At 42.4% G+C, this 144,179-nt stretch overlaps 1 protein-coding gene across 2 annotated transcripts; it reads right to left on the reverse strand.

Annotated features, from left to right (window-relative positions):
- Positions 1–745: 745 nt before the first annotated feature.
- Positions 746–106,994, reverse strand: SRPX (sushi repeat containing protein X-linked). Of its 2 annotated transcripts, XM_036879488.2 has the most exons (10): positions 106,805–106,994; positions 38,034–38,093; positions 32,755–32,946; positions 31,143–31,319; positions 22,260–22,386; positions 17,911–18,032; positions 17,072–17,251; positions 15,467–15,600; positions 4,960–5,081; positions 746–1,204 (listed from the first exon to the last, which is right to left on the reverse strand). In XM_036879488.2, exons 1-10 carry the CDS (start codon positions 106,887–106,889, stop codon positions 1,021–1,023), a joined length of 1,383 nt encoding a protein of 460 aa, XP_036735383.2. In that variant the 5' UTR covers positions 106,890–106,994; the 3' UTR covers positions 746–1,020. The 2 variants fall into 2 exon arrangements, with proteins under 2 accessions (XP_036735383.2, XP_036735384.2); XM_036879489.2 differs by lacking the exon at positions 38,034–38,093.
- Positions 106,995–144,179: the final 37,185 nt, after the last annotated feature.

Genomic DNA, 144,179 nt, shown 5'->3' on the forward strand with positions numbered 1-144,179 from the left:
CTGATATTCCAAAACAAGGGAAAATTTCAAGGTTTGTCTGGGAGGGTTGAGGAGTCTGACTCCTGGTTATCCAATGATGTGTGATCTCTGTAGTCCCGGCCTTAGGCCAGCACAAAGGCTTTCCCTGGAAGGTCTCACTGGAGAAGGCTGCTCTCTGCGCAGGGACTTGGTGAACAGCGGGTGCAGCGCAGTCTCTGGAGAGCCCTGCGGCCAAGGATGTGGCATCCCCCTTCCAACTCTGTGTGCTCGTCGTCTTTCACATCTTTGCATTCCTAGGTCTCTTTATCTGAGGACATGGGCAGACGTCGGCTTCATGCCCCTCTGAACCTCCTAGAGGAGGAAAGAAGGGGCAACCTTGACGGCACTTTTCCGCATGCTGACTCAGCATCCAGTACTTGTCCATTCCCAGCCCTTTCCATAAACTGCCAGTCTGGTGCTCCCTCAACAGTGTAATGCCCCCACCCCCAATGTCTGTGCTTATCCACCCGATCTCCAACTGGTGCCCTGGCCCACTGGGGAGAATAGAAAAAGGAGACTTGGCATATCCTCAGCTTTTAGCCTCTCACCTTGCCATCACAGTGACTGAAGGCTTACCTCTTTCATTTTTGGCTTGTTGCTTTGATCAGCTGCTCCAACACCTGACAGCTCAGGTGACCCCCTCCTGACAGACAAGACTGGCTCTTCCATCTCTACAACCATTGACCACACCAACCAAGTATGGCTGGTGCATGAAAAACAAAACAAATTTTAGTAATTTTGCTCCAAACATTTTATTAATAAAGTTTTATATAAAAAAAAGTTATGTGGCACATGGAATAGCACAAATTTCTCTGACATCAACCAGCCATGTTGGGGTAAAGAGAAAGAGTAACTGTCAGAGGTACAAAAAGCAGTGTGCTAGTTTTGAAGTGCAAAGAAAGCTCATAATAAAATAGACTTTAAAAAATTACAAATAAAAATCTGTACATCAAGGATATTTTTAAGGCACCATGTAGAAAGAGAAGAGGACTTGCTGAGACCTCAGGTGCTACAGGTCTGGCCCATTTCAGCTTGCAGGACCATCTCTTCTTTCCTCAGGGGGAAAGTGTCAATCAGATTGAACAGGGCCACGGGCATCACCAGGGAGACATAGCGCTCCTTGTCCATGCCATGCTTGTCCACCAGCACCATACTGAAGGAGTAGAGCGGGATGCGCAGCAGCAACCTAGGGCAGGCAGAGAGAAGACTGTCAAACCGGACTTCCGAGGGGGCTAGTGGACCAACCAGCATCACGGTGACACTGTGCAGGGGAAGGCTTAATACCATAAAGGACCGAATCATCCTTTAGACCCTTGCTACTCAAAGTGTGGTCCTTGGATCAGTAGCTCTTCATGGGAACTTGTTAGAAGTGGAAAAGCCCATGCTCTGCCCCAAACCACTTGGATTTGAATCTGCATGATTAGCAAGAGCCCCGGATGACTGCCGCATCTGGAAAAGGTAGAGTAGCACAGCTCTCAATGATAAAGACCTGTGTCTCCCTCCATCTCTGCCCCTCGCCCGCACCCTTCTTCCCTTGTGTGTGTCTGTCCTCTGTCTCACTCTCATGTGAGTCTCTGTCCTTCATTCCATCCCTGTGCTTTCTTCTATCATTCTGTCCCACTGTGCCTCTCCCTTGCTGTGTGATTCTCTGTCCCAGTATCTTTCTGCCCCTCTTATATCTCTCGCCCCTCTCTCTCCCACTGCCCATCTGCCTCCCCTCTCCAGGAAACAATGGAAAAAATGGCAGTAAGTCCATACCTGTCAATAATTAAGACAGGGTAGCCAAAAGGATTTACAAAAGCCAGATCCCCTGTATGTGGTGTCTATAAGAGACTCACTTCAGATGTGAGGATACACACAGACAGAAAGTGAAGGGATGGAAGAAGATATTCCATGAAAATGAAATCCAAAAGAAAGCTAGGGTAGATATGCTGATAACAGACAAAATAATAGATTAAGAGGTCAGTCCAATAACAGGATATAGCATTTGTAAATATGTACCCAGCAAAGGAGCACTTAAATATATAAAGGAAATATTATAGACCTACAGGGAGAAACAGCAATGATAACAGGGGACTTTAATACCCACTTACATCAACAGATAGATCATGTGGAAAGAAAATAAGGACTCATCAGCCTTGAACACATTAGACCAGATAGACTTAACAAGTACACATGGAACATTATCCACCAAGGAACTAGAAAAAGAACAAAGCCCCCAAATTACTAGAAGGGAGAAATCAATGAAATGGAGACTGAAGAGACAATAGAAAAAATATCAATGAAACCAAGAGCTAGTTCTTTGAAAGGAGAACCGTTTAGCTAACTCAGCACCAAAAAAAGGGAAAAAGAATCCAAAATAGGAGACATTATAACTGATACTACAGAATATACAGAGGATCGCAGACTATACACTAACAAATATACTGCATTATGTTGTACACCTAAAACTGTTATATATCAATTATGCCTCAAAAATATAGTTGTAAAAATTATGGCATTCTCAGTCCCTATCATCCTTGTGATTGCTGGAAATTAGAGAGCATGAATTAGCCCATACATCCAGAGTGTAAAGAAATGAGATCAAGAAAGCAGGGTGGCCTTAAAACATCAGACCCCCAGCCTATTTTGTGCTGCTGTCCTCGCAATTGCTTTATCATAGCTTCAGTGCCGTTTGAAACTAGTATTCTAACCAGACAAGAGAATTTTCATATTCCCCAAGCACTCTGCTTCTCCTTTTCTTTCATGTTTCCCCTTTTGGCTCTTTCTACTCTGTGTTAGACTCAATCCAAAGGCAAAAAATAAAAATAAAGTATCCATCTGACAAGTCCCTTATTGCTCACTGACAGGTCTGCTACAGGGCCATGCAGCCTGACACAGCCACTAGGTAATGCGTGGGAGCTATCATCTCTGCATGTCATATGTTTGGACTATTTTCTGGCTACACAATGTCTGACCTTTTTATAGGCTGCTTTTTAATCTGTCTACTTCAAAACTGAAGCCTTCTATAAAAACCCTCGGCCAGTGGTTCTCACAGTGCGATCCCCAGACCACCAGCAACACTGGGAATGTGCTAGAAATGCAAATTCTTGGGCCCCATGCTAGACCTACCAGAACTTCTGGGGGTGGAACCCAGAAATCTGCTTTAACAGAGGACTCGGTGCAGGCTCTCAAAATTTGCACAACTTATTTGTTGCTTATTGAATCATTTTCAGCCTGAAGAAATCTCTGATTGTCCCAACATATTCAACCTGAATGATAGAATTTCTTTGATTTTTAGAACAGAAAAATAGTTTATAAAATCTTGACATGGTGTCATCTTAGAGATTCCCTATCTGCAATCCAAATAAAATAATTTAGCAAATTCTGCAACAGGTTTTTAAAAATATTGCCAAAGGGCATGAACGTGTAGTTCTAAAGAAGCAACAGTGCTATGAAATCTACTTTGAGGATTTTCATTATAAATTTTCAGATGTCAACATGTAATCCTCTCGAGTCTTACAGTCTATAAGTGGAGGAGTTAGTAATTGGAAATACACTCGTAAAGGCTACTGTCACCCCTGGGAATAGTAAATCTGTTTCAACTTAGAGTCATTGACTCCACAGATACTTAGCACCAACATGGTGCCAGGTACTGTGCTAGGTACTGGATGTTGATGAATGTTGAGAAGATCTGGTACTGACCTCAGAAATGTTATTACTCCAGAGAGGTGCTAGATGTAAATGCAGCAGGACAAAAAATACGTATATACAGAAAAGCTTTTGAGTGGACCCAGCCTTCTCCCTCCTTCAGTCAACTAAGAGCAACTCCAGCATCCTCTATTTCTCTTCCCAATCCCTGGCCCTCTGCATTTTTGACCTTGGTGTGGATTGGGTGGACTCTTTTAGGGTGGAGAGAGGCTTAAATCATACATGAGGTGGATCAGAAGACAGATGCAACAACATAGGAAAATTAGAGAAAGAAGCTCTTGTGTCCATCTAGACACTTACTAAGGACATAGTTCTATCATACAACCTCTCAAGGAATGTCTGTGAACCTCTTTGAACATGTGTGATGGATGACCAAGCCCTATTTCATTCTCTTCTTCATAGGAATGCAGAACAACTGCATTTGCCAGCCTCCCTCGGAGTTCAGTTGCAATGATGTGACAAGTTCTGGCCAATGGACTAGGGAGAGAACAATTTTATGCCCCCAACATGAAGCATTAAGAGTTTGTTTTCTCTCTCTCTTCCTCTTTTGCAGAAACCTGGAAGTCCTGTGTTCTGGATGTTCATGCTTCAAGATGGCAGAGCCACCATCAGCCTGGGACCCTGAAAGAGTATGTACAGTAGAGATCTACACCCTCCCTGGTAGTGGCTGAGAGAAAAAGATGGATGTGAAAGCAAGATTTTCAGGAGTTTTGCTTTAGCTGCATTATCCTTTTCAAATGGTCAGTAAATGCAAGTGAAAATTTAGGTTCTGAAATTTCCTCTTGGCTATTGAATTCTGCATCTTTAATGCACAATTACTCAGAGTCTGAATGCCCTGGTTTTAGCTTTACAGGTGTCACCAAAATATAGTTGTTAAACTGGGGTCCCTGGAAGCATGGAGGAAAGAGGCCCAGCCTGGTGATGCTAATTGGTTGCCTGGCCTCCTAGTAAGACAGGATCCCATAGGTTCTTTTTCTCCCCTACCCTCCCACCCCCACCAAGCAAAACCAAACCAAGACAAAGCAAAAACACTTGATTGGAGAAGAAAAGAACACTGGTAATTACCACTGCATGATATATCTGGACAAGCAGCAACCTGCCAGGTGGCATGATTATAATACTCTCAGAATAAAAGCAATTAAATGTTTAAAGTTACATAAAATCAATTCTGAAGAGCAAGAAATCAGGAAACCTAACCAGACAGAGTGCATTTATAGGGGATACACTTCAAGAGCAGGACTTCCCTCCTACCTGAGCTGCAGAGCTAAGGCTGGAGGCATGATCTTCGCTCCTATCCTGCCGATGAGAGTCGGGAACACGCCCACCAGCTCCACCACAGTGATATGCCGGAGATCCAGGCCACACAGCGCTTGCTGGAGAAACCAACAGGAGAGGGGTGAGCACAGCTCAAAAGGAGACTTCCATGTCGAGCTACAGAGTGACGGAAGCAGCACTGTTTTGTTTGGGGAAACCTATTTGCCCACTGCAAACTCTCCTAAACACAGTTAAGAAATTGGGGTTAAACTTGTGGCTGTAAAACCTAAATACCTTCCTAGAGGAATCATTCATAAATGGCTTGGCAAAGCGATTGGGCAGCAAAATGGTAGTTCTGTGTGTTTCCAGACGGGGTGAAACTTTGCATGAATCAAATATCTTAAGTGTCCACGACCACACCCCCAGGGATTCTAGTTTGTCTTTACAAGGAGAGTATGTCCAGAACCCCGCTTATCAGCCCTTGCTTCCACCCCCGACGTCCCCACCACACACCCTGATGTGGCGAGGAAACAAGGAGAAAACTCCCCAGCCCTCATCTGGTGCCCGGTTGTTACATTTGGTGACCTGGTTTTTGTAGCTGCCTCCCCAGGGGACACCCACTCATCACCGACTGGAAGCATGCCTGAATCCCATGGGACTATAACCATGGAGAGACAGTTACTGGTAGATTCCCACCCCATGGCACAGCACAGACTGCACACTGAACACATGTCCAGTCCTGAGAAAGGGACTGATTTGCTTGTCCAGGAGCTTTGGCCTGAGGGGCAGACTTGCAGTTTGGCACACTTCTAGGGGCCCACAGAAGGACTCTCAGGCAGTGAAGGTCAGTGGATGCAGTCTTTGTGTTCTCCCTCTGCCTCATTCCAGTTCACAGGTATCTTCCAGAAAGGCACTTATTCCCTTGTCTGGCACCCTGACTTTTACAGCTGCTGCCAGGGGACACCTCTACATCACCTGGCTCTGCTGCCCAGTGGGGCTTCCGTTCACAGCTCCCACAGACCTGTAACCAACAGCTAAAGAAGTCTTAAACAGCTACTACTCTATGGGCACAGCAAGAAGTAACAGACACAGCTCTGTTTTCCTGTGAAAGAGGCCTATTTATTAGCTTATCATCATAGCTGCAGCCTAAGGGACAGTCTTCTAATTGAACACATCTAAAGGCTGACTGTAAACCTTTCAGAGACCTCAGAGGGTGGGTGCTATCTTCATGCGCGCCCTCTCCCATGCCCCACAGCACCATCTCTTGAAGGGGAGCTCTTATAAGTGTTTGGTGCCCCAGAATTTACATCTGGTGCCCTGGTTCTTTGCGGCAGCCACCCACTGGATGCCCCTTGATGACCTGGCTCTGGTTCCCAGGGGGACTTGCATTCCTGGGTCCCATTAACAATCAGAGTTCTTGGCAGGCTACCACCCCAGGGCACTGCAGACGCACACGACTGAAACACACCACCAGTCTTTTGGTGAAAGAAGCCTATTTATTTGTCCTGGATCTTTGGTCCTAGGGGCAGGCTTCATGTCTGGCATACACCTAGAGGCTTCCAGAGGTGCTCTTAGGGAACATAGGCCAGGGGACACCATCATTGCACTCTCAATGGAGGGTTCCCTGCTACACCAAGGAGTGGAAGTTAATTCATAGCAGCACCTATGATGCATCTAGGTTCCTGGCCCCTCTCAACCAAAAAGCCTGTTTGGGAATATAGGAGTTGCTGAAAGTAGGCCTCCCCATCCCACCAAGGTACGAGCCTGGGTCATAGATCCATCTGACAGGGAAGGCTGGTGCAAACACCTAGAAACTGCATAATCAACAGCTCCTGAGCTGGGAGGTAGGTAGGCAGAGCTGATCACCACTTCAGCAAAGCTACTGGCCTTGTTTAGCCAGGGAACTTGGAACATGGGGCAGTTTCAGTCAAGACCATAAACAAAGAGTATTAGTGGCCTTGGAGCTACTTTTCCTGCTGCACCCAGGCAGAGAAACCAATTCCTAGCCCCACTAATTCAAAACCCCACTTATTGCTGAATACAGCCTTCAGATGGCTCAACCAGGGAACTTTGCCAAGACACACAGGATGCTACATAGCCCAACCAACAGCCCTGCTTACAGTGACACTTGAACAGAGAGCACAGCCTGTGTTTCCCTGTGTGCAGAGCGAAACTGGTGGCCTCCCCTAACGAGGATATTCAGTGCACACAGTTGCCTGATTCAGGTCCCCAGACAATAAGCATGAAAGCCCTGGGTTCCATCCTGCTGCTTGCCAGGGCAGGGTAGCTAATACACAGCCCTACCTACTGCTAAGTGCAGTACCCAGTTCCAATTGTCTATTTAACATGACCAGAGAGAATCCAGGCAACTACAAAACCCTTCCTATGGCCTCACTTGTACAGTGAACCAAGCCAGCAGTCCTATCCAGCTGTTCTAAGTGGCACACAACACCCCACCCCCACCCCAACCTCAGAGCTTGAACAGTTGCCTTAGTCAAAAACAGACCCTAATAGCAGGCCCCACCTACCCAAGGAAGTTACCAGCACACACATCCAGAAACCCAGACTGAGCTGAAAGGTGAAGAACTCTCTCAGCCAAATCAAACCCACAAAGTCTGGAAATGGAGACCACTTACTCAAATGTACTGATACCAATGTAAGGAATCCAGGACCACAAGGAAACAGGTAAATAATACCTGATGCTAACAACCTGGAGATCTATGAACAGTCAACAAATTCAGAATAATCATCTTGAAGTTTTGTGAACTATAAAAATACATAGACAAGACAAAATCAGGCAAACACTACATGAAAAAAGATGAGAAGTTTGACAAAGAAATAGGAAAAAAAGCAAATTCGGAGTTAAAGAAAATACAGTAACTGAACTGAAACATTCAACCGAAAGCTTTAAAAGCAGACTTGGCCATGCAGAAGAAACAATCAGTGACCTGGAACACAGGACATTTGAAATTATCCAGGTAGAGGAGCAAAAAGAAAAAGAACAAAACAGAGTGAAGAAAATCCACAGGACTTATGGGACAAATGAAAAGAAACAATATTCACAGGATGGGAATTCCAGAAGAAGAAAAAGAATGGGACAGACAGACAGTATATTTAAAACAATGTGGCTAAGAACTTCCCAAACCTGGGAAGAGAAAGAGACATCCAGATCCAAGAGGCCCAAAAGTTCCCAAATAGGTTGAACCTGAATAGGGCTAGAATGAGATACATGACAATTAAGTTGTCAGAAGTCAAAGACAAAGAATTTTTAAAGCAGCACAAGAAAAGAGAGAAGTTATACACAAGGGACCCCCCATAAGGCTATCAATAAAATTCTCAACAGAAACTTTTCAGGCCAAAAAAGAATGGAATGACACATTCAAAATATTGAAAGAAAGAAAAAACCTGTCAAAGAAATTACCTGGTGAAGCTGTCCTTCAGAAATGGAGGGCAAAGGACCTTCCGAAACAAACAAAAGTCATCACCACTAGACCTGCCTTAAAAGAAATGCGGAAGGGAATTCTTTGAGTAGAAATAAAAGGATGCTAATTAATCATGAAAACAGGAAGTCAGCGTAAAATTCACTGCTAATGGTAAATAAGTCAGTGGTGGATTCTGTAATATGGTAACAGTGGTGCATAATTCACTTACAACTCTAGTTTAAAAGTTAAAAACAAATGTAAAAAGAACCAAAACTATAACAATGTTTTTAGTGGCACAACATAAAAAATATGTAAAATGTAACATCAATAATCTAATGTGTAAGAAGGAGGAGAAGTAAAGCATAAAAGCTTAGGAATTTTACTGAAGTTGATACTGGTTTATATCAACTTGATTATTAAGTGATGTTGATAATTAAGATATTTTATGTGTCATGGTAACCACAAGGGAAAAAACCATGTAGGAATTACACAAAAGAACATGATTAAGAAGTCAAAGTATACTGACACCATTAAGACATCAAAACACACAAAAAACCAGCATGGTAAAAAACAAAGGAACAGTGAATTTATGAAACAACCAGAAAAAAATTAACAAAATGGCAGTAGTCTTTACTTATCAATAATTACTTCAAATGTAAATGGGTTAAATTCTTCACTCAAGACATAGAATGGCCGATTCAGGTTAAAAAATAATAGGATTCAACAATATGCTGCCCATAAGAGACTCTTTTAGCCTTAAAGACACACATACAGAGAATGAAGGGATGGGGAAAAGATATTTCAAGTAAATGATAAACCAAAAAATAAAAATAAAAAAGCAGGGGTAGTTGTATCAGACAAAATAGACTTTAATCTAAAAATGGTAGGAGACAAAAAAGGGTCAATATATCAAAAAGAAAAAGCAATTATAATTATTTATGTGCCCAACATTAGATCACCTAAATATATAAAGCAAAACTAACATAGCTAAAAGGACTAATAAACAGCAATATAGTAATTGTTGAGGATTTTAATGCCCCACTCTCAGTAATGGAGAGATTATACAGACAGAATCAATAAGAAAACAGATTTGAACATTATGGACCAAATGGACCTAGCAGACATCCACAGAACATTCTGACAACAGAATGTACATTCTTAAGTGCTCACAGAACATTTCTCTAGGATAGACCATATATTTAGCCACAAAACAAGTATTAGCAAATTCAGAAAGACTGCAATTATACCAGTATCTTCTCTGACTGCAATAATATGAAACTAGAAATCAATAGCAAGAGGAAATTTGAAATTCACAAATAGATGGAAATTAAGCAACACTCTCCTGAATAACTAATGGATTAAAGCAATTAAAGGGATAATAAAAAGGAATCTTGAGACAAATGAAAATGTAAATACAACATGCCAAAAGTTATGAAATGCAACAAAAGTAGCTCTAAGAGGCAAGTTCATAGCAATAAACATCTACATTAAGAAAAGAGAAATTTCCCAAACTCAACTCTACATCTTAGGGAACTAGAAAAAGAAAAAACTGAGCACAAAGCTAGCAGAAGGAAAGAAATAATAAATATTAGGGCAGAAATAAATGAAATAGAGACCATAAAAGCAACAGAAAAGATTAAACTAATAGTTGGTTCTTTCAAAAGATAAAATTGACAAACCTTTAGCTAGACTAACCAAGGAAGAGAGCCCCATTTATCAAAATGATAAATAACAAAGAGACTTTACACCTGATCCCACAGAAATAAGAGGCTACCTTGAACATGTGGCCCCCAAAATTCAGACAACCTAGAAGAAATGGAAAAATTCTTAGAAGCATAAAAACTACCAAAACTGAACCATGAAGAAATAGGAAATAAGAATAGATCAATTACTAGTAAGGAGACTGAATCAGTAATAAAAATGCCTCACAATGAACAAGAAGCCCAGAATTGGTAAATTTTACCATTTAAAGAATAACACCAGTCCTTCATCAACTCTTCCAAAAAACTGAAAAGGATGGAATACTTCCAAATTCACTTAATAAAGCCAACATTACCCCAATATGAAAGCCAGATAAGGACACTACCAGAATAGAAAACTACAGACCAATATCCCTGATTAATATGGATGCAAAAGTTAATACAATGCTAGCAAACTGAATTCAGCAGCACATTAAAAGGATCATTCACCATGATCAAGTGGGATTTATTCTTGGGATGCAAGCATGGTCAACATATACAAATTCATGTGATATATAAGAATAGTATAAAGGATGAAGTCACATGGTCATCCCAATAAAGACAGGAAAAAGCACTTGATAAAATTCAGTATCTATTCATGATAAAAACTTAACAAATTAGGTATAGAAGGAAAGTACCTCAACCTAATAAAGACCACATATGATAAGCCTACAGCTAGTTTCATACTCAGTGGTAGAAGATGTTCCCTCTGAGATCAGGAACAAGACAAGAATGCCCAGTCTCACAATTTCCACCCAGCATAGTACTGGAAGACCTTGCCAGAGCAATCAGGCAAGAAAAGGAAATAAAACATAACAGAATTGGAAAGAAGTAAAATTGTCTCTATCTGCAGATGCCATGATTTTATATAGAGAAAAACCCTAAAGACTCCACCAAAAAACTGTTAGATCTAATTAATGAATTCAGTAAAGATGCAGGATATGAAATTGACACATAAAAATTACTAGGGTTTCTATAACCTAAAAACATTATCAGAAAAAGAAAATAATCCCACTTACAATAGCATCGAAACAGTAAAATACATAGGAATAACCAAGGCAGTAAAAGATCCCTAATCTGAAAACTACAAGACATTGATAAAAAAATCAAAGAAGGCATAATTAAATACAAAGGTATCCTTTTCATGGATTGGAAGAATATTGTTAAAATGTGCATACTACCAAAAGCCATTTATAGATTCATGCAATCCCTATCAAGATTCCAATAGCATTTTTTACAGAAGTAGAAAAACCAATCCTACAATTTACATGGAAACACAAGAGACCCCAAAGAGCTAAAGTAGAAGAACAAAGTGGGAGGCATCTTACCTCCTGATTTCAAGCTACAGTATAGTAGCTATATATTAAAAATAGTATGGTACTGGCATAAAAGGAGACACATAGATCAATGGAACAAAACTGAAAGCCCAGAAATAAACCCAAGCATATACAGACAACTAATATTTGACAAAGAAGCCGAGAATACTCAAGAGAAAAAAGACAGTCTTATCAATAAATGCTGGAAAAACTGGATATTAATGAAATTAACTCAAAATGGATTAAAAGATTTAAACATAAGAACTGAAACCATGAAGCTCCTAAAAGAAAACATTAAAAAAAAAGTCCTTGATGTAGTTGATGTAGGTCTTGGTAATGATTTTTTGGATATGACACCTAAAGTACAAGCAACAAAATAAAAAATAAACCAATGGGACTATATCAAACTAAAAAGCTTCTGCATAGCAAAAGAAATAATCAACGAAGTGAATCAACCTTCAAGAATGGGAAAATATTTTAAACCATGTTATCTGATAAGGGGTTAATATCCAAAATATATAAAGAACTCACACAACTCAATAGCAAAAAAAAACACAAAACCCTCAAATAATCCAATTAATGGTAAAAGAAAAGAATAGACAGTTTTCCAAAGAAGATACGTGAAACAGGTACATTAAAAGATGCTCAACAGCAGTAGTTACTAGGAAATACAAATCAAATCACAATGAGATATCCTCATGCTTGTTAGGCCATCATCAAAAGAGACAAGAGAGCAAATATTGATCACGATGTGGAGAAAAGGCAATTCTTGTGCACTGTTGGTGGGAATGTAAATTGGTACAGCTACTATAGAAAACAGTATGGAGGCTCTTTGAAAAATTAAAAATAGAACTACCATATGGTCCAGCAATTCTACTTTGGGTATTTATCAGAAAAAAAATGAAAATATTAACTTGAAAAGATATAGGCAAATCCCGTGTTCACTGCAGCATTATTTTCAATAGCTAAGATATGGAAACATTAGGGTCCATTGATGGATAAATAAAGAGAAAATACATATGTACACATACACACAATGAAATAGTTCAGCCATGAAAAAGGATAAAATCTTGCCATTTGCCACATGAATGGACCCTGAGGGCACTATGCTAAGTGAAATAAGATAAAGACAAATACTGAGTGATCTCACTTACCTGCGGCATCTGAAAACAGAACAAACTCATAGAAAACTATCAGATTTGGGGTTACCAAAGGCAGGGTTTGGGGGGTTTGGAGAAAGGTGTTCAAAAGGTACAGAGTTCCAGTTACAAGATAAATATTTGCTAGGGATGTAATAGGCAGCATGGTGAGTATAGTTAACAGTGCCATGTGATCTATATGAAAGTTAAGAGTCAAACCTGTTCAATATCTTGATCTGGGTGATGGTTATATGAGTTTATACACATGGCAAAATTCATCAAGCTGTATACCAAGATTTGTGCTTTTATTGTACATACCTCAAAATATTTTGAAAAGATGAATTTTTAAAAATAAAATTAAAAAATGTTAAACCTAAGAGTTCACATCACAAGAAAAATTTTTTTTGCTTTCTCTTTTTATTGTATCTGTATGAGATGGTGGATGCTGACTAAATTTATTGTGGTAATCATTTCACAGTATATGTAAATCAAACCATTGTGTTGTACACCTTAATTTATACAGTGGTGTATGTCAATTACATCTAAATAAAACTGGGGGAAAATGATCTATGCAGAGAAAAGATAATGTCACAATGGCACACAGGATGTTTTCAATAACCTAAATGCCCACCAATGGATGAATGGATAAATGTGGTACATATACACAAGGGAATGTTACTCAGCATTAAAAAAGAATGAAATCTTGACATTTCCGACGACATGGATGGACCTAGTGGGTATTATGCTAAGTGAAATAAGTCAGACTGAGAAAGACGAATACTGTGTGATCTCACCTATATGTGGAATCTAAAACAAAAAACCAAACCAAAGCTCCGACACAGAGAAGAGACCGGTGTTTTCCTGAGGTTAGGGTTTGGGGCAGGGGGTGAGCAAAATGGGTAAAGGGACTAAAGGACACAAACTTCCAGTTATAAAATAAGTACATCCTGGGGATGGAATGTACAGCATGGGTGACCACAGTTAATAGTACTGTTTTTGCATATCTGAAAGGTAAGAGAGTAGATCTTAAAAGTCCTCATAAGAACAAAAAATTCTACAACCATGTATGGTAAGGGCTATTAGCTGGACTGTTGTGAGCATTTTGCAATATAGATAATACATATAAAATCATTGTATCATACAACTGAAACTGGTAAGAGTCTTACATGACAATTATACCTCAGTTTTAAAAAAAGAGGAAAAAACGTTCTAGCTCTCTGAGCTGGCCCTTGGCAAGAGCCCCGTGAATGTGGCCAGCTTAACCCTGTGCCTGGAGGTCTCATCAGGAGCAGCAATGGCAATAAGGGAACATAAAAGTAACATAAGATGAATCTGTCTAAATGGAAAAAGAAAATTTAATCTCCTGAATTATTGGAAAATCAATTTTTTTACTACAGTTCCACTGCAACATTCCTATATGGGGTGACAGAATCACTAGAAAAGGTAGAAATGTGTGTTTTTGTTATTCTAACTGAGCCATCTAAGTCAAATGATTCCTTGAAGGCTCTGGTTAAAATCCCAATGCAAATATGTTGCGGGGGGGCAGGTCACATATAAACAGCTTGACACCAAATATCTTATCCAACTATTTGATTAGTAATTTAGCAAGTACCTGATGGAATGGGATAGATCAGGACAGGGGTCAGCAAACATTTTCTGTGGAGAGCCAGACAGTAGATATTTGAGGCTTTATGGGGCTGCATGGTCTGTGCCCTAACTGTACTACATGCCATTGCAGTGCTAAAGCAGCCTAGATAAATGCACAAATGCATGAGTGTATCTGTGTCCACCTAAAATTTCACTTACAGCAAAGGAAGAGCAAGTTGTTTGGGCTTATTTTTTCTATGGAATCAAGAAGAGATCAGGACATGTATGATCATGGCAGATAACCAGCAGGGTGCATTTCCCACACAGCAGGGTGCTGTGGGCTTGTGGTGCCACGAAGAGCAAGTCCCCAGCTGAGACTGAGGGACACAAGGATGGAGGTAGAGTGGCAGGGACTGGGGGTAAAGACACAGTGAACTAGGTTCTTATCAAAGGAGCCTAAAAATTTTTGCATGGCTCTTCAGAGGTCATGAGAAGGCTTTCAATTATATGGGGGGATGAAATAAGACTTATCATTCATTATTGACTGTTTATGCTGAAATGAGAAATAAAATTATAGCATTTGGTTAAACCAAAATTGTTCTTAACACTTAGTTCTATTCACTGTAATAAGTGAAATATTCCTTTAAAAAATGTGCAGCACCAAGTCCATGACCCAGCGTTAACACCTTGCCTCTTTAACATTTAGTCTCATTGCAAACCAGCTTCAGGACAAACTCAAGCAAGTTCTAGTTCAAGCCTTTCAGTTTATATAGGGTTTTTTTTCCTCCAAGAGACACTGGTTGCTTCATTTTATTGCTCCAAAGCTTACACAGCTGAGATGGGCACACTTACTAGAAAAGTTCTCAAACTTTAAAGTGCTTAGGAACCACCCAGAGGTCTTGATACCATGGGGGCAGGGTCTGGGGCCCGAGGGCTGCGGGACTCCCCTCATCCCTTCAGCCAGCCTTTTGGGCAAACAAGTGATTGAGCCCAGGGATATCCTGGACAGGTTCAGCAAAGGCAATGAATTGTTCTTTGGCTGGGCCTGGACAGAATGTCATTAGACTGATAAGTGAAGACAGACAAACCTTGTTAGCTGGAAACGATTGGGTTAGCTCTGGGGAGTCAATGTTAATCAAGTTATACCCCAGAACCAGATTTGAACAGTGATAGCTCTCAAGTGCCCGTTCCTGCAGCTTGCAGCAAATGGATGAGGCTCAGAATCTGGCCTTCGCTTTAAGGAAATGGCTGGGCCCTTCCCAGCGGAGGTCCCCTCCCACCGAGGCCCTGCCCCGTCTCACCTGCAGCACGCCCAGCTGCAGCCGGTACAGGAGGTTCCGGGCTGTGGGTGTGGACACGATGAGGAGTCGCCTTTTCTCATAGAACTGATCCAGAAGTGCAGCTGCTGTTCTGACGCCCACATTGACATTCATGGCTGGAATTAGAAATGGCCACATGGCTCAGAAACTCTACTTGTTCTGGTGCAACATAGCCCATAATCACACACAGAACCCTACGTGTAAGAAGTAAACCCTGAGATACAGAGTTAGTTCATTCGGGATGAGGTCCCTGAAGCACCAGGTGAGGCATGGGGAGGTATATTAGTTTCCTCCTGCTGCTGTCACAGATCACCACAAACTAGTGGCTTAACACACACAAATTCTCTTACAGCCCTGGCAGGCAGAAGTTTGAAATGGTTTTCACCAGGCTAACGTCAAGGTGTTGGCAAGGCTGTGTTCCCCCCAGAAGCTCTAGCAGAGAATCTGTTTCCTCACCTGTGCCAGCAGCATCTAGAGGCCACCTGCATTCCTGGGCTCATGGCCCTTCCTCCATCTTCGAGGCCAGCAGGACAGCATCTCTAAACCTCTCTTCTCTCTGACTTCACTTCCACCATCTTTTTCTCAGCCTGACAGAAGTTCTGCCCCCACCCCCTTATAAGGACCCTTGTGATTACATCAGGCCCACCTGGATAAACCAGGCTCCTCCCCACAGCTCAAAATCCTGAACTTAATCACACCTGCAAAGTCCCTTTTGCCAGGTGAGGTGAATATTTCTGGGTTTTAGGGCATACAGTGTGACCATCTTTGGGGTGTGGTCATTACTCTCCCTCAGAAAGTGTGACAGGGGAGGAAAGAGTGTTTTTTCTACTTTAATGTACAAAACTGAAGAACCTCAGGCATTTAGCTGATGATGTACATGTCTCCTGCTCACTCTCACCTAATTCTGAATAGCTGGGATCAAAGGGAAAGCATAAAGATGAGAAAGTACCAGGAGATGAGAAAAAAAAGTGAACGGTATAAATAAGATAGATCCAGGATTTTTTGGCTCATCCAAACTTCACACAGTTATCACTACGCAGCCCAATTTTTGTTCCTCAGGAATAAGAGCCAACCAGACTTGAGACCTTATCCCATGCCGGGCACTGCCGTATTCCACTGTTCGATGGATGACCTCATCTAATCCCTGAGTAGTAGGGTAGGTATTATCTTTCTCATACGAACTTAGCAGGAAAGATTCTGAATGGCCAAGGTCTGTGTGACGTTCAAGCCAATGCAAGGTAGGCACTATATCGTCTGCACACAGTTGTGTACTGGCTTCCTAGGAAAGATCCTTACATTTGTAGATGGGAGGAACAGGGTAACTAGGGCCGACTTGGCTGATTCATAATGTCGCTAATGGTTGGCCCCGGGCTTCCACCTCCAGCTTCTTCCTTAGAGGACATGAAAGAGAAATGAGAAGCCAGGCAGAAGCAAAGCAGGAAGGGTGGGTGAGATGAGCTGCAGCAGGGAGCCACCCATCAGAAGAGGGGTGGCACTGAACCTTTTACAGAGTATAGAATGAAGCCCCCTCCCTGCACTGGACTCTAGAAGCAAAGGGTTCTGCTGCAGAGAGGGCCAAACACATACCTGCACAGGTGGGCTCTGCGCCGGACCAAGCCAAGTTGGACTGACACACTCGGGCAGGGCTACCTTGTAGCTCGTAGCCACCGATGCAGGAGAACTCGCAGGTGGCTCCGTAATTATCGCCGTCACTGGAGCACTTCATGTAACCATTTTCCGGGGCATTGAGTTTGCCACAGCGTCTGACTGTACGGACACAAGCCCAAAGGGGACTCAGTGCTGAGCTCCCCTCCACAGAGTAACCAAGGAAGATGAGGATTTCAGAGGCACCAGTTTTGCAAGCAGGCTTCCACACTGGCCTGTGAATTGAGCAAGGGTGAGGACAGCTATCTGGCCAGTGGGTGGGCCTTGGAATGGTCACTGTTTGTATTGGCAAGACCACTGAGCTCAATGACCTTAGCACCCAGAAGAGAAAAAATGATCAGTACTTAGCTGCCCAAACCATGAGGCATAAAACAAACCTTAGAAACCTGGATTTTTTCCAGGTAGACTAAAGGCTTCTACCTGCCTTTACAGGAAGACTTGCAGGCGTTAGGGGGCTACCCAAGCCCAGGGATGGGAAAGTGACCCACTGATGTTCTGGGAGAGCCAGCTGTCGGCTCTTGGGAGACTACTCACTGCTCTCTTGAACTACTTAAATAATCTGCCAGCACTGAACCTCAACCAGATTTGGGTTGTGAAATCCAGGCATCCAGATGGCCCACCTCCCCTAGCCTCATCATCAGAGGCTAGTCCAAAGCTGCCAAGCATCGTTAGGGCAGTGGGCACCCAGAGGGTTCTCACTGGAGGACCTGCTTCCTTTTGCTCTTGTCAACAGGGGAAAAACCAATAAGCAGTATTCTTACCTCTTACTTTAACTCGAAATTTGCAAATGCCCTTGTTCTCGGCTCTGTCAAAGACTGTGTATTGGATCTTGTGGTCTCCTTCTGGAAAATTCGAGCCTGGGGGGAGGCCTTGTAGAATAACACTTTAAGGGGGAAAGAATACCAAAGATGATCATGTGGGCCCAACAACAAAGGCCACTGTGGGCCTAAGGATCAAAGATGCTCATTATAGCCATAGCGGTCCAGCATCCACTCTTGCACCAGATGTGGAGATACTGAGGGCAGCCACTAGCCCAGTTGACTAAAACAAAGGTTACTGGAAGAGTAGAATTCCTCAACTTTACTCTATTTTGGAAGAGCACTTTGACACCAGAAAATGGGAGCTCCCGATTCCCGGGGAGATTAGATCATTTTTCTTGCAGGAAGGGTGGGAGAGGCTAAGAGCCCAGGGCCCCAGGCTTCCTCCAGTCCCTCCTTTGTTCCAGTGGGGACATGAATTGCCTCATTTTGTGGGGGATGAAAAAATTTTCTGTGAGGAAAATCATTTGAGAATATAGTCCAAGCAGTCACCGATAATTTGGGCCTGCAAAGGGTGCTAGAACTTTGTTTTTTCTCTGTGGGCCAGTAGAGATCTTCCCTGAGAAAAGGGTAAGTTCAGTGTAATTCCTTGGCTGTCCCAATGTAGTAATAGTAATAATAAATTATAATTGTTTTTTTGTAGTTAAATAAACCTTACATCTATTAGGAACAATTCTAGGCATTTTATGTATATTAGTTTATTTAATCCTCCCAACAGTACCTACTTCAGTCCTCCCCCATGAAGTGGGTATTAATATCTCCATTTCACAGATGAGGAAAGTGAGGCACCAAGAGGTTAAGGACCTCATCCAAGACCACATGGCTAGGTTGACTTCAGTATTTTTCTTCTTGGCTGTCTGATAAGAACACTAATAGGTGTAGCATTATCAAATGCTAGGTTTCATTTGTTTTTTAACAGAGAGTTTCCCTTCTCTCTACAGTTCTTTGGAATGATGAGTGTATTTGCTAATAATGGACATAGGAAATTATGACGGTCACCACCGAGGAGCGCCTTACCCATAAGGTAGACAAAGTAGTTGTTTACAAAGTATGAAGTGGTCTTAGAAAAGTGCCAGAAACCCCACCATTAGAGATGTGTTGCTTTGGGCCTGCTTTGGGCCTTCAATGCTTTAAGGTCATCAGGAAGCACAGTTTAAATGCAGATAAACCTGGGAGGAATCATGCTTCAGATATGAGTGGCTGTTAACCTCTTGGAGATCACTTCATCTGTGACATGGAACAACAGTGATGAGTCAGTAAGAGAACCAACAGGAAGCACTTGTCTCAGAGCTTGACACTAGAACCTTCCCTCTTAGAAGGCGACTAGTAAGAGTAGCTTGCATGGGGAAAGGGGTCCCAAGAGCAATGCTGCAGAGGCAAGGAGCCCACGTGAGAGCTGAAAAGAGGACAAGAAAGCCTTCTCTGAGCTCCTTGCTCAGCCACAGTGCACTCCCCACAGCACCCTGCTCCAGGCCTCTGCCGGCTCTGGGCTGTGCAACTCTGGAAGCAGACAGCTGCTCTGAACCAAGAGATATGAGCTACAAATAGGCTCTTTAAAAATGTCATGTTTCTAACCATGACATACAGGTTACCCATAAAATGCCAAGGTGAATATCCTCACTAGACAAATAGAGTCATCTGGTGACCTGATATTTTGTGTTTATTATATAGGATCTCAATAGCAATCACAGATGTAAAAATCTAAGACCCTTTTATATGCTAGGGGATGGGCCCAAATATTCAAAGATAGATAAAAAACCCAATCCCATCAAAGATCTAAATGTCATGAAACTAAAACTCAGAAGAAAACATAGGCAAAAATCTCTTGAACATAAGCATGAGCAATTTTTCCTGGACACATCTCCTCAGGCAAGGGAAACAAAAAATGAACAAGTGAGACTACATCAAACTAAAAAGCTTTTGTATAGCAAAGGACACCATCAGAACAAAAAGGCAACCTACTGTACGGGAGAATACATTTGTAAATGATTTATCCACTAAGGAGTTAACATCCAAAATATATAAAGAACTCATACACCTCAACACCAAAAAAACAAATAGCCTGATTAAAAAATGGGCAGAGGACCTGAACTTTTTTTCAAAGAAGAAATACAGATGGCCAACAGGCACATGAAAATATGTTCCACATTGCTAATCATGAGGGAAATGCAAATCAACTGCAGTGAGATATAACCTTACACCAGTTAGAACGGCCACTATCCAAAAGACAAGAAATAACAAGTGTTGGCCAGGATGTAGAGAAAAGGGAACTCTCCTACACTGTTGGTGGGAAGGTAAATTGGTGCAGCCACTGTGGAAAGCAGTATGGAGGTTCCTCAAAAAACTAAAAGTAGAAATACCATTTGACCCAGTAATTCCACTCTAGGAATTTATCCAGAGAAAACAAAATCCCTGATTTGAAAAGATATATGCACCCCTATGTTTGTTGCTGCACTATTTGCAATAGCCAAGAAGATATGGAAGCAACCTTAGTGTCCATCAATAGATGAATGGATAAAGAAGATGTACATATACACAACGGAATATTATTCAGTCATAAAAAAGAAACCCCACCATTTGCAACAACATGGATGGACCTATAGGCTATTATGCTCAGTGAAATAAGGCAGGCAGAGAAAGACAAATACTATATGATTTTGCTTATTTGTGGAATCTAAAAACAAAACAAAATGAACAAAATAGCAGTATACTCATAGACACTGAGAAGTGACTGCTTGTTACCATGGGGGACGGAATGGGGTGGATGGTGGGAAGGGTGAGGGGGAAAAAGGGGCACAAAAATTCTCTATCATAATATAAGTTGGTCACAGGAATAGTAATACAGCATGAAGAATATAGCCAATGATTGTGTAACATCTTCCTATGTTGACAGACACTGTACTAGTGGGGGTAAGGACTTAATAATATGGGTAATTGTGGAACTACTTCTATACTTGAAACCAATATAAGATTGTATATCAATAATAACTCAATAAAAAAATAAAACCCAATCACTAATTATTCCAACCATGACTTTTTTTTAATCCTAATTGCCTAAAGTTTCTCCTTAGGGGTTTGTGACATGTGTATATGACAGCAAAAATTAATTTCCTTAATACTACACTTAAACTTTATCTTTGAAGAATTGCAAGAGGAGAACACAAGTAGTAATCTTATCTAAACTAGATGATGCACTGGGAGAAAATTATCAGGATGTAGGAACAAAATGTCCTGCTAGGGGTGAGAGAGTCAACCTCTTCCTATTAGAAATGTTCTGTTATTGGTAGTAATTGCTTAAAGATGCTTTTTCTTGCCAGCCTGTGTTGATAAGATTCTAGTTAAGTCTTTCTCTCCAGTGTATGGGTTACCAGGGGCTAAGTCAGAAGTACCCTTTGTCCACAGAGGGAAACTCAGTGGGGAGGTCTAACAGGGCCGTGAACTTGAAGGCACAGATGTAAATGTGCTGACATGAAATAGTGGCCTCCAGGGAACATGGAGACCAACCAGATAGCTGCAGGGGTACAGGCCCAGATGTTAGATTAGAACAACATGTAGCTGAACTTCACCGAAGGGAACCATCTGTTTTTGAAAGCATTTTGGATCTCTGTCAGACTATTAATGCAGCTAATTCTGGAGAATAGGGCTGAGGAGGGGAAGAAAGCAGGAGATACCCTCTCTGTTTTACCTTTTGTGTTTGATGTGGTCACGAGTTCTCAAAAAAATTAAAAAGCAAAATTTTGAAAGAAGGAGGTGCTAGAAAAGGGGTGGAAAGTTCTGCATTAAATTACTCCCAGAGCACAAGGCGAGCAGCACAGGGGCTTCCCACGGAGGTAAGTAAGGGCTGAGTAAGGCCTGCAGCATGACTAGGGCCCCCCTGGGCAGGCAATGGGGGTGATTCTATCTCTGAATTAACCAGTTGGCTTCCTCTTCCTCCTCCTGTCCCTCCTCTTCCCTTCTGCCCTCCACCCGATCTTAATTCCCTTGTTTCACTCAACAAATATTTACTGAGCACCAGCTATGTGCTAGGCACAGTTCTGGGCATCAGGGAGGTGGCAGTAAATAAAATGTAGTAGAGAAAGGCAATAAAGATGTGTGTGTGTGTGAAATAAATATGTAGAATGTCAGATGGTGAAGACGACCATGGAGCAAAATTAAGCATAAATGAGGAAGCGCTAAAAGAGTGCTGTGCCAACAGCAAAAACAGACCAACATAGATAGACTTTCCCCACTCTGGGTAATAAATGTCTCACAGAAGAGAGGCAGCATCACCCTAGGTGCCACATTGCACTTACTCAGTCAGAATGCCGTCTGCTGTGTCTCTTCCCTCTGGGGTCTCCCAGGACACCCGAACCGTCAGCTTATTGGGTTCAGCAATGCGTTCCTTCACACTCGGGCACTTGATTCGAGGAGGTTCCATATCTGAAAATATAACCGGGATATTCTCACCATCAAGAAATCTCTCTCCTGCCGAGTTTGAAGACTGAGCACTCAACGGGCACATGGCTAACCGTGCCATCAGCCAGCCTTGCTAGGCATCTGAGTGGGACAATTCACTAGGTACAGCAACTCCTCCTCCTGCTTCCCACCTCCACCTACTGTTGGCAAGACAGCAGCAACCCAACAGGAAGGTATTCAGCCATAGTGAGTCCCTGCTGCTTTCAAGGCAACAAATCTTTACAGAGCGCCTGCCCTACCCAGGCATCATTCCAACCAGTGGGCTTGGGGCTGCGCAAACGCAAGAGAATCAGGTGTTTCTCAGCGTTAGTAGTCCACTAGGGGGATGATGTCACTACACATGAACTATGACCCAAGGGAGAAAATGGCACTGCCCCGTCAGGCAAAATCAAGTTCTGTGGAGTCTGAAAGGAGCCACCCAATGCTCTCATCTGACAGATATGGAGACTGAGGTGCAGAGAGCTCACGGGATTCATTTAAGGCCTGGCAGTAGGGGGTGATAGTGTGAATTATAACCCAAGTCGGAGCACTCACTCCTGGGACAAGCTTGCTCTCCCCATGCTAGGTCTGTTCCTAGCAAACTCAATATCTCACAAGGAACAATAGTCAGTCTGGGTCCACTCTCCCCTCTAGAAGCCACTGGACCCCATCTGTGGTTTTGGTTTGGGGACAGCCGTTTCCCCTTGGCTCTGGCCTTCTAAAGGCATCCCAAATTTCCCTGAGTAGCTAGCTTCTCTGCCTGGTAATAGAATTTCTGCCGCCTCATGCTCACAGATGGGTTGATAATGAGTGCCAGAAATAAATAAGATGTCCATTCCTCACTGGGTTGGATTGCATTTTATTACAGCTAAAGTCAAGTCACAAGAAGGGGGAGTTCAGACTTCTGAAAATTCCACTTGATGGTTTTCAGCAGGTAGAGAATGGATTTAAAGAGGGCCCAACAAATTAACAACATTTAGAGGCACATTGCTTTATGTTCAACGGATAATCATGAAAGTGCTACTGTACCCGAATGAAAATTAAATGTCATCTGACTTGGAATCATAAGCATCTTACAGACTAAGTGCACCAAGGAAAGTCTTCATATACTTTCTCTTGTGTCTTGTCTAGCAAATTCTCATTTACTTAGGGTAATAAATTATGAATACTTTGTTAAACAATTTTGCCTTCAGCTATCCAAATTCATTTTCATTCTATGTCATGCTTCAATGGAGTGTGAATTTGCAGCTTTAATACACTAATCCTAAATTGAATAACTACCATATTTTATTGAATCTAAGTCCCTATCAATCATGAGATGCATTCCAATTTCAGGGATATTAAAATGTGAAAAAATAGGCTTCTTAAAACCGATAAAGTATATAAAGGTTATGATAATATGGAAGTGGCTTTAAATGCATTTGAGGTATCTATTTTCAGTTGCCAAGCTTTTAAAAAATAATCCTTTTTTTCCCACTATGATAGGTGATGGAAGACAGACTTTTCTAATTTGGATGAACATTTCACAGCTTTGGGTGACTCAGAAAGACAAGTACACAACACCTGACCCCTGCTGGTCAAATATAGCCAGCAAACTCATCACAGAAAGCATATTTATTTTTAAAAAATCTAAAGCAAAAGGGTGGGGGACCAAGGAGAGGAGATAGAGTTCAACGTAAAATTACAGCGTGTCACCATATTTTCTGGCAGCAACACTATCAGAGTGAAGAGATGCTCTTAGTCTCTGTGTCATAGAAACTAAACATCTGCATGAAATGGGTTGTTTTCTGCATCAACCAGACATGCTGACATGGTAAGCAAACAACCCCCAACTTAGGTTATCTGGGTGAAGAAGCTCAGCGCTTCCCTAAACCTGCTTATGTCCGGCTAACAATGATCAGTCGAACCTTACCTTGATTTTCAGAAGCAGTGCTCTACCAAACCAGAAACAAAGAAAAATCAACCATGAAAAATAAAAGCTAACATGTACTGAACCCTCCTACATGCCCACCCCGTGCTAAGTACTATCCCTGAATTCTCTCATTGTGTTCTTACAACCACCCACTAGACTAAATACTGTTACCATCACCCCATTTATAGATTGGGATGCATTTCCTTGCTTTTGAAATTTCTTTGTGGCCTGGGATTTGAAAACATGATCACATTCTTCCGAATTATTTTAGTAAGCCAAACACATCTGTGTGTCTGCCTGCTGCTGACCTAGTGTTCAGCACCAACCTCTGCACACACATTCTTTTGTGGTTGCCTGCTCGGGCTTCCCCATAAATCCCTGGAGAGCAGCAGGCCTCAATTCTCTTGCATCCTCAAGCACCATGGCCCCTCCTTCAGCCAATGAGACCAGCTGACTGGCCCTTCAGCAGATGCTCCAGGAACCTAAGCCTATTATTACACAGCCAAGGTCATTGTTCCTTTTTAGAAGTCATCATAAATTTCCATGAATGAACTGAACAGAGTTGCTATAGAAACAAAATTATGATTCCCTGTTGAGTCAGGATGCCCACAGAGCCAGTTATTGTGTGGAAATTCTGAAAGTCTGGTGGAAATCCTGGCCTCTGCCCCATTCATTGGAAACATCTGACAAACTGTCTTCCTTCTCTGAACTCTGGTTTTTTCTCTGCATAGAAAATACCAGAAACAAATATACTGCACTGTATCAACTACTATTTATCTGAGAAATAGGATTGAGAATCCTTAACATGTCCAGCCAGGTAGGTAGTGGAGATGAGGAGGTTCAAAAGGTCAATGTCCTGGCCAACAAGTAACAAGGGAAAAAAACCTTTTAAACTAACATTATAAATTAATGGCATCCTAAAACATTTGCTTTAATAGATTTCCAGTGGGGACGTGCATGTGAAGATGACTGCCAGAGATATGGTTAATAGGTGCTTCAGAACATGACAATAACTTGTGTTTGAGACTGCCTGGCCTGGTGTGGGGTTGCTTCTCTCCACCTCATTCTAAGTCAAGATGATATTCTTATCCCAGCTTATCTTTCACACCAACTTCCTCTCAATCTGTACAGTCCACATGGCAGAAACTGGTGGCTCTATTACCTCCTTCTTATCTGATCCCCCTTCTTTTATAGCAGAAGTTTGCCTAGGCCTTTGGCCTTCCAGAATCAAGACTACCTTTCCCAGCCTTCCTTAAAGGTAGGTGTGGCCATGTGATGGGTTCCACTAATGGGCTGTGAGAAAAAGTGGCATGTACAATTTCTGGGTTATGCTTTTAAAAGGGGTTGGGAGAGTGTACCCTTCTCTCTTTTCCCTTCCTCCTCCACCCTGGTTTTTTATGTGGATGTGCTAGGTTGTTGGGGCAGCCACCTTAGACTGAGGGATGAAAGCTGCAAGTTGAGGATGGAATTACAAGTGAGGAGTTTGGGCCCAGGACACTGCCCTGGACCCCGTAAGCCTAAACATTTATATGAGAATCAAACTTCTATCTCATTTAAGCATTATGATTTTGACCTTGTTAACAGTACCTGAACTGTTTTATAAGCAATGACACCTATTTTTTTTCAAATTACTCCTATAGAGCATCTTGCATGGTATCTTCCAAGAAGTATTTCACTAATGATTTCCAAGCACTGATTTCTAACAAAGAATATTGTGGCAAATTTCCTGTAAAGATGGCTACCCATCATCCCCTTATGTACATGCAGTTCCTCCTACCAAGAGGTGGGGGGCTTTTCCCCCTGTCTTTGAATCTATGCCAGCCTGTGGCTTGCTTTGACTACAAGAATGAAATGGAAGTGACACTCTGCAAGGCCAAGGACCTTAAAGAATCTGGTACCTTCTATTTTTATTATCTTGGAAGCCAGCTGCCATCCAAAGAAGTCCAATTATCTGACGGGAGAAGCCATGTGGAGAAGAAGAGACATTATGAAAAGGGAGAGTGAGAAAGACAAACTGCAGCTAATACAGCCACCTCCAGCTGAGATGCCAGACATGTGAGTGAGGCCATCTTGAATCCTCCAACCCAATCAGTCAGCTCAGCCATTATTATGTGGAACAGAGATGAGCTGTCTCCACTGAGTTCTGCCCAAACTCCCGATCCAAACAACCAGGAGGAATAAGATGGTTGTTGGAAGCCACTAAGTTTTGGGTGGTCTCTTGTGTAGCAGTGAATTACTGATGCAATTATAAAATAGTTGAGGTTGGTGATGGAGGAAGGAAGCGATCCCTTCATGGGGCATGGGAAGGGAGTGATTGCCAAAGCAGATCCAACCTGGACACTGAAAACTTGCCCAACTGTTCACTTCCCCCAGCTAGTATGTAATCATTATGGCTGTCTCTAGGAAATGGTTCCATTTCTTTGGCACCATATAGGAGACTTAAAAACTTTCCCAAATGGAGAAAAGAGTCAAGAAAGGAAGCAATGAATTCCACAAATAAAAGTCAGCATCTTCACCAGAACTACAATTTCACTGGTGATATGTGGATATTAGAGATGGTTCCTTACTCTAAGTCTACCTGCTCTGTTTGCACTAACCAATCATGCCAGGTAAAAAGCAGATTGGTATCTCAGTCAATTGAGTTGTTTTAAGTTGAAACTAGCTTATTGAGAGTTTGCAAAAAATATATGTATTTGTCAACCCAGGAAAAATTTAGCATAATTTAAGACCATGTGCCATAAAACACTGATACATTTATTCTGAGCCCCATGCATGATGTTTGTGTCTTCAACTGAATATCTGGAAATAATACAGTGTGGCTCAGCAAAGTTCCCTATGGGTCACTGGATAAAACCAGCTCTCAGATAGTTGGGAAGCCAGAAAAGTATTCCATCAATTTTCTTATCTTATATCTCACACATTATTTTAGTCCTGAATTTCATTTTGTTAATTCTCCATCTGTTCTATTCCATAGGAAATACAAAACAAGCAGAGAGCAATTCCAGAATACAAATTGGTTTGTACAGTGTCCTTTGTTAAAATAACTACATGAGGCTATTTGCATATCAAAGACATTTGCTTGGTTCTCATTGTCCATGGTTTTTAAACTTTGATTTTTTTCTCCTCTTTTGGCCTAGGAAAAAGTGTTGGTCTGAAGGAGAGGTCATGTGTCTACTAATCTGGTCTCTTCGGGAGGGTTGGTAATTCTAACCATCCATTGTTCTAGCTAAATGCCAGTGTAACCAAAAGTGACTAAAAATGGGAAGTAAGAAAAAATATTCCCCCCTCACCCCCAGAACAATAGTCGTTATATTCTTAGGGTTTTTTTTTATATCTATGCAAGCTGTGGCTTTTTAAATACTTTACTCTCCTGCAATTTGCAGTATGCTTTTTGTACTACATTGACTTATTTCTATCTATATCTGTTTCTGAAATAACCATGGATTTGAGTCCACTGCCAGAGTGTGGTCTGCATAAGAAAATCAATTTTAACTCGTGGTCCTTTCAAATTAGCCAGACCACAGAACTGACCAGCTCGGAGTCAAAAGTAAACTGAGTGTTCTCTCTTCTCTCTGGGTCTAGAGGGTTTAGTGGAGAACTGGGATGATATTCTCAGTACTCAGCACAGCTCTGGCCAAGAAGCACTCTTCAAGGGTGTGTGGAAATCTGGGAACTACTCAGCCACCATGTGTCAGCTCCTAAAACAGGCTGGAGTTCTGGGTTATGCTTAAGGATCCCATAGCCCTGCCAACCCACAAACAAAACTATTGAACTAATTTAATACATGTAAAGCCAAAAGACTCAACGACATCTCTGGCATAAAATTCACTGGGGACAAACTAGAGCTTCTCTAGCATCAAAATCAAAAAGAATTGCCCACTTGTTTTGTCCATCTCTCTTTTTCCTGGGAGCTCTGTGGTCTCTGTGGCTCACTAGTCCCCTTTTTGCCACTCCTACCGAACTGCATGTACAATTGCCCTTCCCCCAAATATGCCTGCACCTTGCCCTGGCAAACTCTAAGATAAACCCCCTGAAATTGGTATTCATAGCTTAGCTCTTTGTCTCTCCCTCTGGGAAGGTTCCAGGCCCATCTGGTCTGGCTTAAGACATGCTTGTTGCTTTTTAAGAACCATCAGCATTTCTTTTCATTGTTGCACACAATCTGGACACTTGAACGGTGGGATCCCTAGAGAACTCTCTGCCAGTGCTTGCTTAGCAGAAAGATTTTCCAGCCTCTCCTCTTCTTCCCTCACCTCTGCCCCTTCCAGTGTGAGGGAGGAGAGATTCAGAACCTGTGGGAGTTCGTTTGAAGAGCTAGCTTGCATGTGCCAAGTCACAGAGGAGACACTGAAAGCAACAACTAAGAGGGGCCCTTCTGACCTGAACATCTGGCCTTAGGTCATGTCCTTCAAGAGGAGTATAGCCCGGGTCACAGCCTTGGTGCCATTCTACCCACATGCATTGATTAGGACCCTCTTTGGTCTTTCCACTGAGAACTACAGTGATTCAGGGGGAGACCTCTAAAACCTCAGAGAAAAAAGTTTGCTGTGCCAAATATTCTGTTGGTGCTCAGTTCTCCTATAATCTTCCCTTTACTGCCTGTTCTGAAAGTCTCAAAAATTTTTCTCACACCCCTTTTGCCAGCTGGGTGCCAGACAGGTTTGCCAACAGGAGGCACTCTCATGAGAATAAAAGGCAGAAAGAAGGTAGAAACCATTATGTTTCAATGTTTTGTATGAGCTGCAATGCAGGTTTCCTGGGTTCCTTATCCATGATGGTTACAGAAATGTCAGCATCAAGGATGGGTTTACGGACTTTGGGTAACCCTACCATCCCACTTTTGCTCCTCTAGCCCTTGGTTGGTATGGTTTTCTGCTGTAATTAATCTCTGGTAACAGTGTTTGTGCTCCTCCAGCTGTTCCTATATTTTTGTAATCAATTCCCTGTATGAAATTCTCCTTTGTCCGAAATACCTAGAGTGGTTTGGTTTCCCAATTACTGACCAATACAAACTCCTACCTAAATCCTAGAAAAAGAGAAGCCCAGATTATCTGAATCAGTTATCTGAGTAATTATTGGGACTTGTTGCTCTTGTCAAATGGATACAAGGTATGTTCCAGGCTGTGACTCTGATATAGAAGGGTTTTGATTACATCTTTTGCCAGGTCCCTTGGCTATAACCCATTAAGCACATAACTGCAGAGTGAGAATGGCTGATGCTGCCAGGAAAGACAGTGGACAGTGGTGCCATTGTGAAGACACCCATCAGACAGGCCAAAGGAGCTGTTGCGCATTTTCCCCCAGAAGGCAGCATCAATTTCAGTCCTATTCCTGAAATATCTGCCCCATCTACTGAGGAGTCAGAAAGGAGTCCTTGGGATGAAGTACATTAGCAGACTGAGCTGAACAGTTCTCTGGAAGATGGACAGATCCCAGCAAGAAAGGACTCAGGCTCCTATGACCAGCTGCCTCAGCACCTCAGAGCCAGAGCCGCCCCTGATTCAGGGATGTTGGGCCTGGGAGCTTGGAGAAACAGGCTTGGCTCTATGCAACCTTAAGCAAGAGAGGTGACCTCCTAGGCCTCATCTGTAGAATGAGGGATTAGACTAGAATGTTCTTTAAGGGAAGGTCCTGGCAGCTCTAACAGTTTATGAGTAAATGATCCTCTGGACAAGTGGTTCTCAACCACTTGAGGGAGCTTCAGAAAAATACTAGGACCCCAGATATTCAGATTTAAATGGCAGCCAGAGTTGAAAACCACTGTCCCACAGCAGTCTGCCTTAACCATTTAAAGGGCATTGGAATATCCTGTGGATTTTGATCTGCCAGGTTTGGGATGGGTCCCAAGATTCTGCATTTTGAATAAGCTTCCTGCTGGTGCTGATGCTGCTGATCTGAGGACATCCTTTTGAGTATAAAGGTACTAATGTTCTTCCCAAACTTAATCTGCTAGGGCAAGTTCTTAAACTTTAGAGCATCAGAATCCCCTGGAGGGCCTGTGAAAATGCAGACTGCTCAGCCCCACCCCAGAGTTTTCTAATCCTGCGGGTCTGGAGCGGGGCGGGGAATTGGCATTGCTAACCAGTTCTCGGGTGGTGCTGACACTTTCTGACCAAGGAGCCATGGCTTGAGATCCACTGCTCTCAGACACTGGTCCTGGATCCTGGCTGCCCACAAAAACTCCCTGGAAGCTTTTCTGCCGACACCTGCTTCCTCCAGCTGTCCCACATCAGGCTAGTTGAATCAGAATCTCTAGCGAAGGACCAAGGCATGGCTATGTTTGGACAGATACTCCGGTGACTCTGGGAAGTGGCCAGGGTGGTGATTCACTGCCCTTAGACCAGTGATGCCCAGTAGGGGAGTGATTCTTCTCCTTCCTCTCCTCCCCACTCCAGGGGGACACTGTCAAACTACCAAAATCAACAACAAAGGAACTACATCTGTTGGCTTAAAGACACATAGATGCTCTCTGCAGGAATATTCTGCAAATGTCACTAACTGCTCACTGCTACAGGGCAGATCCCGGAACTACAATAAAGCAGAGGGCATGCACCACACCGGTGCCAGCCTGCAGCTCCCTCGATAGCAAGCCAAAACAGACACAAAAATCTGATGAAAGTCATCAGCTGTGAAGTCAGCTCTAGAATCAAGACTGAGGTTAGGTCTAGGCTGAGCCAGAGAGCTAGGGATGAAGAGAGTTACTGAAAGCAAAACTGGGTGCTTATGCTTTCTACATGGGATACTGGTCCTTCCTTTAAAATCCATTGTACGAACACCACCCAACTCCTCCCAAAGTCTGTGCCTCCTGAGGGCTGTGATATTTTCTTACCAATACAGGAGGCTGGTCGGCCACTCCAGGCCTTGTTGTCCATACATGTGACTGTCCGCTCCCCTTTCAGTGTGTATCCCAGCGAGCAATAGTACTCACACCGGGAGTTAAAGTAGGCACCGTCTACGCACTTGAACCCTCCATTTGCTGGCATGGCAAGGGTAGGACATCGCTTTTCTGAAAAAGAGAAAACAGGATATTCAGTATTTCCTAGTTTTTTTGCCCCTAGAGTTTCAGAGGCCAGAAACTCTGAACGCATGACAGAAAAGTTAACTTAATTATAATGCATAGAATTAGAGAAACAATGGATGGTGGCATGTCGTTCTGAAGGGACACCAACTTTCCTATTGGAGTGGCTGGGGCTGGCATCCCAGCTAAGCCACTGTCTTAGGTTGGGTTACTCAGAAGCAGACCTGAGACAAGGGTTTGTGTGCAAGTGATTTGGTAATAAAGTCCAGGGGAGACCAGTGAGGGGTGGGAGAGGTGGGCGTGCGGGAGGGAGGAAAGGAGCTGGGCAAGGGAGATGTCGGGCAGTCAGCCTCAGCCTGCTCCCACATGGGGGCTCTGAACCCCAGTGACATCTGAGTTTGCCCTGCCTCCAGGCAAGGAAGCTAGGCTTTCATAGTCCTGCCCCAGTCACTATGGGGCAGCTACAGGCTGCCCATGGGGATGCTCGCCTGGTGGGACAAAGAGAGCAGCCCTCTGAAGGAGCAGAACCTTTTCTGCCTCTGAAGAAGACAGAAGTGCAAATCGTTATGGGCAGAACCCCCAGAAGCCGAGGTTCTGGACACACAGAACTGGTAAAAGGGCATCCAGGGAGATCTGAGAGAAGCACTGAAAGTGTCCATTGTCATGACCTGCATGGGCTGGGTCACACGGCTGCAGCTCCGAGCCTCAGTTTCCCCAACAGTAAAGCTAAAGTAATGGCACCCATATCAACAGGGTTGTTGCAAAAACTGAATGTGAAATGGCTGGCACACAAGTGGTGCTCAATCAGAGGTGGCTGTTTTGACTAACAATGGCATCTAAAATGTGCTGCAATAATGCTGTACCTCTTTCCGTTTCCCAAATGAGATACGACTTTTCATGAAGCTGAAAGTCAGTCCCTGAAATGCTCTTCCAGTCTTTCCTCTGGAGGCACATTGTCTTTCATGAAATAAGCATCATTCTTCAGTAACTCTTTCCCTGCCTCCCTGAGCTCTGCCCTTTGGCAGAACACTAGACCCCACTGGTAAGAATCCATGGCTCAGCACCATTCTTGTATTTCTGTCTCAGTTTACACCTCGGCTGTGCTGTCTGATGTAATTCTGTGAGCTCACTGATGGCAGAGCCTGCGTCTTTGTTCCTAACCCACAACATGTTTTCAGGTCCAGCACTTACTAACTACACACAACCTGTTTGCTGAACATTCATCTGTTCTCTTCCCATTTCCCAAATGTGTCTGAAAGGTGTCATGTCACTTCCACCCTATCTTGGAAACCCACTGCTTTCTGCTCACAAGGGGCGTTTTCCTCACCAAAGACCACAGAACATCAGCAAAAAGCTCTGATCTCAGAGAAAAAACACTTTGGCCCTGATTGGTCCTGAGGACCCACCAAGGGGCACTACTCACGCTTGCAGATGACCTTGTCGGACCAGCGCTTGTTTGACTGGCAGACCAGCTGGGAAGAGCCGTGCAGCTCATAGCCTTTCCGGCAGCGAATATCACACCTGGTTCCCAGGGCTGTTTTGTAGTATCCTCCTTGAGGGGCCCTGCAGTACACATCTCCGTACTTCACCTTGATGGGGGAACACCATGGGGTGTCTACAGGTAGCAGAAACAAAGGGGGAAAGAAACAGGAAGTGACATCTTCAGAAAACGTGTCTCCTCACTCTTGAAGTCCCTGGCTGGCTGCATTCCAGATCCGGGACCTCCACATAGTGCCCCATGTCTTTCTGGTGTCTCTGGGTGGGGTGGGGGGTTATGACCATGGGACTAGGTGTGGGCATATCTGACTATGGATTCAGGTTCCTCCATCACTAGCTGTGTGATCTTGGGCAAGTTCCTTAACCTGAGTCCATACCTATACCTCTGTCACGGGGCTCTTATGAGAACTAAAAATATAATGCATACAAGTACCTAGCACAGGGCCCAGTACATAGTAACAATGCAATAAACATTTGTTCTTTACAGCAGTTCCCTTAACTGGGTACATCATTCTCTTGAGGGTCATGATACCATTGTGAACCCTAACTCCAACCACCCGTACAGGGTGGCAAGGGAAGTTAATAATTGCTTAGATTTTTTTCCAAGCTTATATGTATACTCTCTGTAAAAACTTGTACTACTATTTTAATTAATAGGAATGAAGCTACATTGTCCAGGGTATTTTTTTGCCACAGGCTATATAACTTTGGCTTAAAGTTGCAGAACAATTGCTCCCCATAGGAAAGCAACCCCCCTGTTCAGATGTGTCCAGTTATGCCCCATTTAGGTAAGAGGGGAACACTCCTCCCAAATGGCAAGGTTCCAGGGCGTTTTGATTTTGGTCTCATAGTTACCCAGAGCACAGCCAGGATGACACTAAGAAATCGGAACCTCTCCTGTGAGCCTTTTGGAAGGTGCCGGCTGAGAGCCATAACATTCTCAGAGCTCCTCAGTGGGGAAGTTCCCACAGTGGCCAACGCACAGTCGACTGGGACCAGTAATGAGCTCCCTCAAGACTGCGGGCTCTAAATGTCAAGAACAGGAGCCCTCCATCCACGGCTGCCTGGCTCCTCCCTGCACCCCAGCACCTGAGCTGTCAGCAAGCGGAGCTTGTGCGCCATCATGTGGCCACAGAGGGGGATAGATGCTGTTGGACTTCCCAGGAATTCGCCTCGGAGATGTGTTTCTGACTCATCTCAGCCATGAAAACCAATGGTCACGTCCAGGTCTGCTGCATACACTGCTTTTTCACTTTTGTGCTTCCACGTCTCCTTCGGCTAATACTTTCACCATATAATATTCTGCAGACATCTCCAAGTGGGTCCCAAAGTTAGGGCTCAAGCAATATTCCCTGAACTTTCTGGGTAAAAATGATATCCTGAAGGCTTAGCCTAGAGCTGATTAAACTGAGTCCTGTGGATACTTGCAGGAGCTTATACCAGGCCTGCAGGCCCTCCCTGAACAAAGTGGCCTTCCTCTGGGGTTTATACACATACTCTGTATGTGCTAATAATATCTTTAAATGGAAAAATCTGGACCTGAAGTACAAAACAGCATACATGTTTCCATTATTTTCTTCTGGTATAAAAGAATTCTCCAGCCAATTTTAAATGCTTTAGTTTTCTTTGGTGGATGGCTCCAGGTAAGCCATGAAACTAGGAGATTTCAAGATCACAGGTAAATGAGAAGCCCTTGGGGTATGTTTGCTGAGCACTGCCAAGGTGTGGATATTTCTTCTATAATCAAGTCCTTAAGAGAAATTCTGGAAAAATCCCTGGACGCCTACTACTCAAATAAAACCAAGATTTGGAATGTACTGGCTTCTGTGGCTATAAGAAGTGAAGTGTATTTCTCTCTCCCTGCCTCTTTTTGCCTTTCTTTTCCAACTGTAATAGGAAAGATTGCCTGTAGGGAAACTCCAAAGTGCACTTGGCATTTTTAACCACCAAGAAGCACTTTTTGTGGCCCTCAGAGGACTTGTATGGTGTTAAATCTTAAAAGCCATCTGTTGCTTTACCTCTTTATCTTTATGATCATCTTGCCCTGCTCCTCCCTAACTTCCCACTGCCTCATTTCCTCACAGTCCCCCCTGCCTGCTCTGTTCCCCTTTGAGACTGCATTGCTGTTGTGCTTTCCCATCTGTAGCCTTCTTCTTCTCTTGCCAGTTGGGGGCCCTTTGCTGACTCCTTCCCCATCATATCACAGGCCAAATTTTGGAACTCTTGACTGAGAATTGGGCTCCAGAGAGAGACGATGCAATTCCCGGGGGAAGCTGGGGAAGAGTGATGAGATGGGAGAGAGTATGGTGGCCCCTGAAGGAGATGATGAGAATGTAGTGAGCTGGTGGGGTATGGGGGATACAACAGTCAGCAAGGAGTCAAGAGGCCTGGGCGCACTTTCTAACTTTATCGATAATCTTCTTATAACCCTGGGCAAGTCACTAAAATTTTCAGGCAATCTTATTCTTCATCTATAAGAGACAAGAATGGATTAAATTATTTTTAATGTCCTATCTAGCTTTAAATTATACGATTCAAACTCTGTCTCATTCCTCTCCGATCCCCTGCCCATCTCACACCCATGCCTACCTCCTTTCTCCTTCTTCTGACTGCTAACTTTGGTAGTATCTTGTAACCCTTCCAGCTGAAGGCAAATTCTTCCCGCATTTTGGGTCCCGATCACAATTCTACTGATGGACGGACTGGAAGAGTATCCAGTTCTCCACTTGTTTTTCACTCAACTGTTGAAAACACATCCTTCAGCTTCTGGACTTTGATGTGAGTTTAGGGAGGGATGCAACATTAAACTAAAACGAGGCAGCACACATGCAGTTCTTAGCACATGTGCTGCGTTTGTCTCGCCCACAAATGTACCCAGGACAAACATATAAGGCTGGCAGGTATGTTAGAGAATGACCTGTGTATATGTGTATCACAAATTCACATCTTTCCATAAGATATGCAATTAGAGTCTCACCCATATCCTGAGTCTTTAAATCCCCTAACGTTCATGGCTGCAGATCTGAATGCTGTGCTATTGTCAACATGTGCAAAAAAAAAAAATCTTGTTTTCATTTATTCACAAAAGTAATTTCTTTTGGATTACTTCCCAAGACAAATCTTTGGAAGACACTTTGACAGTTTAACAGCCCTGCAGTGACAGTAATGAAAATGTCAGTGAGTGACTTGAATTTGAAGTGCATGCAAGCACCCTGAATTAAAGTGAATGGGCAAAACGTGTAACACAGAGGCTTAGAGAAAGGAAGCTCTTTTACTGCTTCAAGAAAGGCAGGTTTATTTAGGGAGAACACTACATCGATTATTCACGAAAGCTTTTTTATCCCCTGGGCCAATGTGGCAAGCATTCCAGTTAACTGGAGTTCCTGGGGTAGCAGTGCCACATAGGAAACTAATGAGGAGCCACTAGCAAACTAGACATTGAGTTCAAACAGCTGGATTTCAGACCCAAACGTAATGTTTGCTAGCTGCATGACCCTGGGCAAGTCACCTACCCTCTCTAATCTGTGGTCCCTTCCTCTTTAAATAAGGACTAACAACCTGTCTCTACATGCCTTCCCCTTGTCTCAGTTAGTGTGATTATGACAGCAATCCAAGTAAAAGAATCAAAAGCAATGCTTGCTATATTCTGGGAACACAATAAGTGTTGGCTAAATTACACTTTCTTCTTCCTTTTAATTCAATGCAAAAACACTGAGTATATACTCTGTACCAGATACTGTGCAGGTGCCTGAGGAGCTAGTGCTAACCTCCCAGTTAACAATGGTTTGCCTCCAAGTTTTAAAACTAAAAAAACTGACACTGAAAACAATTTCCTAAGAAGTATCACTTTTTAAACATTTGGGTTAAATTCTAGGGCAGGTACATATTTTGGCCATCTGGTCTACCTTCCACACTTGGAATGCTGCGAGGTGAGGGTGAATGCTGGGAACACAGGGCACTAGAGGACCCCTGCTATACCTGTGAAGGGTCACATGTGCATGCACATGTTTTCAGAAGACTTTTCAACAAAGGGACTCAAAAAGAAAAATAAAAGAGATTTTGTAAAACCCTCAATTAAATACAGAGCGTTAGGAATCAGAATACCTCCTTACCCCAAACCTCTAATGAACAAGTTTGTGTTTGATTGGTTCATTCGCGAGGCAGCTGTTATAGGAGCTGTGGGTAGGAATGAGTTTGTGCACTCGCGGGTCACAAGCGAATGCAGAATGCGATAGGAAACACACCTGGACACAGGCACCAGCCACTACATTAGAAAGACTGCTCACGTGTGGAAACAACTGAAGGACTCTCTCCAATCAAAGGCTGAGCAGTACTACCCTGACTCTCCTATAATCGAGACACATCACAGCAGAGCAGGGCGCTGCCCTCTTGCCAGAACATGGGCAGATTTCCAGGGTGAAATGCCACAATGGAACTTTGTTAACCAACTTCCTTCAAATTATTCTTTTATTGTAAAAGGAACTGGATTCATAAGGAAATAATCTCAATTTGTCTTCTTTCCTCAGGGTCCTCTAAGCTTCAGAGAAATGACTCACCATTAGGAATATTTGTGGCCATACTTACCTGAGCCTGCATAGAAGGTTCTTGATTAGGCTTTTTGTACCTACTGTGGGGTGGATTGCTGGAAATGTGTAGAGATGGAGCTTGTTATCATTAAAGTTTGGGCCACACAATTTACTCATCTTTTCAGGAGCCAAGCTGGACTCAGAAAGAGCAGAATGAAATGAGCTCATGAAAATCAAGTTTTCTCATTCCCCATTCAGCTCAGTACATTAGCAGCACAGGGTCCAGATTTAACCTTGAGTAGTTTACTCTGGACAATTCTGGCTGTAATGTATGAATCAGGCAGAATTCATGGCTTGATTTTCACTCTTATCAGCTAGAGCTTGGCTTTGCAGCAGTAAGGACAGTAAAGAAACTTATAAGAATAAAATGACCACTGGGGTGCTGAAGGGCAGCCCTTCAGAGACTTCAAATGCACTTTCTTTCTTTCATTTCTCCTTTCTTTCTCTTTTTTTTAGATGGGAGCATATGCATATTGATTTTTAAGTATTTTTTTCTGGGCAGGTAATCAGAACTTCAATGGGTTGTCTGGTCACTTTATTACAGTCTGCTCTGCAGAGCAAAAAGGAGAGTTCTCCTGGCATCAGCAGGTCCTCATCAGCACATAAGCAAAGCATTCACCTTTATATCTAGTGTGTGAATACCCGACTTCTTCGTCTTCTAGCGGTGGGTCTCCAGATCCTACAATGAAAAAGAACAGAGACTGCAGCAAGAAAAGCCACATGACACAGATGAATGTCCCAAAGCATCGCTTTGGCACAGTCCATGCAAGAGGGGCTAATAGAACGCAGAGCCAAGAGTGAAAGCTTCTATGGCCATTCCGGGAGGAACACGGGACCTCTCAGAGTGAACCTGATTGGGCCGAGGTTGCCAGAACCAATAAAAAGGAGCTCAAATTGTTTTTGGGATCACCATGCACCCACTGAAATTCTGGACTTAGGATTAAGTCAACTTCACTCTGAGCAGATGCCAATGTATATGCATCTCATGCCAGGGGAGATGCAGTAAAATGTGTGTGATTCAGACATGGCCCCCAGTTTCTCCAAGAGTCAAGAAAACCCAGGTGAACCCTTGTGAGCCAAACTGGGGTGGAGGATAAAGAAGCAAATCAAATGTCTTATACTGATGACAAAAGAAATGCAAAGCTGCTTTGGTATATTTATAGGAAACTAGGGCCAAAATGAACAGTCCCACATGTTTATTCATAACCCCTCACCAGGGCACAGCCCAAGTACAATCTCTTGATGAGTCTTGCTACCTTTGAAAACTACAGTCTCAGACAGAAAGTCTGTATTTAATTTTAAAACATAAACTCATTTTGAAGTTGGAGCTGAATCACTTTTTAGAATAATATTAAATATTGAATTCCAGTAAGTGGTTGATCCTTCATCTCTGAAGTGGTACCAGGTTCCCAAACTTCAAAACAGTAATCTTAAATTTAGAGATTGTTCCCTCAGGACTTCCGAGTCTAATCACTGACCATTGATTTAGCCCCATCTTGGTCACACGTTGACCTACAGGGAGCTGCAACCATACAAACAAGAATGCTCTCTATCATGAGCTTATTCAAGTCCCCATACAGGATAAGGAAATGAGATGGTCACTGCTCCGCTTGCATTCTGGATGAGTGATGGTGAGTGTGGAAATGGAAAGTGGGACCATGTCCATTTTGGAAAGGCCCCTGCTCCTCAACTAAAGAAGCCCAGGCCTGTGTTCTGCTTTACTCCAGGTTTTTTCACCTGGTCTCTGACCACCCAGAAAGGCACAAAATTACTCAAGCTGTTCATTATTCCCTATCAAAAAGTGAATATGAACACCAGTGTTACCCTTCAGAAGAGCAATCTAGCAACATGAATCAAAAGCCTGTTAAAACCCCTTGATCCAGTCATTCCACTTCTGGGAATCTATCCCAAGGAAATAATATGAAATATAGAAAAAAACTACACACACCCATTTTTTTGCAATGTCATTTATAATAGCAAAAGACTATAAAGAGACCACATAGTCAATACTATGATTAAACAAATTATAATACACTCATTGGATATAATATATAATGTAGCCATTAAAGATCATGTTTATAAAATGGCACAATAGCATGGAAAAACCTTATGGTACAACATCATGTAAACAATGTGTAATGACAAAATTATATAAATGTTGTGATTTGTAGCAATGCAAAACAAGCAAATTTAAAATGCATAGAAGAGTCTGATAATTGGATGATTTTCTTTTCTAACTTTTCTACTATAAACATGGATTACTTTCATAATGGAGAATAAATTTTATTATGCAAGTAATTCAAAGAAGCTTAGTTTCCAAAATCAGAAGTGAATATCAGAAGTGTTTAAGAATCTACTGCCCCTCCCTTTCCACCCTGCCCCCCACCATTTCTCTCCATATTCAGAGGTGAGCTGGAATTCCTTAAGAACGGTTGGATTCTCTAACTCATATGGGCCATTTCTAAGAGTCAAGAGATGTGTCTCATATTAAGAAGTGTTTTCCTCTTCTCCGAAGCCACTGTGTCCTCCATATAATCTAGTTAGGTAGTAGGAGGTTCTGGACTTATCTCTGGCTCTAAGCAAAGAAGGGAAAAGCTAGGTTCTCTGGAAAGCAGCTTCTGAGATGGAATTTAGCACACAGGATGTTTATTAGTGATCAGCATCTGTGAAAGGGATGAGAAGGAAGCAGTTTCGGACAGAGGGAGAAGTTGAGCTTTGATGTCAGTGCGATGACAGCCTCTCATCCTGAGCTGTCCTATATGTCCCTGCCTCCATCAGCCATTGGATACTGCCCACCTTGGGAAGGATGTGAACTTACCAGTGCTTCACCTATCTCTGAAGGGGCTGAAAGCTGGTGGCTGGCTGAGAACAGCATTGACCCCAGCTAGGACCACCAGTCTTTCCTTGCAGGAAGATCTGGTCGGTGCATCTCCATGACGATCACCACAACAGTTGCTCATTGAGAAATCACTTGAGATGTGTAAACCCATTGTGGCGGGGGGGACAGAGACCTCCTGGAGATATATGGACAGCCCCACTTAACTGGAACACCAGCATTCTCAGACATACCACATTTTGTTTGTTAAAGGGAAAATTACACATCTGACAATAGCGGAATGAGCAAACAAATTACCTTATATCAACGACCTATTCCACTAATGAAGCCTGGAATGCGGAAACGTGTACGAAATACAGCTGAGCAAAAAAAGCATATACTGCAAACTATATACAGGATGAAGTATGAAAGTAAACATACACATATATAATAATGACACTTATACATTTGTCAAATTTGGAATATGATAGGGTGGGATTACTAGTCACTGGGGGAAATGGTCAGTAAATATGCTGGGATTAATTTTCTATGCATATTAAAGAAAAAAACCTGTGAGTCTTTCTCATACCATATCAAAATAAAAAAATCATTTCCAGATAGTTTATGGACTTAAATTTGAAAGCCAAAAATTTGAGGAAAAAATTCCAGAATATCTGCCATGATCATGAGGTAGGGAAAGGCTAGTAAACAAAACTTACAAACCATAACCCATAAAAGAAAAGAGTGCTACACTTCACTACACTAAAATGTCAAACTTCTGTGCAATACAAGACTCATAAAGTTTAAAAACAAGACCCATAAGTGGGAGAAAATATGTGCAATGTATACAGAATTACTATCCAGGATTTTTAAAGAAAAATAGTCCAACAGCAAAAAAAATGACAAATGCAAATGGGCATTTCACAGAAAAATAACCTGAATTTGAAGCAAATACTACAAAATGTTAATAGGCAAGAATCTTCAACCTCACTAGCAGTTAGGATGATATCTATCAAGATACTAATTTGCACTCATCTGATTGGCAAGAAGAAAACTTGAAAAGTGGAACTAACTGGCGAGGATGTTGTGATAACAGGAACCCTCCAGTTCTGCTAGTGGAAATACAATTGGTACAACAAGGTTGGAGAGAAATTTTGCTCTACATTGGAAACTACCCTTTAAGTGTGCCGTTCCACTTCTAGACAGATGCCTCCAGAACTCCTCATAGTGCAAAGGTAGTCAGGCGTTAGAATGCTCACTGCAGCTTAAAATGAATGAACTCGATCTACATGAAACAAGGTGGAATCTCAAACACACAATGAACAGTGAATACGAGCAAGTTGCATAACAAATATAGTGTGATATCAATGATATAAAATGTAAATATGCAGAAAATAATACTGTGTGTTTTCTACAGACATGCACTAAACTTCTAATGGATTGGAAAGATATACACCAACTTCCTGTTACTGGTTTCCTCTGGGCAGGAAAAGGACTCAGAAATGTGTACACAGGGGCATTTATAATGATATCATATTTCTTACGAAAATAAAAGATCTTAAGCAAATGTGGAAAAGGGTTCATATCAGTTGAATCTAGATGGTGAATGCTTTTCTTATATTTGAAATACTGTGTTATTTGAAAAGTGAAGCGAAGAAAGGAGGGAGAAAAGAAAGAAATAGGGAAGGTGGCTGGAAGAACATACATAAACCTCCATGTTAGAGCAGCAGAATGAATGAGTGAAGATTTCCCCTTTCTCCTATGCTTTTCAAACTTTCCTTCATTTATTGAGCATATCATTACATTTTTTAACAAAAACAAATTGAGTAACTGCTAAGGACTAAATGGTGGATTGTGGTATCCAACATTATTCATGCCACACCATTGCAAGCTTTGTTCCACATGGAAATCCCACGTGGAAATGGGCTACCACACAAACAAGTGCAGGGCCAGCTGTCAGAACCTGGGCCTCTATATTCTGGGTTTTGAGTTTTGTCTACCATTTTCCCCTTCTCCTGCACACACACAACTCCTACAATGAGCCTTGACCCTGCTCATTGCCTCCGGGGGGAGTCAGGGGCAAATTACAGGTATTGTTAAACCACAAGATCAGCTCAAGGCCACAATCTCAATGTCATTTGAAAAGTGGCAGTTGTTTGCCTAAAGAGAGGAAGCCTCCACCTTACACCTTGATAAAAGTCTTCATAATGAGTCAGAATGAGACATAAAGATGGTTTGCATTACCCCCCTTAGTGTAGCACTCTCCCTGTCAGAGGTAAAGCATCGATTTTCTTTTCTTCTGTAAATCGTTTGGACAGCTCCCTGATACTCAAAGCCAGGCATTCTTAGTACTGCTCTTACTTAAATCAGAGCCCACAAGACAGACATTTCAGATTATCTCACTTCAGGATCCTGGCAGAGGTCACTTTGATTACCAACCTGATTAGCAGCTTACTTATTTTGGTTCCATCCACCTGCATTTAGATCCCAATCCACTAACGATATCTCTCCCTTGTGCTGATGGGCAAACAGCAAAAGGCCTCTTCATGGTGCAGTAACAAGCATGTCAAAGAAGAGTGGGCCCCACAAAAGCCAAACAAAGAATTTGTGTGCAGCAAAAGCTTCTGGTGGCCTGCCCAGTAGCCGTTCTCTTTCTTTTTGCTAAAGACGCCAGGTTGTGTTCAGCAGCAATGTGCCCTTTCCCAGAAGATGAGCCATGATCATTTTACGTCCGGAATTGCCCTGGACCAAATTGCTCCAGGGGTAGACATGGAACGCAGTGTTGGCCAGTGACAAGTGAATACAAGCCTGCTTTGGGGGGAGGGGGTTTATGGGAAAGATTTTCTTCCTGATAAAAGAAAGAACAGTACAAGAAGACTCTTTTGCTCTTTTCTCCCTTTGTGCTTTGGAAGATATTGTGTGATGAGTGCCTGAAGCTACAGCAGCCATTTTTCAGTCATGAGGTAAGATGCCTCAACACTATAAAGATGTGCAGGTAAGGATGGTAGAGTAGGATAAAAAAGAACCTGGGGAGGGGCGGAAGATGGCGGCGTGAGTAGAGCAGCGGAAATCTCCTCCCAAAACAACATATATCTATGAAAATATAACAAAGACAACCCTTCCTAGAATAAAGACCAGAGGACACAGGACAATATCCAGACCACATCTGCACCTGAGAGAACCCAGCGCCTCGCGAAGGGGGTAAGATACAAGCCCCGGCCCCGCAGGAGCCGAGAGCCCCTCCCCCCAGCTCCCGGCGGGAGAAGAGCAGGCAGAGCGGGAGGGAGACGGAGCACAGGGCTGCCGAACACCCAGCCCCAGCCATCAGGGCCAGAGTGCAGGGCGCTCGATACTAGGAAAACAGGGCAGCAAGAACAGTGAGCAGGCACTGGAGGCTGGGCCACAGAGGACATAAGAAAAGCGCACGACCATTTTTTTTTGCTTTTTTGCTGTTTTGTTTTAGCGAGCGCTTTTTGGAAGTCTTAAAGGGATAGGGACCCCAATACTAGGGAAACACGGCAGAAAGACCGACCGGTGAGCAGAGGCCTGAGGCTGGCACTGGAGAATAAAGAAAAACGAACGACCACCTTTTTTTTTAATTAAAAACTTTTTTTTTTTTTTAATTAAAAAAATTTTTTTTTCTTTTTTTTTGGTGGGCGTTGTTTTGTTTTGGCGGGTGCTTTTTGGAAGTCTTAAAGGGGCAGGGTGGGACACTTAGTCCAGAGGTAGGGAATCCGGGATCTCTGGGCACCCTAACCCCTGGGCTGCAGGGAGCAGGGAGGCCCCTTACGGAGATAAATAGCCTCCCAGCAGCTCCTGCTCCAACGCGACTCCACCATTTTGGAGTAGCTGCCCAAGCCAGGCCACGCCCACAGCAACAGCGGAGATTAACTCCATAGCAGCCGGGCAGGAAGCAGAAGCCCTGTGTGCGCGCAGCTGTGCAGCACAAGCCACTAGAGGTCGCTGTTCTCCCAGGAGAGGAGGGCCACAAACCAACAAGAAAGGAAGTCCTTCCAGCCATCACTCGTCCCAGTTCTGCAGTCTATTCCTATCATCATGAAAAGGCAAAGCTACAGGCAGACAAAGATCACAGAGACAACACCAGAGAAGGAGACAGACCTAACCAGTCTTCCTGAAAAAGAATTCAAAATAAGAATCATAAACATGCTGACAGAGATGCAGAGAAATACGCAAGAGAAATGGGATGAAGTCCGGTAGGAGATCACAGATGCCAGAAAGGAGATCGCAGAAATGAAACAAACTCTGGAAGGGTTTATAAGCAGAATGGATAGAATGCAAGAGGCCATTGATGGAATTGAAATCAGAGAACAGGAACGCATAGAAGCTGACATAGAGAGAGACAAAAGGATCTCCAGGAATGAAACAATATTAAGAGAACTGTGTGACCAATCCAAAAGGAACAATATCCGTATTATAGGGGTCCAGGAAGAAGAAGAGAGAGGAAAAGAGATGGAAAGTATCTTAGAAGAAATAATTGCTGAAAACATCCCCACACTGGGGGAGGAAGTAATCGAACAGACCACGGAAATACACAGAACCCCCAACAGAAAGGATCCAAGAAGGGCAACACCAAGACACATAATAATTAAAATGGCAAAGATCAAGGACAAGGAAAGAGTGTTAAAGGCAGCTAGAGAGAAAAAGGTCACCTATAAAAGGAAACCCATCAGGCTAACGCCAGATTTCTCAACAGAAACCCTACAGGCCAGAAGAGAATGGCATGATATATTTAATACAATGAAACAGAAGGGCCTTGAACCAAGGATACTGTATCCAGCACGACTATCATTCAAATATGACGGTGGGATTAAACAATTCCCAGACAAACAAAAGCTGAGGGAATTTGCTTTCCACAAACCACCTCTACAGAACATCTTACAGGGATTGCTCTAGATGGGAGCACTCCTAGAAAGAGCACAGCACAAAACACCCAAGATATGAAGAATCGAGGAGGAGGAACAAGAAGGGAGAGAAGAAAAGAATCTCCAGACAGTGTATATAACAGCTCAATAAGCGAGCTAAGTTAGGCAGTAAGATACTAAAGAGGCTAACCTTGAACCTTTGGTAACCACGAATTTGAGGCCTGCAATGGCAATAAGTGCATATCTTTCAATAGTCACCCTAAATGTTAATGGGTTGAATGCACCAATCAAAAGACACAGAGTAACAGAATGGATGAAAAAGCAAGACCCATCTATATGCTGCTTACAAGAAACTCACCTCAAACCCAAAGACATGTACAGACTAAAAGTCAAGGGATGGAAAAACATATTTCAAGCAAACAACAGTGAGAAGAAAGCAGGGGTTGCAGTACTAATATCAGACAAAATAGACTTCAAAACAAAGAAAGTAACAAGAGATAAAGAAGGACACTACATAATGATAAAGGGCTCAGTCAAACAAGAGGATATAACCATTCTAAATATATATGCACCCAACACAGGAGCACCAGCATATGTGAAACAAATACTAACAGAACTAAAGGGGGAAATAGACTGCAATGCATTCATTCTAGGAGACTTCAACACACCACTCACCCCAAAGGATAGATCCACTGGGCAGAAAATAAGTAAGGACACGGAAGCACTGAACAACACAGTAGAGCAGATGGACCTAATAGACATCTATAGAACTCTACATCCAAAAGCAGCGGGATATACATTCTTCTCAAGTGCACATGGAACATTCTCCAGAATAGACCACATACTAGGCCACAAAAAGAGCCTCAGAAAATTCCAAAAGATTGAAATCCTACCAACCAACTTTTCAGACCACAAAGGCATAAAACTAGAAATAAACTGTACAAAGAAAGCAAAGAGGCTCACAAACACATGGAGGCTTAACAACACGCTCCTAAATAATCAATGGATCAATGACCAAATCAAAATGGAGATCCAGCAATATATGGAAACAAATGACAACAACAACACTAAGCCCCAACTTCTGTGGGACACAGCAAAAGCAGTCTTAAGAGGAAAGTATATAGCAATCCAAGCGTATTTAAAAAAGGAAGAGCAATCCCAAATGAATGGTCTAATGTCACAATTATCGAAATTGGAAAAAGAAGAACAGATGAGGCCTAAGGTCAGCAGAAGGAGGGACATAATAAAGATCAGAGAAGAAATAAATAAAATTGAGAAGAATAAAACAATAGCAAAAATCAATGAAACCAAGAGCTGGTTCTTCGAGAAAATAAACAAAATAGATAAGCCTCTAGCCAGACTTATTAAGAAGAAAAGAGAGTCAACACAAATCAACAGTATCAGAAATGAGAAAGGAAAAATCACGACGGACCCCACGGAAATGCAAAGAATTATTGGAGAATACTATGAAAACCTATATGCTAACAAGCTGGGAAACCTAGGAGAAATGGACAACTTCCTAGAAAAATACAACCTTCCAAGATTGACCCAGGAAGAAACAGAAAATCTAAACAGACCAATTACCAGCAACGAAATTGAAGCGGTAATCCAAAAACTACCAAAGAACAAAACCCCCGGGCCAGATGGATTTACCTCGGAATTTTATCAGACATACAGGGAAGACATAATACCCATTCTCCTTAAAGTTTTCCAAAAAATAGAGGAGGAGGGGATACTCCCAAACTCATTCTATGAAGCTAACATCACCCTAATACCAAAACCAGGCAAAGACCCCACCAAAAAAGAAAACTACAGACCAATATCCCTGATGAACGTAGATGCAAAAATACTCAATAAAATATTAGCAAACCGAATTCAAAAATACATCAAAAGGATCATACACCATGACCAAGTGGGATTCATCCCAGGGATGCAAGGATGGTACAACATTCGAAAGTCCATCAACATCATCCACCACATCAACAAAAAGAAAGACAAAAACCACATGATCATCTCCATAGATGCTGAAAAAGCATTTGACAAAGTTCAACATCCATTCATGTTAAAAACTCTGAGCAAAATGGGAATAGAGGGCAAGTACCTCAACATAATAAAGGCCATCTATGATAAACCCACAGACAACATTATATTGAACAGCGAGAAGCTGAAAGCATTTCCGCTGAGATCGGGAACTAGACAGGGATGCCCACTCTCTCCACTGTTATTTAACATAGTACTGGAGGTCCTAGCCACGGCAATCAGACAAAATAAAGAAATACAAGGAATCCAGATTGGTAAAGAAGAAGTTAAACTGTCATTATTTGCAGATGACATGATACTGTACATAAAAAACCCTAAAGACTCCACCCCAAAACTACTAGAACTGATATCGGAATACAGCAAAGTTGCAGGATACAAAATCAACACACAGAAATCTGTGGCTTTCCTATATACTAACAACGAACCAACAGAAAGAGAAATCAGGAAAACAACTCCATTCACAATTGCATCAAAAAAAATTAAATACCTAGGAATAAACCTAACCAAAGAAGTGAAAGACTTATACTCTGAAAACTACAAGTCACTCTTAAGAGAAATTAAAGGGGACACTAACAGATGGAAACTCATCCCATGCTCGTGGCTAGGAAGAATTAATATCGTTAAAATCGCCATCCTGCCCAAAGCAATATACAGATTTGATGCAATCCCTATGAAACTACCAGCAACATTCTTCAATGAACTGGAACAAATAATTCAAAAATTCATATGGAAACACCAAAGACCCCGAATAGCAAAAGCAATCCTGAGAAAGAAGAATAAAGTAGGGGGGATCTCACTCCCCAACTTCAAGCTCTACTATAAAGCCATAGTAATCAAGACAATTTGGTACTGGCACAAGAACAGAGCCACAGACCAATGGAACAGACTAGAGAATCCAGACATTAACCCAGACATATATGGTCACTTAATATTTGATAAAGGAGCCATGGACATACAATGGCGAAATGACAGTCTCTTCAACAGGTGGTGCTGGCAAAACTGGACAGCTACATGTAGGAGAATGAAACTGGACCATTGTCTAACCCCATATACAAAAGTAAACTCAAAATGGATCAAAGACCTGAATGTAAGCCATGAAACCATTAAACTCTTGGAAGAAAACATAGGCGAAAACCTCTTAGACATAAACATGAGTGACCTCTTCTTGAACATATCTCACCGGGCAAGGAAAACAACAGCAAAAATGAGTAAGTGGGACTATATTAAGCTGAAAAGCTTCTGTACAGCAAAAGACACCATCAATAGAACAAGAAGGATCCCTACAGTATGGGAGAATATATTTGAAAATGACACATCCGATAAAGGCTTGACGTCCAGAATATATAAGGAGCTCACACACCTCAACAAACAAAAAACAAATAACCCAATTAAAAAATGGGCAGAGGAACTGAACAGACAGTTCTCCAAAAAAGAAATACAGATGGCCAACAGACACATGAAAAGATGCTCCACATCGCTAATTATCAGAGAAATGCAAATTAAAACTACAATGAGGTATCACCTCACACCAGTAAGGATGGCTGCCATCCAAAAGACAAACAACAACAAATGTTGGCGAGGCTGTGGAGAAAGGGGAACCCTCCTACACTGCTGGTGGGAATGTAAGTTAGTTCAACCATTGTGGAAAGCAGTATGGAGGTACATCAAAATGCTCAAAACAGACTTACCATTTGACCCAGGAATTCCACTCCTAGGAATTTACCCTAAGAACGCAGCAATCAAGTTTGAGAAAGACAGATGCACCCCTATGTTTATCGCAGCACTATTTACAATAGCCAAGAATTGAAAGCAACCTAAATGTCCATCGATAGATGAATGGATAAAGAAGATGTGGTACATATACACAATGGAATACTACTCAGCCATAAGAAAAGGGCAAATCCAATCATTTGCAGCAACATGGATGGAGCTGGAGGGTATTATGCTCAGTGAAACAAGCCAAGCGGAGAAAGAGAAATACCAAATGATTTCACTTATCTGTGGAATATAAGAACAAAGGAAAAATTGAAGGAACAAAACAGCACCAGAATCACAGAACTCAACAATGGACTAACAGGTACCAAAGGGAAAGGGACTGGGGAGGATGGGTGGGTAGGGAGGGATAAGGGGGGGAGAAGTAGGGGGGTATTAAGATTAACATGCATGGGGGGTTAGGAGAAAAGGGAGGGCTGTACAACACAGAGAAGGCAAGTAGTGATTCTACAACATTTTGCTATGCTGATGGACAGTGACTGTAAAGGGGTTTATAGGGGGGACCTGGTATAGGGGAGAGCCTAGTAAACATAATATTCGTCATGTAAGTGTAGATTAGTGATACCAAAAACAAAGTAAAAAAAAAAAAAAGGGCACTTCCTGTGTGGTAACCTCCAACGAGTTCTACACAAGGGTATAAAGGGCATATAAAAGTGTAGGCAAAGGGTCTGTTTGTGTGTATACAGAGGATCAAAGCCTAATTGGGCTACCCCGAAAATGAACTAAGATACGATATGAAAAAGAACTTCCAACATCTGCACTCTCTGGAAGACTCATGCCAGAAGATGATCATCAAAAAACCCGAACAAATATCCACGCACTGCTACAGCTGTAGATGCACTCATCCCACCAGTTCCTGGACTTGCCATGGGAATGAGGAAGGAGATATCTAAGCTGGCCTGTGCATACAGTAAAACAACAAATTTGACTGGATCTGTACTGTTGGAACTCAACCAAGAATTTGGAGAAGTGCAAATTGTAGCGCTCCAAACTCTTACAACTACAGACTATTTACTGTTAAAAGAACATGTGGCATGTGAACAGTCCCCAGGAATGGGTTGTTTTAATTTGTCTGATTTCTCTCAGACTGTTCAAGTTCAGTTGGACAATATCCACCATATCATAGATAAGTTTTCACAAATGCCTAAGGTGCCTTAATGGTTTTCTTGGTTTCACTGGAGATGGCTGGTAATTACAGATATGCTTTGGTTATGTAACTATACTCCTATTATGTTAATGTGTGTGCGCAATTTAAGTAGCAGCTTAAAACCTATATATGCTGAAGTTACTCTACAAGAAGATTTGTCAAAGAAATAATCAATCTTCCCATGTTTTCTTCTGCCTGCTACTTCTATAGCTTTTCTTCTTCCTTCCTAATTACAACCCTTAAATAGAATTCGTGCCTCATATCAAATTGACCGAGTATCATAACTCCTCCAAGTGGTAAAGATACCTCAAGACAAATGCTGGGCATAGAAGCCACAGGGCATAAATATGCAAAGAAGTAAAAAGCTAACCTTTTCAAACAATAAGGCTTCCCTCTCACTTACCAACTTCACATTTCCCTGTATGGCCCCGGAAGATGACTGGTTAGCCAGAGACGGGTAAGATTCCTCAAGGGAGGGACAACCTAAGACAGGCACAGTCGCAGGGGGGCCATCAGGTGAGAAATTGGGGATCAACAGAGGTGAGGCTTAGAACCTCACCCCCCCTGTTCTGAGAGAAATCTTCTGCATATGTGGATGTTTTATTGCCCTGGTCTAGCTTGGATTAACACATAGTCTACAGGCACACACCTGATCATCTACATTTGCTCTCTTACAACACTAAACTATGTTTTCTATCTTTATCTTGTATCTACCTACCACTTCAGCATTTTATTAAAAATAATAATAATAAAGAGAGAAATGTGGTATCCACATATAAATCAAGTATAAAAACCAAATGAGTATTCATATTTGAACTGATTGTTTAGAGTTTATAATGCATGAGCAAAACCGAAAGTTTCTGTGATGACTGCCCTTGTACTGTTCACTATGTAACTTATTCATTATGTAAGAATTTGTTCTACATGTAAGAACTTGTTTGTTATGCCTCAGAAGATTGGAGACTGACGAAAATTAGGCTTGGGGTGGATTAATGATTGTGCATTGAGCACTGACTCCCCTATACAGAATTTTATTGTCGTTAACAACCATTTGATCAATAAATATGAGAGATGCCCTCACAAAAAAAAAAAAAAAAAAGGACAGACTTTCAATGGTAAAATAAATAAGTAACCGGGATGTAATGTATAGCATAAGGAATATAGTCAAGATATTGTAACAGCTTGGTAGGGTGATAGCTGGAACCTAGAATTATGTATATAAATGTTCTACCACTGTGTTGTACACTTGAAACTAATGTAATGTAATACTGTGCGTCAACTACCCTTCAATAAAAAATAATTATTTAAAAAAAAAAAAAAAGAACCTGGGGTCTCTGATGACCTTATTGGGCTACTCAATCCACCTTGGACATCTTACCTCCATACTTCTCGTTAGGTCAACAATAAATATCCTTCCAATTTAAGCCACTGTGAATAGCATTGTTTGTTAGTTGCAGTGGAATACATCCAAACTGATACACAAATGAACGGAAAATTTCCTGCCTATAATTGATAAGAGAGAAAAGAAGTAAAAAGAAACTAAATGGATATTAGTTACCTCTCTCCCCAAATTTCCAGTTAATATTCAGCCTAAACTTATACATGAATATCTAAAAAAATGATGACCAGTCTACAAAATGGACTCACCTAAAGGATGCAAGAACAAACAGACTAACATGTTCCCAGACTGTATACACTAAAGCAGAAAAGGAGATTCATACATACTGCAGAAACATTTTCTACAGGGTTAAAATAGGAATAAAGGAAGAAAAAGAGAGATGGGTGGGGGTGGGGGAGGTAAGCAGTGGGGAGAGGAAGGTTTCCTAATAAGCACTTCTTTATTTACAAAAGGCCACACTTTTAAATTCTGGTTAAGTGAGGTTGTATTATGGCAACCAATAATCAGTCCTCCTATGGTTCAGATTACCACTCTTTGGAAAGAATGCTTCAATGCTGCTTCCACACAACTACAAATTGTACATTGGCTCAGAAACCAGAAATTCAGTGCCATGTAGGATTCTGTCCCTTGGCCATACCTGGAGCCAATTCCATTTATAATTCTGCTCTCCTTGCAGAAACTTCATCTAATTCAGATTTTCAGAGAAATAGACACTTCTTTTTTCCAAAGTTCAAAGAAGTGTCTCCCTGGCCTACCGAATCTGAACCCCACCCTTTCTGAATATGCAGGGAAATAACATCATTGAGGCACCGTGCTCACCCTTAAGAGATATTATGACACATACTAGATTTACATCAGGAATTCAGATTTTAGGGACACTAGAATACTCTTTCCATCACCCTGAAAGTTTTCTCACTGTAAAGTTGGGGGGAGCATTTGAGAGTAATGGAAAATGTAGCCAGTTTGTTATAACTATCAATTTTTTTTTTATTGACTGTGATACATGATCCAAATGGACAGATCTGCTGGTTTTAGGTTATATTTTTAGCTCAAGGGTTGGGTTTCTTTGTTTTTTTAGTTATTGTGAAGACAACTCTGCATTCCTAATGTCTTGTCAGAAATTTTTGTTTTTCCCCTCATTATTCTAAATATAATTTTATTATTATCAGAAGTTGTGGATAAAGTGAAGGTTCCTGTGGCCAGGATTCTCACCTGGCCCTGGTTAGCTAGCTCATTACACACGTGTGGGCAATGCATCGTTATTGACTGTATATAAAGAGCTCCGCCCAGTGCTCTGGGCGACAGGGTGGCAGGGCTGCAAGGCTGCAGGAGAGCAGAGCAGAGGCTGGAGTGGTGGCAGTGCCGAGGACAGAGGCCCAGAGGATGGCTGTGCGGGCAGAGGGACCCAGAGGCAGAGACTAGTCTGCTGCATGCAGACTCGCTCTGAGTAGACGGGATTCTAGTGACTGACCTGCCACCGTGGAAATAAAGTTGGGTATAACCCTTTCACCCCAAGAACGTTCTACTGTCATTTCTTTGGTCACACTGAATCCATAGTGAACTTGCCCGGGGATGAAACCCATTGGCAAGTCACAAGTCACAACATTTAATAGTAAACTACATCAATTTTCTACTATAAGTCAATGGGAACGTAAAATTCACTTTGCAGTAGAGACTCTTATCTGAGTCCCTGGCCTCCTAAAGGATCAATGGAAGGACTTTGCAAAGTCCATGAACCCCTACCCCTTGTAATCAGACAAATCTTTTGGTACATGAATACACTTTCCTGGGAAAAAAATTGCTAATTTTCAGTAGATTTTAGTGAGGGACTTTGATCCGAAAAGATATTGTGGGCAAGCTGGGGTTCCTGTGGCCAGGATCCTCACTGAACTTAAACCACCTGATGATGTAACTGGCCTGTTGCTAGGCTACCACTTCCACACCTGTAGGCAATAAGCTATTATTGCGCTATATAGAGAGCTCAGCCCAGTGCTCTGGGCGGAGGCAGAGAAGCTGGTGCTCAACCTACGGCCAGGAGAACAAGTGGGGTAATAAACCCTTTCACCCCAAAGAACGTTTTGCTGTCAATTTCTTTGGTCACATTGAATCCATAGTGAACTTGCCCGGGTCTGAAACCCATTGGCAAGACAATATGAATAACCATGGTTTTATAGAATTCTTCACTATAAAGCATGTTAGAATATTTATTAAAGAAATGTTTAGTATCTCCTTGATATTTGACTCTGTAGTATAAGAGGGACAAATTTATATAAAAGAAGGATAAATGCTTATCTTTATTATATCTTAAGTTTTTTCTAGATCATTGCTGTCCAATGAACTTCCTGCAATGATGGAAATATTCTCTATCTGTGCTGTCCAATAAGGTAGCCACTAGCCACATGTGGTTACTAAGTACCGGAAATATGGCTAGTACAGCTGGGGAAATATATGTACTTCATTTCATTATAATTAATTTATATTTGCATAGCCATGTGGCTAGTAGCTACCATACTAGACAGCAAAGATCTAGACATAATTTTTTTAAATTTCTATGGAGATGAGGCATGTGTCTAAATTGCTCAGTGGTGAGAACCATGTCTAACATGCCTTGTATACCCAGCATATGATTCAGAATTAGTAGTCAATAAATGTTGGAAGAAGACTGAAAAATCTGCCTTAAGTTTCTTGTGAAACGGTAGGGAAAATGAAAGTTCCTATGGCCAGGATCCTCACCTGACCCTAAACTACCTGATGATGTAATTGGCCTACTGCTAGGCTAATACTTCCACACCTGTTGGCAATGAGCCATTACTGTGGTGATACTATATAAAGAGCTCTACCCAGTGCTCTGCCAGGAGGGAGAGATGGGAGATGGAGTGCTAACATACCAGCACAGACATAATTTAATTCCAGCACTCGACCTGCCACTGTGAGAATAAAGCTTGGTATAAATGTTCCCCCAAATATTCCATTATTGTTATTCAGTCTCACCAAATACAGAATGAACTGTCCCAGAGTCAATCCCCTCAGGTGAGACAATTGATGTATTTGGCACGATTCACTGTAGACTGAAAAAAAATGGACTAAGCTGTCCTCGTGAGAGGGGAACTTCAGTGGGCTGCCCCTGTGGATGAAGGGACACTTGGGTATCCCCCAATGGGCATGTGGTCAGAGGTGGCTTGCCTCCTAGAGGATTGGGCCCCTTCCCAGGACTGAGGAGAGGTGCAGATGATGCCTGAGGCAGTAGAGGAAGCCCTCTGCAAAATAGGGAATTCTTTAAAGAAACAGTGCCCACAAGGCAGCAGGAACTGTAGGTTGGCTATTCATCACAGTGTTAAGAAGGGCAACAAAGGAAAAGAACATGCTCCTGTGAGAAGCACAAGAAGGGTAAAGGTCATAAAGAAAGAAAAAATTCATTGATGCTTGAGATGGCATCACTGCGAGGTGCTATGGAGACGGTAAAGGATGTAATGGTAACACAAGAAGAGACAGCACAAGAACACAGGCTGCGAGGTGCTGTGGAGGTGGCAAAGGATTCCCTGCAGAATGAGACAGTGGCACTGCAAGGAGCTTTGGAAGAGGCAAAGGCCATGAAGGAGAAAGATGTACTTCTGCAAGAAGCACAGGAGGCAGCATGAGAACACCAGCTGCAAGGTATTGAGGAAAAGGCACAGAACTGTTGAAGACCGAGATAGCATTGTTGTGAAGCACTGTGGAAAAGGTAAAGTATATAGCAGAGGAGGCACTCTATGGAACAAGAGAGCTGCCATCAGCCCCAGAAATGGTGGAGGAGCTGGGGGAGGATAAGGAGGTGGAGGTGATGCCAGAGGCACCAACCACTCCTCTATTGAAATCCTGCCCAGTTGTGGTCAAGCCAATAAAGATGTAGCAACTGTGGGTTCCTCTGGGAGAGGTGCAGCACCCCTCATGTCATGATGCTCCACCCCCATACACAGGCAGAGCTGATGGATTTGGGCTCTCGGTTTCAGCACAAACCCTTGGAGTGCATATCAGTCTGGCTCCTGTGCCTTTGGTATGTAGGGATGGATGGGATCATTCCATCTGGATCAGAGATGGGAAAGCTGGCTTCCCTGACAACTCATCCTGCCTTCCAGCAGTGACTACAAAATTCACACCAGACCCCAGGGAATCATTCACTTCTTGAGTGGGTAATGGCTGCAATTTGCACTGTATGGCCCAGTCAGCGTGACTTAACATCCTCCCCTGCTAGATGGCAGACATATACCAAGCTCTAACAGGTGTTATGGGAGTTAAGTGTGAAAAATGACATTTATAACCCAGCAAATTACTACCTGGTGAGGAGCTGTTTTCAGCAGGGATGAGGGATATGGTGATACAAATGGCTCCCTCATCCCTCTTTGGGCTCTTAATGGCCATTGTTGCCCCTCACATAGGGCAGCCCATAAACACAAGTACCTATAATGTGGCAGATTTGGGGAAGGTGGAAGTGATGCAGGCACAGGAGGGAGTATGGTCCACTACTAAGAGGAAGAGTGTAAAGGGCCCTGTCAAGGTCACAAGGACCCAAATGTGAGTTGATTTAATAGGGGCAGGAGCAGACAGAGAGAAATTGGATGGGAAGTAAAGAAGAATCTTACTGGAGCTGTGGCAACAACTGAAGCCAAAGCAGCAGTTTCAGCAGATGAGGACCAAGAAGCAGAGGCTGGAGACAGCCATAAGCCCAGCCTGTGCATCTACAAGACTTCCTGCTGGAGAGTGAGCTGACCTTGCCTGAACTCACACAGGAAGATGATTGGGCGATATGGTTTGACTGAGGAGAGGGTTGAGGCACCTGCCTTGGGGGACGAGGTGGGGACTGGAGGCCACATGTTAAAATATTAACTCATTAGTCCTAAGTGAATATACAATATGTCCTGGCTCTGGTAGACACGAGCCAAATGCACACTTACCATCCTCCCCTGCTAGATGGCAGACTATGAGCCATTTCCCAGGAATCCTGCTGTTACTGATGGATACAGGGGTAAGGCTATCAGAGTGAAACAAGCCTGGTGAATCCTGTTGAGAATAGGGAGGGCATCTACCTCCAAAGCAGTATACTGTGTAAATCTCTCCCATACCCAAATATATTTTAGGGATAGATATCCTGCAGGGCCTATGGTTGCAGACCATTGTAGGTAAGTTCAGACTGAAGATATGTGTGGTGAAGGCAGTTCTGAGAGGACATATCAGGCACCCATCTATAGCTTTGCCTGTGCCTTGGTGAGTGACTAATACCAAGCAATACAAATTGCCTGGAGGGCATAAAGAAATTGGAGAAACCTTCCAGGGATGGAGAAGGTGGGTATTATAAAGCCTACCCATAGCCCTTTCAATTCCCCAGGGTGGTCAGTAAAAAAGCCAAACAGCTCCTGGCCTATGACTGTGGATTATAGAGAACTGAATAAAGTCATACCCCCTCTGCATGCTGCCATCTCCTCTATTGCATGCCTTATGGACACCCTCAGTCATGAACTAGGGACATATTATGTGATAGATCTTGCTAATGCCTTCTTTTCCATTGACATAGAATAGGAAAGTCAGGAACAATTTGCCTTCACATGGGAAGGATGGCAATGGACTTTCACTGTCCTTCCACAGGGGTATCACCACAGTCTCACCATCTGTCACAGACTTGTAGCTTGGGACTTGGCACCATGTAAGAAGCTGCCAACAGTGTGGCTGTACCATTATATTGATGATATCATGCTTACTTCTGATTCTCTTACAGATCTAGAAGGTGCAGTATCTAGGAGAAAGGATGGGCTGTGAACAACACCAAGGTCCAGGGACCTGGTTTTTCAGTAAAATTCTTGGGGGTTGCCTGGTCAGGTAAGACTAAAGTGATCTCAGAAGCAGTAATAGATAAACCCAGGCCCTCCCTATCCCTACAACTGTGGCATTATTACAAGATTTTTTGGGTCTTTTAGGCTACTGGAGATTGTTTATCCCACACTTGGCACAAATTCTGAAGCCTTTATACCTTTTGGTATGAAAGGGCATTAAGTGGGACTGGGATGAGACATGTGTGTCTGCTTTTACTGCTGCAAAATAGGCAGTCAAGGCAGTACAAACCTTGAGTGGATGGACCCATAGAGACCCAGGAAATGATGAAGTAGATGAATTGACCCAGATACGTTGGCTAGAAAGAAAGCCTGCCTCTGAAGTGGCCCAATGGTTACATCAACGTTTGTTGCATGCAGCACAGAAGACAATGCGGGCTGTAACCTGTCAGTGAGGCCTGCCTTCGACATCTGAAGGAGTCAGCAGAGCCTTGCAGGAGTGCATTGTATGCTCTAAAAGGAACTTACACTGAGTCACACAGCAACATGGGATGATAGCTAAGGAGCTGATGCCCTTCGTCAGATGACAGATAGACTATATTGGGCTTTTGCCCATGTCATGATTGGTGTGGACACAGCTTGTAGGCTTCTGGTAGCTTTTCCTGCACAATGCGCAGACCAACAAATAACCAAAAGAGGCCTAGAGTGTCTCTTTGCAGCCTATGGCCAACTGCAGGTAATTGAGACCAATCAATGCACACATTTTACTGGACATGCACTACAAGAATGGGTGCAGCAATTAGATATAAAGTGGAAATTTCATGTACCATATAGTCCTACCAAGGTGGTCATGATAGAGGGAGGTACAATGGTTTGTGAAAATCTGGCCTGAAGTCAGGCAGCAACAGTCTATGGGGATGGTCAGTCCACTTACGGATAGTGCTATGGCATTTGAATGAAAGTTTGTTTGAGCCCCACAGACATGCTAACACACATGCTGCCTCCCCTATACAACTCCAAGTACAACCAAGGAGGAATTATTGAAGCTGGGGTTTGGCCACCAGAGTAAAATCTTGCTACCAGCACCAACTATAGTAAACCCTTGCATCTTGGAGACAAGGCCTAGAGGCTGGCCTCCTATGTATTCCTGGAGTAATGGCAGGGTGGCCCCCAAAGATCATGGTAGTGTACCCCAAATGGCCAGAAGGTAAGAGCATCTTACCAGGGATTTTTATCTTTAAGGCCAGTGCATGCATCTCCAGTAGCACTATACACTGATCCATCAGTAACTCCTACAGGGATAGGGGTAAAGGTATGGTATACTAGACCTTGATGGGACCCCCTTCCTGCCATGGGCCTATCACAGAACCACTCTCTTGCATGCATCCTACCTGATGCACAATAGTTGCCTATATTAGTGTTATTAAAATATGTGTCTAATCTCCCTTAATGTTAATCTCCTCTAATGTCTTTGTGGATTGGGCACACACTCCAGCAATAACTGCCACTCACTGAGTGTGCATGGAGCTCCCTATCAGTACTGGTACTGGCCTCCCATGGAAAGTACAAATTGTGAGCTGGGACTGGTTTGAATACAACTGGAATGACAACAACTTGGTGGCAATCTATCTCCTTAGGCTTAAGGATGACTATTATTATTATATTTTTTGTTATTATCTGTCACAATTTTCATTGTTATCTGTATGTTGTTATCCTCTGTAGTTGTTTTGGAATCTGGCTACAATGCTCCCACTTTCTCACACAGGGACAATTGCTGAAGATTGAGGGTACATAGATTTGTGAGGCAAGAATCCTGGAGGGGTAGAGTGTAGGGAAAATGAAAGTTCCTATGGCCATGATCCTCACCTGACCCTAAACTACTTGACATAATTGGCCTACTGCTAGGCTAATGCTTACACACCTGTTGGCAATGAGCCATTATTGTTGGTGTTACTATATAAAGAGCTCTTCCCAGAGGCATGTAAACTGCCCCAGAGGCAGACATGATTCTAGTACTTGACCTGCCACTGTGAGAATAAGGCTTGGTATAAACACTTTCACCCCTAAGTTCAGTTGTTGTTATTGGGTCTCACAAAATCCAGAGTGAACTGGCCCAGGGACAATCCCCCCTCAGGCAAGACAGACACATAAATCATGTATCCTTATGTTCATATGTCTGGAATGGTTTTATCCCACTCAGTAAAGCTTCAGTATGTAAATTTGAACTCTGGCAATATTGGAGAGATTTGGATGTTTAGAAGAAGATATTTTGCATTATTGGAAACCATAGGATATTTATGTGTGGCAGCCAGATGATTTAGTGCTAGCAAGTGATTTGTCAAAGGAGTTACATCACCGTTGCTTCTGAATAAAGATCAAATCCAGGGTACTATCAGGAAAATAGACTAAAGATGAAGCCAAAGATATGACTGTCAAGTCCTTTGTTAGATCGAGTGGTACCTCAGGGTGCCTTCAGTCATACAAAAGGCCCTTTAAAGAGATTAAGGATGTGGCTCACAGAAAGAGTATATCTGTGAGATTTATGGGTGTGGCTTTTGTCTAATGGAGTGAACTCCAAGATGATTCACAGGAGACCCACAAAGTTCTTAATGAGTTATATATGTTAAAACATCACCAGCATGGCTGAGAGGGACAGAGATATTACAGAATGGGTAGAGACCTTTCCACTCCCCAAATTTAAGCAACTTATAGAGCTGATTGCTGTAAATTGTTGCTACCTTTAATGAAAAAGTAAAGAATGCTCAGAGGGTGGAATCAAGAGCCCAGAGAGTAGCTTAGAGAACCATAAATAATTCTTTCCAGACACTGAGGCATAAACAAGGAATTACCAAAATTTGGCCAGCTAAAATTCAGAATTCAGCATAAAATTCTACAGAACAGTGAGGCCTTTGTGCCTCCCATTTAACTCCATTTTTAACAGGAATCACTATGGTTATTATATTATACCTGTTCCACCACTGCAGGTTGGGTATATGGGGGAAGACAACTTATCTCTTTAGTTTTACAGGTCTACAGATAGAGAACTATATTCAAGGAGTTACAGTTAAGGAACTACATCTGTGCCTCATACCCACCTGGACCTGATTTAGATGATAAGATTCTGGATTTTGAGCTGATGGGATGTGACTTTTAGGGACCTTGGGAGGGAGGGAGAATATTTTGCATGCAAGAAGGACATGAATCATTCAGTGCCAGAGGGTGGACTGTGATGTGCAGCCTCTAAGATGATCCCGTGATCTCTGTCTCCTGGAATGTATACCTTTGTATAACTTCCTCCTTTAAGTGTGCAATGGACTTGCTGACTGCTTCTAGTGACTAGAATATGGCAGAAAGGATACTGTATATCTTCTGATGTTGAGTTGTAAAAAGACTGCGGTTTCTATCTTAGACACTCTCTGTCTCTACTCACCCTGGGCAAGCCAGCTGCTGAGTCATGAGGGAGTCCTATGGAGAAGCCCATGTAGTGGGGAAACAAAGCCTGACAATAATCATGTGTGTAACTTTGGAAGAAGATTTCTCCTGACACACATACACACAGGTTGAGCCTTCAGATGAAACCTCAGCCAAGCAACCGCATAGAAAGCCTTGAGCCAACTAACCCATGACCAGATCCTGACCTACAAAAATTCTGATGTGATACAGTGTTTTAAACACAAAAGGAGGAGGAAGAAGAGGAGGAGGAAGAGGAGGGAAAAGGGAACAAGAAAGGGCATTTAACTTGAGAGTCAGACGATTCTGATGAACTGCTCAGCTTTGGTTTTCTAGCCTTCTCCTAGGTCACTGCAGTAGATGCTATTGGTCCCTGCCCCAAACCCTTTTACCAAAAGTGGTGTACCTGTCTCCCAGCTGTTGTATGCAGTTGCTAAATCTCATAGCTGCCCCCTTCTCCAGACAACTGTCCTCGGCTGACTAAAGGTAGTTCACTCACTCACTCACGCCCCTTCCCTGGAGACAGAATTTATGTTTTTGAGCACCTTGTGATGCTAGATTTTACCTGAGGCTGTATCCCTGCTTGGCTCTTTTTTGCTTCCCTCCCTCAACTGGTCCCAGGCTCTGTTTCTAGAGAACCAAGTTAAGACAGCCATTGAATTCCCTTGAAACTCAAATACCCCAATGGCTGGGCTCATTGGGTTGTCATAAAGGTTAAATGGCATATGTATATGTTTTAAAATACTATATTAAAATAATTACCACTACTCTTGGTTTGTTTTACAAGCTTCTCATTTGATGGTCATAATCACATTTTCTACTTAATTCAGTGTGCATATATTGGTTTTACTATGAGCTGCTATGCATGTAAATAAGCTTCTAGTAAAATTATTAGAATATGAAAAACTTCTATGTGGTCTGATAAATTTTTCAAGAAATTTTTTAAGCATTAAGCATAGTCAGGACTCTCAGTGCTACTAAAGTTTTCTGTGTGTTTTTAAATTCCTCTAACCCATCTTATATGATTTACGGTTTAGAAACATATATATACCTTCAATGTAATAACCACCAGGAAAGAACACATACTTAATCCTCTCTAGTAAAACAGGCCGTTTTCAACATTCTATGAATTCAGATGATCAGATGACAAAAGTTGTTTTAGGAAATAGTGACTTGATTCAGGCTCAAGATATTACCATAGTTTACCTCCTGAGGCAGGAAAATCCCTGTGGTGGTTCCCTATATGTCTTCACAACCTAAAGATCTCACAATATGGGAGGGTACAGAAAGTTATTTTACTGCTGCGAATGATTATTACTGAATCTCTCACATTCTTGTGGCTCTTGCTAACCCTCCAAGGAAGGGTGGAGAGGGTAGAATGGTAATTCTTCTCTCCTCCATGGGTAAATTCACCAGGGCTTCTTAGCTAGAAAGTCCTAATATATGGAGACCACTGATGAAGCCCGGGAGGGAGTTCCCCATGCTTGACTAGCGAGGCAGTCCTGCTCTGTTATGTCTTGGCAAAGATTCAAGACACAGGAGAGATGTCCAGAAGCTGTGTATGAATGTGTGTGCCTGCAGGAGTGGAGCACAGAAGACAATTTAGCTTTTCAAGAGCATCAGCTTCAATTCCAAGATGCAGGCCCAGAAAATGTACACAGAGGGCCAAAAACTATAAATGAGGCACTCTTCATTGGAAGCCTTACTCCTCTCCATCAGTGGCAGAATGACAGATGGAAGCCCAAGAGTAAAAGAACGGTGGTGGGGGTGGCGCGGGAGTACACAGAGAAGATGCTTGTTCCAAGTAGAACAAGGGGATCCAGAAAGATCGATCTAAACCTTTTGCTAATCATGGGAAACAGATTGAAGGAAATGTTTATGACCAGTGCTTTGCTTGGGGGAGACTAATCACCAAAACATTCAGACAGGACAAATTCACACTACATCTTAAGACAGTCACTACCATACAACCCTCTCTTCCCTTTCCTATCACTGTTCCAAGCCCCTCGCAGATACCAATAATCAACTAGTGTCTCAAACTTTTAACCCAATTTCCTGGGTTATAACTAGTATTTTTGTAGTGAAAGAGAATTGAAAATGTCAGGGTTTCTTGCACATATTAAAGAGAACTACTACTTTGTGCAACTTTTGTTTCAATTATGTAGGTGTATATGTGGTAGGGGGTCCCCAGTTTGCATGACAGTCCCACTTTGTACCTGTTGTCCCAGCATTATTATTAATAGCATGTCTTCTGTGGTCAAAAGTAAGTGTCCTGATTGGACAATAAATAGTATATTCACTCTAATAATTGGTTACAGTAGAATTTCTTTCTTTCTAGGGATCTTGGTGAAAATAATTGGGAAAAGAGTGATTTAGAATATTTTGAAAACCCAGAACTGTAGTCTTGTCTAGTTAATTCTTTGTTTCTTCCCTCCAAATATCTGACTATCTGAGAGAGGTTTCTGGGGACCCAGGAGAAGCCTTTGCTGCCCCCTGATTTGATCAGGACATGGCTGTTCTGTCCTACGGATCTCTAGACCGGTATGAGTTTCCTCAGCCACCCTGGCGGTCCTCTCTGATGGGCTGCAACTGAAAGAGCCCTGGGATGAGGTTCTAGCTCCTCTCCTAACTGTATAGGCTTGACTGAGGAAGCCACTTTCCTTCCCTCTTCTGTGACAGGGAGTGACAGCAGTGGTGAGAAGAGCGCAGTACATGTTTTCAAATTATGTTCCCTCAGAACAGCACCATCTTCAACCTCTAGTTGGGATCACTGTGGTCCAGCTAGTCAACGTGCCCTCCTCCTCCTCCTCCCACTGGCAAGAAGCATCTGCAGGGAGCATCATAGGGCACCTCACCAGGCTCTTCCTCTCCCTTGCCTCTTGAAGGCCTCAGTGCAGCCTCTTGAGGCAGGTGACACCCAGGGACTAGGATGTAAACCTGGGGAAGGAGCCACTCTTGGCTACCTCGTTCATGACTGTACTCTCAGTACAGAAAACAAAGCAAATATCAATCACAAGAGAAACAAGGATTGAATTCTTCTGACATAACTCCTGTGCAATTTCACAATTATGTGTTTCTGTCTTCATGCCTTTGCGCAGCCAACCTGAAGAGCCTTCTCCCCTCCTTGGTCCCCTTCCTGGCTTAAAACCTATTTCAAGGCCTAGCTCCTCTGGTTTGTCTTTTCTAATCTTTACTTTAAATTCTATTCACATTGCCATGCTCTGCTCACATTTCTGACTAGCATGGATCTTATATTGCTTTGGAATTTCCAAAGTCATTTCAAATGTGTGTAGGTTCTGTCTTCCCAGCTAGACATCAGACTCCTCAGGGAATATGGTTGGATTTTGTTTCCAGTTCGTGCACCACTGAAACTAGGTGCCCCTCCCCCAGGAGGCCCTCAAAAGGTCTTCTTCCCTTCAAGACTAGTCTATGCACTACTGATCTGCTCGAGCTGTTCCGCCACCATCAAACTGAGACACCCAGCTCCCTTAGTGAAGGCTGTACTTACAGAAAAAGATACTGCATTTAAGATTCAAGAAAGCTGCCCAAATAAAGCTGCAACTGGTACATCATTCTTGGCAGTAAACCAGTGGTATGATTTAGAAAATTTGGGCACATCAAGGCAAAACTGACAATAACAGGATTCAGGAAAAAGATACTAAGAAAATAAAGTTATAGCAGTGTATACTGAGAATGGTAGCAAACCTTTAATTGCACAGGTGTAGAATGATATTTTAATATAATAGATTGAAAGACAGAGACAGAGATACAGGGAGAAGGAGAGAGAGGGAAGAGAAGAGAGATGAGACTGTGAGGAAAGATACTTCCAGAAAACAGCCCTTAAATGAACATCGTGAGAATATAAGTGACAGGCTGCAAGCCTGCTCAGATGAAACCTGAGGCTCTATCCTTCTGGAACATTCTCTGGTTCCCTGAGAGAGGATGGAACAAGAGCACCCAAGGATGAGAACTTGGACTTAATTTGAAGTCTGTCACGCAGGACTTATTAGCCAACTGTGCCTGTGCTAGGAGGTAGAGTGGTTTCTTTTCTGGTAGATTCTCTCTTTGATTTTGACAGCGTCTGCTTTCCATTCAGTGCCCTTGAACTGACAGTCACACACTGGTTGCTGTCAGTTGTTATTATCTTCACCAGGAAGCTCAAGCTCTGGGGGAAAAAAGGAAGGTGGAACTGAACTCATGGCAATTCTGCTTTTCAAAATGATCCTCTGCAGGCCTTGTGCAGCTCGGGGAGAGGTGAAACCCCAATATGCATTGCACGGTGTTAACCCCTTTGCAGGTGTAACGGACATCTACTGTGTTCTTCTGAGTGAAATAAGAGCCCTCCTTTTGGAGGCCCACTTCATTCCCCACGCCATCCACATGGCTGTAGTGGAGATGGCTTTATCCCATCCCCTGACTGCAGAAGCACACGAACCAAGCTGGACCATCAGGGAGTTCAGAGGGTTTTTCTCTGGTGGTAAAGTAAGGAAGTATGAGCCCCGTAGTTGCCAATGATAAAGGTTAAGTCTTAGAGAGAATGCCAATCTGAGAGAATGAAATCATCAGAGAAAAGCAGAGACAAAACAGAGCCTGCAGGAGAAAAAGAGCAATGCCACAGTATTGGAGGCCTTGCTTGCTCTATTCTTCAGGCCCACCAGCATACCCCTGCCGTTACAGAAAACAATAAAATCTCCCTTTTGCCATCTAGTTCACAATGGGTTTCTGTCACTGGCCTTCAAAAATTCTGACTTAAACAGTAGGCTATCAATTCACATTTGAATGAAACGAATGACCAAAACATATGGCATGACATCTGGTTTGGGGTAAGAAATCCGTCCTGGCAGATCACCTCCAATTCCTTTCTTCAAAACAGCACTGTAGCTCAGATTTAAAACACACTCGTGTGCTGTCAACAGATTTAGTGGGACCAGCTTTATTTTTAATAAAATACACTAGATCAGGATAGGAACAAAACAGTGAATACATAAAACACACTTTAACAGTAAAGGCTTATGAAACTTCTGTTTCAGTAATATATATATATATTATATGTCATTAATTCTAAAATGCCCTTTTTTTACATTTTAATTTCTCTGAACTCACAATGACCTTTATATTCAATGGAAAAAAGAGATTTAATTGGCATCACTTTTTCTTTTTTTAGTGGTACCTAAAATAACGGTGCCTCTGACAACCGATGGAGTCTTAGGTTTGATGACATACTGTGTGCATGTATGTGTTCTGACAACATACTGTGTGCATGGTATGTGTGTGTTCTGATGACATACTGTGTGCATGTATGGACTCTGATGTAAGATATATTTCCTACTGCAGGAAACAATCAAAAGGATTAAAAAATAACTACATTATACAACTTATCTAGGAATCCCAAATTGATAATAAAACAGAATAACCTTTGCTATACATATCAACTAAGGCATTTATCCATTCCTATTTTACATAATGCTGGAACACAACCAATTATACAAAGGGTTCTCAAAATGGCTTTCTTCTCACCGTGGAAACCCCCTGATCCTTGTGGAAACCTCAGAGAGCAGAACCGGCAAGTGAGGGTAATGTATTAAATCAGTGGGCTTGTAGTGTTATTCAACAAATGCCACATGTAGCACCCTGCCCAAAGTAAGGTCCTCAAGGAGAGGCACAGGGTGGCTTGCAACCCTGCCAGGATTTCAAGGCACTGATGACAGGGGAGCCCAAGGAAGGGCCTGTCACCTACAGATGGCAGCGAGTGTCCCAAAAGTGCATTTGTAAATCACTTCCTTGTAACTTGAACTTGGCTTTCTCTTGAAAACCATATTAAAATTGGTGATCAGATCCCCTGGAAAGTGCCCAAGAGTTGTTTTCAGTCATAATGTAGTTGAAGTCTAGATGTGGCTGGGGATGACTCCGCACCTGCTAAAATGGGGGGAACATTCTCCTCTCTCCAGCTCCTGCTACATCCCTCATTTCACCTGCTGCTTCCCACCCCCGCCCTGGGACACAGCATCCAGGCTCCTTCTACTCCCAGGACAATCATCCTGCTAGTTGGCCATCTTGATCTGCTCATCTAGAGTCTAATAAAAAGATTAATATGGATATGAATATTTATATGTGCGGCCTGGCGTCCCTTTATTGAGAGTCCTCTGGCCCAAGAATTCAAAGCCTAGAAATGCCAGATGCAAACACAGATTACCATTTTTGTGTCTTGGCTGCTCTCAAGGAGGCTGCAGCTTGCCACCATGGGAGCCTGCAGCCATGCTGGCTCAGCCCTGGCCGCTTGCTCGAGGAGGACCTGCAGTGACAGGCTCCCTTTGTCCTTCCTCCAGAGACCTTAAGTCATCAGTAAGCCCCAGGGTCAAGGCAAGACTGTTTGCAGGGAGGGGACTGGTAGAGCATGTCAAGTCCCCATTTGTGGGGATGAGGCCAAGTCTCAGAAACCACAGGCCAGTGAAGAAGGAAACATACACCCTTAAGGGAACTTTGCCAAAGTGATGTCTTTCTAAGCAATTTTCCAGGACTCTGATGAGCAGATACAAGTCCAGGGCAAGAAGGAAACAGCCATATGAAAGGTAAATGAAATGAAGTAGCAGTGATTCCTCCAACCTTTCACCACACAGGAACAGCTCTGGGCAGCCCCACCTTATTCGGCCTTCTTGGCCAAAATAGATACCAGTCCTAACACGGGTCTGTGCACTTATAAGGGGAAATAAGTTTCTGCTATTTAGTAAAACAGACACTACTCCTGGCACTGCCCTGGGCGATTCACATAAAACACTTAATTTAATCAACAGATTCATACTAAATCTATTCCAAAAAGAAGGAAAAAGGCAAACACCCTGTTCTGCATCCCTTACAAAAGCTGTCAGTAGTTGTTTTGGTGGTATTGGTCTTTGAAAGTTCTAGATGTATGGTAGTCACATCATATGCAAATTTTATACAGCAGAATCAAATTGGGTATAGGATCGTTTTCCTCATGAGGGACACATGGGGATAGTAAGACATGGGCATTTTTAGAGCATGGGGATGTCATTTCTCTTAGAACTATCCCTCCTCAATGAAATGCTTAGCAAGGAATTGCAGATGAAGAATTAAGGCAGGCAGGAAATGGAAACATCCTAGGCAGGCTTTTCCTCCTCTCCTTGGGTAAACACACACAAAAATTCTCAAATGTTAGCAAATGGTAACTTTGTTTTATTGTAAAATCTTGAACAAGTGATGGAGCAGTATAGGGAAAATGTTAGTTCCATGTCCAGAATGCTCACCTGATACCCACTGGGTACCTGTGATGAGGTAATACTTAGCCTACTGCGCAGGCACTCGCGCATATATATAAAGAGCTCCGCCCAGGGCTAGGGCAGAGCTGGAAGCAGCCGCAGAGAGCCTGGGGCAGAGAGAGAGCCTGGAGAGCAGAGCAGGGCCTGGAGCACGCAGCCCCTGAGGCAGGGGCTGGGCCGGAGGCGAAGATGGAGATGGGCTTGCTGCTTTAGACTGCTGGGTGACAGCTATGAGAATAAGGCTTGGTGTGAGCCCCCTTTTACCCCCAACATTTATTCTGTTGCCGTTATTTGGTCTCACCAAATCCATCGTGAACTTGCCCAGGGCTGAACCCTTCAGGTGAGACAAGCAGCCATCCCCACTGAGAATTTTCTAGTTTGTGAATCTGAAGAGGGCAGTTTGAGGAGGTATGAGTGTCCCTCAACTTATCACATTACCAGATTACTCCAGTGCAATCCCATGAAATACATTGCAAAGCAACTATATGTTGGAAAAGGAATCAATTTCAATGTCAAACAATTAGGGCTCTATTTCAGGCAGTATGGGAGCCACTGTAGCCTGACTGTGCTCACACAAAAGTCAACTAAAAATTCTGGATGAAAGTTGTTTTTTTTTTAAATTTTGAAATCATTTTGAGTTTGCAAGAAAGTAAAGAATACTCACAAGCCAAACTTATGTGAAAGCAAAAACCTGGTCAGGGAAGCACATACTGAGCTTATTTTCATTCTGAAGACAATTGCCAAAGCAGAGCTTTGATTTCCATGGACTGGTGAAGACAAATCCAGGGTCCACTTAAGACTGGCTGTTTCAGCGGAGACTCCTGTCTCGCCTCACCCTCCACATAAAGCTCATACACCAAAGGTCTACATGTTCAGTGTAAAGAGTGAACTAGAAATTAATCCATTCCATGTACTGGGGCTACAAAGCCATCTTCTTGTCTTACACCCTGGCACTGAGTGGAAGGTGAAAAAAAAACCCCTATGAGAATTCATAACCACGTTATTATTGCTATTATTACTAAAATCTCATTAATAATAATAGTGAAAACCACAGTGGTACCATTTCACACCCAACCAGTTTGGCAAAAATTTTAAAATCTAACAAGATCAACTGTTGACAAGGGCGTTGAGCAGCAGAAACACACATTGGGAGTAGAAGTTTAAACTGGTACAATGCCTTTAGTAAATAAATTGGTATTATTGAACAAAGTCAAAGCTATGCATGCACTGTGATCCAGCAATTCCACTCCTAGATATTTATTCTAGAGAAATTCCTGTGTATTATGGTCCAGGGAAATGGACAAGAAGCTTCCCAACAGCACTGTTTGTAATAACATAAAACTAGCAACAACCCAAATGCACATCACAGGTAGCATATACATAAACAATGGCATATTTATACAATGGGATTTGATACAGTAATGTGGGTGATCAAACTACAACCACACACAACAGTATGAACAAATCTCAAGAAGCCAATGTTAAGTGGGAAAAGCAAGTTGCAGAAGATACACACAGTATGAATCCATTTATTCAAAGGTCAAAAGTGCACAAAAGTAAATAACTTTTTGTTAGAGATATAAATGTATTCAGTAACACTGTAAAGAAAGTCAGAAGAATGATAAACCCGAAGTTAAGATATGGGTTACCTCTGAGGAGACAGAAGGGACAGAACCTGGGAGGGGCACAGCAGGGACTTCAAGGTAAAGCTTACATTCTTTTTTGATAATGTCCTTTTTATTAAGTGGGCTAATAAGTACAGGGGTATTTGTTGTTGTGGTTATGACGCTGCCCATATTATATAAATATTCTTTTGTTCTCCTCAATGTTTAGTTAAAGAAACATTTTTAAACCAGAAAAATTATGTCTTTGATGCAAAAGTTTGTTAGGTTTGTTTCTCATTTGTTTGCAATTATACTTGTTTATCCTAAAAGTTCTTACGAATGGCCATTTGGGCCTCAACGAAAATGCCTGCTTTTCCAATATAATTAGAGAGTTTTAGATGTAGAAATGCTCTTGGAAGATAATCTGATGCAGACACCAGCTTTAAGGACTGAGAGTGTCTCAGAGGAAACTCAAAGTTTGGAGCCATTATCATCCCAGCCTACTCTCATGCAGTTCTCAACATTTTACCCCTAGGACGGTTTGAAGTTCTTTGCTAAAGTCCACCCAAAATCTTTCTTGCTCTACCATGCACGCCAATAGCCTACCACTGCCGCTACCAATGCTGGAGACATTTCTCTGTGGGTCAGATAAACCCGGGAAAGGGTTAATTAGAGTCAATCAAAGTAGACCGAAAAGGCCTCTTGGGGCTCAGGCAACAAAACTGGATCCAATGGAGGCAAGGCCTAGTCCAGGAAGCCACACAGGCCATGGAACTTCCTGTCTCTGCAATGGGAAGTTGGGATTCTCAATCTAGACTGCCAGAGAAGGACCCAGAAGTGCTCATCATCATGGCAAGATGAGCAGATATTTGAGGTCTGGGAAAGAAAAGGGGAAAAGCTTACAAATTAAAGCCAGAAAATCTATTTTCCCAAACAGATTAGAAAAACTTTAAATGACTGGTAATATCTCACGCTGGTTAGCATGTGGGGAAACAGTCTTATATACTACTTACTGATGTGCAACTGGGGAGATTCTTGCTGGCAAGGAAACAGGCAAGGCATGTGACAGTCCTTATAAATACATGTGCACCATGACCCAACCACTTCTGGAATTCATCGTAATGAACCAAGCCGATAAGCGTGCATGAATGAGGATGTTTGTGGTGATGGTGTGGATACTTATACAAAGTTGAAAATACTCTAATGTCCATCAAGAGGGGACTAGTTATGATATTAAAAATACTATTAAAAATAATGCCAAAAATAATAATTGAAATGATAATGATATGCAGACTAAAGTACAGGGGCACTGATTTCCACATAAGTTTGAAATGCAGTAAAAATCTAAATATTGATGGATGGATATCCAAGGAAGCGTGCACAGTCAATGTTAATTATAGTATCTAGGTGGTGCCATGTGGTTGTTCGCCATAAAAATGCTTTCAACTTTTCGGTGTGCCTGACATTTTTGTTGGCGAAAATACTTACTAGGATGGAAAGATGTCCACAGCAAATTTTAAGTTTACAAAAAGCGGAGTGCCCAAACACAGATGGATAAATAACTCAGCTTTATCTGTGTGAATGTATGTATAGAATAGAGCCAGAAGATAAACGCCGGTACTAAACGTGGTTATCTCTGGGTGGTGGATTATCAGTGATTTTGATTTTCTTTTTTATACCTTATGCTTTTCAGTGTTTTCAGATTTTTTTCAATGGCCTGGTATTACGTTTACAATTATTTCATAAAGTTACTGCCCCCCCAAAAAAAAACAGAGACAAGAACTAAAGGGTATCAGGAATGAAAAGCAGGCAGCAGGGGAGCTGGGGAGAGGGGCGGCGGATGGGGCAAGCCCAAAGCCCAGGCAGGTGGTGCTGACCCGGCCACTGCTGTGTGGGCTGCCTTTTGGACCTCGGCCCAAAACACAATCGCGCCCTCTCAGCAATCTGACAATTACAGGCCTCTGCCTGCTGGGGGGCCCATGCTTCTGCGGGAATGCCTGAATTAGTGACCAGAGGCGGGCAACAGCTCGTTCATCCTATTCTGATACAAACGGCTTAGAATCCACATGTATTTTAATATAAATGAGAAGTTTTAAAGTGAAAAGAAGATACAGATGAATCTCACACCACTCGAGAAGCTGTGGAAACATGAACACATGGAACGCTGATCTTCTCAACTCCTGCCCCACTCCTGGCACCTCCATCGCGATGAAGCATCACCAGCCTAGACACAGCCACACAGGAGGAAGAGGGGCTTGAAACGCAAGCAGGGAGCCCCCATTCCCTGAGCTCAAATTTCCAGATCCAGGGCAACTACATCTCAGAGCCTGAAAAAATGCACAGGGCAAATCGTGGAATTATTCCTCATCATCACTGAAAAACCAGAGGAACCCCAAAGCCCGAGGAGGGGCAACTGTCACACTGGTAAAAAAATATGGAGTGTGCAAACTACAGACATGGACAACTTCCATCCTATCCTAAGCTATATTTTAGAAAATATTATTAGAAAAATAGGAAGACTTTTCCTTAAATGGCGATCATTTGGAATCAGCACTGGTTCAAAAGGAACAAGTCAGGCTAAATTAACCTCATTTCCTTGGTTTACTCAAGAGAAATCCAACTCGGATGGAGCACATCTCACATGCACACAGGCCCACACATCCCCAGTTTGATACCCCTGTGAGTGGATGGTAATACCTTAAGTGGTGGACATACCCTAAAGAAATACTGATTGATATGTAGTGTTTACAACAACAGTGACTTCTCACCTTTTTTGTACCATAACCCACGGTAAGAAGTGGGTTGCATCCTGTGATTCTGTACACACACACTTTCTTATGACGGAGAAATCAGTTTCACAGAACAACATTTTAGGCGTAATACCTTCTCATATTTTCTGTTCTGTTTCATTTTAGTTTTGAAAAAGCACTAATCACCACCTGCTAAATGGATCTCACAACCCATTAAAAGATGAAAGGCTCAGGAGATGTGCTCTAGGGCTTTGTGTGGTTCTGCAAGTAGAGGGAGAATCAAGAGGAATCATTTGCAGAGCATACAAAGCTGGAGGGGCAGGATCTTAGTTTGGTCCCTCTCAAAGCAGACCCTGGGCCAAGGGCATGGATGTGGGTAGGTCACGTGGGAGGTGATACTGGGAAGCACAGTGGGAATGTATGGGAGGCAGGAAAGGAAAAGGGGGAAAGTCTAGGAAGGGGTGCTGATGAGATGGCCGCTTCTGGGGGCAACCAGGACTCACTTCCACCAGGGAACCTTGGGAAAATGCAACCACCCAGGTGACAGCTAGGGTATTTATCCACTGACTCCTGCCCCTCTCTGGCTAAGGGCAGGCCCCGGGGCTCACATCTCCAGCAGGCAAAGCCCCTGAGATACCAGGACATGTGAAGCAAGAAGCTGTCAGCAGACCACAGAGCGGGGCTGTGGGGGGATGGGGCAAGGGTGTCCACAGCTCGGGCTACAAATGGGCAAAAATGACAGATGAAGAAATCATCAGAGGCAGGAACTGGATGAAGACCTACAAGGTGAAATTTAATAGATGTTACGATCATGAAATCTTTCCATGCTAAGTTGTACATACCCAGTATGGGGGACCCACCCCAGCAGACTTGGGAGGGAGTGGTCGACTAGCGGCTGCATTGTGAACTAGCAGGTGAAGCAGCTTCTAAAAAAGAGAAGGCAACAGTGACCAGCAAGAGGGAAGAGGCTAGCCACCGAAGGCTACTGTATCCTAGAGGGACCCAACCACACTGGGAGCACCAGGCCACTGAGGCCAGTTCTCAGGGCCACACTTGGAGAATGACACAGACATGCTGGAAGATGCTAGAAAGAAAAACCAGAAAGTCACCAATGTGGGCTAGTTTTACTAACAGTAACTAAACAAGTAAAATGTTTGCTGAATGGTGAAGAAACTTCAGATTTATAGTCTGAAGACCATTTGACTTAGGGGATATAGAAACCCTGGGTTCTGATTTCTCATGGATAAAAATAGAGAGACATGGTATATATAATCCCCACAGTGAAAAACAGGGACAATGTTTGGAAGTTATCCAGGGGCTGCTTTCAGTTCAATTTGAGGCAGGATCTTCTAAGGCTTTGAGACCATCTTGAGACACCACTGAAGCTGGGGGACATGGAGGTGCTCCCACACTGTGGGGTTAGGCTGGCAGGGTGGTGGGATGGGGATCCCTGGGCTGAGGGGTGAGGTAGAACCAGAAGGCCCTTCCCAAGGTGAAGGTTCTGGGGTTCCATGAAATTGTAACACCAAATACTGCCTCACACACAGATCCCAGACTAATTTCTTTGTCACAGAAAAACAACCTTTGGGGAGGGAGGGATGAAAGACAATTTTGAAAGTAAGAAAGAGAAATAATTAAAAAGCAAGTGATGAATGCCTACAAAAGATCAAAGGGAAGGAACTCTGGTTTCAACCCAACTGTAGGTCACCAACTTGGGCTCCTGTCCCTTCCCCTGCTGTCAGAGAGAGGTGGGGAGGAGGGAGGTAGAGACACCTCAAAGAATAACCATTTCATGTGTCTCAGACTCAATGTTTAAGAGAAAACCAAGAGGTTTCACTGCTGTCATTTAGAAAATGAGCTAGACTCTCTCACACACATTATTGGAGCCTTGGAGCACAGACATGCAGGGAAATATAATTCCAGATGTGCCTGGGCTTGTTAGAAGCATGCACAGCAAATATTAAACCAGCAAAATCACCACTCTGCTTTTGAGCTATGGCAAATGCCTCTTCTTACGTAGGATTCTGTAGCACTAATGGTACAAAGATTATGCAGGCACCAGGAAGCAAAAGTACCCTGGAGAGCAGAATAAAAGAGTTTTAAGATGAAAATGAATTTCTAAGATGGATGAGAGGAGTGACTTATTGCATAAGCAAGGGCATTAGTAGAGTATTAAGTTCTGAGGCTGAAGCAAAAAATCAGGGTTCATATCATATGCCCTTTGTCTCCTCTTAGGCCCTTTTACCAACCTGTCCACCACCAAGTCACCCCTCTTCTGAGCGCTTCCTATAAATGTTTTATTTAAAGTATACAGTTCAATGAACTGTCACAAACTGAACACACCCATTTAAATGCACTCAGATCAAGAAATGGACCATGACTGGAATCATGCCACCATCCTGGCTTGTAACACCATCACAAGTTGATTTTCTTTCATTTGCCTAAAAGCTGTGGAAAGAAAGTTGTGAGCAGATTCAAAACTCAGTGCGGTATCTTTGGTTGTGAATGGATTAAAAACTCAGCGTAGTATATTCAGAGGTGAGGTTCTGTGAACAGCGCAGAGCCCTTCTAGAACACTCGGAGTAAAACAACAGAGTGGGATGCTGGGAAGCCTCATCTAGCTCCGTGACCACCCAGCTGGGTGACTGTGGCCAGCCCCACCCTCTCTGAGCCTTAGTGTTCTTCCTGTTTAAACATGGACTTGGTGTAGCCCATTCAAGATTTTCAAATTAAGACCCAGGTATTATAGCAGAGGGAAAGACTTGATTTCAAAAGTGTGAGCAGGACACAGATGAGGAGGGGCATGGGATTTGATACATGACAGAGTGGCTGGAGGAAAGAGAAGAAGGTCTCAGATGCCAGGGTTGGATGCTCTAGCTTAAGGCAGCATGGCTCCATTTTAGACTTCAATCTGATTCATCTTCCTCAAGTATCTTGATCAGCTAACAGTGAGTTATAGGTCAACACTGTTGTTTCACAAGAGAAGACTTCAAAAGAGCCTATTAAATTGGGGGATTTGGCTTTTATTGATGTTTTGAATAGAATGTGGATGTTAACACAAATGTTGTTTTCCGACCCTCAGCTATCACTGGAATTAAGCTGCAGTCAATTTCAGATGTCTGTGCAAAATGAGGATGTGTGGTTGGTTCATCCATGATTAGAAATAGCTTTGTTGGTTTAGAAAGCTGAGCCAATCGCCTGAGCTAGGGCCACCTAGTACATGACCCACACCGCTCATGGGTGTGCTGCAGAAAGCAGTCATCTGACTGCAGTTGAAAAGAGGCCACACAGTTCCTCACAATTCATTGTGTTATAGGTATGTGGATATCATTTCAGTTATGTTTTAAAGCTGTTTAATGCTTGATGATACCAAGTGCCAAAAAAGTAATTACTTGAAAAGTTTACCTAAAGCCTTATCTGCACGAAAGATCATGTTTTACTGAATCTCCTCCAAGTCCACAATTTCCATTTCTCAGTCAAAGGATAGAATTGCTCATTCACTACTCAGATGAGCTATCTAATAAAGCAAAAGAACATCATACAACATTTGATGCATAATCATTCTGTGTGGTTATGTTCCTCTAATTATTAACATATATTTATTGGTATTACCTCATGAAAAAAGGTTTTGGATGGAACTGGGTTTACTTAAGGGAACAAAAGTAACTTCTACCTGGGTCAGATACATATATATTACCCTTTTGAACTTTCAGGGTGACTCCATAATATCAGAATTCCTCACTTTTTAAATTGTGATTCTTTTCCTGAGTCATCCTAGCAGGTATGTCTTTGGAAAGCAGAAAGTGTTTTCCAGTGATAAGGATTCAATCATTTCTCTTCATTGTAGTATTTGTAAAACCTCATGCAAGGGAATTTCCACCATCTGCAACAAAGTCAAGTCAAAAGCTCTTTATCAAGGTCAACAATAAATTTGGTACCACAGTCAAGAAAATGTAGGGAAGAAGGAAAAGAAGAAACAAAAGAAAGAAAGAAAAAAGGGAGGAAGGAAATCACCTATTCGACAACCATAAAAAAGATCATGGAACATTAAAAAATAATAGGTCACAAGATTCCACTTCTGGGTAAGATGGAGTAATTACACTCTACCTTGTCTTTCCTACTGAATGCAAGTAAAAAACCTGAACAGAGTCTGCTAACCAGCTATTTGAGGACTCTGGAAAGTAAACATTAGCAAGCAGACTGATAAAGACAGAATTTGAAGCATCACTGAATTGATGGTAACTTTCCCCTGGGCTGAACTCAAGTCAGCACAAACACAGAAGACAATGGATACAGTGAGAATTCCAGAAGAAGCCATCTAGCTCTGGCTCAAAGACTGGGAAAGGGGCCTCCTAATGCTCAGAGAGAGTGGGGAAAATCCTCCAGTTTTCTTGTTTTGTTTTCCTTGTTCTCTTGTGCCCAGTAACCTTGTGGTGGTAATGGGCAGGACTGAGAGTAGTGGCAGCTATGGCAGTAGCTTCAGGGACCTTCAGGTACCTATAACTCTGGGTAAGAGGACCCTTTCTCTCTGACTGGAGAAGCTGTAGTCTCAAGAGAGTGGAGAGATCAACGATGGCCTTTTGTCTCTCCCTGTCTTCTTCTTGCTTGGTTAATTTTTTTCAGTCTTCTTTCTTTATTGTTCAGGAACCAATGGGACAAACTCAAAAGGCCTAACATTCAAGACATCAGAGTTCAAGAAGGAAAGGAGAAAGAGTGCAGTGGGATGCAGCTAAAGCAGTACTTAGAGGGGAATTTATAGCACTGGATGTTTTATGAGAAAATAGGAAATGTCTCAAAATAATTTTAACTTCCACCTAAACAAATCAGATAAAGAACAAAATAAAGCCAAAACAAGAAGAAGGAAATAATAAAGACAAAGGCAGAAATTAATGGAGCAACACAATAGAAAATGCAATACAGAAAAATCAATCAAACCAAAAACTGATTCTTTGAAAATATTCATACAATTGATAAAACTAGCAAAACTGACAAAAACAAACAGAAGAAATGAATTATCAACATCAGGATTAAAGTAAGAGATATCACTTCAGATACTATGTACAACTCTATACATAATGTTGACAACTTAGATGAAGTAGACCAATTCCTCAAAACTCACAAGCTACCAAAACTCACCCAGGATGAAATCAATAACCTGAACAGTTCTATAAATATGAAAGAAATTAAATGTGTAGTTAAAGTATCCAGGTACAGATGATTTCACTGGTAAATTCTACCAAATATTTAAAGAAGAAATAACAACAGTTCTACAGAATCTCTTCCAGAAGGTAGAGGTGGAGAAAACATATCCCAATTCATTTTATGAGGCCAGCATTACTCTGATGCCAAAATCAGACAAAGAAATTACAAGAAAATAAAACTACAGGACATTATCTGTTATGAACATAGATGCAAAAGTCCCTAATGAAATATCCCCAGATAAAACCCAGCAATGCATAAAAATAATAATATAGCAACATCAAATGATATATATCCTAGGAATGTAAGACTGGCTTAATATTAAAAATTAATCAATAAAAAATCAATCAATATAATCCATCACATTAACAGACTGAAGAAGAAAATTCACATGATCATATCAATTAAGACAGAAAAAGAATTTGGCAAAATTGTACATCCATTCATGACAAAAATCCACAGCAAAGTAGGAAAAGAAGAGAACTTCCTCAACCTGATGAAGAGAACGTATAAAAAGGCTACAATTAACATTATACTTCATGGTGAAAGATTGAGTGCTTTCCCCCTATGATGGGGAATAATGCAAAGACATCCATTGTCACCATTCATATTACACTGGTAGTCCTAACCAGTGCAATAAGACAAGAAAGAAAGAAAGAAAGGCATGCAGATTGGAAAGGAAGAAGTAAGCCCATCCTTATTCCAAGATGGCATGATTATCTATGTAGAAAATTGTGGAGAATCTACAAAATAATTCCTGAGGTTATCAAGGTTGCAAGACACAAAGTAAAAATAAAAAAACCACTTGCATTTCTATATGCTAGCAAAGAACCATTAGAAAGTGAATTTTTTTTAAAGTGCCATTTCCAATAGCTCCAGAAAATGAAATACTTAAGTATACTGTATCCTAAAATACTGAACTATATCTGTATACTAAAAACTCCAAAATGTTGATGAAAAATATTTTAAATGACCTAAGTAGATGGAGAGATAGATCATGTTTGCGGATGGAGAGATATACCATGTTTGAGGATTGGAAGACTCAAAATAGTACAAATGTCAATTCTCCCCAAACTGATCCATAGATTAACATAATTCCACTCAAAAATTCCAGAAGGCTTTTTGGCAGATATAGACAAGCTTATTCTAAAATTTATATGGAATTTATAGCCAAAACAATTTTGGAAAAGAATTAAGTTGGAGGAGGCACACCACACAATTTTAAGACTCTATACAAAGCTATAGTAATCAAAATAATGTGGTATTGGTGAAGGGGAAGGCATATAGATCAATACAGAAACAGACCTGCAAAAAAACTGTCTATTAATTTTTGAAAAAGGTGCAAAAGGCAATTCAGTGAAGTTTTATATCAAGTTTACCTCAATAAAGTTGTGTTCCTCTCACAGTTTTTTTTGTTTTGTTTTTTTTAGTTTCAGGAATTTTGGGAATGTTAAATGCATTAAGAGGGGCCTTTGGGATTAACAGAAATGGAAAATTACTTGGGACATTGCAGCTGTTCATCCAAGCTTCTTTTTCCAAATTTAGAAAGTAGATGAAAAAAGTTCTGTTACTTACTCCTCACATAATTAGTGCCTTTATTGAGCATTCAGCATTGACTTTAACATTAGGGTCTAGAGAAAAAAATAACATATGAGAACATAAAATAATATATTTCAGACTTTACCATTGATTACAAATGAATTCAAGAAAAAAATCAAGGTCAAAGTAAATCTCTTAGGTATTGATAGTACCAAAGAACACTAACACGCTTTGTTACAGGGCACAAATGATGCAAGTTCCTTGAAATGAAAGGACATTTGGACACTTGAGGGCAGAAAAAGTAGGCAGTGAAGATTTTTTTTTTAGGGAGACTAAAAAACCATACTGGTTTGGAAAAGTATGGTGGGAGACACCCACGTCCACTTGTGCTTACAGGAAATGATCTGCCTCAAATTGCCAGTGGCTACTGGTCACCTACCAGTCATGGCCAGCAATTTGTGGGTGTCTGTCACATAAAGTCCAGTGGAGGAGACAGAGAAAATGGCTAGTCAGCCCTTTACAAGGAATAGAAGTGTGTTCAAGTTGCTTCTTGGGAGTTTTAACCGTACCTTGTCTTTGCGCTGTACGTTACAGATTGCTTCCCTAGGAGAGCAGGTGGCATTGTTCACATTTAGGAGATGAAAGCAGAAGTGGGCTGGGATCATCCAGCCAGTAGATGGATAATCATGTTGAGCATCTTTTCATATACCTTCTTTGGTGAAGGGTCTGTGAAAATATCTTTTCCACTCTTTAAATTGGGTTACTTGTTTTCTGATTATTGAGTTCAGAGAGCTCTTTGTATATTTTGGATAAAAGTCCTTTATCAGGACTATACAACATTTGCAAATATTTTCTCCAGTCTGTGGCTTGTCTTTTCCTTCTCTTAACTGTGTCTTTCAAAGAACAGAGATTTTAAATTTGTGAAAAGTATAAATTTCTTTTTATAAATTATATATTTTTTTACCTTTTATAGATCATGCTTTTAATGTCATACCTAAGGAAACCTTGCCTAACTCAAGCTTATGAGGATTTTCTCCCACAATATCATCAAGAAGTTTTATAGTTACAGGTTTTATATTTAGGTCCAAGATCTATTATGAGTCATTTACTCAGTTCAACAGACTTGTAGTGAATGTGGGAATCCCACAGTCTGTAGCTAAACAGCCTAATACACTTAGAGAGCTACCCTGTGGTGCAGCAGTTAATCAGAATGCACACAGCAAACATCCTGGGAAATTAAACTCACATTTCCAATGTACTTTCCAAACCAGCCCTGGAATGGATTACTGGCAAAACTGGCCACCAACAATTCCTCCCACCCTACACATGCATGCCACTCTCCTCATCTTAAGAGGTGGGAGTTGATACACTATCAGCACCACCCTGAATCTAGGCTCTCTTTCTGATTTGCTTTAACAAATAGAATGTCACCGAAGTGATGCTGTGACTACTCTGTGTCTAGGCCTTCAGTGTCCTGGCAGCTGTGGCTTCATCCCCAGGGAAGCCATCTACATGTAAAGAAGTCCATGTTCTCTGCTGAAGAGAAAGGCAATGTGGAGAGAGAGATAAGACACAGAGGCCAGGAGACGGCAAAGAGGCAGAGAGAAAGGCCCAGCCATCCCAGCCATCCCAGATGAAGAGCCAGGCATGTGAGTGGAGCCACCTTGGAATCTCTGGCACCATGTGAGCTGCTGCAGACAATGTCATGTTGAGCAGAGCAGAGATGAGCCATCCCCATCAAGTCCTGCCCACACTGCAGAATCATGAGCAAATAAATGGTGGTTCCTGTTGAGAGTCACTACGTTTTAGGATGGTTTCTTACACAGCAATAGAAAACCACTGCCCAAGCTTCCTCATAGAAGTCTGCCTTAGAGCTCACTTACTCACCTAGATAGCTCTCTTCAGGAGGAATCAATTCAGCAGTAGAAAAAACTTGAGTTGGAAACCAAAGTTTCCAGGCTAGCCACTGTTTGGGTGAGTTTCCCCAGAAGCAGAATCTAAGATAAAGTGCAAGTAGTTCATGTGGGAGGAGATCCCGGGAAGGACAACGATGAGCTAAGGAAGACAGTCAGGGCTGGGGGGCAAGGCGGTATGTGTGCCATCACTGGGCAAGCGCATGGGTCACTGCTGTGGGCAACTTGGGCTCCATCCTACTGGGGATTCTTGCCCTCTGTCTTGTACCCAAACATCAGCCTTATGTAACTTCTTTCCCCAGTAAGGCTACTCTGAAATATCCATTAATTTTATTTCATCCAGAAAAAATTAAAAATGGTAGGTGGGGAGCTGGGGAGCATGATCACTGCCAGATGTGAGCTCTCAGAGTTAGCCTCTACAGCTGCTTTACCTGAGAGAACATTCCTTCTATTCAAACTCTTCTGTAGAAGACCCCAAAGGGAAGGCCTGAGGCTGAGTCAATGGCACTCAACATCCCCAGACACTCACCTTTAACTGGCCAGACAATTCAGATAGCAGTGCCTTGTGAATTTTAATCATTGCCATATTCTGCACAGCTAACACAAAGAAAATTAAGAGAATGACTTTACAGATGAAGGCATTACTCTCATCCAAGGAAAAAAGAGTATTTTTTTCAGTTTGATTTCCTTTTGTAGGGCCAAAGCATGTCTCTGTCTATATCCTAAAGCTGGAAGAGAGCTGAAACAGGAAAAAGACACCTAATTCTGTGGAGGTCAGCCCAAAGCAGAGGCCCTCAAGAAATGCCAACTCCCATTCCCACCAAAGGACATTTCCATAATGGAGTCTCACTGTCCACAGGCAGTACAGACAGGAGGTGCAGCCTTTAAAGTAAAACCAGACAGCAGAACAAAAGCAATGGCACACGGTCCTCCAAAGGCTCAGCTATTCTCCACAGAGGTCAAATGGAACACCGCTAAGACCCAGGAAAGAAGGGAGGCTGCAGCAAGGCCACCGGGAGAAGGGCCCAGATCGAGGCCGGGGCTCAGGTCATGTGGCATCAGTGAGCTGCTGAGCACACAGGGGAGACGCCAAGCTGAAGAAGGGCTCTCACTGGTGCCACACTCAAATTTGGGGGCCATCAAATTGCTTCTGTTTCCTAGCAAATGAGGTGACTCTGCTTCTTTACAATTCTGTTCAGAAGGCAAAGCCAATTCCAGAACCCACATATCCACTTTAGCTCTTGAGTTTCTGGAAGCCTCACCTCCATGTAAACAAAGAACAAAGATCTGGGCAAGCGAACGCACACCCCCAAGCCTCATGCCCCCAAGCCTCAGTGTCACTGGGATTTTCAGACTGTGGCAACACAGCACTTACAAACTCTCTGATAGCTAGGAACGAAGAGTGTTCACCTACAGGCTCGGGGCTGTGACGCCAGTGGCTCTGAGAGCAAAGGCAGTGGGGGAAGCTGGGAGGAGAGGGAGTGAGCTGAGCACTGAGAAGGAATGTGCAGCCGCCCTGTGTGGAGGCGCTGCCTGGGGACTAGCCATTTCCTCAGATCTGAGGGCTTCCCATGCTTTCCCACAGAGAGAAAGGTCCTCCAAAGGCTCAGCTATTCTCCACAGAGGTCAAATGGAACACCGCTAAGATCCAGGAAAGAAGGGAGGCTGTGGGCAAGGGCACCAGCAAAAGCCATTTGCACTTAACTGGCCTGGTTTGGGATTTGCCTGAGGATATGTTGCAGACAATGAAAGAAGAGTCTTCTGAAAGGAGTCAATGTGCAGTGGAGGAGAGAGGGACATCCCAGGGGCTGTTGCCAGCTTTCTTCATGTGTTGATACAGAAAACACTAATTTCAAAGAACATACGTTAGCAACAGCCAAAAGTTGGGGGCTTTGGGGAAGTTGGGGTTCCTATGGCCAGGATCCTCACTGAACTTAAACCACCTGATGATGTAACTGGCCTGTTGCTAGGCTACTGCTTCCACACCTTTAGGCAATAAGCCATTATTGTGCTATATAGAGAGGTTGGCCCAGTGCTCTGGGCAGAGGCAGAGATGCTACTGCTCAACCTACCACTGGAGAACAAGCTGGGTAATAAACCCTTTCACCCCAAAGAACATTCTGCTGTCAATTTCTTTGGTCACATTGAATCCATAGCGAACTTGCCCGGGGCTGAAACCCATTGGCAAGACAGGGGCTTTGAACTGGAAGAAAGTTCCTTTAACCAAGTATGCATTGAACTTAGGACACATGGGGGGCAGAGGATGCTACCCAAAGCTTGGCTCATTTGTTTTCTTTTTTCCTTTTCCACCTTGAGCCTACAGTGGCCACTGCCACCAAGAAATGCTTCAAGAAATTCAATGTCATCTTCCCAAATGTCCTGTCATCACAATGCAGTGCCCTTTGAAAATGACAAATGTGAAACACTAGGCTTCTGAGTCTCTGAGAAAATAATCGGGAAACACCCACACCAGTGGTTCTCACACATCAGAATCACCTGGAGGGTTTGTTAGAACACAGATGGCTGGGAGCATCAGTAAATTCAAAAAGGTTGAAATTATAGCAACCAACTTCTCAGATCACAAGGTATGAAACTAGAAATAAATTGTGCAAAGAAAAAAAAATAGCCCACAAACACATGGAAGCTTAACAACATGCTCCTAAATAATCAATGGATCAATGACCAAATTAGAACAGAGATGAAGCAATATGTGGAGACAAATGAAAACAACAGCTCAATGTCACAATTTCTGTGGGATGCAGTGAAGGCAGTTCTAAGAGGAAAGTATATAGCAATGCAGGCCTCTTTAAAGAAAGAAGAACAATCCCAAATGAACAGTCTAAATTCACAATTAATGAAACTGGAAAAAGAAGAACAAATGAGGCCCAAAGTCAGTAGAAGGAGGGACATAATAAAGATCAGAGAAAAAAGAAATAAAATTGAGAAGAATAAAACAATAGAAAGAATTAATGAAACCAAGAGCTTGTTCTTTGAGAAAATAAACAAAATAGATAAATTCCTAGCCAGACTTATCAAAAAAAAGAGAGTCTACACACATAAACATAGACACCACTGAAATACAATGAATTATTAGAGAATATTATGAAAAATTATATGCTAACAAATTGTGTAACCTAGAAGAAATGGACAACTTCTTAGAAAAATACAACTTTCCTAGACTGACCCAGGAAGAAACAGAAAATCTAAACAGACCAGCTACCAGCAATGAAATGAAATTGGTAATCAAAAAACCACCCAAGAACAAAATCCCAGACCCGATGGCTTCACCGCTGAATTTTATCAGACATTTAGAGAAGACCTAATACCCATCCTCCTTAAGGTTTTCCAAAAATTAAAAGAGGAGGGAATACTTCCGAACTCATTACATGAAGTCGGCATCACTCTAACACCAAAACCAGGCAAAGACACCACAAAAAAAGAAAATTACAGACAAATGTCCCTGATAAACATAGATGCAAAAATACTCAACAAAATATTAGCAAACCTAATTCAAAAATACATAAAAAAGACCATCCATCATGACCAAGTAGAATTTATTCCAGGAATGCAAGGATCGTACAGTATTCAAAAATCCATCAACATCATCCACCACATCAAGAAAAAGGACAAAAACCACATGATCATCTCCATAGATGCTGAAGAAGCATTCGACAAAATTCAACATCCATTCATGATAAAAACTCTCAACAAAATGGACATAGAAGGCAAGTACCTCAACATAAAAAAGGCCATATATGATAAACCCACAGCTAACATCATACTGAACAGCAAGAGGCTGAAAGCTTTTCCTCTGAGATCAGGAACAAGACAGGGATGCCCACTCTCCCCACTGTTATTCAACATAGTACTGGAGGTCCTAGCCACAGCGATCAGACAACACAAAGAAATAAAAGGCATCCAGATTGGTAAGGAAGAAGTTAAACTGTCACTGTCTGCAGATGACATGATATTGTACATAAAAAAACCTAAAAAGTCCACTCCAAAACTACTAAAACTAATATCTGAATTCAGCAAAGTTGCAGGATACAAAATTAATACACAGAAATCTGTTGCATTCCTATACAGTAATGATGAACTAGTAGAAGGAGAAATAAGGAAAAAAATTCCATTCACAATTGCATCAAAAAGAATAAAATACCTAGGAATAAACCTAACCAAGGAAGTGAAAGATCTATACCCTGAGAACTACAAGACACTCACAAGAGAAATTAAAGAAGACACTAATAAATGGAAATACATCCCATGCTCATGGATAGGAAGAATTAATATTGTCAAAATGGCCATCCTGCCCATAACAATCTACTAGTTCAATGCAATCCCTATCAAAATACTGACAGAATTCTTCAGCGAACTAGAACAAATAGTTCTAAAATTCATATGGAACAACAAAAGACCCTGAATAGCCAAAACAATCCTTAAAAGGAAGAATAAAATAGGGGTGCGGGAATTACTCTCCCCAACTTCAAGCTCTACTACAAAGCCACAGTAATCAAGACAATTTTGTACTGGCACAAGAACAGAGCCATAGATCAATGGAATCAAATAGAGAGCCTAGATACAAACCCACACATATATGGCCAATTAGTATATGATAAAGGAGTCATGGACATACAATGGGGAAATGACAGCCTCTTCAACAGCTGGTGTTGGCAAAACTGGACAGCTACATGTAAGAGAATGAAACTGGATTACTAATTCCATACATAAAAGTAAACTTGAAATGGATCAAAGACCTGAATATAAGTCATGAAACCATAAAACCCTTAGAAGAAAACATAGGCAAAACTCTCTTGAATATAAACACGAGCAACTTTTTTCATGAACGTATCTCCTCGGACAAGGGAAACAAAAGCAAAAATGAACAAGTGGGACTATATCAAGCTGAAAAGCTCCTGTACAGCAAAGGACACCATCAACAGAACAAAAAGGCATCCTAGAGTATGGGAGAATGTATTCATAAATGACATATCCAATAAGGGGTTAACATCCAAAATATATAAAAGCTCACATGTCTCAACACCCAAAAAGCAAATAAGCTAATTAAAAAATGGGGAAAGGATCTGAACAGACATTTATCCAAAGAAGAAATTCAGATGGTCAACAGACACATGAAAAGATGCTCCACATGGCTAATCAACAGAGAAATGCAAATTATAACCACAATGAGATATCACCTCACACCAATTACGATGGCCACCATTCAAAAAACAAACAACAACAAATGCTGGTGAGGATGCAGGGAAAGGGGAACCCTTCTACACTGTTGGTGGGAATGTAAATTAGTTCAACCATTGTGGAAAGCAATATGGAGGTTCCTCAAAAATCTAAAAATAGAAATACTATTTGACCCAGGAATTCCACTCCTAGGAATTTACCAAAAGAAAACTAGAATCCAAATTCAAAAAGACATTTGCACCCCTATGTTTATTGCAGCACTATTCACAATAGCGAAGACATGGAAGCAACCTACGTGTCCATCAGTAGATGAATGGATAAAGAAGAGATGGCACATATACACAATGGAATATTATTCAGCCATAAGAAGAAAACAAATCCTACCATTTGCAACAACATGGATGGAGCTAGAGGGTATTATGCTCACTGAAATAAGCCAGGCAGAGAAAGACAAGTATCAAATGATTTCACTCATCTGTGGAGTATAACAACAAGGCAAGAGAGAGGGGCGGAAGATGGCGGCGTGAGTAGAGCAGCGGAAATCTCCTCCCAAAACAACATATATCTATGAAAATATAACAAAGACAACCCTTCCTAGAATAAAGACCAGAGGACACAGGACAATATCCAGACCACATCCGCACCTGAAAGAACCCAGCGCCTCGTGAAGGGGGTAAGATACAAGCCCCGGCCCGGCGGGAGTTGAGCGCCCCTCCTGCCAGCTACTGGCGGGAGAAGAGTAGGCAGAGCGGGAGGGAGACGGAGCACAGGACTGCCGAACACCCAGCCCCAGCCATCCGGGCCAGAGTGCAGGGCGCTCGATACTAGGAAAACAGGGCAGCAAGAACAGTGAGCGGGCACTGGAGGCTGGGCGCCAAGGGACATAAGAAAAGCGCGCGACCATTTTTTTTTTTTTTTTTTTTTTTTTGCTTTTTTGCTGTTTTGTTTTGGCGAGCGCTTTTTGGAAGTCTTAAAGGGATACGGACCCCAATACTAGGGAAACAGGGCAGAAAGACCGGTGAGCAGAGGCCTGAGGCTGGCACCGGAGAATAAAGAAAAATGAACGAACACCTTTTTTTTTTTTTTTTAATTAAAAACCTCTTTTTTTTTTTTTTTTAATTTAAAAATTTTTTTCTTTTCTTTTTTTTTTTTTTTGGTGGTCATTGTTTTGTTTTGGCGGGTGCTTTTTGAAAGTCTTAAAGGGGCAGGGCAGGTCACTTAATCCAGAGGTAGGGAATCCGGGGATCTCTGGGCACCCTAACCCCTGGGCTGCAGGGAGCAGGGAGGCCCCTTACGGAGATAAATAGCCTCCCAGCAGCTCCTGCTCCAACGCGACTCCACCATTTTGGAGTAGCTGCCCGAGCTAGGCCACGCCCACAGCAACAGCGGAGATTAACTCCATAGCAGCCGGGCAGGAAGCAGAAACCCTGTCTACGCGCAGCTGCGCAGCACAAGCCACTAGAGGTCGCTGTTCTCCCAGGAGAGGAGGGCCACAAACCAACAAGAAGGGAAGTTCTTCCAGCCGTCACTCGTCCCAGCTCTGCAGACTATTCCTATCACCATGAAAAGGCAAAGCTACAGGCAGACAAAGATCACAGAGACAACACCAGAGAAGGACACAGACCTAACCAGTCTTCCTGACAAAGAATTCAAAATAAGAATCATAAACATGCTGACAGAGATGCAGAGAAATACGCAAGAGAGATGGGATGAAGTCCGGAGGGAGATCACAGATGCCAGAAAGGAGATCGCAGAAATGAAACAAACTCTGGAAGGGTTTATAAGCAGAATGGATAGAATGCAAGAGGCCATTGATGGAATTGAAATCAGAGAACAGGAACGCATAGAAGCTGACATAGAGAGAGACAAAAGGATCTCCAGGAATGAAACAATATTAAGAGAACTGTGTGACCAATCCAAAAGGAAAAATATCCGTATTATAGGGGTCCAGGAAGAACAAGAGAGAGGAAAAGAGATGGAAAGTATCTTAGAAGAAATAATTGCTGAAAACTTCCCCACACTGGAGGAGGAAGTAACCAAACAGACCACGGAAATACACAGAACCCCCAACAGAAAGGATCCAAGAAGGACAACACCAACACACATAATAATTAAAATGGCAAAGATCAAGGACAAGGAAAGAGTGTTAAAGGCAGCTAGAGAGAAAAAGGTCACCTATAAAGGGAAACCCATCAGGCTAACATCAGATTTCTCAACAGAAACCCTACAGGCCAGAAGAGAATGGCATGATATATTTAATACAATGAAACAGAAGGGCCTTGAACCAAGGATACTGTATCCAGCACGACTATCATTCAAATATGACGGTGGGATTAAACAATTCCCAGACAAACAAAAGCTGAGGGAATTTGCTTTCCACAAACCACCTCTACAGAACATCTTACAGGGATTGCTCTAGATGGGAGCACTCCTAGAAAGAGCACAGCACAAAACACCCAAGATATGAAGAATCGAGGAGGAGGAACAAGAAGGGAGAGAAGAAAAGAATCTCCAGACAATGTATATAACAGCTCAATAAGCGAGCTAAGTTAGGCAGTAAGATACTAAAGAGGCTAACCTTGAACCTTTGGTAACCACGAATTTGAGGCCTGCAATGGCAATAAGTGCATATCTTTCAATAGTCACCCTAAATGTTAATGGGTTGAATGCACCAATCAAAAGACACAGAGTAACAGAATGGATGAAAAAGCAAGACCCATCTATATGCTGCTTACAAGAAACTCACCTCAAACCCAAAGACATGTACAGACTAAAAGTCAAGGGATGGAAAAACATATTTCAAGCAAACAACAGTGAGAAGAAAGCAGGGGTTGCAGTACTAATATCAGACAAAATAGACTTCAAAACAAAGAAAGTAACAAGAGATAAAGAAGGACACTACATAATGATAAAGGGCTCAGTCAAACAAGAGGATATAACCATTCTAAATATATATGCACCCAACACAGGAGCACCAGCATATGTGAAACAAATACTAACAGAACTAAAGGGGGATATAGACTGCAATGCATTCATTCTAGGAGACTTCAACACACCACTCACCCCAAAGGATAGATCCACCGGGCAGAAAATAAGTAACGACACGGAAGCACTGAACAACACAGTAGAGCAGATGGACCTAATAGACATCTATAGAACTCTACATCCAAAAGCAGCGGGATATACATTCTTCTCAAGTGCACATGGAACATTCTCCAGAATAGACCACATACTAGGCCACAAAAAGAGCCTCAGAAAATTCCAAAAGATTGAAATCCTACCAACCAACTTTTCAGACCACAAAGGCATAAAACTAGAAATAAACTGTACAAAGAAAGCAAAGAGGCTCACAAACACGTGGAGGTTTAACAACACGTTCCTAAATAATCAATGGATCAATGACCAAATCAAAATGGAGATCCAGCAATATATGGAAACAAATGACAACAACAACACTAAGCCCCAACTTCTGTGGGACACAGCAAAAGCAGTCTTAAGAGGAAAGTATATAGCAATACAAGCATATTTAAAAAAGGAAGAGCAATCCCAAATAAATGGTCTAATGTCACAATTATCGAAATTGGAAAAAGAAGAACAGATGAGGCCTAAGGTCAGCAGAAGGAGGGACATAATAAAGATCAGAGAAGAAATAAATAAAATTGAGAAGAATAAAACAATAGCAAAAATCAATGAAACCAAGAGCTGGTTCTTCGAGAAAATAAACAAAATAGATAAGCCTCTAGCCAGACTTATTAAGAAGAAAAGAGAGTCAACACAAATCAACAGTATCAGAAACGAGAAAGGAAAAATCACGACGGACCCCACGGAAATGCAAAGAATTATTGGAGAATACTATGAAAACCTATATGCTAACAAGCTGGGAAACCTAGGAGAAATGGACAACTTCCTAGAAAAATACAACCTTCCAAGATTGACCCAGGAAGAAACAGAAAATCTAAACAGACCAATTACCAGCAACGAAATTGAAGCGGTAATCCAAAAACTACCAAAGAACAAAACCCCCGGGCCAGATGGATTTACCTCGGAATTTTATCAGACATACAGGGAAGACATAATACCCATTCTCCTTAAAGTTTTCCAAAAAATAGAGGAGGAGGGGATACTCCCAAACTCATTCTATGAAACTAACATCACCCTAATACCAAAACCAGGCAAAGACCCCACCAAAAAATAAAACTACAGACCAATATCCCTGATGAACGTAGATACAAAAATACTCAACAAAATATTAGCAAACCGAATTCAAAAATACATCAAAAGGATCATACACCATGACCAAGTGGGATTCATCGCAGGGATGCAAGGATGGTACAACATTCGAAAGTCCATCAACATCATCCACCACATCAACAAAAAGAAAGACAAAAACCACATGATCATCTCCATAGATGCTGAAAAAGCATTTGACAAAGTTCAACATCCATTCATGATAAAAACTCTCAGCAAAATGGGAATAGAGGGCAAGTACCTCAACATAATAAAGGCCATCTATGATAAACCCACAGCCAACATTATATTGAACAGCGAGAAGCTGAAAGCATTTCCTCTGAGATCGGGAACTAGACAGGGATGACCACTCTCTCCACTGTTATTTAACATAGTACTGGAGGTCCTAGCCACGGCAATCAGACAAAATAAAGAAATACAAGGAATCCAGATTGGTAAAGAAGAAGTTAAACTGTCACTATTTGCAGATGACATGATACTGTACATAAAAAACCCTAAAGACTCCACCCCAAAACTACTAGAACTGATATCGGAATACAGCAAGGTTGCAGGATATAAAATCAACACACAGAAATCTGTGGCTTTCCTATATACTAACAATGAACCAACAGAAAGAGAAATCAGGAAAACAACTCCATTCACAATTGCATCAAAAAAAATAAAATACCTAGGAATAAACCTAACCAAAGAAGTGAAAGACTTATACTCTGAAAACTACAAGTCACTCTTAAGAGAAATTAAAGGGGACACTAACAGATGGAAACTCATCCCATGCTCGTGGCTAGGAAGAATTAATATCGTCAAAATGGCCATCCTGCCCAAAGCAATATACAGATTTGATGCAATCCCTATGAAACTACCAGCAACATTCTTCAATGAACTGGAACAAATAATTCAAAAATTCATATGGAAGCACCAAAGACCCCGAATAGCCAAAGCAATCCTGAGAAAGAAGAATAAAGTAGGGGGGATCTCACTCCCCAACTTCAAGCTCTACTATAAAGCCATAGTAATCAAGACAATTTGGTACTGGCACAAGAGCAGAGCCACAGACCAATGGAACAGACAAGAGAATCCAGACATTAACCCAGACATATATGGTCGATTAATATTTGATAAAGGAGCCATGGACATACAATGGCGAAATGACAGTCTCTTCAACAGGTGGTGCTGGCAAAACTGGACAGCTACATGTAGGAGAATGAAACTGGACCATTGTCTAACCCCATATACAAAAGTAAACTCAAAATGGATCAAAGACCTGAATGTAAGCCATGAAACCATTAAACTCTTGGAAGAAAACATAGGCAAAAACCTCTTAGACATAAACATGAGTGACCTCTTCTTGAACATATCTCCCCGGGCAAGGAAAACAACAGCAAAAATGAGTAAGTGGGACTATATTAAGCTGAAAAGCTTCTGTACAGCAAAAGACACCATCAATAGAACAAAAAGGATCCCTACAGTATGGGAGAATATCTTTGAAAATGACACATCCGATAAAGGCTTGACATCCAGAATATATAAAGAGCTCACACGCCTCAACAAACAAAAAACAAATAACCCAATTAAAAAATGGGCAGAGGAACTGAACAGACAGTTCTCCAAAAAAGAAATACAGATGGCCAACAGACACATGAAAAGATGCTCCACATCGCTAATTATCAGAGAAATGCAAATTAAAACTACAATGAGGTATCACCTCACACCAGTAAGGATGGCTGCCATTCAAAAGACAAACAACAACAAATGTTGGTGAGGCTGTGGAGAAAGGGGAACCCTCCTACACTGCTGGTGGGAATGTAAGTTAGTTCAACCATTGTGGGAAGCAGTATGGAGGTACATCAAAATGCTCAAAACAGACTTACCATTTGACCCAGGAATCCCACTCCTAGGAATTTACCCTAAGAACGCAGCAATCAAGTTTGAGAAAGACAGATGCACCCCTATGTTTATTGCAGCACTATTTACAATAGCCAAGAATTGGAAGCAACCTAAATGTCCATCGATAGATGAATGGATAAAGAAGATGTGGTACATATACACAATGGAATACTACTCAGCCATAAGAAAAGGGCAAATCCAATCATTTGCAGCAACATGGATGGAGCTGGAGGGTATTATGCTCAGTGAAACAAGCCAAGCGGAGAAAGAGAAATACCAAATGATTTCACTTATCTGTGGAATATAAGAACAAAGGAAAAACTGAAGGAACAAAACAGCAGCAGAATCACAGAACTCAAGAATGGACTAACAGGTACCAAAGGGAAAGGGACTGGGGAGGATGGGTGTGTAGGGAGGGATAAGGGGGGGGAGAAGTAGGGGGGTATTAAGATTAGCATGCATGGGGGGTTAGGAGAAAAGGGAGGGCTGTACAACACAGAGAAGGCAAGTAGTGATTCTACAACATTTTGCTATGCTGATGGACAGTGACTGTAAAGGGGTTTATAGGGGAGACCTGGTATAGGGGAGAGCCTAGTAAACATAATATTCGTCATGTAAGTGTAGATTAGTGATACCAAAAACAAAGCAAAAGAAAAAAAAAGGGCAGTTCCTGTGTGGTAACCTCCAATGAGTTCTTCACAAGGGTATAAAGGGCATATAAAAGTGTAGGCAAAGGGTCTGTTTGCGTTTATACAGAAGATCAAAGCCTAATTGGGCTATCCCGAAAATGAACTAAGATACGATATGAAAGAGAACTTCCAACATCAGCACTCTCTGGAAGACTCATGCCAGAAGATGATCATCAAAAAACCCCAACAAAGATCCATGCACTGCTACAGGTGTAGATGCACTCATCCCACCAGTTCCTGGACTTGCCATGGGAATGAGGAAGGAGATATCTAAGCTGGCCTGTGCATACAGTAAAACAACAAATTTGACTGGATCTAGACTGCTGGAACTCAACCAAGAATTAGGAGAAGTGCAAATTGTAGCGCTCCAAAATCTTACAACTACAGACTATTTACTGTTAAAAGAACATAAGGGATGTGAACATGCCCCAGGAATGGGTTGTTTTAATTTGTCTGATTTCTCTCAGACTGTTCAAGTTCAGTTGGACAATATCCACCATATCATAGATAAGTTTTCACAAATGCCTAAGGTGCCTAACTGGTTTTCTTGGTTTCACTGGAGATGGCTGGTAATTACAGGTATGCTTTGGTTATGTAACTATACTCCTATTATGTTAATGTATGTGCGCAATTTAAGTAGTAGTTTAAAACCTATACATGCTGAAGTACTCTACGAGAAGATTTGTCAAAGAAATAATCAATCTTCCCATGTTTTCTTCCGCCTGCTACTTCTATAGCTTTTCTTCTTCCTTCCTAATTACAACCCTTAAATAGAATTCGTGCGTCATATCAAATTTACCGAGTATCATAATTCTTCCAAGTGGTAAAGATACCTCAAGACAAATGCTGGGCATAGAAGCCACAGGGCATAAATATGCAAAGAAGTAAAACGCTCACCTTTTCAAACAATAAGGCTTCCATGTCACTTACCAACTTCACATTTCCCTGTATGGCCCCGGAAGATGACTGGTTAGCCAGAGACGGGTAAGATTCCTCAAGGGAGGAACAACCTAAGACAGGCACAGTCGCAGGGGGGTCATCAGGTGAGAAATTGGGGATCAACAGAGGTGAGGCTTAGAACCTCACCCCCCCTGTTCTGAGAGAAATCTTCTGCATACGTGGGTGTTTTATTGCCCTTGTCTAGCTTGGATTAACACATAGTCTACAGGCACACACCTGATCATCTACATTTGCTCTCTTACAACACTAAACTATGTTTTCTACCTATATCTTGTATCTACCTACCACTTCAGCATTTTATTAAAAATAATAATAATAAAGAGAGAAATGTGGTATCCACATATAAATCAAGTATAAAAACCAAATGAGTATTCATATTTGAACTGACTGTTTATAGTTCATAATGCATGAGCAAAACCGAAAGTTTCTGTGATGACTGCCCTTGTACTGTTCACTATGTAACTTATTCATTATGTAAGAATTTGTTCTACAAGTAAGAACTTGTTTGTTATGCCTCAGAAGATTGGAGACTGACGAAAATTAGGCTTGGGGTGGATTAATGATTGTACATTGAGCATTGACTCCCCTATATAGAATTTTATTGTCGTTAACAACCATTTGATCAAGAAATATGAGAGATGCCCTCACAAAAAAAAAAAAAAAAAAAAGGACAGACTTCCAATGGTAAAATAAATAAGTAACCGGGATGTAATGTATAGCATAAGGAATATAGTCAAGATATTGTAACAGCTTGGTAGGGTAATAGCTGGAACCTAGAATTATGTATATAAATGTTTTATCACTGTGTTGTACACTTGAAACTAATGTAATGTAATACTGTGCGTCAACTACCCTTCAATAAAAAATAATTATTAAAAAAAAAAAACACAACAACAAAGCAAAACTGAAGGAACAAAACAGCTGCAGACTCACAGAACCGAAGAATGGACTAGTGGTTGCCAAAGGGAAAGGGGTTAGGGAGGGTGGGTGGAAAGGGAGAGATAAGGGGATTAAGGGGTATTATGATTAGCACACATAATATTGAGGGGGCATGGGGAAGGCAGTATAGCCCAGAGAAGACAAGTACTGACTCTACAGCATTTTACTATGCTGTGGACAGTGACTGTAATGGGCTATGTGGTGGGGACTTGATAATAGGGGGGAATGTAGTAACCACAATGTGCTCATGCAAAACCTGAGCATAAAGTTGTATATCAATGATACCTTAATAAAAAAAATCACAGATGGTTGGTCCACCTTCCCTCACATTCAGATTTGGAAACTCCGGAGTCCCAGGGCGCAACAAGTTACATTAGCAGATCAGTAACTCTAAGCTGTCCTGCAATAAAGAAATCTGCTTAACCTGGCATTTCCCCACTTATTTACAATGCTTTCAGCTGTCCGTAGAGCATCTGGAAACCTCTCTGGGAAGCAATGTTTCAGGGAAACCACTTTTGGAAATGTTTACTAGGAACAGTTCTACTCAGCAAAAGATGACAGGCACCTGAAATAACAGCCATGAGCAGAAGAGAGATGGCCAGTCAAGCCCTCAGCAGCGATCACGGGTGAGGGGCAGTGAGGGCTGATGCCACATCACCAAGCAGGATCCTGGCAGGGCTGCTGATCTAGAGAGACCAGAGCCTGCTGCCCAAAATCCATGCAGCATCAAGGAAGAATGTCAGCACATGGCAAAGACCAGTCCACCTCCAGCTTTCAGCTAGGACCCAGGCCTTGGTCAAGAATTGCAAGAATAAAATAGGGTCCTAGTTTCTGGAGGATCTGAGGTGTCAGGAGATTACTGTGGGGAAAATGGAAGTTCCTATGGCCAGGATCCTCACCTGACCCTAAACTATTTGATGATGTGAATGGCCTGCTGCTAGGCTACTACTTCCACACCCTAAGCGATAAGCTATTATTGACTGAGTCACTATATAAAGAGCTCTGCCCAGTGCTCTGGGCGGAGGCAGAGTCGGAGGATCATGGACCTGAAGACTGCAGGATGCAGACATGATTTTAGTGCTAAAACTATCACCAGGAGAATAAAGTTGGGTATAAACCCTTTTACCCCAAGAATGTTCCATTGTCATTTCTTGGTCTCACTGAATCTATAATGAACTTGCCCAGGGCTGAAACCTATTAGCAAGACATTACCAAGCCTCAACCACAGAGAACGAGACACCCAGTTACCTCTCAGATAAATTAAAAGGACACTGTCCAGTACTAGTTGCGGCATGCTGGCCTAGCCCTCCAACCCCTCCCCCACCCCACTAAGGACAAGATGAGTCCTGAGCTGAGCCTCACAGTGAAGGAGAAGCAGCCCCACATAAAGAGGGATCTTGTTAAAAGGTAGGCTCTGATTTCATGGGTCTGAGGTGAGGTTCAAAATTCTACACTCTATAAAGTTCCTAGGTAAAGTTGGTTCTCAGTCTTTGAGGAGCAAGGCCCTAGCTTAGGGGTTGGCAGACTTTTTTTGTGAAGGATCAGATGATACTTTCAACTTTGTACGTTGTGTGGTCTCTGCTACAGTTGCCCTACTCTGCCCTTGTATCCCCAGGCAGCCACAGGCAGTACCCAAACAAATGCGCCTGGCTGTATCCCAATGACACGGGTATTTGAATTTCATATAATTTTCACACGTAACAAAATACTATTTTTTTGATTTTTTTCAACCATCTTAAAGTTTAAAAACCATTCTTAGCTTAGTAGTTAGACAAAACCATGTGGTGGGCTGCACTCAACTTGCCCGGACTTCATTTGCAGACCCTGGCCCTAGATTACTGCTTCCCAGCCCTGACCTGCCAAAGCACAAAACAGACAGAGGGTCAGGGAAACCTCATTTCATCAGACTCCTGGCATCACCTTAATTTAGCCTGTCTCAATACCACTGAAGGGTTGGAAACCACTTACTCACTGACCCCCCTAAAAAGGGAGGCACCCCCTTTCAGCACTGCTAACTGTTCAGTGAGTGGGGTTGGGGGCTTAATGTGAGGGGCTGTGTGCTCTTCTGACATCCCCGCTGGCATTAAAGACACCCCACCTCCGAGCTGCTGCCACATCCCTAAGCCCAGCGGCACCACTTTCTGGTACAAAGCTGTGTAGTCCCTGTAACTTTCAGGGTTGGTCAGTCTCACCATTTCCAGCCCAGGACAAAGTTTTGCTAGACAGGCAGGAGTGCCCTGATTTCCCTCGTGTGGCTCTCTTAAGGAGCTGGCGTTATTTCTAAGGTAGAGCTTAGCTGCAGGGGCTACCAAGCGAGGACTCTGTCAGCAGTTCTGAAGGTGCTCTTTGCTGCTGGCGGAGGTAAGGCCCGGCAGAGCCTCACTCCTGACAGGAAGACTTAAAAGGAAATAGGTCAAGGGCCCCCGAAGGGTTGGGTTTGTTTTTGAGTTAGAAGAGGGAGTAAAAATCTAAAGGCATTACAGGCTTATCTCAGGAATGTCGGGAACTTAGGAAAGGAAGTCTAGAGGATGCAATGATGAAGGCCAAGCCAACAGGAAAGGGCAGAGGAGGGGACGGGAGCTACTGTGTGGCAGTTCCAAACAGGCGAGCCACCCCATCTCAGCAAAGGGCTGAATTCGTTCTTCAGACCAATACTTGTCAAATCGCACCTCACGTAAGGACCTTTGGAAGGCTCTTATTTAAATGCACACACTGATTTAGTAGGTCTTGCCTGGGGCGTGAGCTTCTGTATTTCTGACTTTCTCCCAGGTGATCCAAGGATTCCAGCAGGCAAGGCTGCTGCTGACATGCAAGCACAGCCTCTCATTTGTTCTGCTGTTAAAATAGTCACAAGCTGTGAAAAAATAGGGGATCCACAGCTCTATGCCACCTGGGGCTGAGCTAGTGACATCCGGGACTACCACATACATGGCTGTTCAGGGACTTCCCTCAACACAGCAGCCACTGTCAGAGCCACCGAAAGAGCAAGCAGGGCCTCACAGCATCTGGCCCTCCACTCTTCAAGCCTTTTCAATTGAAATATAGTTGATACACAATATTATATTGGTTTCATATGTACAAAATAGCGATCCAACATTACATATATTACTAAATGCTTACCATGGTAAGACTACCTATCATCTGTCACCATGCAGAGATATTACAACATAATTAACTTTATTCCCTATTCTGTACTTTTCATTCCCATGACTATTTTATAGTTGGAAGTTTGGATCTCTTTGGCCCCTTCACCTATTTCACCTATCCCTGCACCCACCCCCCTCCCCTATGGCAGCCACAGGTCTGTTCTCTGTGTTTATGAGTCCACTATGGGAAGCAGTATGGAGGTTTCTCAAAAAACTAAAAATAGAAATACCATACAACTGAGTAATTCCACTTGTAGGAGTTTTCCCAGAGAAAACAAAATCGCCAATTTGAACAGATACATGCATGCGCATGTTTATCACAGCATTATTTACAACAGCTACGATATGGAAGCAACCTAAGTGTCCATCGATAAATCAATGGATAAAGAAGATGTGGTGCATATCCACAACAGACCATTACTCAACCACAAAAAAGAATGAAATCTTGCTATTTGCAACAACATAGATGGACCTAGAGGGTATCATGCTAAGTGAAATAAGTCAGAAAAAGACAAATACCACATGATTTCATTTATATGTGGAATTTAAAAAACAAATGAATGAACAAACAAACAAAACAGAAATAGACCCCATTCTTCAAGTCTTCACTCCTAGACCTGCCTCTATCCTTTTTCTTATGAGCCCAAAGTCTGTCTCCTGACCGAGCCCTGTGTCCCTGGAATTACATGTGCCCAGACAGGTCATCAGTTTCTAATTTACCCACAAGTGCCTTATGGACCATCAGTAGTGCTGGAGCCAGTGGTGAGAGGGTACCAGGCACCCTTAGGATGACTCTTGCCAGTATCCTGCCACAGGTGGCAGAACAGACACTCTTTTGTCACCCAATCCTTGAATGGAAGCTGTTAGGGGGATGAGATAACATGGTTTCAAAAAGACAGATAGTATCAAGAGTTGGTGAGGATGTGGAGAATCTGGAACCATGATACATTGCAGGTGGGAAGGTAAAAGGGTGCGGTCACTTTGGGAAACAGCCTGGCAGCTACTACAACAGTTAAAACACAGACTTACCACATGACCCAGCAATTCCATGCCTAGGTATATATCTAAGAGATGTGAAAACATATGTCCACACAGGAACTTGTACATGAATCTGGACTGCAGCATCACTGTAATAATCAAACTGGAAATAACTCAACCTTCCATCAACTGATGAATGGGTAGATACAATGTGGCCTGTCTATATAATGAAATATAGTTCAACCATAACAAGGAATCAAGTACTCATACCTGCTACAACATGGATGAATCTTGAAAACATTATGCTATGTGACAGAAGCCAGACAGAAAAGGACAAATGTTGCATGATTCATCTATATGGAATGTTAAGAATAGGCAAATTTATAGAGACAGAAAATAGATTGGTGGTTGCCTATGGCTGTGGGGGTTGGGGAAGATGGCTAAAGGTCATGGGTTTCTTTTGGGAGTAATGAGAATATTCTACAATTGTCATGGTGGAGACCCAATTCTGTGAATACCTTACAAAACTCGGTGAATACACTGGATTGGTTTAAGTGGGTGAAAGATATGGAATGTGCATTATATCCAACAAAACTGTTAAAAATATTATGACATATCAGTGGGGGAACTCAAAACAGGTGGCATATAGAGGAAGTATTTGGGACCTCAATGAAAGGAGGCAAGGACTGGCCTTGAGGCAGCCACTTCTCAGAACCCTCAAGCAACATCCAAGCAGCCCAGGTTTGAGGTCCTGACTGCAGCCATGTGCTGATAAGGACACCCTCGTGGAGATGCACCCTGAACAGACCTCAGTGTGCACACCTATGTCTCTGCTGGCAAGATGCCTAATGTGGAGTGGCCATTCAGAAACTGAATTCAGTGCACACCTGTGGTAGAGTGAGGGGAATTCTGGAGTCACCAGGTGGAGCTCTAAACCCAGCTCTGATTCTAACCCACCGTGTGACTCCAGACAAATCCCTTCAACTCCGTCCATAGTTCCTGAATTAGGTGGCAACGCAAGAGAGCCTGCATATGGATGGGAATCTCCTCCAGGAAGCTAGCAGATCAGGACTGGCCAGAGACGTATTCCCTGGCAGATGTCACATTCCACAGACCCTTTAAGAGCCTCTGCAGGGTCCCCTGCTAGGCCAGGACACAAAATGGACAAGACCCCAGTACCTTCTTGCATAGCCGGGGACATCAGATCCATGAGTAGCTGATAGTGAAACAATGAGATTCTACCCCTTAGAAGGCTGAGTTAAAATCTAAGTGGAAACAGAACTTCAACATTGGCTGTTTAAAGGAACTGGAGCCTCTGTCTGACAAATGCTGAGTCAGTGGCAACAAGTCTGTCAGAGTTCCTATGCGGAGCAGCCACTCTGGGGGCAGAGGCTCAGAAGGTGGGGGACGTGGCCACACCACCACTTCCTTACCACTCCACGATGCGCCTGCCAAACTTGGCTCAATTCTTGCCTGGTGGCCCAAATTTAACCAGTATGCTTGAACATTCTTGGATTGCTGGAACTGGCAGGGTCATTCAGACCAGCCACCCACACAGTCAGTGGCAGGCCAGAGTCATCTGTAAGAGGGTCCTGGGGTGCCATCAGCATTGACGAGACATTCTCATTAGGCACAACCAGACAGACACTGCAAACAGCCAGTGACAGCATGGGAACAAGCTGCTTGTCCACATGACCCATCACACTACAGGTCGCTGTAAGAGCAGAGCAGAAGAAACAGTGCAACGACATTTCAAGGCCAAGGAAGAATGTCTGCCCCCAAATTCCATGTTTGGATCTGTCTATTCCTCATAAAAAGATGTTTGAAAACCAATATACTCAATTTATAACCCCAAACCTCTGGGATAATCCAAGCTATTATGTCCCAACCCATTTATCTTCTCCCTGGAGAACAATGCTTAAAGAGGCATCCAATATGAGCTAAAGATTACGGGCCAGTGAATCATCCAGCTGGGGAAAGAGCACTTCAGGGCTTTCCAAGCCCAGAGCGCACCATGCAACCATAGATCCAGGTGCAACCAATTATCATCTGGAAAACGGGGGAGCTTAACAATGTTACCAATCCTTTCTTGTACAAGCTTTATCCTTAAATCTTTACCTGCATATCCTACCCTTGGGACTACCTGAAGTGCCTAAGTCTCCTAGACCAGTGTCCAAGGGTCATTTGAAATCCAAGAGCCTCAGCAATTAACTGTGCTCAGACATGCTGCCTGTCCAGATAGGTCTTTTGTTCAGGATACTATAAATTCTGCTGGCATTTTGCTATTTCCCATTCATTTTCCTTTGGGAATTATCATCTTGGAAATTCTGGTTAAATCCCATATGGATACTTGAAATGGAATGTTTATTTCCTGTCACAATGACTTCAATTGATCAATTAACCCACATACACTGACTGCAGAGAGAGCCTCTCCTGGGTTCCAGACACGGTGCTCAGTGAGTACAGGTGGCCAGCTCAGACCCAAAGGCAACTGGGATCCCTGACTACATCTGCTTTGTTTGGTGTTACTTTTTAAGTGAGAAGAGGAAATGGTGCCACTGGTCATAACTCAAGAGACCCCCTGCTCATTGGTTCAATCAGTTTCCCCACTCTGGCAATCTTGTCTTACCTCGTATGTTGACTTTTGTGTCCATTAAGTATATATTCTCTCCTAGAACTCACAAAGATGATCTAGTGAGTAGTCATTTTTGAATTGGGATAGGGCCTTCTCCCCAGGAAAAGAGCACCCACACGGAATTTTGTTGCCAGTGTCAAAGTGTTCTTAGAGCAGCTCACAGACCCCCTATGGAAGCCTCATGGGGCCTGTGGTGCCACTATCCTTGGCATCAGCATCTATGACATCATTCTTCAGCACCCAGGCCCAGGGTTCCTGCACAGCAGCTCTGCTCTCAGGGCTTGTCAACCCAGCTGTGTTACATTTACCACCTCAGATAAACTTGGTGTCTACTAACCCATAAGACAGAAAGCTATCAACAGAAGGAAGACCTTACCTTCCTCCTGTTACCCTGTTTTCCCCAGTCCTCCGTCATTTGGATCCACTTTAAAAAGTAAGTCTCTGGGTAGAGCCCAGCTTTCATTAAAGAACACAGAACCTGATTCTATTTCAGACCTAAACTCAAAAATCCAAGAGCTAGATTCAGGCTTAAAAGACCCACATAAACGATGGCCCGTATCAGCTGACAGTAGAGAAATCGCACAATTGAGAGCTGAGGGGCTGGAGTTTGAGAAACTCCTTATGAACTGGAACTCAGGAGAGGATGTTATTCACACTGCTAGTTTGAAAGTGAATCTTTAACCTGGGTACTAATCATAACTTGGCTCCTACAATTTTATACTTTGCTATATAGCCTGGCAAAAGTTAACCCTCCGTTTAAACTCCATCTTCACTTTCAATTACCCATTTTAGTTACATTCTCTGAAAGGGGAATTGATGCAGCATGCATATTTGCATTTACTAAGGAAACCGTTCAACCACTGTGGAAAGGACTGTAGCAAAGTGGCCAACAAAAATAATAAATGCGAGCTCCAGCATGAGGCTGTGGCAAGTCTCTTGCCTCACAGCCCCCAACAGAGACCGTCATTGCTTAAACAAAGGGCATTCGTGGATTTAAAAGCAACCTCTATAGCCAGCAAGACATCGTCCCTCTGTATATAGATTTGTGGAGACACAAAGCCCAGTTAACCAGTGCATATTTCTCTCAGCTCACTTTCTGTCCAATGGTCCACCACCTGAATTTCAGGGAATCATTAACTCAATAAGCACAAATATCCACTTGGCTCAAGGTGCTCAACTAGGCACCATGATAAATACAAAGATGGGTTAAGACAGCAGTACCCTGCCCTCAAGAGCTCAGAATCTGGGAGTACAGAGGCATGCATACCTTATCACAATGCATGGCATGAATGATAAATTCCATAAGATATGAAGCACTGTGGAGATTCACAGGAAGGCAGACACTTCCCATTGAAGGGATCAAGGAAAACTTTCATTCAAGTGGGGGTGTCGCTGAATGACAGGCAGAATTTGGACAGACATGTGGCTGGAGGAAGCTTCCCATGTGCAGGAAGCAATAATCACTAGGAACAGGAAAAATGTGACTCGAGTTCTGTAAAAACAGGTACTCTGTTTTGGCCAGAGTTTAAGAAAGCAGGAGAGAAGGACTGGAAAATTTGGAAGCAAACTGTATAGTTCCTTGAAACAGAGAACCTTCTAGTTAACTTGAGAGTGGACTGGGAGCACTATGTTTTTGAGTAGGAGAATAACCTGATAAAAACGTACTGATGTAAAATTGTACCTGAAAGACCAGCATCTGGCCAGAGCAAGTAGAATGAGTTAGAAAGAGAATAGAAATGAGCATGTTATAGTAATAAAAAGAGAGGGGCTATATATGTCAGTTGTGGAAGAATGGGTGCCATGGGAAGGTTCGAAGGCAGTGCTTTAATGATGGTTTCTGCTGTCTCAGCGACACACTGTGAATGCAAAGCAGTAACACCAACACTCTACTCAAAGTGGTACTAGTGAAGAAAATGCCAGATGAAAACGTCCTGCTCTCTCCAGCATTCTCCTTTCTAATGCACAGTAATTTTGTCAGCGAATTACATGTTTTAAATCCAAATAGATGTTTTAATCCAAACTTCTAGCCTAGCCTACTCTTGGAGAGACTTTAATTGTACATCCTGTGCCAGGTGTTCAGTTCCTAAAACTTACCTCTAAATGCAGCACTTCAGGCGATTGCTCTGGCTGAGCTGATGTGGTCTGGTCTGGCTTTTACCTACCCTCACTCGGTTCTCCTGACTGAGGAAGCCACATTGCTTTACCACTTTTCTCCAGGCGTAAGATTCACAGAACCTTTCTTAGTGACCATGGCACTCATTCTCCATCTCCAGGCTTGCTTGCAGAAGCTGGTGGAGTGAACCTCCAAAATCTCAGATGTGAGGTTTCAGGAGTTCATTGAACAGAAAATGGAAATGCAAAAACCACAATGACATATCACCTCACACCTGCTAGAATGGCTGTCACCAGAAAGACAAGAGATAACAGGTGTTGGTGAGGATGGGGTTTGGGGGGAAGGGAACTGTTGTATACTGTTGGTGGGAATGTAAACTGGTGCAGTCAATTAGGAAAACAGTATGGCAGTTCCTGAAAAAAGTAAAGATAGAATTACTATATGATCTGCAATTCCAATCTGGGTATATATCTGAAGAAAACAAAACCACTAGTTCAAAAAGATATATGTTCACTGCAGCTTTACTTACAATAGCCAAGACATGGAAACAACCTAAGTGTCAATGAATGGATAAAGGAGGTAGGTATATATATAGGTGTATATAGGTGTGTGTGCATGTATATAACTGTTCGGCCGTAAAAAAGAAATGGAATCTTCCCACTTGTAAAAACATGGATGGATCCTGTGGGCATTATGCTAAGTGAAATAAGCCAGAGAAAGATGAATACTATAGAATTGAAAAATCAAAACAAATAAACCCAAGCTCGTAGATACAGAGAACAGACTGGTGGTTGCCAGAGGGAGGAGGCAGTGGTAATCACTTCAGTGTATACAAATATCGAACCATTATGTCATACACCTGAAACTAATGTATGTCAATGATACCTAAACAAAGGAACAGAATGAAAACTCCTCTTATAGGCGTACAAATTCCATCAAACACAGACAAGTTTGTTATGAACTTTCCATACATCTCATGTGAGGTTTTATAGACACTGCATCTCTGTTAGACTGCAAATAAATCAGAGGGCCAGAAAGCTGCATCAAATTCAAAGATGGACGGACTCCAGAGACGTTCTAGGAGTGGGAATGGGAATAATTTACCCTCACTCTGATACATTGTCTATTAAATCTCAGACGGTTATATAATCAGGGAAGCTGATGGGGCCGTAGATTCCCAGCTCCATCTTTCAGAGGTTCCTGATTCCAGGCCTCTTACCTTCTCCCTTAATAGAGATATGATGCTGACATGCTAAAGTATGCCTCTGAAATGATCTTCAAAATCTCCCTGTTGCCCAGCACCTGGAGTGAACTCAGCTGAAGCAATTTACCTCGGGACCCACAGGCCTAAAATGTCTCCCTTCCCCAGCCTTCCAAAACTTTTGGCTTGAGCTGAAACCCCCTCCTTTGGATTCCACAGCCCCAGCAGACCACATTTCCTGAGAAACCCCACTGAGATGTGCCAAGTTGGGGGCAGCCTGCTGGCTGGCAGAGGGAGTCAGGTCAGCGAGGGTCAGTTTCCAAGGCCCCAGAGTAGTGAGTGTCCAAACTGGCAACCCCGGGATGTGTGGATAGCTGGGCTCTGGCAGCAAGCTACACTATGTAAGGGTAGACGCTGAGAGAAAGAGCAGAGGACACGGTAAGGGAGGGAGGGAGGTCAGACAAAGAGAAGAGGCTCCTTGGCTGAGAAAGGCTCCACCAGATATAGAAGCAGCTCTGGACGCCTCCCAGTTCCGCGTGTAAGGCTCCCTCTAGCTTCTCAACTTCTCCCGCAGCCCAGTACTGCTTTCCCCTTCCATTCTCTGTTCCTGTTTCTCTGACTCCTGTTAAAGGAGGTGGGAGGGCACTGACACACCGTGGGAATGGCACTGAGGGCACTCTCCACTTTGCCCTGAATAAGTTCTTGCCAAACAGCTTAAAACTTACAAGTCAGCTCAAAACACAAGTGTTTCTGTTTATCGCTTGACACATTGGTTTGATTCATTCATTCCTTTCGGGATGTGCAGAGAATTTCCCGCAGCCTTCCCTACATCTCCCAAGCACAGTATGTGAGAACCCTCCCCTGCAGCCCCCATCCTTCACTCAAAATTTGGTAGGTTCATTTCTCAGACCCCAGAATTAAACTGCCCACAGCGTTGAAAGCAAAGCCGAGGGTCTGCACGCCCTGTAGTCCACATCGCCCAGTTTCCCATTAGCACTAAAACACACAGAGGGATTTCTTCTCCATTCTGGGTGACGGGTGCATTCATGTTACCCTGTTCCCCTGAAACTCTTTGCTAACCTAAGACTCCCTCTTGGGATGAGAGAGTTAGTTGGAGCTTTTCAAAGGTCAGAGAAGGTTTTGACAACAGCGTGGAGAGCCCTAATAACCACCAGGGTCCCCGTGCATGCTAGAGACCGCGCCTTTCAGCGAGAAGAAACCACACCCCCTGTCCAAGAGAGCCGCGCCGTGTGTAGTCCTCTTTCCCCGGCTCTAACCAAGCACACGCCAAAAGTCACCACTGTGCCCTGGCACCTCTTCCCAGAGGCGCTGACTTTCTCGGAATTCCCATCAAGGGGGGATTGGGGATGCGGGACAGGCCCCGCCGGTGCGGTCCGCAGAGTCGCTCTCCCTGGGCTCGTGCACCGCCGCCGCGCCGGCGGGTGGCCTGGGACCTGGAGTGGGAGGGGGCCGGACTCCTTCCAGGACAAGCTGCCAGCCCCCCTGGGTACTGGCCCCGAGAAACCGTATAAGAGCACGACTCCAGCTGGTGAGAAACTAGCTCGCGACCAAACTTCTTTTCCTAGCCTCCTGCGCCAGCATGGGTTGTATTGCACCCCTGAAGCCCAGACACGGAAGGTACCCCGACTCCCGGCCCTGGGCTGACGGCCGGTTCTCCGCTCAGGGTGCCCAGACGCCAGCCCTGATGCCCATTACCCACTACCTCGGGCTGTGCGGGACGAGTTAGTGCACACAAAGGGCGCCCCCCGGCACCTCCCTCGAAGGGTGCCGGTGCCCCGCTGGGGTGGCCCTACCTGGGAAGCCGCAGCTCGGCGGGATCCGAAGAAGCAGCAGCAACAGCGGCGGCAGCAGCAGCGCGGGCCGGAGCCCCGTCCCCATGGCGCGGTCTGCTCGGCTGGCTCGGCGGCGCCGCGCGCTTGCAGGGGGCGGAGGAGACGGACGACAGCGACGGCTGCGCCGCAAGCGGGAGCGGGCCGAGCTGCAAAACTCCTCCTCTCACCTCGCTCTCCCTCCCTCCGTCCCGCCCGGGGCCTGCCCTCCTCCCCGCCCCCCGCTTCCCCCGCAGCCCCCTCCCTCGGTGCCGGCGCCGCGTCGGGAGCGGGCTGACCCCCGGGCCGAGGGCCGGGGCGGGCCCCAGCAAACCAGACTCTCCACACTCTGTGCTCCCGCCGCGCGCCCTCCAGCCCCAGCACACACCGGTGGCCCAGCCGCCCCCCAGACCCCGGGGCCCGAAGTCATTTGTGCAAAAAAGCCGCGCAAGTCACACAGAAAAAGAGGAGCACCCGGGAGGGTCCTGGGCGGTCCACTGCGGCCCGTTATTAATGGCCACGTTCGCTGGGTTCACCCTCACGACCACGCCTCAAGTTCCGTATTGTTCTTCCCGTTTTATCCTAGAAACTTGCTCAGTTCACCGTTACAGGCTGAGAGGGGTTTGAACCTAGGTGTGCGATTCTCGCAGCGCCAACGTCCTACTACAGCGTTTTGGTTTCTCTTTTGTAACGGAATGAATCTGGGTCGGGTGCGTGCCTGGGACACTGCGGTTTGGGCTGGGGCTGGACGTACTCTCTCCAGGGCCGGCTGACAGGGGAGCACAAGGCATAGAAAGTTCCGTGTCTCACTTACAAGCCTCTGGAATCCAGCTGTTGCAGTTTCCTGCAACCAAATCTCCCCATTTCCTGGGTTGTTCTCAACCACCCCAAGGACACCACGACAAACCTTGAGCCTCCACCCTGTGGCCTGGCATCAGGATAGGGTTTCTAGGCTGCCTGCAGGACTGATAGGGTTTCTTCTAGGCTTTCTCAAAAAAAAAATTTTTTTTTGTAAACCCGTAAGCAGAACCTGGCCCCTTTCCTGTCGCTCCCCTTTCTTAGCCAAAGGAGATCTTAGCTAAGGCAAATTCCACCCAGGGCTCCTGCATTCGGTTGTGCAGTTTGGGCACTGCACAAATGTGTCTAGGGGAAGGGCCAAGTGGGAGCTGAAAGTCAGACGCCTCTGGGTTCCTGGGGCCCTGTGCCATGGCAGGGGCCATGTCCACTGTAGAAGGACACCTTTTTCCTTGACACAGCTGTCTGCTCCCTTAGCTAGTCTAAGGGCACTGGGAACATCCATCCTGAAGGTTTTTAAATTCTGTTACCTAGAAGGCCCAACCATTTCCCAATTCTCACAAAAGCCCCTCATTTGAATTTCCATCTTCTACTCTCCAGGGTTTGGGGGCTTTTCTCTATCTCCTGGGGGTCTCTCCACTGCTGCTACCCCCTTAAGGAGCCATAAGCCTCCAGTCACAAGAAAATGAGGGAGATCAGCCTCTCCAGGGAGTGGTTCTCAATCCTGTCCACACACAAGGGGGAAGGGAAGGCTTCACGAAAATACCATACCCTGGCTAGATCCCAGACCAGTGAAACTAGAAGCTTTAGGGATATGGCCTGCAGTCTGGCCAGCTGTATGTTTTTGTTCCCCACGCTTAGTGCAGGTTTTAGAATGGGACAAATCCTAGGCCAGGGCTTCTCAGCCTAGGCACTGTTGACACTTGGGGTCTGATACTGTTTTGTTGGGCAGGCTGGCTGCTCTGAGCTGAAGGCTGTATAGTAACATCCGTGGCCTCTATGCACCACATGCCAGCAGCAACTCTTATTTTTGAAGTTGTGACCACCAAAAAATATCTCCAGATGTAGTCAAATGTCTCCTAGGGGAACATCTGCTCCCACTTGAAAAGTACTATCCCAGGTCCATGAAGGTTACCATGCACCCAAATTCCAGGTCCAAGTTAGTCTGTCCAGTGGCCTTCCTTTCCTGTATCGCTTCTAAAGCAATCTCTCCTTACAAAAACCAGCATAAAATCTATTCCTGGGTTGAGAAGGAATACCTGGCTCTCTCCTATCACCTGAGTCTGGCTTAATTACAAGGAACACCACTGCGTGTTAAGAGTTGCTCTCTTTGCTACCTTAAAGCAACGCCAGACTTTATTATCGCTATATTATTATTCCAGGCTTCTCTCTAATGGAAGGGATGAGGCCAGAGGGAAGGTGAGAAGAGGTTATCAACTCATCCCACAATAAGTGGGTAGACAATAGGATGTTTAAGTAGATTCATAATCTGTCAAACAACTGAACCCCAAAGATAGCGTGAGTTGATAAAAACATGAAGAGAGGTCACTCACAGAGTGCCACAAAGCTAGGATCAACCTAACTGTTAACGGACTGAAAAGAACATTGTTGGTGTGAGATGCGAAGACAAGCAGGCCAGAAACAGACTACAAACATCTCTGTCGGTAGAAGTGCTGTGCTGACTCTGAACAGTCGATGAGGATAAACACGATGCCCTGCACCAGCTCTGACACACCAGCCACACAGACCCAGAGTGGGGACAATGTGGCTTCACAGCAGAAACTGTGACACTGCCACCTCACTGCCCACAAGCTGAGAAGGACCCCCAGGGGCCTCAGGGCCACGCTGACGGTGCCTGACCTGGCCTCCTAGGCATTCCTGAGTCTGGGCAAAGTGCCTCTGGAGGTGAGAAGGGAACACAGACATCCAAGTCTGGCAGGGGCTGTGGAGGTATCTTTCCACTCTGTGCCGTGTTGAGGAGGTTGGATTAAACACGGCAGTCTTGTCTCCTGAGTTAGAGCAGAATGACCCATGGTGGAGAAGGAAGGAAAAGGATTCCCAGGATTCACTCCCTCTTTCCTCCTTGAGCTTGAAGACATTGAAATAATACTGAAGAAGAACCTGGGAGCTGCCCACCTGCCCCAGGAGAAAGATCGGAGAGTGTCCATCAAGGCCTTTTCCTCCTAGGCCCTTAACTATTTCCTCACACCTCCTCATTCTCCCTCCCTTTCAAACCAGCTCTTCTCTTTCCACATTCTTTCAGAGTAAAGGGCCTGATGTTCAAGGAGAAAATTGGTGGCCCCCTGCACCTTGGGCAATGGAGTGGCCTTTCCCAAAGCTCAGGAGACACTGAGGAGTGACACAGCCCTGGTCAGTGCCTTTCAAACCACCTGTGGTAAAGGACTGTCATTTTGAAATTTCCAGTCCATCATTGATCGATGCTTTTGTAAAATCAATAAACACGACTCACTAGATAAGTAAAACAGAAAAAAGTTAGAGGGCAGCACAGGTCCGGGGACCACACTAGTAGACTGTCGTTTCCACACTGTACCTGTACAAACTCCAGGTTCCCAAGAACGCAGGCCCAGAAGGACAAGGAGATCTGACCTCCATCTAGGTTCCAAACATCTCTGTAGGCAGAAGCGCTGTGCTGACTCTGAACAGTAAATGAGGATCATGCTAAATGCATGTCAGAAGGAGAAGGTGAGTTGGGCTGGCACTTTTGATCACTGGTATCTATTAAAAATCTAGATCTGAGAGGGTTAAGGTAAGAATACTTGAAGTCAAGATCAAAAAAGCTAAGGACTGTCTGAGAATAGTATCTGTTTACAATCCTCTGGCTTAAAGGCATTTCTGCTCTTCGTTGGACAAATATTCAGAGTGAAACAACACAAACTCTAGGGGATAAAAAAAAATTCCGCATAAGGGAAAGGGAATACTTTAAAGGTTCAAAGGAAAATATCCCTCTTATGAAAATAAGCTACAAAAAAATGCTATTTTAGAAAATACCTATTTGGTGTATTCAGTAAAAGACTTGAGGAACATGCTTTTATAAAATAGGAATAGGAGGTCATGCAGACAGTTGAGAACTATTAAGAATGCAGTGATTACAAATGAAATTAACGACTCTCAGTTTTAATTGCCATGTGCTTGGAAGGCATCATTGCCTGTCCTAACAAGGAAAAGCTGGGCAAACAGAAAAATTAATGACTTCTCTCAGACATGGCAAAGAGCTGAGTTTTCAGGGCAAATTGCCACCCATCACTATTTGGAAAGACAGGCATATCCAAAAAGTCACAGCTGAGATCTGCTTACCTGGAGCAGAGGACAGGTGAGAGCCATAAACTGGTAGGAGCACTTACAGGGCAATGTGGAAGAACTGCTCAAGGTTGCGTGTGGACTGAGAAGGGAGTGAGACACTATCGGGGGCTGAAGTCATAGCAGAGACTCCCATACTGCTGTGGGATTACCTCCAAGAACCCACCAGGTCTTCATGATGAAGGTCCAAGGAAGACTTCTGCTCTGGTTGGAGGAGGGATGGAGTAATCATTGTGAAATATGCCCAGAGACTTTTCCAGAAAAAAGGATTACTCTACAAGGGGAAAGATGACCAGAGCCTCATTTCACCTCAGGGGAGGGGATTTCCCTTTCTTGTCTTGGTGCTGAATTCCCAGAAAGACATCATTTCAGGAATTGCTCATATGGTTCTGGAGGGGGCCTGGCAATCACAGACACGCCCCACCTTGGTCACAGGTGTGGTTACATGAATCAAGCTGGTTCAATAGTAGAATTTTATCCCTGAGCCACTTAATTACAGGAGTAACCACAGACAGGCCCGTCAGACTTGTTCAGAGATTTTTAAAACAAAGGCTAGTTGAAAGAATCCCTCTTATTTTCCTCTTTGATTAGGCATTGTACAAATGTGGCCTAAGAAATGCTAGTTTTGAGCAGGGTTCAGAACAAGAGAAGACCCTGCAATGTCTAGGCTGCTATGGAAGCTGCTCTGTCACTGGGGCCATATGACCTAGCAGGTCCAGTGGTGCTCAAAGTGGCAGTGGCTGACAGAAATGTCTTTTGAAGTCTTTAGCAAGCTCCTATAGGTGAAGTAAAACCTAACCCTTAGCATTTTATAGCAAATCCCTCCCATCCTTTGTGTATATTCTCCTTTCCGGAGACAACTTTTGGCTTGCCACTGGACCTCTGCACTGAATGCCTAACCATGGGCCCCCAAGTTACCATGTAATCCGAGCTGCCCATCATGAAAGGGAGTGTTGTCCAATCGGCCAAGCCATCCAGTCGGGTGTGCTGAGCAGCACTGCATTGTTAGATGGAGACCATGTGCATCATCAGCTTGGTGCAGGCCCTGAAGGCACAAGGAAGTTGCATCAGGAAGCGGCCCAAATGCCTGTGGCCCCTGCCTCTGTTACATTACCTTCTCACTTCCAGCCCACGTTTCTCGGCTGATCGGGAATTCCCAATGACCAGTTGACTGTCGAAGAAGGCCCCCAGATCATTCTGCACAGCCTGTAGGCGTCACCTGAGGGCAGAGAGGGGCAGCGCTGAGGACCACAGAGGGGAAGGCCTCCCAGGAGGCAGGGCTTTGAGTAGTCTACCTGTTTACCTGCACAGAAACTTTCCCTGGATATGCATTTTCCTTCTCTGTCCACATGCTTCTGCCACAATTACCACCCAGGGTCTTACAGAATACCTTACCTACTGCTATGGCATTCCACATGGCATTGCTTCCCACCAAGGAACTCACTTCGCAGCAAATGAAGTGAGGCAATGAGCCCAGGCTCCTGGCATTCATTCTTACTACATTCCCCAGCATCCCGAAGCAGCTGTAGAGGAAGGGAGTGCCCTTGTGAAGACATAGACGAGGTACCAGCTCAGTGGCAACTGGCAACACCTTCTAGGGCTGGGCAAGGACTTCCTGGATGCTGTGTATGCTTTGAGTCAGCATCCAACATAGGATGCTGTTTCTCCCATAGATGATATTCCTGAATTCCTAAGAACAGCAGTGAAGACGGCAGCGGCACTATCACTTACCTCTGTGGTCCATTGGCAAACTGTTCTTCCCCGTCCTTGTGATGCACAGGCTCTGCTGGTCTAGAGGTCTTTGCTCCAAAGAGAGGAATGCCTCCCAGGGGACCTAACAATGATGCCACTGAAATGCAAGTTCTGACTGCTGCCTGGCCACCCTGGGTGCCCTGTACCACTGAATGAACACACAGAGAAGGGGGTGTTCCTGTTTGGCAAGGGTGATTAATCCTGACAATCAGGGAGAAATTGTGTTGCTACTATCACACAGTGGGAGTAAGGAGAATATCTGGAAAACAGAAAATTCTCAAGGGTGCCTCTTAATACTCCCATGCCCTATGATTCAAGTCAACAGAAAATGTTGACTTGAACACCTCAGTTCAGGACTCAGGGTTGCTAGTATCGCAGAGCCTTCAAGAGTAAAAATTGTGTCACCTCATTAAGCAAAGATCCATGACCAGCAGCTGAGGTAATTGCTGATGGCAAAAAGAATAGATGGTGGTAGAACATGGGAAGAAGGTAGTTAAAAATGTCAGCTCTGACCATGTGACTGTGGCAGAGACAGGACTGTAATAGTTATATTTCTTTTTATTTTAATACAAATGTGTTTGCATGTTAACCAGATACTTTTGTTTCCTTTCCTTTCTTATCCCCCTATCATCTAACACTTAACTTTAGATCTCAGTATTTAAATTACAAGCTATCTAAGGAAGTATGTCAGACAGCTTGGGAAGGAATGAACATCGCCCAAGGACGGGAAAGGAACTCTGTATTCTCTTCTGGGGAAAGGGTTAGCATTTTTTTAGTTGTATGTGGGATAGCTGTATAATGCTAGGAAGGAGTAGGACTTTGATACTGTCTTTATTCAGAGATTAAGTATACTTAAAGGCTATGTGTATGGATGCTAAATTGACTAGGGGTGGATTTTAATGGCTTTCTGATGGTTTTGTGATGAGTCAACTTGGCAAAGCTGAGCTACATTTCCCAGAATTCACCCTTGTGTTTGTTTCCAGTTAGGGTCAGTCACAAGGGAGAATCTTGGAGGATTTGGAAGCTGGAGGGGAACCAGTGGCTATTTTGTAGCTCATACATGTTGCTGATTTTCTGACTTACCTTGCTGGTGAGAAGCAGTAGCTGGGCCTGCAAGTGCTCTACCTGACCCTGATCCACCTTCGGCTCCTTTGACCCCGAGGTTAGGTCCATGTGCATAAGAAAGAGCCCCTCTTCTGCGGGACACCCTCATTGCCAGGGGCAGAGGCAACAAGAACTACTCTGAGTTCTAGCTCTTCCTTGGGAGGCTCCAGGTCGTGTTTGTTGGTTCCAACCTGCCCTTGGTCTCCCCTGAACATTTGACATCTTTTGTTCCCTAATGCCTGCCCCACGAACTTCAAGCTTCGGCATTAGACTCAGAGATAACTGTCATACACACACTGTTTAGCAAGCTCCGATAATTGCATAAGAACAAGTCCCTGTGATAAATCCATATTGGCCTTATGCAATATTTATCCTCTACTGATTTTGCTTCTCTGGTTGAACTCGGACTGACACATGTGAGGATCCAATGTGAGGAGAAAATAACCTGTGCGCTGAACATGTTAAGACTGCAGTGCAGGTGGGACAACAATGTGGATATGTCTGTGCTACAAAATTTGAAATTCATTGTACTCCATGTAAGAACTTGTTCGTTATGCATCAGAAGATTGGAGAGTGACGAAAATTAGGCTTGGGGTGGATTAATGATTGTGCATTGAGTATTGACCCCCCTATACAGAATTTTATTGTTGTTAACAACCATTTGATCAATAAATATGAGAGATGCCCTCACAAAAAATAAATAAATAAAAATTAAAAAAATTTTTTTTAAAAATTGAAATTCAGTAGGAGAGATGAGGAAAGGGGTGTAGATTTGAAATGCTTGGAGATGAAAGCCGAAGTCACTGCAGGGGATTAGATCCTGGAGGGCACAGGAGAAAAAGGAAGAAAAGGAAAAAAAAAAGCCGATATTGTGAAAATTAATAAAGGGCAACCTCACTGAAGTGGAGGCTAGAAGGGAGAGCCCGACCACAGTATGTCAATTACAGGATGCAGTGTCACTTACAGACTCCAGCAGAAGAATTACCAAGGGGGGAAAGGATCATCAATTACCGGCCCCAGCAGGGCAAGATGGATATCTAATCTCCTATGGACTTTGCTCCACAAAAAGCCCTCCCACCTTCTTCCTTCTTGCTGGTAAAATAATGTTCCTCTCCTTTGTTTGTTGGGCTTGCCTATGGTTTTACTGTAGCTTGCTTGTTCCAAATTGCAGTTCTCTGCTATTCCTAAATCAACCCATTTTTGCTGGTAAAATAACCGACTTCTGGTTTAAGGTTAACAGTCTCTTTCCTATGAGGATTGAGTCCCATAATTTCAAGGTCTTTGCCTTGGGTCATAATGTAGTTTGTAGCACTACTTTCCCTTCCCAGCAGAGGAGCAGAGAAGCAGGAGGGCAGAACACTTCTTAGGCAGGAAGACTTTAATGTGCTAATGAGGAAGCCATCAATTTGTATCCCAGAGGCTATGTATTTGAAAAGCAGTGTGGCTAGCTTCCAACTCGGACATTATGGAAAGACTATCTATCCTCAGAGACATACCTCCAACCAATTATTATTATATTAATTTCCCAAAGACCCCAGCCGGGTCTGTTCAGGGCTCTATAGAGGTAGTTCTGGCCCTCTCACACTTTATTCCCAACAAGATTCTTGGGCTTCCAACTTTGGAAATGGTGCAACTGACCCCCTGCAGAAGGCTGCACCCACTGAACTATTTCCCCACTCTCTTCTTAATCCTTGCTGATTCAGTTGATGTTGGCACACCCTGGGGCCTCTGCCTTTCAGAATGCTGATTCATCCAGAAAGCATCTGCTGGAGGTAACCGTCTTGTCACATGTTTCAAGTCAAAGAAGGATGTGTTGGAGGAGAGGGAAAGCTTTCATTTTACTCTCTTGTAATGAACCCAAAGGTCAGCATCCGTGCAAGGACTGAGACTGGAAAATTAGTCCTGGAGACAAGGGCTTCCAGCTGCAAGGACAGTGAACATACGTCCTCTGTCTGTGTGTGCACAGTACAGGCTGCCTCTCCCTGGGGCTGTACCCATGCCCTTTCTCCTCCTTTTCCTAAAGACCTCTCTTGGATCCTGAAAGTTTCTGGCTCATTGTGAGGTCCTCAGGGAGGCCAGAGCACACGCAGAAACCCTGCTGTTTGGCCAGAGCTCTGAGGGCTCCAACTAAGTACAAAGACAAGCCAAGTTTAGAAATAATAAGTTAATAGTCCTTCCTGGGTTGCCTCATGCTGTTAGTGATAACTAATCAAATGCTTCATTTAGTCAAATCCTGTTAGACTTTTTGTTCCAAGGGCTTTTCAAGGATCAGCCTTTCTGTGACCCTGGTAAAGAGCCAAAGAAATGTGGATGCATGGAAAAGTTGTAAGACTTTCACAAAGGCCCACAAGCGTTGACCGCAGCCAGGCTGAAGAGAGATTCTGAGCTATCAGAACTGGGTTTCTATAACAGTACCTTTCAGGGGGTGGCTTGAAGCTTTCTGCATTGCTCTGGCCCTTCTCTTTCTGTTTGTCTGGAACATATAAGATACAGGCACTCTCCCCACTTGCCTCATACTCCCTTCTCTTTAAATGGAGAATACACCAGTCATGTGTCTCTTGAGTGTATGGTCTGGTGTAATGAAACCTCATGCTTAGTGTATCTTATTTTCAAATGGATGTTACTACATGATGGTCATATTATATAGGTTTTCCCCAACTCTTTCTTTCCCTTTCAAAAAGTTGTCTAGACTGCCTCCATCAACCTCTTCCAGTCTGGGTCTACCTACACTGTTCCTCTGAAATAGCTCCCACTGTCATGACCTGCATGTCATTTGCACCAGTAGAGGTGTTTTAGTCTTCACTGTTGTACACTTCTCAGAAGCATTCAACACTAACGCTACTTGTTATTTCTGGGAACACCAACCGTGTTTAGCTTGCAGGACACCACACTGTCAAACCTCCAACTTCTTTGGATGCTCCCTAGTCTCTGGCCACCCATCAGTCTCTGGGAAACCACTGAATGTTAAATTCCATGAGAATCTCTATATTCTCTCCCTAGGTGATCTCATCTACACCCAGGGCTTTAATTACCAGCCAAACACTGAGAACTCATTAATCTGTACCTTTAGTCTCTCTTTGTGTTCCTGACCCTACTATGTAACTTCTCATGATTGTTCAAATGCTTCTTCAACTCCACATCTACTGAACAGATTCAGAACTCCTAACCTGCAAGCCTAATTGTCCTCCAGGATTCTCTGTCTCCATGACTGGCACCATTATTCAACCTTGACTCCTTCCTTCCACTCCACCCAACCCATCCCTCTGTCCTGTTGATTTTCCTCCTTATGGTGCTGGGATGCAGCCCTGTCCCTCCATCTTCATTGCCATCCACTCAGTCCAGGCTGCATCCCATCCCTTCTCAACTGGAGTCCTCTCAGTGTTTTCTTAAGCGGCCTCTTGTATCTACTCCCCTTTCTCCTGCAACCTCAATATACTCTCTACTTGCTGCAGTCAGAGCAAACTGTCACTTACCAGCTGAGAACCCTTCAATGGAATACTGGCACATGTAGTTGAGAGAACAAGATCCTATGCATAGCACACAGGCTGTTGACCTGGACCCTGCCCACCTATTCAGCCTCAACCCTCCTCATCCTTCCCCTCACTCTCAGTACTGCGGCCACCCTGACCTTCTTGCCCTCTGTGCTCTGTTTCTTCCTGTCTCAGGGTCATGGCACATACTTTTCCTTCTACTTGCTTTTCCTGCTCCCTTTTCTAGGTAACATCTCCTTATTTTCAGGTCTTACCTTAAACAGCACTTCAGGGAAGCTTTCCCAGCCTCCCCAGGAGATAGGTTTAAGTCTGCCTGTCTTACGCTGAGCATATTCCAAGACGGCCACAGCAATACCACCCGCCCTTTATGTTCTTACGGCATGACACTGGACACTCCTCCCTCCAAGAGGCTCTCCATGTGCTCTCCTCGGGTCAAGGTGAGTCTGTGACTATGCCAGAAGTGACACTGCTTAGGTCAAAGACGTATTCAGCTTTTGCTTGGTCTTTTTTTTTTTCTTGAGACACTTGCTCTTGGAAGCTAGCAACCATGCTGTGCAGAAGGCACACGGAGGGTTCGTGTGTGTGTGTACCCCCTGACAGCCCAGATGAGATCCCAGTCAACAGCTAGCATCAACTGCCAGACATGACCATGACTGTATGAGAGGCACCCCCGCCCCGCCCCAAGCAAGAACTGCCCAGCTGAACCCAGTTGACTCCTAGAACTGTGAGATTAATGATAGCTGTTTTAAGCTACTAAGTTTTGAGATGACTATACAGCAATACACAAGTGAAATATGTGCTTCATAGCACATACCTATTTGTGTACCTCTTTGTGTAAATTGTTTGAATGCATCATTGTATTTATCTATTTGTATTTATCTAACATCTGTGTTCCCTTATTGACTGTGATTTCTTTGACACAAGCAGGGATGTGTCTGATGTGCTCATCACTGTATTTATAGTACTAACGAAGACTACATGGTAGCTACTCAAAAAACACTTTTTAAGTAAACTAATGAATGAATTCCTGTTGTTTGCACAAGGTTTAAAAACTTTCCCACATGAAAGCTTATGTGAACATTTCAGTACATGTAATTGTGCAATCTCATAATGCTTACTTAAGGTGACGTTTCTCACTACAAAATTAATTACTCAAAGCATGATGATTGAATATTCATTCATCAAACATTTGTCTATGTGCAAAGGCACTTTGGAAATACCAGGAACTACACCACAGGGTTTCTGTACTCCAGCTGCCCATACATGGAATACTTCAGTAATTTATCAGAGACTATTAGCATTCAGCTTGCACATTACCTTTGTTTATTTTTTAAGAAATTACGGAGATACTTATTTGAATCTCAAAGGTTTTGATGCTTAGCTGGCGAGTGAACAGGTCTTGATTCTCCAGCATCTACATCTTGAAAGGCTTTTGTTTTCTCTCTGGTAATGTTCTTGAAGTGGTTGGGCCCCTGTGGCTTTGTGGCATGAGTGTGTAGGGTGGTCCAGGAATCACTTGACTCTACTGAAATGTGTTTAGGGAAAAAGCTGGGAATACATATGAAAATATCTGCATTTGATCTTTTAGTGGTTTAGGAGGCCTTCGTGTGTGAATTCTCAGCATGTGCTGGGGGACACTACGGGTGGTGCAGTCAGGGAGAGGGTCAAGTGGACTGAGGGCGGGAGGCGCAGGAAACCCATTAAGGAGGAGGTGAAGCTGAAGGCAGATTTTGAAAAAATGGATACAGAGGGAACATTGTGAGTAGAAACATGGAAGTCGGCCTGTGCTTCACAACAAGACAAGAACAGAATGGCCATGTCAGGGGACAGTGGGAGAGGCAACTAGAAATGAAAACTGGATGGCACAAGAACAGAACGATAGACCAATGGAACAGACTAGAGCGCCCAGATATAAACCCAACCATATATGGTCAATTAATATACAATAAAGGAGCCATGGATATACAATGGGGAAATGACAGCCTCTTCAGCAACTGGTGCTGGCAAAACTGGACAGCTACATGCAAGATAATGAAACTGGATTATTGTCTAACCCCATACACAAAAGTAAACTCAAAATGGATCAAAGACTTGAATGTAAGTCATGAAACCATAAAACTCTTAGAAGACAACATAGGCAAAAATCTCCTGAATGTAAACATGAGCGACTTCTTCCTGAATGCATCTCCTCAAGCAAGGGAAACAAAATCAAAAATGAACTCATGGGTCTATATCAAACTAAAAAGCTTCTGTATGGCAAAGGACACTGTCAACAGAACAAAAAGGCATCCTACAGTATGGGAGAATATATTTGTAAATGACATATCTGACAAAGGGTTAACATCCAAAATATATAAAGAACTCACATGCCTCACCACCCAAAAACCTAATAACCTGATTTAAAAAATGGGTGGAGGATATGAAGAGACAATTCTCCAAAGAAGAAATTCAGATGGCCAACAGACACATGAAAAGATTCTCCACATCACTAATCATCAGGGAAATGCAAATTAAAACCACAATGAGATATCACCTCACACAAGTTAGGATGGCCAGCATCGACAAGACTAAGAACAACAAATGCTGGCGAGGATACAGAGAAAGGGGAACCCTCCTACACTGCAGGTGGGAATGTAAGCTAGTTCAACCATTGTGGAAAGCAAGATGGAGGTTCCTCAAAAAACTAAAAATAGAAATACCATTTGACCAGGGAATCCTACTCCTAGGAATTTACCCAAAGAATACAAGTTCTCAGATTCAAAAAGACATATGCACCCCTATGTTTATCACAGCACTATTTACAATAGCCAAGACATGGAAGCAACCTAAGTGTCCATCAGTAGATGAATGGATAAAGAAGATGTGGTACATATACACAATGAAATACTATTCAGCCATAAGAAAGAAACAAATCCTACCTTTTGCAACAACATGGATGGAGCTGGAAGATATTATGCTCAGTGAAATAAGCCAGGCAGAGAAAGACAAGTGCCAAGTGATTCCCCTCATTTGTGGAGTATAACAACGAAGCAAAACCAAAGGAACAAGACAGCAGCAGACTCACAGACTCCAAGAAGGGACTAGCGGTTACCAAAGGGGAGGGGTGTGGGAGGGTGGGTGGGGAGGGAGGGAGAGGGGATTGAAGGGTATTATGTTTAGTACACATGGTGTGGGGGGTCATGGGGAAGACAGTGTAGCTCAGAGAAGACAAATAGGGACTCTATGGCATCTTACTACACTGATGGACAGTGACTGCAGTGGGGTATGGGGGGGACTTGATAATATGGGTGAATGTAGTAACCACATTGTTTTCCATGTAAAACATTCATAAGAATGTATTTCAATAATACGTTAAAAAAAAGAACACACACACACACACACACAAATCAGGGTTCTGTTTTTAAACAGAAGTGTTTGCCAGAATAATTCTTCACTTTACAAAATTTACATCAATCTAATCTAAGTCAAACAGTGTTTCCAGGAGAAGAGGGAATCTTGGAGCAACTTTCCTTATGGACCCCACTAGACACAAGAAGACTGGTTTAATCCCTTTGTGAACTGTGGCCTGGAATCATTCATGACCATCAGTTGATATAGAAGAGTATTGCTCATACCTTAGCAACCAGACAAGAGACTCAACAGGATACAATTCCATGATTTTTTTATGTCATTGAAGACTTCTTTTCTTTTGGATAACAGAAATTGGAAAGGCTTAGCCACATCTAGTTTACAAAAAAGGAGATAGTTCTATTGTAATCATCCTTAACCAGTTTGGTCTTGCACAAACATGGCTCCCCAGGCATACCCTCAAAAAGGTACTGCATGTGTTAAAATAACAAAATACAATCCATCAAATTGGCTTTGAAAATCTACTAAATATAAACTCTAATTTGGAAATAGTCTCTCTTACACATACCCTTACATATTCTAGTGAAAAGAATCCCAGATCCACAGTTGCACTCGCTTAAATACCTTGACTTTATTTACCTGAGAAGAAATCTTCAATGAACACATAGGGCAAAACTTTTAGAAGAGTTTTTTTTGTTGTTAAAGTGGACAGTTTTTTGCTTTCTTTATGATTATTCATAGAGTGTCAATATATTGTTTTTCTAGGCCTGAAGTCCTGTGTTTATGAGCCATATATATAGAAGTGATAATAATTCATATTAATAAGATATATATTGTATCAGACATTTTCTTGAATAGGAAGCGTTCAACAAGAGAGACTGCAAACTTGGCTTTCCCCATTCTGGACATCAGAGTCTTGCCTACAACCATTAGGCAGAAACACGTAACTCATAGAAGAAGCATTTCACCCACAAGTTCATGAAGATAACCTAGACATTGACTGAGAATCATAAATATATGTATTTTATTATAAGGTTAAAATATGATTGTATACAATAATTATAACATTAACATTGAATAAGCACTCATGCACCACACACTGTTCTAAGTGCTTTCTCTTATTGACTCATTTAATCGTCAGAACAAGTTGAGAAAAGTTTTCTTATCCTCATTTGCAGATGTAGAAGTGAGTCACAAAAAAGATATATATTATTAAGATATTCCTTAAATGTTACGTAGAATTACCAATGAAGTCAACTGGGCCTGGAATTTTCTTTGTGGAAAGGTTTTTAACTGTACATGTTGACTCTTAAATGCTAAGGCCTAGGAGTGAGGTACCACACTTCTCGTTCCCAGAAGCAGCCCCGTGGTTCTGCCTAATCGCAAGAAGCTTAGGAACTGCAGGGGAGCACGTAGACACTTGGTAGTCAGTAAATGTCTGTTCCATAGGGTCTTTCAGAAAATTATGTCTACATTGAGTAACTGCTCCAAGTTTAAGTTCTAAGATGTAGCAAGTATATTACTAGGCAGGTTCATCCCCTCCAACACTCTGCAAAAACCCCATGGCTTTTATCAGCCAACTCTGGAAATAAGATCACATTCCCTGTGCTGTGGTCTGTTCTATGTTCAGTGGAAACTCTGTTTTCTCTTCCTGTGGCTGCTGCTTCACACTGGTGAAAGAGAGAATTTTATCCAAGTTAAGCTTTGGCTGGAAAAATACTTTCTAGATTGGATCCAAGATGAAAATGGTGTCTTAGTCTTATGGAAAGATAAATACCATAACTCTTCCTGTCTTATGCCAAAAATATTCGAGTGTCTGCAGCAGCTTCTCTTGACTGCAGAACTATTTAAATATTTCATGTTCATCAATATGTGGGCTACAAACATCCACAAAAGTTTGAATTTTATTAATATTTTCACATGACTAACACTAATTTCTTAGGCCTATGAGATAACTTTGATCATAAATTAAAAACTTCTTGGAAGTTATATCACTCAGGGCACATGACAAGATGCTGCAACAGAGACCCACTATCCCATGGCATGTTCAAGATACATATGTTTTTCTTTCAGATCACAGTTCAGAAATACACAGTCCAAGGCCAGAAAAACTGCTCTACCATTCTCGATATGGGGCTTTCATTTATTTTATGGCTCAAGATGCCTCCCTATTTCTCATCAAGACTCAGGAGAGCACATGAACCTTCCACCATAGGGGGGAAAAGTTGGCAATAACATACATGACTTCTGCTTACCTTCACTGGCCAAAACTTAGTTTTATGAGTACACCAGATTGCCAGGGGGCTGAAATATTATCCTGAGCTGGGAATTCAAGTGCCTAGCTAAAACTCGGGAGTTTTGGTGTTAAAGAGAGAGACTCTCTCTAACATTGGTGGAAAGTGAGTAGAATTCCAGGAGTGCACAATATGGACAGGAAGGCAGAAGAAAAAGATGTAGGAAGAATCGGGAGGAGGGCAGCTTTGGTTGGAGGCAGGGTGCCCAGGAAACCAAGGTGCTTCTCGTGGGTTAACAAAAACTCCAACCATTTTGTCATTTTTCTGTCACCTGTTCTGTATTTCAGGTCCAAATAACAACAACAACAAAAAAAGGTGCCTGCCTTCCACTGTATTGGGGAAATAAGAATCAGATGGATGTTACCTTCAGAAACTCTTCAGGAGTCCATGGTTGGAGAGGGAGTCATTTGGATTTTTTCTAGCACCAGACTTTTCACAGTGGGGAGAGTTAGTTCCCCAGAAACAAATTGAGGGACCATTCGGAAGGTGCATTGCACCATCATAAAACATGCATCTACCTTATCAATCGCTTAAAATATTTGCCAGAATATTGGTCTCATCTAATTTCTTTGGCCATTCCAAAAAACAAGGGTGCGGCTACTATAAAAAAGAAATCGCCATCATACCCCTTATGCTGCCAGGATCTAGACTTTACTGAGGCTTTCTTTGCAATGTTTGTTTATATGTCTTCCAAGCTTTATCACGTCTTGTCTGAACTACCCCCTACCTTGGCTAGGACACTTGGGATGCCAGTAAAAGAAAATCCCACCTTAACTGATGCAAACAGTAAGGTCATTCAGTACACTCAATACCAAGCAGTCCAGGATTCCAGGTCGGCTCCAGGTACCATGGCTCTGGGCTTTGGTTCTGTTTCTCTTGCAGTTCTCTTCATTTCCTCCTCCTCCATGTGTTGGCTCCAGTCACAAGCTGGTTGTGGAATGGCTGATGCATTCCAGGCATTGCATTCATACATAACATCAGTGGAAAGAGAGAGACCTCTCGTCTGTAGAATTCTTTCAGGAGTACAGTGGATGCTGCAATGTGTTGCACCTTTATCCCCCATATTACCATTTAGCCTACTCTCTGAGGACCTACAGAACTTGACTTCAGTTTTCCTTTTTTCTTTTTTCATTAAGGTATTATTGACATACATTCTTATGACTGTTTCACATGAAAAACAATGTGGTTACTACATTCACCCATATTATCAAGTGCCCACTTGCTCATTTTTGCTTTTGGTTGGGTTTATATCTAGGTTCTCTAGTCTGTTCCATTGGTCTATTCTTCTGTTCTTGTGTCAGTACCAAATTGACTTGATTACTGTGGCTTTGTAGTAGAGCTTGAAGTTGGGGAGCATAATTCCCCCTGCTTTATTCTTCCTTCTCAGGATTGCTTTGGCTATTCAGGGTCTTTTTGTGGTTCCATATGAATTTTAGAATGATTTGCTCTAGTTTATTGAAGAATGCTGTTGGTATTTTGATAGGAATTGCACTGAATCTGTAGATTGCTTTAGGCAGGATGGCCATTTTAACAATATTAATTCTTCCTATCCATGAGCACAGGATGTGTTTCCATTTACTGGTATCTTCTTTAAGTTCTCTCATGAGTGTCTTGTAGTTTTCAGAGTATAGGTCTTTCACTCTCTTGGTTAGGTTTATTCCTAGGAATTTTATTCTTTTTGATGCAATTGTGAATGGAATTGTTTTCTGATTTCTCTTTCTGCTAGTTCATCATTATTGTATAAGAATGCAACAGATTTCTGTGTATTTTTTTTAACCTGCAATTTTGCTGAATTCAGATATTAGATCTAGTAGTTTTGGAGTAGATTCTTTAGGGTTTTTTATGTATGATATCATGTCTTCTGCAAACAGTGACAGTTTAACTTCTTCCTTACCAATCTGGATGCCCTTTATTTTTTTGTGTTGTCTAATTGCTGTGGCTAGGACCTCTAGAACTATGTTGAATAAAAGTAGAGAGAGTGTGCATCCTTGTCTTGTTCCCGATCTTAAAGGAAAGGCTTTCAGCTTCTTGCTGTTAAGTATGATGTTGGCTGTGGGTTTGTCGTATACGGCCTTTATTATGTTGAGGTACTTGCCCCTATACCCATTTTGTTGAGAGTTTTTACCATGAATGGATGTTGAATTTTGTCAAATGTTTTTTGACATCTATGGAGATAATCATGTGGTTTTGTCCTTCTTTTTGTTGGTGTGGTGGATGATGCTGATGGATTTTATAATATTGTACCATCCTTGCATCCCTGGAATAAATCCTACTTGATCATGGTGGATGATCTTTTTGATATATTTTTTGAATTTAGTCTGCTAATATTTTTTTGAATACTTTTCCATCTATGTCTATAGTTTTCTTTTTTTGTCATGTCTTTGCCTGGTTTGCTTTAGAGTGGTGTTGGCCTCATAGAACGAGTTTGGAAGTATTCCCTCCCCTTCTACTTTTTGGAAAACTTTAAGGAGGATGGATATTAGGTCTTCACTAATGTTTGATAAAATTCAGCGGTGAAGCCATCTGGTTCAGGAGTTTTGTTCTTAGGTAGTTTTTGATTACCAATTCAATTTCCTTGCTGGCAATTGGTCTATTCAGATTTTCTATTTCTTCCTGGGTCAGCTTTGGAAGGTTGTATTTTTCTAGAAAGTTGTCCATTTCTTCTAGGTTATCCAGTTCATTAACATATAATTTTTCATAGTATTCTCTGATAATTCTTTGTATTTCTGTGGTGTCCATAGTGATTTTTCCTTTCTCATTTCTGATTCTGTTTATGTGTGTAGAGTCTCTTATTTTCTTGATAAGTCTGGCTAGGGGTTTATCTATTTTGTTTATTTTCTCGAAGAACCAGCTCTTGCTTTCATTGATTTTTTCTATTGTTTTATTCCTCTCGATTTTATTTATTTCTGTTCTAATCTTTATTATGTCTCTCCTTCTACTGACTTTGGGACTCATTTATTCTTCTTTTTCTATTTTCATTAATTGTAAGTTTAGATTGTTCACATGGGATTGTTCTTTCCTGAGGTAGGCCTGTATTGCAATATACTTTCCTCTTAGCATGGCCTTTTCTGCATCCCACAGATTTTGTGTTGTTGAATTATTGTTGTCATTTGTCTCTGTATACTGCTTGATCTCTGTTTTAATTTGGTCATTGATCCATTTGTTCTTTAGGAGCATGTTGTGAAGCCTCCATGTGTTTGTGGGATTTTTCGGGGTTTTGCCTAATTTATTTCTAGTTTCATGCCTTTGTGGTCTGAGAAGCTGGTTGGTACAATTTCAATCTTTTTGAATTTATTGAGGCTCTTTCTGTGCCCTAGTATATGATCTATTCTTGAAAATGTTCCATGTGCACTTGAGAAGAATGTGTATTCTTCTGCTTTTGGGAGTAGAGTTCTCTAGATGCCTGTTATGTTAATCTGTTCTAGTGTGCTGTTCAGTGCCTCTGTCTCCTTACTTATTTTCTGTCTGGTTGATCTGTCCTTTGGAGTGAGTGGAGAGTGTTGAAGTCTCCTAGAATTAATGCATTGCTTTCTATTTTCCCTTTTAATTCTGTTAGTATTTGTTTCACATATGTAGGTGCTCCTGTGTTGGGTGCATAGATATTGATAATGGTTATATCTTCTTGTTGGATTGACCCCTTTATCGTTATGTAATGTCCTCCTTTGTTTCTTGTGACTTTCTTTGTTTTGAAGTCTATTTTGTCTGATACAAGTACTGCATCTCCTGCTTTTTTTTCCCTATCAGTTGCATGAAATATCTTTTTCCATCCCTTCACTTATATTCTGTGTATGTCTTTAGGTTTTAAGTTGGTCTCTTGTAGGCAGCATATAGATGGGTCTTGTTTTTTACCCATTTTATAACTCTGTCTTTTGATTGCTGCATTCAGACTATTTACATTTAGGATGATTATAGATAGGTATGTACTTATTGCCATTGCAGGCTTTAGATTCGTGGTTACTAAAGGTTCAAGGTTAACTTCCTTACTATCTAAGAGTTTAACTTAACTCACTTAGTACACTATTACAAAAACAATCTAAAAGTTCTTTTTTTCTCCTTCTTTTTCTTCCTCCTCCTTTCTTTATATATTAGGTATCATATTGTGTACTCTTTATCTATCCCCTGACTGACTTTGGGGGTAGTTGATTTAATTCTGCATTTTTTTTTTATGTCCCATGTTTTATTCTTTTTTTTTTTTTTAAATAATTATTTTTTATTGAAGGGTAGTTGATGCACAGTATTACATTACATTAGTTTCAAGTGTACAACACAGTGATAAAACATTTATATACATAATTCTAGGTTCCAGCTATCACCCTACCAAGCTGTTACAATATCTTGACTATATTCCTTATACTATACATTACATCCCGGTTACATATATTTTACCATTGGAAGTCTGTCCCTTTTTTTTTTTTTTTTGTGAGGGCATCTCTCATATTTATTGATCAAATGGTTGTTAACGACAATAAAATTCTGTATAGGGGAGTCAATGCTCAATGCACAATCATTATTCCACCCCAAGCCTAATTTTTGTCAGTCTCCAATCTTCTGAGGCATAACAAACAAGTTTTTACATGTAGAACAAATTCTTACATAATGAATAAGTTACATAGTGAACAGTACAAGGGCAGTCATCAAAGAAACTTTCGGTTTTGCTCATGCATTATGAACTATAAACAGTCAGTTCAAATATGAATACTCATTTGGTTTTTATACTTGATTTATATGTGGATACCACATTTCTCTCTTTATTATTATTATTTTTAATAAAATGCTGAAGTGGTAGGTAGATACAAGATAAAGGTAGAAAACATAGTTTAGTGTTGTAAGAGAGCAAATGTAGATGATCAGGTGTGTGCCTGTAGACTATGTGTTAATCCAAGCTAGACAAGGGCAATAAAACATCCACGTATGCAGAAGATTTCTCTCAGAACGGGGGGGTGAGGTTCTAAGCCTCACCTCTGTTGATCCCCAATTTCTCACCTGATGGCCCCCCTGCGACTGTGCCTGTCTTAGGTTGTTCCTCCCTTGAGGAATCTTACCCGTCTCTGGCTAACCAGTCATCTTCCGGGGCCATACAGGGAAATGTGAAGTTGGTAAGTGAGAGAGAAGCCTTATTGTTTGAAAAAGTTAGCTTTTTACTTCTTTGCATATTTATGCCCTGTGGCTTCTATGCCCAGCATTTGTCTTGAGGTATCTTTACCACTTGGAAGAATTATGATACTCGGTAAATTTGATATGAGGCACGAATTCTATTTAAGGGTTGTAATTAGGAAGGAAGAAGAAAAGCTATAGAAGTAGCAGGTGGAAGAAAACATGGGAAGATTGATTATTTCTTTGACATATCTTCTTGTAGAGTAACTTCAGCATGTATAGGTTTTAAGCTACTACTTAAATTGCGCACACACGTCAACATAATAGGAGTATAGTTACATAACCAAAGCATACCTGTAATTACCAGCCATCTCCAGTGAAACCAAGAAAACCAGGTAGGCACCTTAGGCATTTGTGAAAACTTATCTATGATATGGTGGATATTGTCCAACTGAACTTGAACAGTCTGAGAGAAATCAGACAAATTAAAACAACCCATTCCTGGGGAATGTTCACATCCCTTATGTTCTTTTAACAGTAAATAGTCTGTAGTTGTAAGATTTTGGAGCGCTACAATTTGCACTTCTCCTAATTCTTGATTGAGTTCCAACAGTATAGATCCAGTCAAATTTGTTGTTTTACTGTATGCACAGGCCAGCTTAGATATCTCCTTCCTCATTCCCATGGTAAGTCCAGGAACTGGTGGGATGAGTGCATCTACAGCTGTAGCAGTGCATGGATCTTTGTTGGGGTTTTTTGATGATCATCTTCTGGCATGAGTCTTCCAGAGAGTGCTGATGTTGGAAGTTCTCTTTCATATCGTATCTTAGTTCATTTTCGGGGTAGCCCAATTAGGCTTTGATCTTCTGTATAAACACAAACAGACCCTTTGCCTACACTTTTATATGCCCTTTATACCCTTGTGTAGAACTCATTGGAGGTTACCACACAGGAACTGCCCTTTTTTTTTGTTTTGTTTTGTTTTGCTTTTTTTTGGTATCATTAATCTACACTTACATGACGAATATTATGTTTACTAGGCTCTCCCCTATACCATGTCTCCCCTATAAACCCCTTTACAGTCACTGTCCATCAGCATAGCAAAATGTTGTAGAATCACTACTTGCCTTCTCTGTGTTGTACAGCCCTCCCTTTTCTCCTACCCCCACATGCATGCTAATCTTAATACCCCCCTATTTCTCCCCCCCCTTATCCCTCCCTACCCACCCATCCTCCCCAGTCCCTTTCCCTTTGGTACCTGTTAGTCCATTCTTGAGTTCTGTGATTCTGCTGCTGTTTTGTTCCTTCAGTTTTTCCTTTGTTCTTATATTCCACAGATAAGTGAAATCATTTGGTATTTCTCTTTCTCCGCTTGGCTTGTTTCACTGAGCATAATACCCTCCAGCTCCATCCATGTTGCTGCAAATGATTGGATTTGCCCTTTTCTTATGGCTGAGTAGTATTCCATTGTGTATATGTACCACATCTTCTTTATCCATTCATCTATCGATGGACATTTAGGTTGCTTTCAATTCTTGGCTATTGTAAATAGTGCTGCGATAAACATAGGGGTGCATCTGTCTTTCTCAAACTTGATTGCTGCGTTCTTAGGGTAAATTCCTAGGAGTGGAATTCCTGGGTCAAATGGTAAGTCTGTTTTGAGCATTTTGATGTACCTCCATACTGCTTTCCACAATGGTTGAACAAGTTTACATTCCCACCAGCAGTGTAGGAGGGTTCCCCTTTCTCCACAGCCTCGCCAACATTTGTTGTTGTTTGTCTTTTGGATGGCAGCCATCTTTACTGGTGTGAGGTGATACCTCATTGTAGTTTTAATTTGCATTTCTCTGATAATCAGCGATGTGGAGCATCTTTTCATGTGTCTGTTGGCCATCTGTATTTCTTTTTTGGAGAACTGTCTGTTCAGTTCCTCCGCCCATTTTTTAATTGGGTTATTTGTTTTTTGTTTGTTGAGGCGTTTGAGCTCTTTATATATTCTGGATGTCAAGCCTTTATCGGATGTGTCATTTTCAAATATATTCTCCCATACTGTAGGGATCCTTTTTGTTCTATTGATGGTGTCTTTTGCTGTACAGAAGCTTTTCAGCTTAATATAGTCCCACTTACTCATTTTTGCTGTTGTTTTCTTTGCCCAGGGAGATATGTTCAAGAAGAGGTCACTCATGTTTATGTCTAAGAGGTTTTTGCCTAGGTTTTCTTCCAAGAGTTTAATGGTTTCATGGCTCACATTCAGGTCTTTGATCCATTTTGAGTTTACTTTTGTATATGGGGTTAGACAATGGTCCAGTTTCATTCTCCTACATGTAGCTGTCCAGTTTGACCAGCACCACCTGTTGAAGAGACTGTCATTTCGCCATTGTATGTCCATGGCTCCTTTATCAAATATTAATTGACCATATATGTCTGGGTTAATGTCTGGATTCTCTAGTCTGTTCCATTGGTCTGTGGCTCTGCTCTTGTGCCAGTACCAAATTGTCTTGATTACTATGGCTTTATAGTAGAGCTTGAAGTTGGGGAGTGAGATCCCCCCTACTTTATTCTTCTTTCTCAGGATTGCTTTGGCTATTCGGGGTCTTTGGTGTTTCCATATGAATTTTTGATTTATTTGTTCCAGTTCATTGAAGAATGTTGCTGGTAGTTTCATAGGGATTGCATCAAATCTGTATATGGCTTTGGGCAGGATGGCCATTTTGACGATATTAATTCTTCCTAGCCACGAGCATGGGATGAGTTTCCATCTGTTAGTGTCCCCTTTAATTTCTCTTAAGAGTGACTTGTAGTTTTCAGAGTATAAGTCTTTCACTTCTTTGGTTAGGTTTATTCCTAGGTATTTTATTTTTTTTGATGCAATTATCAATGGAGTTGTTTTCCTGATTTCTCTTTCTGTTGGTTCATTGTTAGTATATAGGAAAGCCACAGATTTCTGTGTGTTGATTTTGTATCCTGCAACTTTGCTGTATTCCGATATCAGTTCTAGTAGTTTTGGGGTGGAGTCTTTAGGGTTTTTTATGTACAGTATCATGTCATCTGCAAATAGTGACAGTTTAACTTCTTCTTTACCAATCTGGATTCCTTGTATTTCTTTATTTTGTCTGATTGCCGTGGCTAGGACCTCCAGTACTATGTTAAATAACAGTGGAGAGAGTGGGCATCCCTGTCTAGTTCCCGATCTCAGAGGAAATGCTTTCAGCTTCTCGCTGTTCAATATAATGTTGGCTGTGGGTTTATCATAGATGGCCTTTATTATGTTGAGGTACTTGCCCTCTATTCCCATTTTGCTGAGAGTTTTTAACATGAATGGATGTTGAACTTTGTCAAATGCTTTTTCAGCATCTATGGAGATGATCATGTGGTTTTTGTCTTTCTTTTTGTTGATGTGGTGGATGATGTTGATGGACTTTCGAATGTTGTACCATCCTTGCATCCCTGCGATGAATCCCACTTGGTCATGGTGTATGATCCTTTTGATGTATTTTTGAATTCGGTTTGCTAAGATTTTGTTGAGTATTTTTGCATCTACGTTCATCAGGGATATTGGTCTGTAGTTTTCTTTTTTGGTGGGGTCTTTGCCTGGTTTTGGTATTAGGGTGATGTTAGCTTCATAGAATGCGTTTGGGAGTAACCCCTCCTCCTCTATTTTTTGGAAAACTTTAAGGAGAATGGGTATTATGTCTTCCCTGTATGTCTGATAAAATTCCGAGGTAAATCCATCTGGCCCGGGGGTTTTGTTCTTTGGTAGTTTTTTGATTACCGCTTCAATTTCATTGCTGGTAATTGGTCTGTTTAGATTTTCTGTTTCTTCGTGGGTCAATCTTGGAAGGTTGTATTTTTCTAGGAAGTTGTCCATTTCTCCTAGGTTTCCCAGCTTGTTAGCATATAGGTTTTCATAGTATTCTCCAATAATTCTTTGCATTTCCGTGGGGTCTGTCGTGATTTTTCCTTTCTCATTTCTGATACTGTTGATTTGTGTTGACTCTCTTTTCTTCTTAATAAGTCTGGCTAGAGGCTTATCTATTTTGTTTATTTTCTCGAAGAACCAGCTCTTGGTTTCATTGATTTTTGCTATTGTTTTATTCTTCTCAATTTTATTTATTTCTTCTCTGATCTTTATTATGTCCCTCCTTCTGCTGACCTTAGGCCTCATCTGTTCTTCTTTTTCCAATTTCGATAATTGTGACATTAGACCATTTATTTGGGATTGCTCTTCCTTTTTTAAATATGCTTGTATTGCTATATACTTTCCTCTTAAGACTGCTTTTGCTGTGTCCCACAGAAGTTGGGGCTTAGTGTTGTTGTTGTCATTTGTTTCCATATATTGCTGGATCTCCATTTTGATTTGGTCATTGATCCATTGATTATTTAGGAACGTGTTGTTAAACCTCCACGTGTTTGTGAGCCTCTTTGCTTTCTTTGTACAGTTTATTTCTAGTTTTATGCCTTTGTGGTCTGAAAAGTTGGTTGGTAGGATTTCAATCTTTTGGAATTTTCTGAGGCTCTTTTTGTGGCCTAGTATGTGGTCTATTCTGGAGAATGTTCCATGTGCACTTGAGAAGAATGTATATCCCGCTGCTTTTGGATGTAGAGTTCTATAGATGTCTATTAGGTCCATCTGCTCTACTGTGTTGTTCAGTGCTTCTGTGTCCTTACTTATTTTGTGCCCAGTGGATCTATCCTTTGGGGTGAGTTGTGTGTTGAAGTCTCCTAGAATGAATGCATTGCAGTCTATATCCCCCTTTAGTTCTGTTAGTATTTGTTTCACATATGCTGGTGCTCCTGTGTTGGGTGCATATATATTTAGAATGGTTATATCCTCTTGTTTGACTGAGCCCTTTATCATTATGTAGTGTCCTTCTTTATCTCTTGTTACTTTCTTTGTTTTGAAGTCTATTTTGTCTGGTATTAGTACTGCAACCCCTGCTTTCTTCTCACTGTTGTTTGCTTGAAATATGTTTTTCCATCCCTTGACTTTTAGTCTGTACATGTCTTTGGGTTTGAGGTGAGTTTCTTGTAAGCAGCATATAGATGGGTCTTGCTTTTTTATCCATTCTGTTACTCTGTGTCTTTTGATTGGTGCATTCAACCCATTAACATTTAGGGTGACTATTGAAAGATATGTACTTATTGCCATTGCAGGCTTTAAATTCGTGGTTACCAAATGTTCAAGGTTAGCCTCTTTAGTATCTTACTGCCTAACTTAGCTCACTTATTGAGCTGTTATATACACTGTCTGGAGATTCTTTTCTTCTCTCCCTTCTTGTTCCTCCTCCTCGATTCTTCATATGCTGGGTGTTTTGTGCTGTGCTCTTTCTAGGAGTGCTCCCATCTAGAGCAGTCCCTGTAAGATGTTCTGTAGAGGTGGTTTGTGGAAAGCAAATTCCCTCAGCTTTTGTTTGTCTGGGAATTGTTTAATCCCACCTTCATATTTGAATGATAGTCGTGCTGGATACAGTATCCTTGGTTCAAGGCCCTTCTGTTTCATTGTATTAAATATATCATGCCATTCTCTTCTGGCCTGTAGGGTTTCTGATGAGAAGTGTGATGTTAGCCTGATGGGTTTCCCTTTATAGGTGACCTTTTTCTCTCTAGCTGCCTTTAACACTCTTTCCTTGTCCTTGATCTTTGCCATTTTAATTATTATGTGTGTTGGTGTTGTTCTTCTTGGATCCTTTCTGTTGGGGGTTCTGTGTATTTCCGTGGTCTGTTCGGTTACTTCCTCCCCCAGTGTGGGGAAGTTTTCAGCAATTATTTCTTCTAAAATACTTTCCATCTCTTTTCCTCTCTCTTCTTCTTCTGGGACCCCTATAATACGGATATTTTTCCTTTTGGATTGGTCACACAGTTCTCTTAATATTGTTTCATTCCTGGAGATCCTTTTGTCTCTCTCTATGTCAGCTTCTATGCGTTCCTGTTCTCTGAGTTCAATTCCATCAATGGCCTCTTGCATTCTATCCATTCTGCTTATAAACCCTTCCAGAGTTTGTTTCATTTCTGCGATCTCCTTTCTGGCATCTGTGATCTCCCTCCGGACTTCATCCCATTTCTCTTGCGTATTTCTCTGCATCTCTGTCAGCATGTTTATGATTCTTATTTTGAATTCTTTTTCAGGAAGACTGGTTAGGTCTGTCTCCTTCTCTGGTGTTGTCTCTGTGATCTTAGTCTGCCTGTAGCTTTGCCTTTTCATGGTGATAGGAATAGTCTGCAGAGCTGGGACGAGTGACGGCTGGAAGGACTTCCTTTCTTGTTGGTTTGTGGCCCTCCTCTCCTGGGAGAACAGCGACCTCTAGTGGCTTGTGCTGCGCATCTGCGCGCAGACAGGGTTTCTGCTTCCTGCCCGGCTGCTATGGAGTTAATCTCCGCTGCTGCTGTGGGCTTGGCCTGGCTCGGGCAGCTACTCCAAAATGGTGGAGTCGCGTTGGAGCAGGAGCTGCTGGGAGGCTATTTATCTCCGTAAGGGGCCTCCCTGCTCCCTGCAGCCCAGGGGTTAGGGTGCCCAGAGATCCCGGATTCCCTACCTCTGGATTAAGTGACCCGCCCTGCCCCTTTAAGACTTCCAAAAAGCACCCGCCAAAACAAAACAACGACCACCAAAAAAAAAAAAAAAAAAAGAAAAAAATTTTTAAATTAAAAAAAAAAAAGGTGGTCGCTCGTTTTTCTTTATTCTCTGGTGCCAGCCTCAGGCCTCTGCTCACTGGTCTTTCTGCCCCGTTTCCCTAGTATTGGGGTCCCTATCCCTTTAAGTCTTCCAAAAAGCGCTCACCAAAACAAAACAGCAAAAAAGCAAAAAAAAAAAAAAAAAAATGGTCGCGTGCTTTTCTTATGTCCTCCGGCGCCCGGCCTCCAGTGCCCGCTCACTGTTCTTGCTGCCCTGTTTTCCTAGTATCCAGGGCCCTGCACTCTGGCCCGGATGGCTGGGGCTGGGTGTTCAGCAGCCCTGTGCTCCGTCTCCCTCCCGCTCTGCCTGCTCTTCTCCCGCCGGTAGCTGGGGGGAGGGGCGCTCAACTCCCGCGGGGCCGGGGCTTGTATCTTACCCCCTTCGCGAGGCACTGGGTTCTCTCAGGTGCGGATGTGGTCTGGATATTGTCCTGTGTCCTCTGGTCTTTATTCTAGGAAGGGTTGTCTTTGTTATATTTTCATAGATATATGTTGTTTTGGGAGGAGATTTCCGCTGCTCTACTCACACCGCCATCTTCCGTCCCTCTCACATTTTTTTAGTAATTAACTGTTCTACTTTTTTTTCTGTGGTTTTATTACCTCTGGTGATGGCTATTAAACCTTAGGAGCACTTCCATCTATAGCAGTTCCTCCAAAACGCACTGTAGAGACAGTTTGTGGGAGGTAAATTCTCTTATCTTCTGCTTATCTGGAAATTGTTTAATCCCTCCTTCAAATTTAAAAGATAATCTTGCCAGAAAAAGTATTCTTGGTTCCAGGCCCTTCTGCTTCATGTCATTAAATACATCATGCCACTCCCTTCTGGCCTGTAAGGTTTCTGCTGAGAAGTCTGATGATAGCCTGATGGGCTTTCCTTTGTATGTGATCTTATTTCTCTCTCTGGCTGCTTTTAATAGTCTGTCTTTAACCTTGATCTTTGCCATTTTAATTACTATATGTCTTGGTATTGTCTTCCTTGGGTCCCTTGTGTTGGGAGATCTGTGCACCTCCATGGCCTGAGAGACTATCTCCTTCCCCAGATTGGGGAAGTTTTCAGCAATTACCTCTTCAAAGACACTTTCTATCCCTTTTTCTCTCTCTTCTTCTTCTGGCACCCCTGTAATATGAATATTGTTCCATTTGGATTGGTCACACAATTCTCTCAGTATTCTTTCCTTCTTAGAGATCCTTTTTTCTCTCTGTGCTTCAGCTTCTTTCTATTCCTCTTCTCTAATTTCTATTTCATTTATCGTCTCCTCTACCATATCTAATCTGCTTTTAAAACCTTCCATTGTATCTTTCATTTCTGATACTGTGTTCCATAATGATTGGACCTCTGACCAGAATTCATTCCTGAGGTCTTGAATATTTTTCTGTACCTCCATGAGCATGTTTATGATTTTTATTTTGAAATCTCTTTCAGGAAGATTCATGAGATTGGTTTCATTTGACTCTTTGTCTGGTGTAATGTATGATTTTGCTTTGAACCAGGTTCCTTTAACATTTTATATTTGTATGTGGCGCCCTCTGGTGCCCAGAAGCTCTACTCTCTGGAGCTGCTCAGCCCCTGCAGCAATGTCACGGGTCTCAGGGGAGCGGTGTTGGTGCCTGTGTTTTGGAAAGAGCTGTTTCCTGCTTCCTGGCTGCTATGCCTGTCTCCGCTGCCAGAACCAATGGGCTGAGCACACAAGTATAAGCCTCTATGCTTTGCGTTTGTAGCTGCTGTAGGCAGGGCTTCCTTCTGGCTGGCCTGACACCAGGACAGGGTTTGCTGGTTTGCGAGCCAGGTGCGGGCTGGCCAGGAGGAGGGTGCAACAGGCTGCATGTCATGGTGAGGGGCCTTGAAGCTGCATAGCCAGCCAGGGGGCTGGAGTGCCTGAAGATCGTAAAAGTTCTCAACCTGCTGAGCAGAGTGCACCTGGACAATTTGTCTGCCTCTCCTTTTTCCTGAGCAGTAAGCTCTGTGCAATCTTTGCCCCTTCAGCAGCCCTCTCACTGTTAAGAAGTCTCTCAGACTGCTCGCCTTTCTTTTGCCCCAGAGCAGCTGGGTATGGATCTCTGTTTTCCACAAGTGGCTGGAATCTCAGTCTCTCCAGGTATTCTGCCTGTCTTAGCTTTCCAACCCCCCTAGTCACCAGAGCACATGCAATGCAGGTTTGTGCTCCCAGAGCAGATCTCCAGAGCTAGGTGTTCAGCAGCCCCAGGCCTCCACTCCTTCCCCGCTCCATTTCTCTTCCTCCCACAAGGTGAGCTGGGGTAGGGGAAGGGCCTGGGTCATGCCAGGTCACAGCTTTGGTACGTTACCCTGTTCTGTGAGGTCCTTTCTTTTCTCCAGGTGTATGCAGTCTGGTACAGCCTTCTTTCCTGTTGCACTTTCAGGATTAGTTGTATTAATTATATTTTTGTATTATATGTGGTTTTAGGAGGAGGCCGCTGTCTCACCTCTCATGCTGCCATCTTTAATCCCCTATTCATTCCAGAACCCTGATTTTTAACTAGGCACACTGCTTCCCAGAATAAAGGACTACACTTTGTGGCCTCCTTTGTTGTGGAAGTATGATCAAGTTTTAGCCAATGGGATTTGGTGGAAGTGATGTATGCAACTTTTGAGAAGGTCATTTAAAGGAGCTGACTCAGTTGTGGGGGAGGGCTTTTATGTTTTCCTTCCATTCTTTTAGACTACATGTATAAATACTAGAGCTCTCTTTTAGACTACATGTATAAAGACTAGAGCTCTGGCACCTATCTTGGGATATGGGATGACATTAAGGACAGAAGCAGCCACATGATAAGAAGGGCTAAGAAAAAGTTAGGATGATACTATATCCCTGATGACTTTGTAGAGTTGTCATACCAATTATAGATTGTCTACCTGTGAACTTGTTTTATGCAAGAGAATAAATCATTGTGTTTTTAGCCACGATTTTCAGGTCTCTGTTACTAGTAGCTCAATGCAATTCTTGAATACATTTAAGAAATCTTAGAAGGTTATTAGGAACATGTTCCTCTTTACCTCCTGGCTCAGGCCTTTGCCAGGGTGGGGTGCCCTTCCCATGGATCCTCCTTCAGCTCCTAATCTAGTTTTTCCACCTCAGGTTGGTGACAACTGAGCAAATTCAAATGGCCATTGAATTCTCATCCATATGATTGCTTTGTCCTTTTCCACAGGAGGAATTTTACTCCTGGCTTCCTTCAAGCACAAAGTAGTACCTTTGACTTCAGTTAGTAGATCTGGACAGAAACCAGTTGTTGGCTCCAGAGCAATTTCAGTTTTGTGAATGAGGATGGTTCTGGATCATCCAATCCTAGTTGAGACACCTCATCAGTGAAAAGTGCAAAGCTGTTGGCCCATTTAACTATGCCACCCATTGTGTTCATTTAGGTCCTCTGGAAAGCAGATGTCAGTATGGAGTTAGATGAAAAAGAGATTTATTGGGGCTAATGCCTGTGAAGGATAAAGGGGAGAGGATGAAAACCCACATATTTGCTAGATAGAAGTGATAGACTTGGTTTATAACAGATGGGGGAAATCTTAGCTTTTCTAACCCAAGACTGAGGTCTTGGTGTGAGATGAATGTTGATCATAGCCAGATTATTTAATGGGGAGATCCTGGCAATCAGAAAACCATGAAAGTGCTGAAATAAATTCTCCACCCTTTCCTGGTGGCTGCCAAACTAGAAACCCTGGGAATATCCAAAATATTCTGTAGAAAAGTAAAAGCAAGGGTAACATGAGAACTGGCTGCAACTTTGAATGCATTCCTTAACCATACACGATTCAGTTAGTAGAGGAAGGAAGCCTTAGGAACTCAACTGTTTGAACACAACTTCAGCCAAATTAATTGGCTCATCACCTAGCTATTCAGACACAGAGTCTATCTTTAGGAAGTTGAGTTCAAATGTAAACATAAGAATTAAAAATCTGAACAGAGACATCAGAAGCCGCATACTGGGAGTAAGGTAGGATGGGGAGAGGGTTGGGGGCACGTGAAGACAGAATCTGCAGTTTAAGTTCAGACTTAAGTTACTAAACACCAAACACACAAAGCAACCAGACAGAAGAACTTTCAGAAAAATAAAATGATCAAGAGTTATTAGATTATATAAAATTACCTAAAATGTCTACTTTTAAACCAAAAATTACTAGACATACAAAGAAACTAGAAAGTATAACTCAGACTCAGAAAAAAGCAGTCAATAGAAACTATGAGTAGACCCAGATATTGGATTTAACAGATAATGTCTTCGAGGCAGATACTGTAAATTTGTTCAAGGAATTTAAGGAAAATATGTTTGATAAATTAAAAGAAAATATGTTAATAATAAGTCAACAAATAGGGAATCTCCATAGAAAAAAATCATATAAAAAGAACCAAAGAAAATTCTAGAGTTGAAAAGTATAGTTACTGAAATGAAAAATTTAGTAAAACTGTTTAAAGTATCAGTTTGGTCAGTTTCTTTGAACTCTGTTTTTTTTTTTTGGCAGCTGCAGAGGATAAAATTTTAGTCTTTTCCAACTGAGACAAACAGCATTTCTAAAAGGCAGAGAAAGTTATTTCCAAACATATTTCTAGTGATTTTTTTTCCGGAAAAGTTCAGAGGTGGTTAAAAACTAATTGTTGAAATAAAAAAACAATTTACCAACTCCACTGAGCCTTGCACAAATATAAGAATAACAACTTTTTCTACAGCAGATATTGGGAGGTCAGATTTTTCCTGTAAGATTTAGAGGGTTTGGCTGGCTATTTTATCATTGGTAAAATCATTTGTATTATTTTCAGAAACTTGGACATGGCAGGTAGTTGCTTAAAGTAAAGTGTACTGTGTTGGATATAAAACCAAATTCTTTCAGCTTTTTCAGCTATACTCAAATCCAAATAGTTCAGAAAAGGGGTCCATGTTCTCTTTTATTTGGGTTTCCATTTCTCTTTCAACTCTGGCCATTTCAATCCCTTCAAGTCTTCTTTTTAATGTCTTCTACAGTTAATGATATGCCATGTTTCTTCCAACCTCTCTATTTTCTCCCTTATGATTATTTCCCTTAGTATTGGACACCAACCATGAGGAAAGTGCTCTGTGAGTCCTCCTTCTGAGAATGCAAAATCTACAGCTTGGGGAATTTTAGGGAAGAAGTGACATATAGGCTTGCAAACCACACAGCCACTCCCTAGTTGATCAATTATATCAGTTTACACACCTATCTTCTTACTCCTTTTCTTACTGTTTCACCCACACACTGATCCGTGTGTCTCACATTTGTACGCTTGATGCAAGTAAACTTTGCTGGTTTTCTAAACAAGAAACCCTGCTACTAAGAAGTCATAACCCTATGATGTAGTTTTGACCCTGACCTCATGCTGAAGACTGGGTGTGGTCTTTTGGAGTATTCCCTCTTCTGACTCCTGAATACACTTACTGGGATGTATTTATGGTTGGAGAAATTCCTTTATTAATGATTGGGAAAGATGGAGAAAATACCATCCAATTATGCTACTCTATTCAGCTTTTCGGAAAGGAGGCAGCATAAAATCCCTTGCAATTCATCACAAAACTTGGTCTTAGAAACAAAATCTGCCTTCAGATCAATAGAAATACAGTCTGTTAAAAACGGAAAGGAGGCAGCATAAAATCCCTTGCAATTCATCACAAAACTTGGTCTTAGAAACAAAATCTGCCTTCAGATCAATGGAAATACAGTCTGTTAAAATGTTTTCTCTATTCCGTTTGTTTGATATTTATGCCCTTCTAAGAAAACGGGATAAATTCCTTAGTAGATCATAGACAATTTCTATTCTTCTCTTTCCACCTCTTCCCACATAATAATGTTGCTCCATCACTATAACACAAGCCAAAGCATCATTTTGCTAGCACTTAAGTAGAGAGTGAAGAATGGGCTATGGGATATTCCATGTGTGCATTCGGGGAGTACTTCTGTGATGCCATCCCACTGACCACATCCAATTTATCATATGTGCTGACTTTTGCCACATGTTACGGCTATGGATAATATTTTCATATACTGTAATAATGAATGGGCAGTGAGTGGAATTTTTTCAAGTGCACATGACTATGTGTGTGGAAGGTAGGAAGGGAGGAAACATCCAAGTAGATCTTTACTGAATGCTCTGGAGGAGAACACACTAACAAACAAAACCTAGAGGACAAGACAAGCTCCTGAGTTCTTGGAGGTCATGTGTAAGAGGCTTATTGGAAGTAGGAAGTAAAAGAAAAAGGTAAGAGTCCGGCTAAGCTGTGTCCATTCATCTGAAGCTAGTTTGTACTTACACTGGCAAAAGGGAATTTGGGACTCAGTTAAACTCTTAATGTATTTTCTAGTATTCTTAGAAACATGCCAGTATGTTTTGGAAACTTGACTGTTTTGTGTTGCTTGAATTGTTTTTAATATGAGGTTTAAATTATAAAAAGTATAAAGTAGTCCATTATTCCTTCACTCAGTTCATTGTGAAAGCACATAGACATGCCCTTCATTGGCACATAGAGTAAGTATATTCGATTGTGGTAGATTCCTTGTTTTCCTGGGCTCATGATTAGACTACATTTTCAATTTTCTTTGCAGTAAGTTGGGCACACACCGCTGAATGCCAATGGGCTGTTGGCAGAAGTGATATATATATATAACTTCCGAGCTTAGAGGATGCTAAGACATAAAGGGAATACCAAAGTCACCAAATGATAACAGACAAGGTCCCTGAAATACTGTTTGGTGCAAGGCTATCTGCTCACCCTTGGTGTATTTTCACATGACAAAAAATAAATGTGTTGAAAAACTCAGATTTTGGGCTTTTGTTACAGCAATCAGATCACCTAGACTTATAAAACCAGTATCTTTAAGAGAAAATAATGTGGAAATTTTCAGTGTCTAGTTGTAGTAGTTCGCTTGTGAGAAATAACATTCTGAAGTTTTGTATTGATTTTTTGGTTCAGTTATTCTGTATTTGATGTTACATCACAATTACCTATGAAGCTATTTTAAAACAGGGCCTGGTCCAAGGCCTAGTCTTGATTTAGTGAATCAGAACCAGGTAAGGCATATGCACTTATATTCAAAAACTTTTCTGTTTTGCATATACCCCTGGCTAAGAACCACTAGCCTATGATAATCCACATTTAACTTTAGGTCAAACTAGGTTATCAGGCCTCACTGTTTTGGGTACATATAATTCATTTGACTGAATTAGGTTTTTACGTATATTTTGACTGTATTTAAAACATTACCATGTAACAAAATTGACCTTTTTGGGGTGTATAGTTCCATGAATTTTACATGTGTATATTCTCAGGCAATGCCACCAAAATCAGGATGCGGAACAGTTTATCACTCTAAAAATCTGCCTCATAATATCCTTTTGTTGTCACTGCACTTTTCTTTCTAAGAATGTCATAGAAATGCAATCATACATAGGTAACCTGTTGAGACTAGTTTCTTTCACTCAGTATAATGCTTCTGTGATTCATTCATGTTGCATGTACAAATACTTTCTTCCTTTTTAATGTTGAGTAGTATTCCATTGTTGGGATCTGATACAACTTGCTCTCCATGCAATGTTGGAGATATTTGGGTAGTTTCCAGGTTTTAGAGATTGTGACTAGACCTGCTTTAACATTTGTGCACTGTTTTTTGTGTGATCCTAAGTTTTCCTTTCTCTAGGGGAGGTTTTTTCAACTTCAGCACTATTAACACTTTGCACTGGATAATTCATTTATATGGGGGGCTGTCCTGTGCACTGCAGGCTGTTAGCAGCATCAACAGCCTCTACAGATTATATGGCAGTAACATTCTCCCCACACTGAGACAATCAAAAATGTCTCCAAATATTGCCCCCCTGGTGGAGAATACTGCCTTAGGGGAACAAAAACCTCTAGTATTACTTTCATGTGGGCGTGATAGGGACAAGTACCACTTTTTGCCTAAAATGCCTTTATTCACCTAATTTCTGAAACAAAGTTTCTCCAGACATAGAATTCTAATTTGGCAGTTGTTTTCTTTCAGTACATTCAACAAAGTTGTTTGATAATCTGCTGGAGTTCGCTGTTTTGGTTGACAAGGCAGTTATAAATGTTAAATGTTCCTTTTGAGGTAACAGAACATTTATCCTGATTACTTTCAATATTCTTATCTTTGTGGTAGTGTGGGTGAAATGAATGCTCCACTTTAGATTTACTTCTAATGGCAAAACTGGTGAGAACACACATACTCAAAAGGTAGGAAAAGGTTATTATACACACAGTGAGGCTTACTGGGGAGGGCAGGGCAGCCTTGCCAAGCTCATCTGAAAACAGCTTGAGAGAGTAGGGAAAGAAGACTGGCGTGGAGTGTTTGTGCTTAGGGTGTGGGGCTGGAGTAAGGGTCCTGCATGCAGGCTAGGCTGAGGTTTGAACTTCCAACTGGTGCCAAAGGAGAGAGGACCTATGCTTGTTTGCTGGCCCAGATGTGGAGCAGAAGGGTAAAAGGGAGAGGTGGGCTTAAAAAATGTCAAGAAACGTAACAAATGGAGTCTACTTCGTGATAAACATTAAATGGTTTTGTAATGAATTGCATTGGTGTGGGTTTATATTTTTCCTGCTGGGAGTTTGTACTGCTTCTTGAATATTTGAGTTCATTCCTTTTTTAAATTATTTTATTTTTTAAAATTTTGGTATCATTAATCTACAATTACATGAAGAACATTATGTTTACTAGGCTCCCCCTTCACCAAGTCCCCGCCACATACCCCTTCACAGTCACTGCCCCTCAGCGTAGTAAGATGCTGTAAAATCACTATTTTTCTTCTCTGTGTTGCACAGTCCTTCCCATGCCCCCCACACACTATACATGCTAATCATAAGGCCCAATTTCTTTTTCCCCGCCCGTATCCCTCCCTTCCCACCCATCCTGCCCAGTCCTTTTCCCTTTGGTAACTGTTAGTCCATTCTTGGGTTCTGTGATTTGCTGCTGTTTTGATCCTTCAGTTTTTCCTTCGTTCTTATACTCCACATATGAGTGAAATCACTTGGTATTTTCTTTCTCTGCCTGGCTTATTTCACTGAGCATAATACCCTCTAGCTCCATCCATGTTGTTGCAAAAGGTAGGATCTGTTTTTTTCTTATAGCTGAGTAATATTCCATTGTGTCATATGTACCACATCTTCTTTATCCATTCATCTACTGATGGACACTTAGGTTGCTTCCATGTCTTGGCTATTGTAAACAGTGCTGCGATAAACATACGGGTGCATCTGTCTTTTTCAAACTGGAGTGCTGCATTCTTAGGGTAAATTCCTAGAAGTGGAATTCCTAGGTCAAAAGGTAATTTTTTTTTTTATTGAAGGGTAGTTGACACACAGTATTACATTACATTAGTTTCAGGTGTACAACATAGTGATTCAACATTTATATACATGATAATTCTAGGTACCAGCTATCACCATACCAAGTTGTTACAATATTTTGACTATATTCCTTATGCTACACATTACATCCCGGTTACTTAT

The sequence above is a fragment of the Manis pentadactyla genome, chromosome X (genome assembly GCF_030020395.1).
Source record: "Manis pentadactyla isolate mManPen7 chromosome X, mManPen7.hap1, whole genome shotgun sequence".
NCBI lineage: Eukaryota > Metazoa > Chordata > Mammalia > Pholidota > Manidae > Manis > Manis pentadactyla.

Excerpts from the sequence above, each read along its gene's own strand:
- SRPX (XM_036879488.2), bottom strand. The coding sequence starts at position 106,889 with ATGGGGACGGGGCTCCGGCCCGCGCTGCTGCTGCCGCCGCTGTTGCTG. Across the intron at positions 31,320-32,754 it reads CGACAAGGTCATCTGCAAGC|AAAAGCGATGTCCTACCCTT; the intron begins GTGAGTAGTGCC and ends TCTCTTTTTCAG. Across the intron at positions 18,033-22,259 it reads GCAGACGGCATTCTGACTGA|TGTTATTCTACAAGGCCTCC; the intron begins GTAAGTGCAATG and ends TCCCCCTTAAAG.